The 124,481-nt window shown below is 45.3% G+C and overlaps 4 protein-coding genes across 8 annotated transcripts in view; 1 reads left to right on the top strand and 3 right to left on the bottom strand.

Moving 5' to 3' along the window:
* Positions 1-2,956: 2,956 nt before the first annotated feature.
* Positions 2,957-6,246, bottom strand: LOC144146963 (uncharacterized). The gene is made up of 2 exons (XM_077678949.1): positions 4,593-6,246; positions 2,957-3,266 (listed from the first exon to the last, which is right to left on the bottom strand). The coding sequence occupies exons 1-2, from the start codon at positions 6,238-6,240 to the stop codon at positions 3,097-3,099; spliced, it is 1,818 nt and encodes a 605-aa protein (XP_077535075.1). The 5' UTR covers positions 6,241-6,246; the 3' UTR covers positions 2,957-3,096.
* A 15,326-nt stretch (positions 6,247-21,572) lies between these two features.
* LOC144146933 (uncharacterized) lies at positions 21,573-75,551 on the bottom strand. Its single transcript, XM_077678896.1, has 10 exons — positions 75,058-75,551; positions 72,262-72,485; positions 69,076-69,182; positions 66,509-66,678; positions 60,637-60,867; positions 48,031-48,103; positions 46,423-46,625; positions 40,068-40,319; positions 34,223-34,485; positions 21,573-25,537 (listed from the first exon to the last, which is right to left on the bottom strand). The coding sequence occupies exons 1-10, from the start codon at positions 75,083-75,085 to the stop codon at positions 25,181-25,183; spliced, it is 1,908 nt and encodes a 635-aa protein (XP_077535022.1). The 5' UTR covers positions 75,086-75,551; the 3' UTR covers positions 21,573-25,180.
* Positions 75,552-75,760: 209 nt separating this feature from the next.
* On the top strand, positions 75,761-106,336 carry LOC144146939 (solute carrier family 66 member 2). Of its 5 annotated transcripts, XM_077678922.1 has the most exons (7): positions 75,807-75,907; positions 76,944-77,080; positions 78,427-78,688; positions 86,210-86,346; positions 90,369-90,437; positions 101,612-101,828; positions 104,666-106,336. In XM_077678922.1, the coding sequence occupies exons 3-7, from the start codon at positions 78,432-78,434 to the stop codon at positions 104,862-104,864; spliced, it is 879 nt and encodes a 292-aa protein (XP_077535048.1). In that variant the 5' UTR covers positions 75,807-75,907; positions 76,944-77,080; positions 78,427-78,431; the 3' UTR covers positions 104,865-106,336. The 5 variants fall into 5 exon arrangements, with proteins under 5 accessions (XP_077535031.1, XP_077535065.1, XP_077535048.1 ...); XM_077678905.1 differs by lacking the exon at positions 76,944-77,080 and having other exon boundaries at positions 75,761-75,907; XM_077678914.1 differs by lacking the exons at positions 75,807-75,907; positions 76,944-77,080 and adding an exon at positions 75,953-76,207.
* A 10,811-nt stretch (positions 106,337-117,147) lies between these two features.
* LOC144169780 (uncharacterized) overlaps positions 117,148-124,481 on the bottom strand; it is a 14,712-nt gene continuing 7,378 nt past the window's right edge. The window contains exons 3-4 of the mRNA XM_077699118.1: positions 119,696-119,890; positions 117,148-117,760 (exon numbers count right to left, since the gene is read on the bottom strand). Of these exons, the coding sequence (XP_077555244.1) occupies positions 117,227-117,760; positions 119,696-119,890 (729 nt within the window). The 3' untranslated portion in view covers positions 117,148-117,226. The remainder of the gene's footprint in view (positions 117,761-119,695; positions 119,891-124,481) is intronic.

Here is a 124,481-nt window from a genome sequence, read left to right as displayed (position 1 = left end):
ATATTTCAAATAATAAATCGTTTGGAAAGCACAAAAAGGTTTAATGCGCGTACCCATGAAAACATCGCCTTCGCGGTGAACCGGCGCACAGATCGTCAGCTACAACCTTCGCGGCGGTAAATTACCCGTTCAGTCAATATGTCCGGGCGCTATTAACATATGCACTGCTACTGCAAAAAAACGACCGGAAAGCGAACTCTCCTTACTACAAACTAATGTATCTACATGTTGGGTTTGTACTTATGTAAATATGTACCGATAGTCGCTCGCCGGCACTACAGTACCCCCACTTGCTTATAATGAAGCACAGCTGCCTTAGCATGAACTAATGGTATCTAATGGAGTGTCTTTCGAGTTTCAATGGAAACGAGACAAGCGAAGCGAGTTTCGGCCATTTCGGCTACCTCGTAGACATAGCAATGCATAGTGAAGAAAGCGCAAGAAGACGCTTAAGAATCCGATAAATATACCGACCCAGCAGTTGTGCTCTTCCCATAACCCTCCACGCCGACATGTATTCCCAGGCGCAGTTTGCTCTCTAGTATACATACTAAGAAACTCTATGGGTGAAACAATATTGCCGTGGTTTAAGTTCAGTGAGCGGGAGGGGGGGGGGGGGGGGCAGCGTCTGCCGAGCATGCGACTATCAACGGGGCATGAAACGAATCTCACTGAAAAGGGGCGGCGCCTGCAGAAACTACGTATCTTGTACTTCGTATGCGCTGTAGTATCATTGTCCTCCTTCCCACACTTTAGTTGCCACCGAGCCAGGCAAGCCCTCGCATCTAGCTGCCTCAATCCTAGTTTCTGGTTTGCAGCGATAACGTACTTCCACGACGCTTGATGAGCACAGCTGATAGAGGACGCCTAGCAGGCACGGAAAAATTGGAAAATGAGGCTAACAACGCTATCGCGTCAAAAACTGCGCCTCCTGTAAAGGGTGCACCACCGCAGATAGGGTGTGATAACGGTGAAGCCTACTTTCACGCCCGCTCGAGTGTGGGCACAAGGGGCATATGCGTATGCTCACCCCTTACTATACGATTTCAAAGGTAGCAGTCTTCCTCGGGCTACTAAAACGCAAAAAAAAAAAAGAATTGGCGCAGCTTGCACTGGTGGTGCAAGGCTGGAGAAACAGCAGAGCTGGGGTTTGACCTAGCTTCTTCCCCCTGGGATCCGCTGTCAGTGTGGGAGACCGACCAGAACGGCTTCGTAAAATCCAGCTAAACGTGGTCTCACCTCTGAACACCTAGCCTATCCCAGCAAGAACATCGCCAAACGCAACAAAACGTACCAAAGCCTAGCAAAACCTAGCAAAACAGCAAAACGCGAGAAGCTAGATCGACTACCAGCTACGCTATTTCTGCAGCCTTGCGCCGCCTGTGCGAGCTACACAATTTTTTTTTCCAAACGAGTGGCGTTTCTTGGTAACTATGCAGTATCAGTGTGATCAGACGTGTGTATCTTTTATCAACTATTTTATGGTTTTGTGTACGTAGAAACCTATTTAAGAAGTCATCTATTTCCTTCGAATAAACAATAAGAAGCATATGATATGTGTCGTCGTTCTTTCTTATATATGCAATTCTCCAGCCTAGCCCAAGTTAGGGTACTTTATTGAAGTATCACATGGCAGAGGGATTTGCGCGACATCAGCGTCCGGGTCAGCTGCTCGCTTTAAGTTCCCACCGAGGTCGCATAATCGTTTGTGCAGCTTGGAAGAACTCGAGCCACCAAATAAGATACGCTATAAAGCATTTATTCCAATATAAGCCTGTATTTAGTGACAGTAAGAGAAACCTTCCCCAACGGCCGGCGCCGTCCTCTTCAACTTACAGAAAGTAGTGACGTCTTTCGCACCTTTGTTGAATTAAATTTATGAGAGACCAATCATAAACTTCTTCCGTCCTTTGGTTGGTCAATAACGGATGAACAAAATTTTCTTCAGTAATTCAAGCCTAACGGGTTTGAATTTAAAGTCAACTGTTAAGCACTGAAGCAGCATTGGTTTATGAAGGAAAGGCTTAAGAAATGGTGGAAGCTATTTCTGGATGCAGAGTCTTCACCGAAAAAAATTATAACGGTCTGAACGGGACCCCACGGTCAGTCATAAGAGTACGCGAAATAATGAGCGCTTCGGCTGTATTAGCACGGCGTGTTAGCAACTGCAGGGTGTGCGTCAGCTCTGAAGAGCCTGAACCCCCATTTTACGCAGGCGCAGCAGTGTCGTGTTTGCTACTCGCTGGAACCTAAATACGTCCCAGTTAGGAGCGACAGGTGCTTCTACGTTTACCATGAGAGCTGCAACTATTCCGCAGTGCCAGCCTAAATATTCGTTGGGTAACAGAGCGCGGGACATGTCCTTTCGAGCCAGCTTAGTAGTTGTCTGAGAAGCCCCAACAACGTAAATGTCGCTTCACGTTTCAAAATTCGTAACGGAGCAAGAAACTCAAGCGCGCCGATTCGCACAGGAGGGAATAGCGGGAGGCCAGGGAATTCATGCTTAATTGCTTATTTTTAGGCTCCCATGCCCGATTATTGCAGCCCAAGGTAGGCTGTAACTTCCCACAGGCGGAACCTGCCACCCACCGTCAGTTTACTGTAAATCAGGGGTCGACAACCCTTTCAGGCGGAGGGCAGAGTTGCACAAGGCCGACACGCCGGGGCCGGACGCAGATCGGGGTCGGGGGAAGGGGGCTCTGTAGGCAAAGTGAAAAAAATGGCGAATTGACAATAATCTGGTGAAGTATGAAGATGGGGGACAATGACAACTGGAAGCGCTGTTGGTGTCTGTGCAACCCCATGTGTGGTCAAAACCGGCATGGCCTTCAGACAGAAAGTGATCAGGGGAGGGGTGGTTCCGTCGTCCTACCGGGGGACGCATGCGGGCCGCAAGTTGCCGACCCCTGCTGTAAATAATCACGGCCCCTAGATGTGCTCGAGAAAAAGGGAGGACTGCCTTCATAAAATACTTTATTGTAAAATCGAGTAAAACGCCTGCCTGAAGGCGCAGGGTTACAGGCGTCATTTTATGCGCTTATATTTATACAGATCGCAAAACATCACCTAAAAAAACATGACATGGCCTGCTCGACACTATGGGTGTGGCCAGTGATTGGCTCTCACCCCGAGAACACACTTGCGCGAACAGCCGACCAAACAGCAGAGGTGATTTGTGCCTTCACAGTCTCTGGAGTGCTTGCACTGGTCCACTTCATACTTGAAGGGTGGGAAGCAGGGAGCGTTGATTCGTGGACACGAGAGCTCTGTGGAAAGAAAAACGTGGAGCACAATTAAGGTGGAGACTGTCCGGAACAGCGAAAAAAAAAATGGGGGCTTTACTAAAATACCGACGACAGTGAAGCTGCTGTCGAGTATCAGCCGGCGCCAGTGAGCTGGCTAACGTCTACAAATGTGACGGCAGACCAAACCTTGCTAGAGAGAGTTCGGCTAGGCCCAGACTCCCTCAAAGCGACAGGCACCAAGGTGAACAATTAGCCAGGCTATAAACACCGACAAATAAGGGCTAGTGTAATTTTAGTGGGGTTTAACGCGCCGACGCTTAATAGGCGATGAGGCACGCCGTAGTCGAGGGCTCCGGATTAATTTTGACCACCTATGAATCTTTAACGTGCGCCGAAATCTCGAACACACGGGCGTTCTGGCTTTTAGCCTCCTTCAAGGGTGTAATATCAGACCAGCTTTACGAGATTAGTACAGGGGGGATTAAAAGATGCGAACAACGGAGCTCACAGCCTCCGACGCATGCCATATGGCTGCAAAGTCGGTAAACTGCGCGCATGCGCACTTCGAGAGCGTTTGAGAGGTTTGCCTACGTTTATGGGAAACGCTTCATCAAGAAGCGACGGCAGTCGTTCATTTTGAGACTCCTTTTCACGTTTCGTCGCCACTGAGCAGGATGATCGTTGAAGGGCATCATGCTAGCTGCAATCAGCCTGCTGCGCGCTTAGCTCCCGAATGTAGTAGATAACAGGATGCTCAGTGGCGACAGATCATAAAAAGACGCCTCAAAATAAATGACCGGCGTCGCTTCTGAATCAAGCATTTCCCCTGACAGTATACGCCGCACTCAAGTGCTCTGACAGAACTACACATGCGCGCAGTTCACCGACAGTGCAGCCACACGGTGCGGCATGCGTCAGAGGCTGCGTGCTCCGTTCGTATTTCTTTTAATCTCTATCCCGTACTTGCCTACAAAGCCAACTTCCAAGATGACACTTAATTGCCGTGGAACGCACGCCAACTGAGCGTGGCTACAGGTTGGAAGAATGCATAGTATCGTATCCAAGTACTGGCGTTGGATAAAAGGCGCATTTTGGAACCTCAGACGCGCAGACCGTAGAAAACGACCACGAGTGGTACTCGTATCTAGATGCGTGCAAAACGAAAGTGGCGCAACATTCAATTCTTGAAGCATTCAGAAATGTCGAATGTGAAGCTTTCAGGTTTATTTAAACTTATAAAGCGCACCAGAAGCAGACGGTAAGCAGCCGATAGAAGCTGCCCTTGTACGAGATCTTTTACAAACGCACTTGAATAGCAGCAGCAGGTAATGGGACAAATACGCTTACCGGAGTTGGCCTCGGCTTCACAGCTGTGATGCAAGAAGCACTTCTCAACACAGGTATGGAGCTTGCGCTGGCACCTTCCGCACCGGCTGCCCCGAACGTGGTCGTCTTCGTGGCCGTAAGCTTCAATTTCGCCCCGGTGGTGATGAGGCACGAATTGGTCCACACTATGTTCCGTTATCGGCCTCACATACGCGTCAACCGTGGGCTTCGCTGTCGGAGGGCGAGGATCCGCTGTGGAAGGAACACGTGTGGGTGGCAGAGTCTGTTGAAAGGTGCGACTTACAGTGGAAGTAGTTTCCGCCGCTACTTTGTGAGGTTCGGAAACAGTGGACGAGTCTGGCGCGGGCTTTAGTGTAGCCGCAGTGCCGGAAGCAGCGGTGCTTGGTTGATGCGTACCTTTGAAAGGAGTAGAGGACACCAAAGTCGACGACTCTTCAAGTTTTTTGGCTGTAGTGGTCATAGGGCTGGTTGAAGCAAGGTGGTCAGAACTGTCATCTTTTGTTGAGCTCGTGGTAAACCCTTGATCTGCGTGGCCTGCGCTTACGTTCCGCACTAAAGAGTCATTAGTGCCGGCTGAAACTGTCGAATCGCTCACGGGACCTGCGACATGTGCCGGAGTTTCGCTGTGACCTTGCTGCAAGTTAGAGTCAGTAGTCGCAGGGGTTGAAATATTGGGGTGGTGAGGTTCGTCACTAAAGCCGGTAGTTGACTGGGTCAAACCTGGCGTGGAGTGTGCAGCTGCAGCGTCAGTTGAGGGCTTAGAAAAGCTTACGGTCTGGTTACCTGCGGACGCTGTCGTAAAACGTTTGGGGTCCTCGGTGTGCTCTGAGAAAGGTGTCGAAGTTGTAGCTTCTGTAAGACCTTGCCGCAGGCCAATGTCAGTGGCCACCGGGATTTGAACGTTTGAGGGCTCTCGTTCACTGCCTGGGCCAGTAGCTGATATGGTCAAGCCTGGCGGAAATGGGGTAGCTTTGGTCCCATCGGCAGCAGACCCTTTGAGCGCGAATGCGGTAGCGACGCGGTCGTCAAAAGAAGGTGCAACTGGAGCAAACGACGAAGTTGAATCTCCTCCGTTGACACTTTCGGAAACGGTTGTCGCTTGAATTAAACGGCTGGTCCTTCCACGTCCATGAGAAATCGTTGAGGTTTCAGGCAATTGTTGGCGGGTAAGCACTTGCGAATGGGCTGCTAGTGAAATGCGTTGCGAAGTTCCGAATTCGCTTCCGAAAAACGAGTGGGTGGGGCCAAAATCGAAAGTTCTTCGCCTACTTACGCTAGCACTAGTAGTTCCATCAGAGGGCAATGTGGTGTGCAATTCCAGGACGTTACCTTTCTGTGTGCCAGAGCTCACTGTCCCGGGAACCTGGTCGACGTCCATGTAGTCGTACACCACAAGTGCAGGCGCAGCAGCAGGGTCGCCATGAACACCAACGTTCGAGCCAAATTGAAGATGCGCCAACCCAGCAGCGCTGTGGAATCCATGGGTCGCCGTCAGTCCGTCAGTGCCAGGTGCAACTCCTGTGCGCTTGATGCGGCGGCAACTGCTGAAATCTGCGAAAAATGCCAGCAGTACGGCAAAAACCAGCGGTCTACTCATGGTTATCCCCACTCCTGCGGTGACGGATGCAAAATGGACGGTGGTTTGCATTGCTGCCCCTTTATATAGCTTGAGCCAGCAACACGGGCGGGACAAAAGAAAGAAGCAAACCCACGGTATGCGTCATTCACGACTGCGCCGTTGCACCACAGACTCAATAGCAAGGTCGTTTCACAGTACGCCAAATGGCGCACCAGCAACCCGATTTCCTGCTTCTCATTGGTCGCCGTATGTATGGGGGCTGCTCGGCTGCATGCTCACGTTGGGTGAATTTCATAAACGTCATTCCAGTGCCCCCGGCCAAAAACAGCGTTCTTCTAAGCATTCGTTCATAGCGACGGCCATCAGTGTTTATATCTGATGCGGGAGATAGGAATGGGGGTGAATGCTACTATCCTTCAGCCCACAGTTTTTTTCATGCTCCAGCAAAAAAGAAAGAAAAGACAACAGCAGCCGCGGCCGACAAGATATCTGATTGTTTTCTTGAAATCGAAGATAAACTCGCCAATTATCGTTTGCTGCAGCAGGGTTCAGAACTGCGCTTAATAACCCAACTTTAGCAAAACGAAAACAAAGCTCCAATCGTGGTAACATTTACCTTCCGGCTAATGGTAAATATTTTGACAATTTTGGAAATTTTTTGACAAAGAACCAAGAACACAACGTTACTTACTGTGCAAGCATGCATGTCGCGAGAAGGCAATATTTGTATGAAATGGGATAATACCGGTCCGAACCAGAAAACTATTGAAATGCCTACTAAGGTACTATAACGTAAAGTAGCGTATTTCGAAGGAACGGATTCACTTCTTTGTCCCGGTTGCGCTGCGTTATCTTGGGTGTAATTTAACGTTACGCGCTTGCATAGTCTGGCATGCACAGTGGCCCTGGTAGCTAATCTCTACTTCAGCGTTTCGTTTTAAGGAAACTCACCAGATCAAAATGGATAATAATCGCTGGAAAAGCGTATACGAGCGAAAGGTAGGTATATTGCATTTGTCCTACTCGCGATTAATGCATAATTCTATCTATAGTGAACTATCCCAGAACTTTATCAGCACAGTCCCTCGGAGAAGGCTGCTTACTGTGACGTAATGGCTATCTAAACTTCTGTGTGGTCTGGCTTGTTTATCACCACGAGTAGGCTGTATTGAAAACTGCACAACGCACGTACGAAAAGAACGCCCTACTACCGGCTAATGCGGCAAACATTAAACACTATCGTGTGCTCTACAAGAGTTCAAAAGTAAGTGTGTTTCAAAGCAGCTCACGTAACGGGACGGACAATTAACCGGGGAAGAAAAGACACTATGACATCGCCTTATAGAAAGAGTGAGAGAGAGAGGAGAAAGCGCAAGCGCACGGAGGGAAGGGGGCATCAGCTGGAAGCCAACGGACAAAGCAGGGTGGGCAGCAGGGTGGTAATAAAGGGCAGCAGGGTTCGTTCGTTCGCTCGTTTATGCATCTACCGGTAACATAAGCACTGTTCCAGCTGTACGTCTACAGCGTATGAACGAGATAAATTACTGCAAGTGACTTCTTTTCGCTCATATATCGATTATAAAATGCCGACACACACGCGCGCACACGCGTTAGGTTCCTTGTGTATAGTTACAGATGTTGGTGGTTCGATCCCTGCTGGTGCCGGTGTTTCCTTTCTAAAGCAAAGCTTTTTACCTCTACCCCCAAGGGTTCTTTCGCTACCGTTGGTGTCACCAGAAAACTCCAGTGAACAATAAAAGAATTTACTGGCACCACCGGGAATCGAACCCGGAACTAATAGACTAACAAAGCGAAAGCCCATTGTCTTACCGATTTAGCTACGAGCCCACGCGAAGACCGCGAAGACAGGTGGTGTACTCACCAAGCACATCTACGGGTTTACCCCCTGCGTTCTCGCTGAATGCCACGTGAAAGTGTCACGCGGCCACTCACGCCCGTCTAGCGGCCCTGTGCGCACCTTGATCATGTGCGAAGAGTTACAAAAATTAAAGGAAGCTCACACCAATGCATGACATCTCACTTCTAGTACGCCATTGTGCTAAAGCCTGTGGCCTCCAGTGTTCATGTAAACAATCACAGCTCCTTGTCGTCCGCACTCACGCCAAACCAAGGAATACATTCAAATACTCCTTGATGGCCAGGCCATAACTCCAAGCCCCAGCATCAAGGTCCTGGGCCTACATCTCGAAGCTAACACCAAGAGTGACGTATCCTTGCAGCGACTCAAAAACAGCATTAATCACATCATACACATGATCAGGCGAGTTGCCACCAAGAAGTGAGGCCTAAAAGAATCCGGTACCTTTCGATTAATTGAAGCTTTTGTCCTCTCGAGAGTTACTTACGTCAACCCGTCAACAAACGTCAATACGTCAACAAACGTCAATACGTCAACAAACTACCCCACGGCTCATACAATCCAGGTCCTTCCACACCCGACGTGTCTTTCCTTAGTGCACCCGAATCGCTACGACGCTTAATGTAAATTTTGCTCAGAAGTAGGAACACTCCGCCACATAAGCGGGGTGGGCGACTTTAGCCCTGAGCACCCACCTCTCTTTCTGTCAACTACCCAATAAAAGCAATGGGAGATGATGCTCTCCAGCCCCTCTCCGCCTACCCAGCTTCAGCTGGTGGACAGGCGGCGAGCACTGCCTATGGGCTCCAGTAGAGAAGGAACCACTCCCTTGGGCCGCACTCTGGGCCGTTCAGAAATCTGAAAAGTATTTCTTCCTCCTCATCCTGCTCCTCCTTCCATCTATGCCGCCAATCTCGTCGCCTCCGTCCGCGGCGGCAGAAAAGGAGAACTCAAAACGTCTAACGCAGGGTTTGAGCTTCCTTTAATTTTGTAAAAAAAGTTTCCACTCATGTGCTACACCAATACAACTCAAACGAACCACCGTGAATGCATCATGCATTGATTTATTACTTACCAAGAATATCTCTTTAAAGTAACAACGGGTGTGGTTAAATGCATTTCACTTTTCTCTGGCTATTTGTAGAGCGACGTGAGGGAATTTAAGTGACGCCTCATAGGTCATCCTTGTGAGTGCCGTTTACAGCTTTGCTTTTCAACCTCATTCACATGGTGGATTGGCCTGAATTTTTTTTTCCCCTTTCAGCAGTTCGTCATTGGAGAGTATCGGCACGGACCAACCGGGTGGCGGACTAACCGTTCGTCCCCTCATATTTAGCCCCCAAAGGGAGTAATGATTGTGGCAAAGGCCGTTAGTCCCCCAGAGGACAAACTTTTAGTCCTTTTTGCCTAAGAATGTAACGAAAGCCAATTTGTGAAGGGAATGCATGCCATACAGCCTGAGGAAAATATTCGCACGAGCTTTGTGAGCCTCCCAAACATCCCCAAACCTCCTATAAGACGTTCATGGCCTGGCAGAAAAATTAAGGCGTTGGGACCAAAAAAACCTTAATCCGATACAATTCAACAACAACGACAGAAATAAAAGACGGCCGTTTTATTTCCTACTGTGCGATGCGCGTGTAGGGGCCCGCTGCTTGGCGCGTAGCATTACAGACTGTTGAGTCTTCATAAGAGCATCTCTAAAATACTTCAGGGAAGCCTGCACATTTTGAATACTTATCGAGGAGCTTGAGCACTGAACCTCGCAAATAGACTAAAGAGGACGAGTTACACACGATCTTCTGACCGATGCTCTGAAGAAAGTTGCTCTCTCTCTCCTCATGTCCTGCAAACTTGTGCGGTATGCAGCTTGAAATTATTAAGAGGTGGCAAAATAACTAAATTACCGGAAAGACGCTTTTTAATGCACTAAAGCATCAAAACTGGCGATTTCTAGCACAGGTACTGCTGCCCCTCATGAGTGGAGTGTAGCGGACGACAGCGGCGCGAATCCTAAAGCTGACGTCAGGGTCCAGGGGGCGCCATCCAAACATCTCACCGCCAATAGCGGCAAAAGTGAAACGTCACAGCGCGATCGCATGCGCGAACGGTCCGGCCATGAGCCTTACTTGTCAAATGCGTGGATATTTTCTACGCGCTCTCTAGGCGGTAGCCCCGCCCTGGTTTGGCCTTTTGGCCAGGGTGACATTCCGTAACCACACAGGTACAAGCCCGGCACATCCTGTATGCACCTATTCGATTGGAACACTCCTTCTGTTATTTTGGGCAACTGGTAAAATAGCGTTTCTGTTTCTTGGGCGATAGGATGCCTCCTGTGTGGAAAGCAGGAGACTGCAGAACACATCTTCCTCGACTGCAGCACAGCAATGTATTTCTGGGACAAAATCCAATCGTGCTTCTGAACCTCGTGGCCCGTCCCCTGACCAGGCAGGCCTCAAGTTTCTAGGCGTGGAAGCGGACCACCACATTGCCTGCGACTGTGTCCTCGCGATAGGCCTGCACTCCCTCTGAAAAGCTAGGGTAGACCCAGTGGAGTGCGCCCAGCACCCACAGTCGGCACGACGACATTTTCTGCGTAAAGTGGAATGGACGGTAAGCGCACTCGGAACACCAGGCTCTGACCTGGAACTGCAAAGAACGCTCGCCCGAGGCAGTCATGCACTGAAGCGCTATAAGACAAACGAGGAGAGGCGCAGGCAGGGAAACTGCTAAGACCATGCAAACACTCGAGCACTCAACGGGCCAGCGCATGCATCTATGCCTCATTTGATCAATCCCTCGTTTCCGTTGTATATACAAGAGATGTCAGCGCCGGCTTATGAGTCCCACAGAATTCCTTTAGGCTTTGTTACTGTATAGCCATTGTTACTGTTGCCATTGTTCTTCCTTCTTTGTTTCGTGTTTTTTTTTTCTTTTTTTCCTGGATTTATGTTGACTGTCATCTCACTATACTCCCCAAAAATGTAACTGACACATCCGCTGACACTGCTGACACCGCTGACACTGCTGAATCATGTGTAACCTTCTGCATAACGTGTATATATTTATGTGTAGATTAAGTTATCGTTACAAAAAAAAAATCGGTCTCAATAGTCTCAGTAGGGGTAGAATGTCGGGTGTCGGTTCGAACCTCTTAGGTTCAAGCCCCAGCATTGCTCAATTTTTTTGCCAGACCCGTGACTTTTTTTTTTTTGTATTGTACAATTAATGTTCTCTTAACTCACCTCTGCGCATTCTTTTTTTTTTTTTTTGCAAATAACGGTATCCTTTATGACGGTTTAGGGCTGTTGCGCGGCGTATTTACAGGTTTGATTAACATTCTGCATCACACTGGAAGCGCGGGGCTTGTACCTATATCTGGAAACGGAATATTGTATTGACAGCCAAGGTGGTCTCTCGAGTAGCTTTGTGGCGGGCTCTTTTACTTGAAAGACGCACAAAAAAGAAAAATAAACAGGAAAAAAAGAAACTCAGCTTTATTCATTTATCTCTAAACAAGCAACGCATCGTTTGTCATCTGAAAAACAAAAGCCGAGAGAGATCACAAAAGTGTGATCTCTCGTTAAATTATAAAAATCAGCATTTGTTGTCCCTTTAAATTAGTACTAAGTGTTGAAATAAGGTTATCTCTTGCACTGTGTGCCGAAGCGAAAAAACAGATCAGTGATCACTCCGAATCAGAAAAAAGAAAATTGTAGACACTGTTGGGACCAAGACACAAATGGGCAGTGACGCTGTGAGCCTTTTTATTAATTTGTTGACCAGGCAGTGAGAAGGACTTTACTGAGAAATTCTCTGCCCGCTCCAGTTGCTCTTGAGTTGCAGGAGTTCCACAGGCACCGCGCTTGATTGAGATGCGTCACCCGAAGAGGATGTGTCGTTGTAACTATCCGAGAAAGGTTGTCACCATGTAAACCTACGGTATTACAGCAGCTTATGGCGGCAGGAAGTGTACCGATATCCCTGGTCCCGTCACTAATAATGTGCATCTTCCGGTTATAACCGGAAGATGCATGCAGGCTATATATGGCCTGCATGCGTTGAAGACGCCATGACGACAAAGTACAAGTTTGGCTCAATATAAACGTCTTTGTCCCGGATAACAATGGCAGTAAATTTACTACAACATTTAAACAAATAACAGCTAGATATTAATGCGAACAGACGAAGCAGTAGCGACTCACCAGCCTCTTTCTGGCCGTGAGTTACCAAAGGCTACTTCTTTCAAATTGAACAAGGTTGCACTTTATCTTCATGGCCCCTCTAAAAAATTGGCCGCGATTACGATACTCCCTATTTGGGCGCAGCTGTTTAGCTGTTTTATCCCGGCCGCGGCGGCCGCTTTTCTGATGGAGGCGAAAAGCAAAAACGTCCGTGTGTACGAGATTTGGGCGCACGTTAAAGATCCCCAGGTGGTCAAAATGTATCCGGAGCCCTCCACTACGGCGCGCCTCATCGCCTGCGTTGCGTCGGCGCGTTAAACCCTACAATCAATCAATCTGTTTAGCTGTTTTGACTCTGCAAAATATGTTGAGGCAAAGAATTTCAGACGGATATATTTGTATGGTTACAGAAAACTTGCATTTGCAGTGGCTGATGAAGCACATGCACCGGTTGCCTCGCTTATTGTTCAGCACTCACTCGTGGGTTCTCTCAACGGCAGCTATGGTGAGGCTCTGCGTCGGCGGCGCGAAGGGCGTCTCAGGAAGGGACCGCGAACTACGTCTTAAGCGAACGCACATCACCGTCACGCGCACGCCCCCCTCACGTTTTCCCCAAGCGTCGCGCAGTCGAGCGTCTCATGCGGACACAGCATATGCCCCCCCCCCGCACGCTTCCGAAACGCGCCTCGCGCCGCCACGGCTAACCGCCCTCCCCTCCCAATTGCGCGACACCCTCTCCTTTGCTTTCTTTCACTCTTCGGACTTGCCATCGTTCTCTCGGTAACGGCGACGGCTACGCGGCTCAGCCCCGGGACGGGCGCCAAAGGGCTGCGCCCTAAAAGCTCCGCATCCATAACAAACACTTTATATATATATAAAGTGTTAAAAATGCTAAAAATGACTAGGTGAGTGGGAGACTCGTTCGAGAGGGTCTTAAGAGACAGGTAGCGCGATATGTATACAGAGAATGCGTATCAAATACATCATCATCATCAACAACAACACTGCGCAGGACGAAGGCCTCCCTCATTGACTTCCAACCTCCATGGAAGGTTGAATTTGTGTTAAAAAAGAGACGCCACATTTTTTTTTCATGCAGCGCCATATATTGTAGCGTTTTCCTACAGAGAAATCCACATAACGTTTGTACTGAAAGTGATTGAGATTTTGGTTGTTGCTCTGAATGTGCTGTACTGAAATACTACCGCACTTGCTGACCGCGCCGGCGGCATTTCGTTGCGTTGCTCCTCCCTTTCGTCCCCTTCCACCTTCGGCTCGCGTGTCTGCACAGCTTGTCGACACATACTTATCGTCGTCGTTGCTGTATTGACGCTCACAAAACCGGCCAATATCAGCTGGTTTTAGCTACAGACCGGCAACCGGCCCGCTGTCTAAAAAACTGTTCGGGCCGGTCCAAAACCGGTTAGGTGGAAACCCTATTAGTAAGGCGCCAAGTGTTCGCTCCGTCATCCCCATGCAGTACACATTAGTTGTGTACTATTACTTTTCATGATTTGGGAGTGCTTGCCGAGTGCAACCCAGCCCTAACCTACTCTGCGCAGGATTTCTTTCTCATGGTTTTTATCGGCACTGACAACCTGTCCATACGCTACACCCGTCTACTTGCTGTATCGTTGCGTTACCAGTTGCTCTAAAAAAAGCCTCGTATAATGCTATTGAGGACACACAGCGAGGCGGGCGTGGCAGTGCAGCAGTATATATACAGTTGCATACAAGTTGAAACTAAATCGGAATTTGTGGATAGACGGTGAAACACAAAATCGTTAACCGAATTAAGGAATAGGGACGTCACCTAGAAGCTATAGAACTACTGCATTTCCACGTTATTTAACTAAGATTACATTTTTTACTTTATTTTTTTGACGGATGGCCAGAAACAGCTTACTGCGAGAATTCTGTACACACTTAATGATTGACAGGGAGATCGGGGTGATTGTGTGGCTTTCGCAGCTAGCACACGCAAGATCTAATTTAGCGCTGGGCGAGGGGTGCCCCCCTCCCTCACCAGTAGGGAAGGAGAAATGAAAAATAGGAAAATAAAAAATAGGGAAAAGACCATGAGACAAAAAGAGTAAAAAAAAACAAGAACTAAGTATCAATTGAGAAAAAAACACTACTTCAGAACAACCTGGAATAGCTAACGTTCATGACTACTGTTACATGAGCGAAGGCGTACGAGTACGGCACTCCGTCATGTCGAGGTAGCGCAGGCTTGCGGCTTGCAGGGGAATTGCCTTCGTTTCGACGATGAAGAGCGAAAAGCCAAACTTACCTTGTTTAATACATGGAGAGTGCAGAAAAGCGATGATACAGGACGTGGTCGGAACATGACAACTCCAACGGGCAGAGAAACGTTCTCAGCAGGGCCCGAGTTTGCACTGGTATCGGCTTGCAGAAAGGCGAGCATATGTACCCAGAATTCCCAAAGCAGGTGCTCAGTGTGTTGCGCACGGCACCAAGAGGTGCAAATACACAAAAAACTCTCACCAGATTCTGTGATGTGTTCACCAGAAGCCGCGGCCGCGCGCGCGCCACACTGTGCCGGAGAGAGGGAGGGGGAATGGGAGATCCAACGCACGGCCGCCGTTTGCAGAAGGCTTGTTCAAACAGGCCTCTGCTGGAGCCAGATCGCACCGGTTCACGCAACGACTGCTGCTACCGTGACTTATCTGCCACGAGTGGCGCGCGGCAGCCAGGCTCCGGCTTGTTACATGGTGCTCCTGATGAGCTGGCTTCACAGCCACATGCGGAACTTCCCCGCAATGCACCAAAGCTAGCCGGCTTATCTCGCGCGCACAGAGCAACGCTGAAGCACCCCGCGCGGGCTCGTAATCAGAATACTACCTCAGTAGACAATTTTTACATTTTCTTCAGGAACATTGCAAAATGGCTCGTCACTGTGATAGTTCAGATGGCAAAGCCGTAAGCGTAATCGCTTGCGACAGTAAAACAATTATCGGTCGCCATTACTTGATAGGCAATTGAATTCAGTGGCCACGTCCATTTATTGCATGTCTGATTCGTAGGCAGCAATTCGACCGGTTGCCGACCGGCAAGGCCGCATATTCGCACGCATATGCTGCCGGAATCAGCTTTGAAACCAGCTGGTATTTGCCATTTTTTCTTGGTGCCTCACTCACATTAAATGAACGCAGTGTCTAGAGTTACGTCCGACGGAACCCAAAATCGAAAACTAGAGTTACGTCCGACGGAACTTTAAGCCAGTTGCTAAAGTTACGTCCGACGGAACTCAGAATTGAAAACTAGGGTTACGTCCGACGTAACTTTAAGCCAGTTTCTAGAGTTACGTCCGACGTAACCCAAAATTGAAAACTAGGGTTACGTCCGACGGAACTTTAGGCCCGTTTCTAGAGTTACGTCCGACGGAACCCAAAATTGGATACTAGAGTTACGTCAGACGGAACTTTAAGCTGGTTTCTAGAGTTACGTCTGACGGAACCCCAAATTGAAAACTAAAGTTACGTCCGACGGAACTTTAGGCCAATGTTTTGAGTTACGTCCGGCATAACGTAAAGCACAAAAAATTTACAGCTCTTGAAGACTCTTGAACCAATTTACATGGTTCAAGAGTAATTAATAGGGTTGGGTGTCAGTTAATATTTCAACCCGATTAATTGGCATCGATTAATTCGATTATGCATGGATTATTCGGTTGTGTGGTTTTTTTTAGAAAAAACGACCAAAAATAATTATGTAGTAGTACATATCAGATCAATATGCTCATACACTTGTTCAGACACATTCCGGATGAGGTAAGTACGTCATCATCACGACGCATGATGCGGACGCGACGCTTATCAGCTCGTTCCTCGCTCACAATTTTTCTAGATACAGGAACATCAGCACCTGCCATGAGTGCCGATGGCGCCAATTAATCGCGCTTTTCTCACTACAGAAATAGTTTATACAACGGCAAAACGGTATGTATAAATGCCCACTGGTCGTTTTTTGTACCATGTATATTTGTAGTTTTTATTTGAAATTTTGCCCTGTGGCATGAAGATACACGAGTTGAGATAAGAGTTGTCGATGAAATATTATTGAGTAGCTATTTTCCCGTCTGTTTTCGGTTTTAATCACTGCAATCTTTTCGCATACTGGCATCGTTTTCTGTCTTTACGTAAGGCGGGTTATTTGAACACGAATATGATACTCGACATGCTTGCGTATAATTTCAACATGACATTTTTCTTTCTGTTGCTCAGAAGCTTGAACTGGTTAAAACAATTAATTGTGACTAAAGCATTAATCGATTAATCGGAAGGTTAATCGATCAATTACGTACCACTAATAATAATAATTAATTTGTGATAATAAAGCGAATGCCCTGGTACTCCTTTATTTCTTCACAGAATAAAAAATGTCGCTACATTTTAGTTACCTGATCTGGCTGATTAATGAAAAACGTATTTTATCAAAGTCGCTACTATTATGGGCAGAGTGGGTGGTTTTTACGCCCATTTGTGATATGGAGCAAACAGTCACTTTATATTCAGATGCCAGCAAAATGATATTGAAGTGAAAAGCTGAAATTTTCTCTTGAAGGAAATGGTTCGCACATATTCGTCCAGGCATTAAAAACACTCAAGCTTAATTTTTGCATGTACATTTTACGGAGGTTACATAGGTGAGCATGCAGTAGATGGGAAACCACGCAGTAAACTTTATAAATGTGCGGAGATAATTGTTCTGATCTTTCGGTTTGTTATTTACTTGTCGGCGAACCTGAAGCACATTTTTCAAGGAAGCTGCTACAAGGCCGTCTGCCGCGGCTGGTACTAGCACGCGGGGGGCTGAAGAAGTCTGAAGCGCCTCAGACTCCCTTCTCTGATTAGCGGGCGCCGACTGTAAGAAAAGCACGATTAATCGGCGCCATCGGCACTCACGGCGGGTGCTGATGTTCCTGATTCTAGAAAAGTGTGAGTGACGAACGAGCTGACAAGCGTGTCGCCCGCATCATGAGTCGTGATGATGACGTACTTACCTCATCTGGAATGTGTCTGAACAAGCATGTGAGCATATTGATCAATAATTATTTTTGGTCTTTTTTCTGCCAAACCAACACAACATCTATACATAATCGCATTAATCGATGCCGATTAATCGGGGTAAAATATTAACCGACGCCCAGCCTAATTAATTAGATGTGTTAAAAGACTCTTGCAAATTCGTTCTCGGCACAAACTGCAGACCCTACAAACTGGCACTGCGCCCAGGGCAGGACATTCTATTTTTGTTAATTCCTGCCTTCTCCTTTCCTTGCATGTGTTGGATATGGAAAGAAGTCTACAAGGACTAGTACAGAAAATTTTTGAAATATTTAATTGAAAAATCCATCAACCCAGCTGGGATTCGAACCCAGCAGCGAACGATGCAGTCACATGCGATGCAGTCCAGCGAGCGAGCGATTCGAACGATGCAGCGCATCGTACGATGAACGATGCGCTGCATCGTACATCGTACGTCGTGTATCGTACAAGCATGGCCTCCTTTATACTCTACAAGTGACAGATTACAGTGTACAAGTGACAGATTACACCTATGGAGCGTCATGGTATTTGGTGCCGTTAGCTGTAATTTTTTTTAATGCTTTACGTTCGCCGGACGTAACTCAAAACATTGGCCTAAAGTTCTGTCGGACGTAACTCTAGAAACTGGCTTAAAGTTACGTCGGACGTAGCTCTAGTTTTCAATTTTGGGTTCCGTCGGACGTAACTCTAGAAACTGGCTTATAGTTCCGTCGGACGTAACTTTAGTTTTCAGTTTTGGGTTACGTCGGACGTAACTATAGAAACTGGCTTAAAGTTACGTCGGACGTAACCCTAGTTTTCAAGTCTGGGTTCCGTCGGACGTAAAGTTCCGTCGGACGTAACTCTAGACACTGCGTTAAACGAATGAATGAATGAATTTATTGTCAAGAAAAAGGAAAGGAAAAGCCACCAGCAGATGTAAATTGTCACACCTAGGGGTGGACACCGGAACGCCTGCTGGTGTGGGGGTTGGGGCAGAGGATGACAGATTCATAGAGAGGAGAGACAGATGATAGAGGTGACATATTTACAGAACACAGGGGAGGGGCATATTTACAAATTAACACACACTCACACACCCACACTAAGTCTGGAGCAGAAAAAAAAAAAGATGGAAAAGTTCACACAGTCACTGTGCCAGAGAGTCAAGTGCCAGGCGGAGCCCTGAGGCATCCAGGTAGCCGCCCAGTGCCTCGTGGACGCTGTCCCTCTCCCTGGTGTTGCCCGGCGGCCATAGTAGCTCGTCTAGCGGCCGAGCCCTTCCCCCCAGGGCGGCCAGCAGTTCCGGCCTCCCTGCCGCATACTCGGGGCACTCGAAGAGCAGGTGCGGCAGGGACTGGACAGGTGCGCGGCAGTGCCGGCAGGCAGGGCTGTCGGCCAGCCCCAGCAAAACAAACAAAAACTGTGCACTCGTGTTTTTACAACCTAGATTTGTGGAACGCATGTTCTCGTGCACCTAGCCAACTTTGCCAGTATTTTTAAAGCGAAGCTTTCCATGCTTCACTGGCGGCGTCGTTCGTGTCCGATTAAAATGCGCTTATGGAAAGCCAACTTTACACGAGTTTACACAAAACGATGACGATGATAAGCGAAGGCACATCAAGCGCCAAAAAACGGTTCCCAGGGTCGGAATCGTACCTGGGTTCCTCACTTTACGAAGCCAACATCTATCCGATTGCGCCATTATGACACGGTCGAAGCAGTTTGGGTTTAGGCCTAACTTTGATTCGGGTTGCATGGGAGAAATCTTCGCGAAAACCATCTTTCTTTTAAGAACGGGGCTTTGATTTTTTCGATGTACTGCTGCCATGAGTATGCCCGATTGCTATGTACTCATATATTTCCCTTCATAAATAATGCACTGGCTTACAGCTGCGACCCACTGCTCTAAGGTCAATACTTTCGTGACAGAGATGCCCTCTTCGATACGTGGCCGAACCAACGCAAGCTAGTAGCTAATTAAACTTTACACCTTCATTCCTGAAACCTCCACAATCCTTTGAATGCAGCGTTCTCATTTTATTTTTTGATCATCTAACTACTTAGGCGGATGTATGCCAGCTGCATTCAGTATCGCAGGCCTTACCAGTCCTGCTGTGCCGCAGCTTTGCAGTACCAGTAGCTTTACAGTTTATAAAAATCTTGTCACAGAGTGCACCTTAAATCCCTTTCCTCTTATCCATCCTGCCTAGTTCCTGCTGGTGTCTTCTTTCCCGTCTTATGCTTCAGTGATTGGTTGGTGGTGGTGTTGGATCGGGTGGTGCTATCCTTGTAAGATGTGCTGGCAACATTTCCGCCCGATAGTCCCTGTTGCTTTAGAAAGATATGGCTCCCTCCCCATGAATCTGCGAGTTCAGTGTCCTGAAGGAAATTAATAAAGACGTGCAACACCTTCCTCCGCAGTATCCAATGCCCTTTGGGTTAACAATGTGGTCCAGCACGGTGTGTGGGGCTGCAAACCTTCGCATCGTCGAGAACAGGGCCATCTGCTCTGCAGCGTACTCTGGGCAACACAGTACGTAGTGTTGCACATCCCATGCCACTGCACATGACAAGCACAGGAGCGATTGATTGTACGAGGCCAATCTTGAATCGTCAAGCTGTAGTTTTAGATTGATTGATTATGAGGTTTAATTAACGCGCCGAAACTACACAGGTTATGAGGCGAGCAGTAGTGGAGATCTCCGGATTGATTTTGACCACCTGGGGATCTTTAACATGCGCCGAAATCTCGAACGCACGGCCGTTTTGGCTTTCCGCCTCCACCAGAAAAGCAGGCGCGGCGGCTGGGAATCAAACCCGCGTCCTTGGGCTCAGCAGCACAACGCCTTAGCCACTGAGCCACCGCGGCGGATAAGCTGTAGTTTTTGGCGAGCGTGCTCTGATGAAGTAGAGAAAAGTTGTATCTGCTCTTGTTTCTCATACAAAATTCAAGCGCAATACCCCTTTTTGAAACAGCCAGATCCTTGATCCTTGAACACTTGGAGAATACACACCTGAACCATCAGCAAATTTTCACGGATAGCAACAAGGGGCTAGCACAGCTGTGTACATAATTCTGGCTGCACAGATTTCCTGGGCTGCTGAACTAGACCACATGATTTCCTCAGTATAAAGCGAGTGTATTGCCCTTACAGCTGCTCTGTGAAAGGTAAAGTGTTACAGGCTGCAACCAGCAGTTCAGATCTGAAAGCAGCATTACAGCTTCTACAGCGGGCGAACCCTACAGGAAGGATTTGCCAGCGCTCATTACAGCTTGTGCAAGACCTCAACCGCAACGGTGTCAATGTGCGAGTTCAGTAGATTTTGTTCCATGTTGGTGTCAAGGGCAATGACTACATGTTTTGGTGACCAGCGAGCATGCATATTTGAAACACGTTGCCATCGTCGAACCACCTAGCTTTATGTTCTTGCATTTATGGTCTACTGTACTGCGAGCAGTGAATTTTGACTACTCCTTCAGATTGCCAGCGCTCTTTTGCAAAGCTGTCCTCCAACCATTCGCTTTCACTTTCGACACTGCCCATACACAACAAAGGACTTGTTTTACTTACTCTGTGATAACATCCACAAGAACTGAATTCAGGGCCAGGCAATGGACTCGCCAAAGCTTCAAGTTTACACAAAGGAACTGTGAATAACTCCTTTCATGTTTCTGTTCTTTTTTTTTTCTTCTGGAAACCTCCTCTAGATCAATAAAAACTAAGCAGACTTTTTTATTACTACATGTATATCCTTGGAACTTCTGCATCCTCAATATTAGGCTGAAGACTGCATCTGTGGGGTGACTCAATGCCAAGCTGTTCTCATGATTTGGGCAAACCTTACCTATTTACAAGTTGATTATCCACTGCTAGTCATAACTACCAGGCCTTGACTTTTATACACCTTGTACACATTGCAGGCTTAAATAAAGATTGTTGTTTATGGAAAAAAATTGCAATTATAATGCGCAGGGCTTTTGGAACATGTTCACAGCAACAACAAAACCAAGTTTTTTGTTTGCCTCTTTTCAAGTGTTCTGGCTGGTACTTGCAGTGCACCTCTTGCACACAGAACACATGCGAGCTGCTAAAATGCCTGCTGTTGCACTGCTTGACCAAGGAAAACTTGGGAATTCTGCCTCTACAAAGGCGCCTATATCACATATCAAGATTTCAGCATCAACACCAACAGGAGAGAAAAATGCCCCGGCCACTGCCAGGCATGGAAAGCCAGGCCACACAAACCTGGCAATGTGATGGAAGAGTACTAAAACCAAAGCTCGTTGACAAAATAGCAACACAACGCTGTGATAGCATTTATTGACTCCTTACACTGTCTCTAATTTTTTACATCACTCATTATGTGTGAACAAAAACTAGTGAACACCGAGGCTTTAGAAAAATAGATATAATATCACTATGCCTTGGGCTACTGAGCTGTTAGAGCTTGACCAGCAAAAGCACTGTGTGTGTACTGTAGGTTTGACACACTCATATAACGATTAAAAACTGAGGTGCTTCACCTTATTGCTTTGCAGAGCAACAATCTCACAGGCCAGTGCAGAGATGTCATAAATGAAGACATGCGGCCCGACACTGACGCCCGCACATAGCAATGAAAAGCTGTTAGCGGCGCATTTATCAAGACATCAGCATCTGTGGCATTCAGCACTGATGAGAAAAATATTTTGACAGGGGGCTGGTGCCCATTTAAAAGCAGGATGCACAGACCCAGTACAGCTTGCAAATGTCAAGTGGAACAATACATACCCCTGCTCTCAAACTGCCACAAAAATGTCTAAATATTCAGTTTTTCTTTTTGTGACGAGAAAACTGTAACAAGCTTGAAAAATCATGGTCACAAAAATTACTTGTTCAAGTTGGGCCGCAGCTGAGTTACTAGTGCTCAAATAAGGGCTCTGCAATGCCTTTTCAGTGAAGACAGCACATTAAAATACTGTTTCAAAACAGAGAACTATTCGCTACTGCACCTGTAGCCATTCCGTAAATACAGCTGACATAAGACTCTCGCTGCAAAACATATGCCATCGCCTTTGGCACAGTGCATCAGTACTGTATGCGTTACTACAACTACAATGCAAAAACCAATGCCAAGCAGGGTGTTGAACACTGTGGCAGTCAGAGTAAATTAATGTTGCTTTTCAAAGCATTGCATAATGGCTGCAGTAATTTGAAGTGGGCTCGGCAAGCTTTTCTTGTCACTCATATGGAAGACAATACAGGATAAAATGACAATAAATGCCCACTTGGCTGAACACTCTCTTGGCACTGATTTTCATGAACTATAACTGCACTGCACCCTGCACAATGCACATTGCACGTTCCCTCCTGTCCCCATCTGTGAGTGGGCACAGTAACTTGGCAGTGGCTCTGCTTATAAAGGAATGGCTGCTAGCCAGCACTGGCTACCTGGCTAGTGCAAAAAATTATGATGTTCCCAGTACCTGAAATGCAATGAACACCCTAACACAACACCCGAAACTTCATTTTTCCCTGTTAAAAACACACACACGCACACGCACACACACACAACACACACACACACACACACACCAGCACACCCCACCAGGTGGTAGCTGCACACGCCAATAAAAAAATGATGAGTCCCTGGCACACGCTTTCACTACTGTAAAGGGTGGGGTGGGGTGGGGGGCAGGGTAGAGGGTGGCAGACAACAGAAGGCAGATTAAAATTAAAGCTAAGTCACACTGTAACAGTCATGGGGCATCAAATGATTCCAGCAGTTCTGGAGATAATATCAGTGCAAAACTGAAAAAAAAAAAAAAAAAAAAAATCTTTACATACAATGCACTAAATTTGGGGCCCTTTAACGTTCTGAGAAGCACCCCAACGTCGTGAAGCATTGAACAATTCCAAGAGTTCTGGAGATATTCTCAATGTGAAATAATAATAATAATAATAAAAACCCTGCACACCCAGTGTGCTGGATTCGGATCCCTTCAACACTTGTAAAATGTCTTCTTCCTGTCATAAGCTGTGTGCTCTTCATATATAAATGGGTACAAAACTACATATATTTTATAAAAACAAGTTGCTCCCCTAACAACACCAAGATTAAGTTAGAACAGCAACAACAACAAAAAATACAGAGTTGTCATCAACTACACTTTTGGAAAGTGACCTTTTTTTAGCCTTTTATCATACAGCCATTCCTGTACTGGCAATAAATAAAAAAAAGGAAGTTTTAATGTTATAATGAGAAAGGTCAGCAGGATAAGGTGAACTTGGTAGCACAAATTTTATGATTAGCATGGGCCCACACACCCATATGCATTGAAAAAACAAAGAAACCACTTTGTACGCATGAGAGCACAATCTCAAAGTAAAGTAAAATGGCTATTGTTTTCTGTTTTACAGGTTGACCTTGTGATCAACAAGGTAAGACAGGTAATAAGGTTTTCGGAATAGGCTTGAAAACAGCAAGCAGAAAGTAAAATCAGCAAGAATGCCCCACTAATGCACCTATGCTGCTCTTCCTTCTTGCTGTCAGCCCACTTCTCCAGACTTGATTTTAATAGAACCCATTTAAAATAAGAAAAGTACGCTTAGTTGTCTACACTGGCTGTTGATTAAATTTAATCTTTTTTTGGGGGGTTTAACGAAAACTCCTGTAGTTGTCTATTCTCAGGTTACAGAAGCTGATTTTGATGGCTATGCAATACAACCCATGTTTTCGATTGTTGTTCATGTAGTATAAAGATATAAAAATTGTACTTTAAGCAGGTGACTACTTCGCGACCTTTGGTACATTATGTCTGCTGCATTTTCCCCTTGCCAATGGCAGAGCACAGGTGCATTTAAACATCCACAGTTTGGACATAGGCACACACACTGACATGAGGTAAAGGAATGTGGTAAAGTTTGGACATAGGCACACACATTGACATGTGGTAAAGAATAAGAGCTCTGCACTTGAGTTATGTCATGGGGTTAAAGCATAACTTATAGGCCCGTTGTACTCTGTTCATTTCTCACAGTATGCAAGCAGTTGTGCAACCGTTCCACTTACATGAATACAATAAAACATCTGATAAAATAAAAATCACTCTGCCTTTTGACAATGCCACTGGAGTAAATGGTGAGACAACATCGTTTTAGGAAGAACTTCCCATCTTCGAACAATGCTAGTGCTAATGTGCTTCCTGAGCAAAACGCAAGTTACGTGTTATATGTTTCCACAATGATCAGCCGTACTTCAATGTTTCACAAGAGAAATACCCTGCCACACAACAATGGCTCTGAGTAAAGGCCTGAACATAGGCTACACACATTTAGTTTTAAAAAATGATATGATCGGGTCTAATATTCCACCCTAAAAATCTCTCTGTTTAAACAAAATGAAATTGAGTGAGTGATTCCCTAAGGAAAGAGTCTGGTTGTGCTTACATTTAACACTTGTACAGAATTCAGAACAAAAATACCTTGCAATGAGCCATTTTCACAAGGCCACACAGTGCAAGCAGCACCCCTTCTGTCACGCTAACACTGGCACCAAAAACAACTGAACCCACCTACACTCCTTCTGGCTGTCTCTGTTCCCTTGTCTGATGCAGGGCTTTACAGTGCGGCTGAATTTGCAGCAGCAGATGGGCAATGTGGCATTTTCAGCCCACTGAAAACATACTACTGGAAAACACTCACTACTTGGGTCATGTCTGGAAAAAATTGCGGTTCTGAGAGTGCGTTGACCAGACTAAATATCTGAGGGGCATTCTTACCCTCTCACACTTTCAGTTTTACCATTTGCGAGATTACCTTTTCCAAAAACCTATCCCCCATTATAAAACACACCACCAAGCGAATGCAGTCGTATCACATCTTGCTACTCCACTTTGACTTTGGACTCCCCTAAGCCAAATTGTCAAGGGTGGCTACTGACGGGGACGTCCAGAAAGCTGGCTGCAAAGACGACTCCAGGAGGAAGAGGTTGGCAGTGGATGCTGTGGACGAGTCCTGCCCCGGCGCCAAGAGCAGCAGTTGCTTTTCTTGAAGGAACTCCATTGTCACAGTGTCATGGATAAGGCACTCAAGCACTTGGCTTGCACAGGCTGCATTCTCTGGTAGTTCACATAGCAGCTCTGCTTGCTCAGATGCTGTAAGCTCCGGAAAGGCACTAGAGCTTGTGGCGGGCACAGTGGACGCAGTTGCAACATTTTCTTGTACCATATCTTCTGACGATGGCTGAACAGCAGGTGGCAACTCCTCCTGGAAATGAAACCACGAGAAACACCCTGTAGAAACTACAGTTCCAATCATGCACACGAAGCCCGGCTGTGCGTTCTTATCTAAAGGTACTCGAGATATTCCAGGCTGCTTTACTCATCACCAAAACAGCCCCAGGCCTGTGCAGTGCACAATTTAGAGGCACTGCTAGAAAACAGCCTTTCCTTCTCAGGGTTCAGTACAAGCAACCAAGCAGCATAGATAAAACGTCTTGGGTGGTCACTGTTCATCTTTAACTTGGACTGCCATATCTGCTTTGTGCTTCAAAAATTACTAGAATTTTATTCCCGTTAGAGACATGATAAATCATAACGTCTCTTCCTTGAACAATGGTACGGTCATTTATTACGTTATATCAACGAGTGTCTACTTTATATGAAACTGCCATAGGCAGCTTTTCCCAAGGACGCCCTTGTTTAATACCTTGTACCCCAACAGAAGCATTGGCAGTTTTTGCTATGGGGTACCTTTTCATCTACACACAAATTAGATTTGAGAGAAACTTTGCCACTGATACTGTAACCAAACCATTTATCAATGTTTCAATGTTAAAGTTTTACTATTCTTTAGTCAATGAATACCAAATCTTTACCGCAATATCTTTTGCTACTGTCAAACGTGACTAGTCTTACTACAGTCAACTCTTTATAATTCTATTACTATTCTTTAGTCAAGGAATACCAAATCTTTACCACAATATCTTTTGCTACTGTCAAACGTGACTAGTCTTACTACAGTCAACTCTTTATAATTTGAAGTTGTTTAACTGGAATTAATGGTTAATTGGAAGTGCCGTGCTGGTCAAGGCAATTTTACATGAAATTCAATGGAAGAAATTGCTTGATAATTTAAAGCTAGAACTGATTATCGGTTCATTGGAAGTTATTTCAAATAAAAAACATCAAGGTGATCGTCACTTCTCGATAAAACTCGAAATTTTCAAGCGCAGGAGTGCCATGTCCTGTACTAATATCTGCGCCATCGCGACTGAGTATCGTGCAGTTGATAAAGCGGCAAGCCAATTGAGACTCGTGCCAACGTACGCATTTCACTCTTTTGTGGTACCCAACCTTTTTTGTTGTGCATGGTGCCCTGTGAGCGTTTCATGTGGTGGAGAGAGAGAGAGAAAACTTTATTCTTTAAACAGCCCTAGTCCGGGCCGTCGTGCCACAGTCTCTTCATTAGGAGACGGCTGGCCCGTAGAACTCCCAGAGGTTCGCACTAACACGAAGGCAGTGGGCCGCCAGAAGTTCTTGCGTCGATTTGACATCTACTCCAGGACCCGGGTTCAACCAGTCCTCCCAGGAAGCAATGCGGGAACGCAGGTGTGGTGGTAGGTCTGGCGGATGGCACTCCCAGTGAAGGTGTCGTACTGATGGGTAGGAAGGGCAGTTGGGTGTAGAGCAAGTGGGACGCGAGAGGATGCCATGCATGTAGTGGATACGGGATGGAGTGATAAGAGATGAGGTCTGTGCTTTCCGGACCACAGATGCGGCTTCACGGGAGAGGGAGAGGTGGGGGACCGGGAAACATTGCCTGCTTGCGCGTAGCGCGCAGAGATGCTGTCGGCGTGCCTGATGCTCTGAAATCTTTTGAGTGCCAGGGTGGTACACGTGGGGCCACAGCATGGGCGGACCCGAGGAGAGTACTCGGGTAAGCTCATGTGCTCGAGCATTGCCGTCCATGCTGGCGTGGCCGGGGACCCATACCAGCGTTATCTTGTGGGGAGGATGGGCGCGAAGGGCACAGCCATCACTACCCCTGCACCCCCTGTTCCGGCACCCCTGCTTGTAATCATAGATTAGCGATTCAAGACAACATACAACACCCAGTGGTGTCCGGCACCCCTGCTTGTAATCATAGATTAGCGATTCAAGACAACATACAACACCCAGTGGTGACAGCCGTTTCATAAACTATACAGTGTTGAACACCTACAAGCATTGCTTCCACAGACCACTATAATTGTTGATGTCATAAATTGTGAAAACAAACTCGTGAAGTTTGTTAAGGGTCCGCTTACAAGGAAACTTGACACATACGGACACTCATGAATGTGTGAACAATACCCCTGACAACATTTCCGAAATGTTGTCAGGGGTATTGTTCACACATTTATGAGTGTCCTTCGCATACGCATTCTCAGTGAGAATGCGTATGCAATAACATATCCTTAAAGGGGCCATGAAGACAAAATACAAGTTTGTTTTATTCGAAAGAATAGGTGTTTTATAGTGGCCCCTGTGCTTGTCCGGAAGCAAATGATGTTTTATTCATTGAGAAATTACACAATGTAAGCCAAGTTGCTTCTATTAAAACATTGCACACCGAAGCAACCGCCCATCCTCTTTTCGAGCATTTGGAGATCGCGAGCCTCGACGCTGGAGGTTTCCACTACCTGCACATTGTGCTGATAAGCAATTGCTTTTGGCGTCGCAAACAGAAGGTGGGATGGAAAAAACACCCTCTTGCGTTTTTCTCACGTTGTCCCGGGAAACCCTCCTGGCACACGCCATGCTCCTGGTCCAAAACTGCATGCATTGTTTTGGACCAGGAGCATGGCATGCACTAGGGGAGCTCCCTGTGCATCTCCTACAGTTTTCCACTCCTGCAAGTGATGCCCCATCAAGAATACATGCATTTGCACACCAACACAGCGTTGCTTCAAAACGATGCCTGTCGCTTTAGCGAATTAAGCCCCTGGGTGCACTATGGCACCGAAAGTGCTGCAAAGTTCTGGCAAAGCAGTGGCTGCCCTGACAACCCCCATCTCAATAAGATCGAAGGCAGTGGATTCGCTCTTGTTTACTCCTTTGATACTGCTTAGCAATCCGCGATAAGGCGCAGTTCTTTTAAGAACTAAGCTATACTGCAGTATTTTATTATTTTTTTCACCCCAATAAACGGCTGAAGTGTTCAAAGTATGTGTGTGTTCACTCGTTAGCTCCCTACCCACTGAACCTCCTTGCTTATTGATGCATATCGGCCGCAACTTATGTTGAACTTTGGCTATGTCGAGTTATTTTAAAAGATTCTTGTGCTGTCGACCATACCTAGTGTAGCTGGCTGGCTACTTGGACTCATGCACTCCCCAGGCCTACCTACTCATGTGCACAACACCAACTTCTGGCCAGCATGCTCACGTCGCACTTCAGCCACAACAATCTCCTGTGCATAATTTTTTTTTTATTTCTAAGCACAAGAAGCGCTTTTAACCCCCCTCGGAGCCCCTAATACCAGCTGCGTGCTACCTCTGCGCCTTGCAGATAACACGCCTGTACCCACCACTCACGAGCATCCTGTTTTTTGTTTCTTTTTTTTGCATGTATATGTTCGTAAGTATAGAAGAAAATAGGTACTTTTGTTCTGTGAGAAGAAATAAACCTCAGTTGGATTTGTTTTTGTTATCTGCTGCTGCCACCAGCCGTGCGATCTTTGACACTTTCCTCGCACCAACAAGTGATTATGGTTGCCCAGCTATGTTCATAGTGATAGAAGCACTGTTTCGGTTTGTACTTGGTATTAACATGCACGCAAATTTGGAATGTCTTCACCGAGACAAAAGGTGCAAATTAGAATCAACCAAATACTGCATTTCGTACATTAAAAATAATGCTATGCGTAAACTTGGGTACCTTCGAAGGTCATCGCACAAATCAACCACAGAAATAAAGTTAATAGATTACAAAAACTTCCATTAGGCCCTCCCTCAAATATGCATCAGTTATCTGGGATCCATACACAAAACCAATACTGATAAACTAGAACTTGTTCAAAGGAAAGCCAACAGATTTGTTCATAATTGCTTGATGGGGGCGAAAAGCAAAAATGCCCGTGTGTACGAGATTTCGGCGCACGTTAAAGATCCCCAGGTGGTCAAAATTAATCCGGAGCCCTCCACTACGGCGCGCCTCATCGCCTGCGTTGCGTCGGCGCGTTAAACCCTACAATCAATCAGTGTTCATAATTGCTATTGCTGGCGCGTATTTGCAACTTCGCTCTTGACTAAATCAGCGCTGGATACATCGCAGAAGAGACGTCAATGCAAAAGGCTCAAGTTACTCACTTTACCATGATAAACTGGCAATAGACAAGAGTAATTTTATCGACCTGGTTAGTAACTGCTTGACGCGATTACACCACTCAAAAAAGATAAAGGGTTTCAGCTGTAAGACGGACACGTTTAAAAACTTTTTCCCGAGAACAATTCGCGAATGGAATCAACTTCCACCCAATGTTATTGATTACAGCACACTAGATTCTTTCGTCAAAGCATTGTCAGATTATCTGTACTGCCTTTTTGTATCTTCTTTGTTGATCCACTGTCCTTGTAGAGTGACAGCAGCAACTGTGATATTATTGCAAAACAATAATAAGCTCTGCTATGGTTTTTTTTTTTTGATGTCCTACATTCTAGCTCTGCTTTGTTTTTGCGGTGTACCTCGGTTTCGTTACTATTTAGTATAATGCTCTCATTGTACAAGTCAGCCTGTTCCTGCTCTTTCCATTCATGACTGGTATTATTAATTATGCTATCAGTATAGGTCAGGCTTGGGACCATGATTGGTTTTGTTTTTTTGTTAGAACTGCCGATTGTTTTGTTTTGCAGACACTGATAGTACCTGCTCTTCACTTTGTTGTTGGCGCAATCCCTTATTTTTTCGCCCATTGTTGTGATTGCTTTCCGGATGTTGATCCTATCTGTGCCTGTACAATGTGTATTTTCGGCATTCTTTTCTTTGTTCTGCCCGCTCCTACCTAAGGCCTTTTTAAAAGGCTTAAAAAAAATATTTTTTTTTTTGCAGTTGCACCTCACCTTTAAGCCACTTACGGAGCGGGTGCAGCTCCTAAATGAAGGCGTGTTTGGAATGATCACTTAAAAAACGACAAATGCAGTGCTAATACTTTTTATTACTATCACCTGTTTCTGAAGTAACACCGTCGTGCTAATGAATGGGCTTATACCGACAGTGGTGGCTTGTGACTGAGTCGCTGAGCACACGATTAGTGGTCCAATTTGCTGGCGTAATTTTTTTTTTTTTATAAAGGTGAAATTTACAAATGTGTGTCCAAGACTCCTATGCATGTTAAAGGAATCTGTAGCAATTCATCACAATGTGTCCCACTGCTTAGGTCAAACGCTCAGGAACAACAGCTTGTCACTGCAAATTTAAGCTCTTTATTGCGTCGTAGTGCCTTATAAATAACTAACTGCATAACACAGCGGGCATTGATGGGACACTGAAGTGAATTTGTTAAGCTCCTGTTTTTGCTTGCACTGCGTAGACTGGATAAGCACACTTTTTATCGTTTATCCGGTTGATAAGGCGGTATTTATTTTACAAACTACCATGCGCAGTCTGCAGCGGCTGCGCCAACTAAAACAGTGACACCCATACAAGGTGCTACGTTATTGGACGATGTCCAAGATTAGAATTCAAAGCAGTTTTGATTTCAGTTCTGTGAAACAACATGCTTGGCATCCGATGTTATGGTTGGCTGGGCATCCTTGATATCTTAGTAATAGGCATACCGCCCCTCTGGCATGTTATCGGCTGTAAAATGCGTCAGATAAGCCCACCAGCATGGCTTGGAATCGCAACAATCACTAGCCGATGCGTATACGCAGTGGATGAACGCCCTCTGCATCACCACAGATGCTCGAATGTGATGCACTTTTCTCCCATCTTTGGAGCTTGCCTGGCTCGTGCCTGTATGGTAAGAGGCGTGTTCACACCAGGTCAAGGGTCAGCTGATTCAGGACTAAGCCCGCAAGCAGTCGGTGCTTATGGAAACACCACGCCAACGAGAACTCGCCAGCGCGTCAGTGTCAGTCTGCATGCATTCTCCAAACTCGCTCGTAGAGCAATGAACATTACAGCGCAAAAATGGGGAATTCAGTATAAAAAACATTGCCCAAAAACAAGTAAATCAACTTAAAAATAATAATAATATATAAATAAATAAACACGCACTATTGGGGATTCGACCTTGCGAATTACAAAACAATATACCTAGGGCTCCAGACCACTCGGACGCAAGCCAGCGCTGTTACAGGAGGAAATATAAAGTATATAAGGTATAGCCAGTTTACATTTTAAAGCAAAGCTTTACTACTTTCATCCAGCGGTTTCGCGGAGGATGCGCAAGTTAACCTTTTGACCAGAGACACACCCCTCGAAGCTCATCGTATGATTTGCCGGGCCCGCGGTCGGCGCTGCGCACAAGGCCCCATTTTAAAATTAAGCCGTTCTGCTCACACAGTGGCGGCGGCCGCAGCCACGACGGGAGCGGCCGCTCAGCTGATCAGCAGCCGACCAAACCCGCAGCCTCCCACGCATGCACCGCTGGGTCGTCTCAGGCTACATGACTCGTCTTGCGCCCCGTTCGCTCTGTGAAAGAAGAACGTCGCGTTCGCCGAAAATTAAGCGAGGCCGGAACTCCTTCTGTGAGCGTTGCACAAGGCCTAACGGCTTTGAGCCATGGTTGCCAATACAGCTACATCAAACGATAACCAAGCGAAACCAATACTCAACCACACTACGCCAAGCTTTAGCTTCGCATATCCAAGGTTAGCTGAGCTAAGCCGCAACCATTTTTTACTTAGTTTTAGCATTCCAAGCAGCTTAGATGACTATTTCTTGAATAGCACTCGTGCAGTAAGCGTCCCCCAAATTTCCAAATATCTCATCTCTAGCCACTGCATTCCTTACGCGGAAAGGTGTTCGCAGATGTGTGGTCGTGCTGCTGACCACTATGCTAGTTCAACCATCCCAAAAAGTGCTTCCCGCACCTTGGTTTTACTCCTTACGATAAAATTTTGTTGACTTTAATTCCTTGGTACTTATATTATTTTCGCTGACTCTTCACTCGCCTTTAGTGGCCTTAGATTTTTCTACTAGTGTACCAGTCAGTGAAGCATCGCATGTGCGCTTGAGTGGAGCGACTTGGAGTTAGAGCTTGATACAGTCTACAAACTAACCAACTAAAGGCACATTCTTCCAGGCACAAACGTGTCGTGGCTGAGTTTCAACTGAGCGAATGAATTGCGCCGACCCGGCGGCAGCTGGCCGCATCGGCTGCTCGGATGCATGCCTGCACTCTGTTGTGAGCAATAAAATATCACGCATCATTCCTGCCAGACGTCTTAGATCAGCATGTAACACTAGTGGAGAAGCACGGGGGGAGAGGAGACGGGCTCATCAGGCGTGCAAGGGCGAAGCAAACCAATAGAGCTAGCTCGAAAATGTGTACGGTGCATGACTGCAAGAAAGAATCTGCTTTCATTTTTTACTATCAAGCAAACCACTGGTTACTGGAAAATGGTGGTCATTTAGATCGAAATCTTTCCAGCAAACTACTAACATGCTCACCGCCGCTTATTTCAAATTCTCAAGTTCCTCATCCACAACGCTCTCTGCAGATCTGTCGTCTACAACAACTCATGGGTACTGCTGAGAACGATGCATATTCGCACTTCTGTATTTTCACCTAAACCTGGTTGGTGGTGAATGGAAGAGGCCTCTGCCCTGCAAAGGACTTACCGTATAAGTCAGAATAGCAAGCGAGATTTTTGAGCAATTTGCCAAAAAATCACCCCTAGATTTACACATTGGTCATTGGAATAATGTTATCTGTCATCTGGCAACCAGGCAGCCTTTTGGACCTATCCTAACCGCAAAGGCACCATTGCCACTGACATCGATCGGATGTGCAGCCATCCTTTTTTTTTTGTCCTTGTTGTTGCTGCTTCTCTCACTGGTAGGAGGCGCGTGCATGCTATTTTCCTCTTGCTCAAAATAAGTTCGGGCACTTGGTGCCAGTTCACCACAGCATTTAAACAAAAAGGCAACATGTCCGACTAGCACCGGTTAGGTGTCACAGAAAAGAGCGCATGTTACTGGCATAAGCTTAAGGGGTAGGTCTTGGTATGCAGCGCTCAAAAGACCTTGTTTTGTGGGTGCATGCTGTGCACCTGCAACTGGAGGACAACGTGGCGACTTTTGTCCATGAGAATCGTGCGACGTCCCTATGAATGGATGGCCAGCAACAGCCCCACGACATTTGCTGGCCGCCTGCACAAACTGGCTCTCGTGACAGTCTGCACATGGGTGTCCCATGCCTGGCACTCACTTCCTGATGACATCATCTTGCGAGTGTATAAGAAGTGCTCCATAAGCAATGCCCCAGACTGCACCGAGGACGACTCACTGTGTGGGAGACAGCTGGACAGAAGCACTCGTCTGACAAGATGATTTCAGACATCTCTCATGAGTAACCTTACACAAAACAAATGCTTATCGCCTCAATACAAGGACTTTGTGTACCTAATTTTTTTTTTCCCACATTTCTCCGCCGCAAGGTAAAAGGGTCGACCCGTATTTTGACTTATATCATAGAAAGGCTGATGATAATGATGAATCGTGCAATACGGAGCCAACAAATCTCTACAGACATCCATTTTTTCCAACCCCGAGCTCATGCGTGGCAGCATCAAAACGCTAATAGTTAAAAAGCTGCAACCAGAAACGGGTGCGACAAGCCCTGCGCCAGCGGCGCATCACGAGGAGAACGGCAACTGGAGCTGAGAATGTTCAGTTGAATGCACTAGCCTCCAGATGGTGAGTGCAAACTTGGAATCGCGAATACTAACGCCAGTTCACTTACTGTGGCAGCTGTGGAGGGTGCTGCACTAGCGCCTTCTGCAGCTTCCCCAAGTGACACTGCTGGTGTGGCAGCAGCAGGCAGGACGCCCTTACGATGAAGCCAGCGATGCGAGCGCAGGGAATCTTCCCTCACAAATGCTTCAGGGCACTCGCTGCATTGATAGGTGCGACGGCACGATGCTGCCTGACGTCCACTGGCAGCTCCATTTTTTGTTTTGGATGCCTTCTTCAAATGCTTGGACTTTATGTGGCTCCGCAGGTTACCTATAAAAAAAATAAAACTTTAAGTGTCTACAAGTACAGTTGAACCTCGTTATAAGAGACATGGATGTAAGAGACAAATGGGTATAAGAGACACTATTCACCCACATGGCTGGCTGCCCTATCTTTCCCATTAAATTGACCTCTTTTATAACAGACATCGGATGTAGAAGACACTTGGTTATAAGGGACAAGTCATCCTTGAAATTCAATAATCTCGCTTGTAACAGACATTTTAACTTCAGATGCAGTGCCACCAGTCACTAATTGCAGTTGCTTCCACTGTAGAAACACAGGCGGACGACAGACGCCTGCAGTCGTTATTTATTATAACTTCAGCAAACACACAGTGGTTCAGTCAGCTATGAAATGACGATGAGAAGCCCTGCCAATGGAAATGCAACTTACAGAAGTGGTTGAAGCTTATTGCCATCCATTGGAGCACGACCGCACATGCGGGCTCTCCCACTCGCGTACCGTATTTACTCGCGTAATCCTCGCACTCACGTAATCCTCGCACCCCTAATGTGAGCCACCAAAACTTGGATTTTTTGGTTCCCCGCATAATCCTCGCACCCCCAACTTTGCAGCGGCGAAAGTTGCCTGCTCACGAAACCTGCATGGTGCACGCACTCTCCAATGCGCGCCCTCCCCCGCCGCCTCTCCGTTCGGCGGAGAGCGCTGTGTATCCAAGGCCATCCAGGCGCCCTAACAACCTGCACGGCTACTCCCTAACAGGCGCCCTAACACGCTACTCACACTGTCCTTGAGCCGGTTTCGCTAGGGACCTTAGGTTTCGCGTGTGTGCAACTAGACGGCGTTCGCGCAGCCCGCTGTCGTGTCGTCGTTGTCGTCGTGTCACCGTCGTGGTCCCGTCGGTGAGCAGCAGCAGTCAGTGAGTCACTCGCGTCAGTGGTGGATAGCTCGCTCCCATTTTGAGAACTTTTTGATCTCTTTCTTTTGTGCTTGGTGCCGCTTCGCCTTGGGGAAGAACGCCAGCTACACTGCCGCTTTCAAATTGAAAGCGATAGAGTACGCGATCGAACACGGCAACCGTGCCGCAGGCAGGCACTTCGGCGTCACCGACTTCAACGTGCGTTACTGGAGTAGGGCACGCACACTACGATGACGAGATAGGGCGCGCGCCAGAAAGCAAAGGCTGCAATTTCATGATCGCTGATCGACGGGAGACTGTTTACGTTGTACATAATAAATTAAAAAAGAAATAGCTGCTGTTGGCAACACTGAGTGTACATATACAAAAAATGACCGCTACATTTAGTGGGACTGGCAGAAAGCAAATTGGCAACACTGTGCACCGGATTTTTTTCCCCCGCATAATTCTCGCCCCCCTATCTTCGCATTGACTTTTCCGAAAAAAAAAAGTGCGAGGATTATGCGAGTAAATACGGTAGCTCCCAATCAAGAAGCATCGCAGGTGTTGAGTCCTGCAAGCGTAATGAATAGCCTGAGCACACAGCGGAAGAAGCTGTGCGCTCTGGCTATTCATCAGGCTTGTGAAATCAACATCTACGATTCATCTTCTACAAACAGTGAAAAGAAAAAAAGCTTGTAGAATCGGTTGTAAAAAACAGTGTAAATACAGTCATGAAGCAAACAAAGATTCAGAACTGTTTCATAAATTCTGGGGGCCACACATAAATTAGAATGAATCTTCTGCAACACGCTGCAGCGTTCTTTTGAGCTTATTTTAGTCATAAGGTGCCCACATTGAACTAGGGTCTGATTAGTAAGTGAAAACATGGTTCCCTGCTTATAAGAGACATCTCGTATAAGAGACAGAAACTGCTCCCCGGTACGTGTCTTTTATAAAGGGGTTCAACTGTATTCACAAGAGTGATATTGGAGGCTTTTGCTTTTGGCTGCAATAAAAAAACTTGAAATTGAAGGGGCAGAAAAAAATGATCATAATAGCACAGATGCAATACATTTCAGCCAAAATTGTAACATATTAGAATATTGAGATTATTAGAGCATTGAGATAATATGGAACAAAAGAAACACTATCTGCAGTTCCTAGCAATTTAAAAGAACTGCATGTGAATGCTACCTAATGTGGCCTGAGTGTATGGGAATTAGAAGAAAAGGTGTTGCAGTATTCATAACAGAGGCAGAGGAGAAAAGCGACGTTACCACACTTGTCCCCCAACCCCCCCTTCTAACATTAATCTCTCCCCTGCACCTTTCAGAGCAGCAACCACTAAACTGTGAAGGCAGAATGGGACATCCCATCACGAATGGATAGACGACAAAATCCCACTGGAGGCCCATCCCTATAAACAAACGCCCCCTCATAACTGGCAGCACTCTTTAGCTATCAAAATATTCTAACTGTGAACCAAATATTCTTTCATTTTTAACTGAATAATTCAGCCCCCATTGAAAATTCCGAAAGCTCGAAAAGATTCAATATAATTCCCAACATGAGTGTTAAAGAAACAGAAGTGGACAAAGTCAAACACCAACATTTTCCACTCAACAACAGTGGGGGCGAACCTGAAAAGACATGCACTGATACAGACCTACTTCATAGCTTGACAGTGCAAAAATGTGCTGGTGTCAGTAACGACTACTGCTCTGGAGCACTGAACTCCCTACACGAACACACACTGCTTGAAAGGCAGCTGAAGCAGTCTTTTAAGTAGAACAGAAAGCCAGCCAGCTGCAATCCCTGTTATGAGCCCCAGTTTCGTCTTGACGCGAGTGCATTTATTATTGTATATTTTAACTTCAATTTTAGGCACGAAATTCTGTTGGCAGTATTCAAAGCACTTTGATGCATGCATGGACACTTCTAGCCCAGAAATGGAAAATAAAATAGGCCACCGGTCCTGAAATGGGAACCATAACTGCTCGATGACAACTCGTTTGCTGATAAGGAAATAAAACTTCGAGGTTTTGCACACAAGTTTCGTGAGCTGCTATGAAGTCCAAGGGGCAGAAGAATACTTCGTCATACATTGCAGTTTGCTTCAACCAGAACCAAAGGCAAACCCCAGCTAGACAAACTGGAGGTACATTTGCTATTAGCGGTGAGCGCGACCACGGGCGGCGCTGCGAAGCGCGCCTCCGTGACGCCGGCTTAGGGATTCTCGCATTTGTCGTCTGCTTCACTCGGGTTCGCTCTCCCTGCTGCTGCTTTGCGCTTGGTTGGCGTCTCATGCTTGTCCGCACCAGATTTTGCGTGTGCGTAACTTTTATCATAATAATAGACTTAAAATCGCATACACTAGCTCAAAGCGCAAGTTCAAGTATACTTTTGGATACAGCTACGGAAGAAACATTGTCGGCGTCGCCCCGTTCCTTGCAAAGCCAGCCCTGTGCGGAGCGCGAAGAGTCGGAGCTAGGCGTCAGCTTTTGTATTAAGCAATCTTTCGAACAAAGGGAACAGCATGCTGCTAGTAACCGACAACAGCGAAAATACAAGACCAAAACAAATTCCGGGTCTTCGGGGCTGTCGGCTTTGGCAGAAGGCATTAGGTTTCCCGGTAATCATATGTAAGGTAAAAGAATTGTTGCAACCTTGCCTAAAGCTTGAAAGTACTGTATCCCATCACTTTACGTTGCCATTGCATTAAAGTATGCCTCCATGCACTACGGGCTGCAAAATCTGTACGTTGAGTTCCAAATAACCCACTGCGTGTATAGTAGGCGCGCACTAGTTTCATACGAGGCTTCTAACCAGCATGGAGGTTTACTGATCAAAAGGAGTCGCGTCTACGGTAAAGATACAGTAACACTATATTTATTCAGACCTGGAGGGATATTCCGGTACGTTTCCCATAGCCATATCTTCTCAATATTAAGATATGCGTTATAGGAAAACTGCACTTAGGAGGAGGAGGAGGAGAGAACTTTATTTAACAGTAAAATCGAGCTGATTAGTGGGCCGAATCCTCAGTCCAAGACAAGACAGTAAGGCTTTTTTTCTTCAATGCATAGAACGCCATCCCGACTAGACCAGGATTTGTTCTTTATGCCTGGAAGGTTGGAAAACAATAAAGAGCTGCTTGAAATATTCATTGGTTTCGATTCTTGCCATGTATGCACGTAAACTATTTATTGCGTTCTTTAGCGAGTATATCAAGCCTTCAACACCGTAGTCATGTCATAACTGTTTCGGTTAAAAGTCAGTTCGTTATGGTAACGATGGTTACGATAGAAATCCGGAGCACAAAAGTTGCCTTTGAGTACTCTGGACAACGTTGTTTGGGGCACGACCTCGGTGGCGAGCACAAACCGCCTCACTGCATTTGCATGTGAATAAACAACGCACACTGCGGATATGCACCTTCTTGCATGCAGTCATAACGAAAGCCAGTTTGTGAAGAACGGAACGGAATGTATGCCATACAGCCTGAAGAAAATATCTACACGATCTGTGTGAGCCTCCCAAACACCCCAAACCTACTAATAAGATGTTTGGGACGGTGCAAAAAAAAAAAAATTAATGCGTTGGGCACAGAAAAAAAATCATCTGAAACACGTCAACAACAACGAAAGAATTAGAAGGGGGCCACTTTATTTCCGGCTGCGCAATGTGCGTGTAGGGCCCCGCTGCTTGGTGCGTACATATAGCATTAGATTTCTCAGTCTTTATAAGAGCATCTCAAAAATACTTTAGGGATGCCTACTCATTTCAAATACACATCGAGGAGCTAGCACTGAACTATCGCAAATAAGCTAGAAAGGACGAGTTACAATCAATCTTCTAACCGATGTGCTGGAGAAAGTTGTTCTCTCTCTCTCTCCCCCTCGTGAGTTGCAAACTTGAGCGGGATACAGCTTGAAATTATTCAGGGGGGTCAGCAGCTGGCAAAATAACTGAACTACTTCAAATATGCTTTATAATGCACTAGAGTATCAAAGCGGGTGATTTCTAGCACAGGCACTGCTTCCCCTCACAAGCGGAGTGCAGCAGACGACAGCGCCGCAAGTCCCTAAGCCGACGTCAGAGCCAGGGGGCGCCACTCAAACATCTCACCACCAATACACTTTGGCCCATTGCAAGTCTGCTGAGCTGTCAGTGCTCAAGGTCAAACACCTCTTGTCAGAGCAATGAAGGTGCAGGTAGCAGGCATCATGCCCACAACAGGGGAAGTCATTACAAAATGGCAGCTGTGCTTCAGCACACAAAGGGTCAGCATTTTATTTGGTGCTGCTTTTGCAGACATTTTCATGGTTGATAACAAGAGATGTGTTCATTATGCGCCGAGGTTTTAAAAAATTTAAGGCTAATCAGGGGGGCACAGTCATTAAGTAAGTAGGCACGGTATTGCACACAACACAACACTGCTGGTTATTCATAAAGTGCGCAAACACATAACTGGCATTTGATCCCGTTCCAGAAATGACTGCTATTTGCACATCCTGTTGACGTCATTCCCCCGGGCACTGTGGAGGCTGCATGGGTGATGGGTTCCACGTTACGTAGACAGAGGGGAAGTGAGGGAAAGAAAGAGCAGCACTCCTGGCCGCCTCCTTCACATATGCCCCAACGTGGACAGACGTGGCACAGCGAAGGCCAGTGCCACGAATGCGCTTGGAGGTCCCGAGAAACTCACCGGGGTGCTTGGAAGCGAAGGAGCAGCTGTGGCACTTGTAGGGCCGGCTCCCATCGTGGCTCCTCATGTGGTTGGCCAGGGTGCTCTTGCGCTCGCACACATACGGGCACTCAGTGCAGCGCAGGTTGGCCACCTGGTGGGTCACCTTGTGCAGGCGCAGCTCGCGCTTGGATGAGCACGCAAAGGAGCACTGGTCGCAGCGGGCAGTCTGCTCAGCGCTGTGCATCGCTCGCTCGTGGGCCCGCAGGTTGCCTGCGCAAGAGGCGACAGCACCATCAGGGCTGCAAGCATGACACCCACAGCGCCGCCCTTATCCTTAACGCACCTATTATTCGAAGTGGTCCCCAGTGATTGACAATTACAAAGATTGCTGATCGAAATTACGTCACATAAGCACTTGATTTCCTGCAATGACAGCCCCAACAATAAACCAGCACACAACATTTAATGGGCGAATTTCAGTTCTAAAGGTGATGATCAGCCAAACTGGTCAAAAATATTTCCAGCTATTTTCTGTAAAGCTTTAATATCTAAAGTTATTTTTTGTAAAGTTATCTGTAAAGTGAGCATGGCAAAGACACCAGTTGTGCTAACTTTTTGCATCAGCAAAAAAAAAAAAAAAAAAAAGAAATCACTGCAGATTTTTTCTTTTCTTTTTTACTGGAAGCATTGTTGAAATGTGCATCTACGAAATGCATATTCCCAATTTTTGCTGTAATTCTTCTTGCTGTATCTACATTTCCTCATAATTTTTTTTCGAAATTTTTAACAAAATATCAATTCGGAAATCTTTTCATGCAGTATTTATTAAAATTTTTGAATGGCTGCTATCAATGAAAAATGCATTGAATTATCTACATTCCTGCTATGCTGCAATATGTGCAAAACTAATCTACAGCGGGGAAAAAAAAAGTTTATTTACACACTTGATGCTGCCGTTATTTCCTGCCATCTTAGACCAAACAGTGCTAAATCGATGAACCTGTACAAAAGAAGGCACTGTGCCTGTGCCTTCTTCACTGTGTGTATGTCGATTTAGCGGTGTTTGGTGTAAGATGAATACATACCAGCTTGCCAAGTTTTCTGTTCTGCTGCGATCACCGAGTGACTGGTGTGTAAAAAGGCAGATTCAAAACTGCCATATGATGTACCAAAAGATCTTATGATGTACTTGGGAGACAGAAATGGGCATTCAGTTCACTGAACCAACAGCACACTGACAGGCGCAGCTGAGCAGAAACCACAAGTAGAGCAGTCCACCGTTTCACATGTAACAAGTCCAAGCCGTATAATGGCATAGTCATGGACTTCATTGTTTGATTGATTGTAGTGTTTAACGCGCCGACGCAACGCAGGCGATGAGACGCGCCGTAGTGGAGGGCTCCGTATTAATTTTGACCACCTGGGGATCTTTAACGTGTGCCAAAATCTTGTATACACAGGCGTTTTTGCTTTTCGCCGCCATCAGAAAAGCGGCCGCCACGGCCGATAATCGAGCCTGCGACCCTGTGCTCAGAAGCACACCGCCTTAGCTGCTGAGCCACCGCAGCAAGTGGACTTCATTGTTGCTTCTGACACCGAAACCCGAACCCCCAATGCTTCTCTGAGAAGGGAACGACTTGTTAAAGGGACACTGAAGTGATTTGTAAACAATGCGGGATTACGAGCGCAAATTGTAGTCCGGAGTCCCTAGGCCCTGTTTCGACCACTCTGAGCGCGTTTACGCGAATTTATTTAGTAGAAAAATCAATTCGAAAATGCTGTCCTCCTCTCTTTACGCTCGCCCATTTTCTGTGGCGTTTTCGTGTGACGTCAGCAGGAGAGGAGCTGGCAATTGGCTGCGCTACTGCACGGCTCGCCGACCTTCCGCCTGCTTCCGCGACAGAGTCAGTCAGCCCAACGTTTAGTCCGCCGGCCGCCGACGGGTCATGCCAATTCGCTCGATCAGTTGAAACTAAGCCACAACACGTTTGTGAATGGAAGAATGTGCCTTTCTTTACTTCGTTAGTTTGTACTCTGTATCTAGCTCCAAGTCAAGGTCGCTTCACACAAGCGCACATGCGACGCTTCGCTGACTGGTACGCCAGTAGGAAAATATAAGGCCTCTTGAAGGGGTAGAAGAGTCAGTGAAGTCAATATAGGTACTAAGGAAATAAAATCAACTGATATTTTTACCGTACAGCGTAAACTAGGGTGCGGAATGCACTTTTTTGCGCTGGGCGAACCAGCACAGCAGTCAGCAGCACGACTACGCATCTGCAAACGCTTTTCCGTCTAAGAAATGCAATTGCTAGACGTGAGCTATTGTGGAAACTCGGGGGACGCTTACTGCACGAGCGCAATATACAACAAATAGTCACCTAAGCAGCTTGAAATACTAAAACTAAATAAAAGTGTAAACTGGTCATACATTATATACCTTATATTTCTATTGTCGGCAGCGCTCTCGCCCGTGGCCATGTGGTCTGGAGCGCTAGGTAAAGGTAAATCATCGCAAGTGTTTTGCCCGTCACAAGTTTGAATCCCCGCGGGTACAAGCTTTTTTTTTTTTTATAAGGGAACTTTTTCGTTTTTCGCCGATGTTTTCTATACTGAGTTCACCTTTTTTTGGGCCGCAACGTTCACTGCTCCACGAACTAGTCCGCAGAACTCGCGCAGCCTGGCACTGGCGCGCTAGCGAGTTCTCGTTGGCATGCTGTTGCTATAAGCACCGACTGCTTGCGGGCAGTGGGCACAGGCCAGAATCAACAGACCCTTGGCCTGGTGCGAACACGCTTTTTACGATACAGGCATGAGTGAGGCAAGCTCCAAATATGGGGGAAAAGCGCATGCATTTGTGCGTCTGCGGGGACGCGGAGGGCGTTCATGCACTGCGTAGGCCTCAGCTAGTGAATGCTATGATTCCAAGCCGTCCTGGGAGGATTATCTTATGCATTTTACAGCCGACAACATGGCAGAAGCGCGGTACTACGATTACTGGGATATTGAGAATGCCCATCCAACGACGCCATCGGATGTCAAACATGTCATTTTTACTAGGGATGGGCGAATATAGATTTCGAGGTTCGAAGCGAATTCGAAGCGAATAGTGATTTAGTCGAATAATTTCGAATCGAATAGTTCGAATAGTACACATTGCAAATCACAAAGACAAATGAGCAACTTGTGACCTGACTAATGTACACATTTTTTTCTAATAATTAGAACTCACGTAGGCACAGCATTGTGTAAAACTATTACCAGTTGAACATTTATTGCAAAATCTTACACACAGCTTTCCTTTGCTGTATTCACAAGTTTTCATGAAGAAATGACTGTTGCGCCACATGCTCTAGGTGCAGCAGTTTCCGCCGGCTGCTCATTCACAAGTTTAAGCGCCGCCTAGAAACTCGCAGAGTTAAGCACCGCCTAGAAGCTCCGCTAAAAAAGAAGTATTGTAGCCACTAGTATCCTCGGCCGTAGCCAAGCAAAGCGCAAGTGGCTGGCCGCCATTTCAAAATGGCGGCATGCCTATTCAAAATGGCGGCCTGTACAAGTCTGCTGGCTTGGTGCCGCTATGTTCGGAGCGGTGTCGTTTCAGTGCCGCCTGTTTTTTTTTAACTTAAGTGTGCTGGCGGCCGAGAGCTTCGTCGAACCTCTAGGCAAGGCAGCAACTCGGCAGTGCCGGCACTGATAATAGAAATGTCCGCGTCGGTGGGTCTTGAGCCAAGCCTGGGGTAACTCTCGGAAAGCTTGACCGAAAAGCTTGGCTTTTAGCTGCCTATTCGGGAGCATCGAATAATTCGAAAATATCGAATACCCGCATTCGGATCGAAGCGAATAACGAATAGAGAGCTATTCGATCGAATATTCGACAATACCGAATATTCGCCCATCCCTACATTTTACAGAACCAAAACCGAAACCTAAACTTGTTTGATTGCTAACCTTGGGCATCGTCCAATCACTGTGCCCCCTCCTCCCAACGTCACAGCTTAGTTGGTGCGGCCGCCGCAAACCGCGCATGGTAGTTTTTCTTCTTTCGCGCTTTGTAAAACAATCACCGATTTGTCAACAGGATAAACGATGAAAAGTGTGCTAATTTGAGCCAGTCTACACAGTGCAAGCAAAAACGGGAGCTTGATAAACTCACTTCAGTGTCCCTTTAATAACCCTCCGAATTTCAAACGCTTCCAAATGGATACACAAGCCACTCAGAGATGGCAGAACAATCCTGACACCGGGGTCAAGCTGCACAATGAGCAGCTTCATTTTTCCATTAAGAAATAAACATCTCCTGATTCTGATTATATTATTACTTATGTAGAGGAAACTCTCGTGCCATATGGTCACTTTACCCTACAAGGGCTTCGGTACTAGCACAACTAAGGCGTACCTGTTCTGACAAACTGATTATCACTGTTCCCTTGAGGAGGAGAAAAAAAAAAAAAAAAAAAGCAGCAGCTTAAAAACAAGTAGCTGTTTCATGGACATTGTTATAAGTTTTAGAAAGGAAAGTTGTTTTCGGTGTGTGTGTGTGTAAGGGGGGGGGGGGGGCAATGCAAGGCATGAAAACTGCCTGACTTATAAACCTGTGCTTGCATGCACTCACACCGTCGGGGCATGATTTCTAATTTTAACACCTGCACTCCAAACGTCTTTGCAGGCTCAAAAATTTAAAAGGACGTTCTATGCCTAATTATCTATGCTAAGAGCATTCAATGCTAACATAAGTGTGTAAAAAAAGTTGAGCCTTCAATTAATATGAGTGCGCGATAACGGAAGTGCACTGTAAGATAACTACTTGTTTTCCCGGTGCTTTAGTTTCAATGCCTTGTAAGAAAGTGTTACCTGGGTGCTACAGGAGTGTGAAGCTAAGCAAGTTTGTTATTCCTTGTGTCTTCGATATGAAGAGAAATTGAAGGTATTCAAAAAGTGAGAAAAACGGGGGCTACAAAGCAGTGCGCCGCTAGGATTTCACATTTAGGGGGTGTTGACCGGGCCTGCTTGTGCACCCTAAAGTTACCACGGCGACTTAGGGTACGAAGAGAGACGCACAAGGGCAGTGTTGGCCCAAAGCTAAAGAGATAAGGGCAGATCTAACAGCACCTTCCCTTTTCCCCGCCAGCCAAAAGAGGCCGGCGCAATTGGACGGTAGTCACAAACACTTCATGTGTGATATATCCAATGCCTAACTCATTGCAAAATACACATTTTGAGCATGTTTTCTGAGGGATGTTTCTTGTTTTTAACACAAGGTCCACACAGACCACTGCATCCGAGTTCAGCAAAAATCTATTCCAGTTTTCAAACTCCGAATCAGAGCTATCCGAGTTTTTCAAACAGTGCTAATTGATCCAAAGCCAAATTGAACATCACACTATTCGCTTCGATACTTGAACTTGCCGGATACTTGCACAGCATTACGTGCAAGAATAGCCATCTCGTGACTTTGGGCAGCACTGTACACCTCTTCAGCCCTGGTCTCCTGGCAGCTTGCCTGCAGCAACTGATCTTTGCACACTCACAGTTTGCAGAAGTCTCCTCCCTCGCCACAGTGAACAATCAGTACCACACATAGTGAAGAGAGGGTGCCCGAAACAACAAATTTGTTTGGTTCTGTGCACACGAAGTGCATTATAGGTGCCCCCTGCCCTTGTTTTTTGGAAGACAAACATCCTTTTTCAGAGAAACTAAGTGGACTTGTCAACATTTAGGGCAGACTTCAACTGTGAACATTGCGTATAACACATAATCATCTAAAAGTACAATGCGAAGCTCTTAGCTACCTAAACTGATCATGCCTATCGTGCTGCTCACTTAAAGTATATGCTCAGCACCACCAACATAGAATCACGACACATGGGCATGATGGTAATCATTTGTTTTAGAAACTTTGGCAGCAAAAGCAAAACACCCTGTATGGTTACTACTTCTTTGAGCACAGCTGAGAGCTGTTCCGTGAGAGCTGAGAACGTGTGATCTGACAAAACAAAGACATGAATTTTATATATCTCACTGGCCTAACATAATACATGATCAAGATTACCGATAGCTTGTACCAGACAGATACAGATGCCTTTGAGCTCATACCTGCACCGCCAGGATAGCTCCACCGCAGCAGCAAGTTTACCTAACTACAACTTTACAGTTCATCCAGAATCAGTGCAGTAAAACAAAAACAACACAACTTAAGCAAAGGGAACGAGCTATGCTTTGCCTACTGCACTTGTTTGCCTTTTTACAAAGACAAACTTTCCAAAGACGGTAACGCAAGCAGCTGATGCAACAGATGCAACAATGTCGAAAGCAGCACTGCATTAAATAGGGCACTCAAGGGCATGCGCCCCATTTCAGCAAATGAGAGGTACTCAACTGAGCACAGTGGCCTGGTATGAGCACTGGCTGCAGGGGTAAGGCCGTTCGCCTGTGTGGGTGCGAATGTGGCGCTGCAGGTCACAGCTGGTGCGGAATCTCGCTGAACACTTGGGACACTGGAATGGTGCATCGCCCGTGTGTGTGCGCAGGTGCACCAGAAGCTGGTTCTGGTGGCGGGAGGTGAAGGGACACATCTGGCAACTGCACAAAGGGACAAAGGGGAAGGCAGAGCTCTTCGATGTAGGCAGTTGTGAAACTCCGCCTCTCAACTTTGGATCGTGCGTATGGTGGCACCATTGCGGCCACTGCAAGCACTATCCAAAAAACACACAATTATGTGAACTGGATATTTAACGTTAAACTTTCTTTTACAGGTGCATAATTCATAATTTTTGCATGTTCGTAAGTTATTCATTATATTCTTAGCTCCAGTTTTTATGTCGCATTTGTTTCTGTGTCTGCGCAACTGCCTCGTGCGGGCACTCCGACGCCACCTGGGTCTGATCTGTACTACTACATTTGCAGTTGTCACTCCGCCTACAGGACACCGTATGCCAAAACTAATCCAGTAGCTGATCAAGTGCCTCTAAATAATCCTTTCTAACATGAGTACAGCCGTGGAACTGAACTTATAACTCTTTTTGCCACCAGAAGACCGCAGATGACGCTCAGCAGACGACAATGCGCAGGCACCGACGCATCCCGCTGACCACACAGTCACATTTTGTTCACTCTTGCTTCCAATGCCTATAAAACACTTGCATGGTTGAACACACAAGGCTCTCCTGCAGCACAACAAATTTACATAAGCACCCAAATACCATTTTTCGCCCAGGTCGTCAAGCAGCACCCGCCGCGGTGGCTCGCGTTGTGCTGCGGAGCACGAGGATGCGGGTTCGATTCCCGGCTGCGGAGGCCGCTTTTCTGACGGAGGCGAAAAGCAAAAACGCCCGTGTGTACGAGATTTCGGAGCACGTTAAAGATCCCCGGGTGGTCAAAATTAATCCGGAGCCCTCCACTACGGCGCGCCTCATCGCCTGCGTTGCATCGGCGCGTTAAACCCTACAATCAATCCATCAAGGTCGTCAAGGTCATCAAGGTTTAGTTCATTAGTTTGTACACTGTATCAAACCCGCTGCGGTGGCTCAGTGGCTAAGGCGTTTCGCTGCTGAGCACAATGTCGCGGGTTCAATTCTCGGCCATGGCGGCCGCTATTCTGATGGAGGCAAAAAGCAAAAACGCCCGTGTGTACGAGATTTTGGCGCACGTTAAAGATCCCCAGGTGGTCAAAATTAATCCGGAGCCCTCCACTATGGCACACCTCATCACCTGTGAAGTGTCGGCACAGGGGATGAGTCAATCATATCCAATGACCAAATTGTGTGAGGGGAATAGTAACATATAAGGGCACTTGTAAATGCATTTTTCTGGAGTGGAAAGAAGGAAGGAGGAGGAGGGAGAAAAATAAATTAAGAAAGAAAGAAAAAGATTAACATTGTGCTTTGCACCCCAAGCTTCAACCTCATGAAGTGATTAAAAAGTGTGCACTTCCTTTAGCGTCCCTTCAGATAGCACTGCGAAATACACACACAAAAATGACACTGACCTGAACGGTTTTTCATCCACATGCACTCGCTGGTGCACCTTGAGGGTCCATCGGTCTACTGCTGTATAGTCACCTGCATGCACCAAATGATTTCATTGTACACTCAATCTGCATTTCTTTACTCCTCTAGACCAAAGCCTTGTGCGCTGCATTCTGCATTGCACTGCAGTATTCATTAAAAAATTACATCACCACTGTTTCTCTCTTTGGGACTTCTCATATTCATCAATGTTTGTAAATACGAAGTGCATTATTACTCAAGTCCCATTTTTTTACTCAAAATGAAAGAAAAAAAAACACGAATAATCAAATTTTGGATTTCACATGCCAAAAATATACCTGAGCTATGAGGCATGCCTTACTGGAGGGCTCCATATTAAACCAGTTGCGATTCTTCTATGTGCACTGGACAAATTTACTGACACAAACTCTAATGAAAGAAAAAAAAAAGAGCCAGGAAGCAAGCATGGACACATTTTAAATACCATATTTACTCACAAAATGACCACACTTTTTAACCCCAGAAAATCGACACAATTTAATGTAAAGTTCTTTATGTGAGATAAGAATACCAACATTTATTTTTTGGCTGCACGTTGAACTTTGTATCTCCTGCACATGGTGGGAGACACTTTTATAACGTATTTTGCAAATTTTGCACTGCTGCGAAATGACAGCGTGCATATCCGTGGCCAGCGCTCTCCCCCAAATTGAATTACAGAAGACACCTCTTAAAAGAAAACATGTCACAAGGAGAAATTTTTTTAAACAACAAGTTCTACAGTGCATTAGAAGCCACTCAAAAACCAGAAACAATTGTTAAATTATATATCCGAAGGCTTCTTAAATGCGCAGTTATGTATGTCCACCCGCCGCGAGTGCGCCGTGCTATCAGCACTCAAGGGCAAAGACCTGGCAGACCAGCGCCGACAGTGTGAGATAACAGGCATCGTGCTTGCCCCGGGCGAAGTGATTACAAAACGGCAGCTTTGTGGCATTGTGGCGGCAGACTGCAAGAGGTTCCATTTGCATGCATTTTAACGGCGGAAACAGGGGGTGCATTCAATATGTGAGGGTAAAAAAAAATTCAATATTTTTATGGCCCACATTAGGGGGGAGTTCATTAGTGAGCACGTTCATTTAAATACTGTAAGTTAGTATGCAGAGCACAGTTCGAGTAACTGACTCGCACAAGAATTTTGCAAATGCGATCAGTACTAGTCGAATCATAGCACATCAGAAAAGCACATATTTATATGCTTTTCTAGTTTTTTCTCTCGAGCCACCTGCACACTGTGGAAGGCAGTGCTGTGCTGGCTGTGGATAGTAACAGGCCTTATCGCGCATTCATTGATTGTTTAGGGTGCCTCAATATTTGCGCTCCTCTGGCTCCCCGCCATAGCAGCCAATCTGCTGTGTGCACAACCACGTTCTCTCATGATTACGCCAGCTAGGTGCTAGTGCTAGCAGTTAATACCCTCCATCATGTGGAGCATCAGCATGAAGAAATGGCTCAGTGTCAGCATCGCATTTGGCTCCAAAAATGTCTTCTTGGCCCATCTGCTAGATTGTACCTCCTCTGGATTTCTTCTGTAAGCATCAGTAGCAGAGTCATTCAAAAGGAGCACTCATTTTCGCTTGTCTGCTGCTGAGAGCAGCCACCAAGGTCAGAAAATTTAAAACCCATATCTCTCGCATCATGTGTCGGGAAACTTATGAAACACTTGATACTAAACAGAATCAACAAACACATGAAAGAAAACGGCTTATTTCCTGGCCTTATGAGAGCCTCCAGTGTCAGCTACATGTTCCTCACATAAGAGCCAAGAGGAACACACCAGTGGAACCAGTCATATTTTTGGTGCTTGAACACCTGGAGAACTCTTACCCCAATCACCTTCAATTTTTTACGGATGGCTCAGTCAATCCGTACAGAGGGATTAGTGCAGCGGCGTATGCCATCCCTGATGCCCAGGTCACCTGGACTGCCGAACTGGATCATGTAGTGTCCCCAACCGAAACTGAGTGCATTGCCATCGCAACTGCTTTGAGGAAACGAGTCATACAAGCTGCAGGAAGTTGTAATTCTGACTGATTCGAAAGCAGCACTACAACTTTTGCTGCATGGGATCCCCACGAAAAGGGTCTGTCAGTGTTCTTTATGTTTTGCTCACGAGCTCAGCAGCAAGGGTTTTAATGTACAGTTTTAACGGATTCCATCCCATGTTGGCGTCAAAGGCAATGAGACCACCGATGAGATGGCACGGAATGCGCTGTCATTTGCACCGACTGTTAAAGTTTCTGCCGATCACCGGAACGACTTCAGGAACAGTCGTCGAACATTTCACGTCCTTGGAAGATCCCTATCATCAGCCTTGCATCACAAAGGGACTCACAAATTCGGAGACAACTTTGCTGTATCGCATTCGAACGGGCTCAGCAAAGACCACAGCACGGCTATTCAAGGTGGGCCTCGTGCGATCGCCTCTGTGTTTGTCATGTGCAGTGATAAGGGATGTACACCACTATGTAATGCGTTGCCCAGAGCATGATGTCGAACGGACTGCAAGGTTCTCAGCGATTCAAAAGTTGGCAGCCCCACACAACACTCTGGACCACATCGTCTTCCCAAGAGGATTATTGGATGCTGCACAAAGATGTGTCACACCTTCTTTGTCACAGGAGATGTGTCACAGGAGACAGAACTGGCAGACCCGTGGTGAAAGGACCCTAATATTGGCTAATTAGGATGAGCTCGGGCAGGGCAATTGCCGGCATATACAGCCAGGCTAACACCGCCTGTTCCCACGCAACAACCACCACCACCGATGGCTTATTTCCGCACACGATAATAGGTTTCCGGCCAAAACTCTCAACACAAGATGTGATGCTTCGACTCAAACATGACATCATAGATGGAGCACACTGCTCACAACTAGACACCAGAGCTATACTGGGACTTGATCTCACGAAAGCCTTTGACTAAGTAAAGCCCACGGTCATCCTTGAAAACCCACAAGAACTGGGCCTAGGCTGCAGGACATAGGACTATGTTAGTAACTTTCGGACCACACAGCTACACATGCCATAGGGAGGGTCCTGTCGGGCACGCTGTGACTGGAGAGCAGGGGGACGGGCAAGGTTCGGTCCTCTCCCCTGTCCTGTTCAACGTGGCCATGATTGGTCGCCCAAATTCCTGGATAACATTGACGGCTTGCAATATTGCCTACATGCAGATGACGCCATGCTCTGGGCTCCAGATAGCAGTGACGGACATGTACAAGACACTACAAAGGGCGTTCAAAGTAGTGGATTGTATGCGAGACCTCGCGGCCTGAACTGCTCTCCACAAAGGTCAGAGCTCCTTCTCTATCGTCCGACCAGGAGGAGATGCTGGACAGATCCAGTACCTCCGGACAATCAGCTCTTTACATGCGGGGCCCAACGTATCCTGACAGTGTCAAGCATCCGAGTCCTGGGTCTTCGTATCCAAGCCAACGAGCACAGCTCAGAAACCATACTCACTCTGGAAAAAAGCATACACCAAACAACTCGCCTTATCTCACGAATAGCAAATCACCACTATGGCATGGCAGAACAGAACCTCGTGAGACTAATACAAGCCGTCATCCTCAGAAGAGTAACATATGTAAACCCCATTCTTTAACTTCAAACACGATGAAGAAGCCAAGATGTATGCAATGATTAGGAGGGCTTGCAAACAGGACATAGGGATCCCACCAACAGCCCCAACAAAACGGTTTGAGGCACTCGGGCTCCACAATACCCTCAGCAAACTTATCGAAGCTCAAAGGCTAGCACAGCAAGAGCAACTCACTCAGAGTTCAACTCACCCAGAGCCCTCAAAGCGCCTAGCATTCTAAACCCAAGGACGCCTGGAGCCAAAATAGACTTCCCAGCTGCAAAACAGAATCTCATGCACATACCACCACTTCCCAAAAACATGCACCCTGTACATAACCAAGAGTGGCGACAGGCAAGGGCCAAAGCCCTGCACAGGCGATACGAAAAATCTGAGGACAAGGTGTACGTGGATGCTACTGATTACATTGACTGCGATGCCATGGTCCTAGCAGCAGTCAATCGTCAGGGCGATTCACTGTGTCGGGCTCGGTCCACACGACGGAGCCAGAGGTGGGCAAGGAGGTAGCCATTGACCTGGCAATGACAGCTTCTCCAAAAATCAAATTCATAGTGAGTGATTCCAAGTCGGCTATTCAGCAAGAGGGCGAATTTCACCTGAGGCATCCCAAATCCTAAAATCCTACTCCTTCGACAAGCGGAACGGAAGGTAGGCCTGATATGAGCACCGGCACACTGAGGCCTGGCCACAAAAGAGTGCACACAATGTGGCTTGAGGCTTTACCAACCGAGCTGGCATTGACAATTCTAACCCAGACGCATATTCACTTCGCTGGACAGGTAGAGACAGGTTTGCCTCCTACAGGGAGATAGCTACCCATTACAGACTTGAATGGTCCTGCTATCCCCCCGCTCATCTATCCCTCAGTAAAAGGCAATCTGTGGTTTGGTGGCTTCTCCATAAGAACTTGTACCCGAACCCAGTCGAATACAGCAATTCTTATCCCAGGCAGTTTTTAGACAGATGTCAAAGATGCGAGAAATGGGCCGATCTCACGCACATATTATGGGCATACCCTCAGGTGACCACAAAATTGCCAGTGATGGATCAGCAGTGGGAAACTACTGCTAAGCTCAGACTTGGCGGATCAACTCTGGGCCATCCAGTTAGCTGAAGATGCTGCTAGGACCCACAGGCTCCGGCCAACGTCTAGGGTGGGGGGCTAGCCCTCAACAAACTGGACAAATAAAATTTCTTTCCCTGTCTCTCTCTCACAAATGAGCTGTGATGCAAAATATTGCCATTCAGCAATTTAGGAAAAAAATCTTTACTCAAACTATCTTCCTCTCAAATTCCCCAATTTTTTTAATTCAAATTCTACATTTAAAGCACCCCACATGTAGACAATAAACTACTTTACTCATGCAACTGCAAGAATTATAGCTCCCTCTTACCACTCCTTGCCTCCTTATTTTTAGCATGTAGCTAAAAAGAAACAACAAATAAACAATGTAAGCAGTCCTCCAACCCACAAAGCTTACCCAAGTTTAAGCCTCTGTGAGTAACAAAAAGTTTCATGACGCAGTTTCATACTGCCCACATTATCAAACACGCTTAATTACTTGATAAGCTAGCAAAACACAGTGTCGACCTGATGATGATGATATTTGTTTGTTTTCTGGCGCAAGGGCAACGAAGGCCAAAGAGCGCCAACACAATGCGTTTCTGGTGTGAGATTTTAAGTAAAATTGAAATGTGGTAGGCTACTGCGGGGTGTATAGAGCCCCTTATTTAAAAACAAACTCTGGAGTGAGCCAGATGATTATGACGTTAGAGTGAATGTTCAATCAAAGCTACCCCACTGAGGGGTTTTGTTATCATATGTGGTATGAGATGCCTTTTAAAAATCCAATGTCTCCAAGGTAAGCAAAGAGACATTTACTAGGAATGACGGGTTTATCGCCTAAAAACAATGATGGATGAAGTGGAATCATTTGAGTGTACAGTTCCCAGAAATGCTTCTTTCTCACACTGTGGAAGTGCGGACATTCAACGAGTGCATGCATTACTGACAGACGATGTCCACAACTGTTGCATCGTGGCGGTGGGGCTACATTTAAAAGATGGAAATGAGTGGCATATGTACGGCCTATACGTAGTCTGCACATGTACACTTTTGTTGTTCTGTGATGTTTTTCTGTGTAGTAGCTGCCAATTTGGGGTTTTATAGGGTGGAGTTTGTTTTCTGTCTGTGTGTCCCAGTGTTGCTGCCAGCGTTTTCGTAGTGCCTTACGGATGAGCGGTTTTATGTCAAGATAGGACAGCTGAGGGACATCGATTTCACACAGCGGAGTGCTGCTGCGGCGGTGCTCTGGTCAGCAAGCTCATTGCCAGGAATTCCGCAGTGTCCAGGCACCCAGCACACTATTATGGTCTGATTTAAAGCATACGCTGACATTATTTCTTTAATGACCTTGTTCAATATCGCATTTCAACTTTTTTTTGCCTGAGCATAACGCTGTTACAACACTTAAGGAGTCTGAATATAATGGATTGTTGTGTTTTCGTATGTGTTATGTGTTCCAGAGTTATTAAAATAGCATGTGCCTCTGCCGTAAATATACTTGTGTTTCTGCTTAGCGTTCTTGTGCTGAAAAAGTGGTGAGCATGTGCCGCACATGCCACTGCAGTGGAAGACTTTGAGGCATCCGTATAAAAAGCAGTGTATGGGTACTTGTATTGTAAGTGTAGAAAGTGTTGCAAAATGAGTTCCTTGCGTGCGTGTCTTTTGTCAATTTCCTTAAAAGACATGTCACAGATCACAGGGAGTAGATTCCAAGGTGCAATACACTCGGTGATGTTTGTTTTGTAGGTGTCGGTCAGGGTGACACCAAGGTCCTCTGCCTCTGCTCTCACTCGGAGAGAAAAAGGCAGAGGGAGTAACGGACGGCTCAAAAACAACCTTTCAGATGATGTGTTTTGAATAATAGCGTTGAACGGATGATTCCTCATGGACGTCACTCTCACGCAGTACAAAAGCGCCATGCATGTGCGTTGGTGCTCTAAGCACCACTGGTCAGTTTCAACATAGAGGCTTTCTATAGGGCTTGTCCGGAAAGCCCCAGACGCAAGGCAGAGCCCTAAATGCAACACTAGGTCGAGCATTTTTAGAGCTGCTTTCGAGGCAGAACCATACACCACGCTGCCGTAGTCTATGCGCGATCGCACTAAACTATTGAAAAGACGGAGCAAGCATGTCTTATCTGCACCATATGATTGGTTGAACAGTGTTTTAATAATGTTCATAGTTTTAGTGCACTTAATTTTGAATTGTTTAATGTGGGGGATAAATGTGAGCCTTTTGTCCAGCAGAATACCCAGAAACTTGTGTTCATTTTTGACTGGAATCACTACATTATTAATACGGACTTCAGGGTCAGGCCAAACTCCATGCTTCCGAGAAAACAGTACACATGTGCTCTTTTCAGGATTAATTTTAAAACCATTTTCATCGGCCCACTTTTCAAGTTTATTAGCACTAAGTTGTAACTGCCGCTCGCAGATTGAGGGATTACAAGACTTATAGCTGATTTGAATATCATCAACGTACACCAAGTAGAAAATTGCAGGTGGCAGTGCCTTTTGGAGTGAGTTCATTTTGACAATGAAAAGTGTACAACTCTGTACTCCACCCTGCGGGACCCCGTTTTCTTGAATGTGTATTCTAGAAAATGATGCTCCGACCCTTACGCGAAAAGTTTGCTCAGACAGGTAGCTTTCTATAGTATTGAGCATATTTCCAGATACACCGTAAGCTTTGAGGTCACGCAGGATGCCATAGCACCACGCAGTATCGTACGCCTTCTCCAAGTCGAAGAAAATAGACATACAGTGCTGCCTGTGGACAAAAGCATCTTTAACGTACGATTTCAATGCCACAAGCTGGTCGGTTGTAGATCTTCCTGAACGGAAACCTGCCTGGCAGCTATCCAGATTACGGTGGTATTCTAAAAAGTACATGAGCCTTCTATTAACCATCTTCTCGAACAGTTTACCTAAACAACTGGTAAGTGCTATTGGCCGATAGCTAGAAGGAGAAGAGGCATCTTTCCCTTGTTTAAGCAGTGGCACTACAATTGCCTCTTTCCAAGCCCGTGGAAGATGTCCTGCACTCCATATCTCGTTAAATAAATAAAGGAGTTGTTTCGAGGGTGTCTGAGTGAAGGTGTTGAATCATTGTGTATGTGATTTGGTCTGCACCTGGTGCTGATGTCTTACAAGTTGCCAAGGCAACTTTAAGCTCGTGGATAGAAAATGGACAGTTGTAAGAGCCCTGTGACGATTTCTTGATGTCTCTAATGGATTTGTACTCAGCAGATGTTTTGTACCTCATAAATCAGTCTGTGTAATGTGAAGAGCTTGATATAAGTTCAAAGTGTTTAGCTAGTGTGTTTGCCTGGTCTTCTAACGTGTTACCAGTGGTGCTAACAAGGGGTAAGGTTGTATTGTGCCCTTTGAACTTTCTTATTCAGTTCCACACCTTGCTTGTGTCGGTGTAAGAGTGAATAGAACCCACAAAAGCTCTCCAGCTGTTCGTTTTGGCTTCTCGGCGAATACGCCTTCCAACTGCTGGCACGCTTGAACGCAATAAGACTCTGTGCTGTTGGGTACGTTCGAAGATTACCCCAGGCCTTGTTTTGTGCTTTGCGTGCGTTTCGACATTCCTCATTCCACCAGCGCCTTCTGGAATTTTGAGGAGTACCGGAGGTTTGAGGGATTGAACTCTTGGCAGCCTCTATAATGTGGGCGGTAACAATTTTACAAGCTTCATCGATCTGTAAGTGTTTTATGAATGTGTAGGAGAGCTGTGACCTTTGCTTAAAGGCCACCCAGTCTGCACGGGTTTCTTTAAACCTTTTATGGTAAATGGAACTGTCAGAGAGTGTATCTAGACACTTAACTCTTTCCTTACCGCGCCTATTCAATTTCGATCAATTGATCGATGGATTCAAGTTGAAATTCCTGCGCCCCAACGCGCTCCATGGACGTGAGGCGCCATCTGAAATGAAGCTCAGGAAGCACACAACCCGTGTCAGTTTCGGTTTTGGTTTCCAGAGACTCGGTGATTTTTGACCTCACTGGGAAGATAAGCGAGCACCTAGTGATAGCGGCAGCCATGGCGTCGTCGTCAGGCGCCGGGTCTGAAAGGAGTCGTCGTGTTTCTCGCGATTCTAGCGTTGCTACAGTCGATTTTTCTGATGAAAGTGGTAGCAGTGGCCCTGAAGAAGATTCCCTATCATCAGAGTTTACAACCGACAGCGATGAAGCCCTCAATCAACCTGGAACGTCTTCGTCAGCTCGACGGTGAGTTTTTTTTTCGGGATTTATCGCGTTTTTGAGCACCTGCGAGGGGACCGAGCGTGTTGTCACTGTTATTATCTCTATCCGCAGGGTCTCTACGTCCTATGGGCGCAATTCGATGCCTCCCGCTGCACAACGCGTGAAGTTTTGTCCAAGACGGAGACTGGGGGTCGATCTGGGCATGGCGCGACGAGTGCTAACTATTTTTTTTGCTGTGCTAACAATTTTTTACGTGTACTCTTGAAACTTTTAGGATAGTTAGCTATATAAACGTGCCACAAAACATATATCTTGAAATTTTTTTACTGCCTTATTTGTGCCCCCCCACGCTCACTTTTCCAAAAAATTTTTGCGGTAGTTGCAAAAATTTTGTTGTTTGGGATTTTTTTTCTGCTATTGTCTTGCACACACACGTTTTATACTTATATCATTAAAAGCGCATTTATTTGTCTACACTTTGGTATATTACAATAAACATGAAAAATTTTTTATATAACAATAAAAAAAATTTTCCTGCACCTTATGAAAACGGGTCTTTTGCTGGCGGTAAGGAAAGAGTTAAGAGTGACAGGGAAGTGGTCACTTCCATAAGGGTTGGAGTCCACATTCCACTCGAACGAAGGAAAGAGAATGGATGAACCTATTGCTAAATCGATGTGTGAGTAGCTGTTATGGGCTGTGCTGTAGTATGCTGGTTTCTTTTTATTAAATATACAGGCACCAGATGACAGTAAGAATCTTTCAATTAAACGGCCCCGGCCATCTTCGCGTTCAGATCCCCACAGTTTACTGTGGGCATTAAAGTCGCCCACCAGTAGGAATGGGTCCGGTAGCTGGTTAATTAGGGATTCAAATTCTGGACTACAAAGGCGAAAGTCAGGAGGAATATATATTGAAGCTATTGTTATTAACCTGTCGGCGATTATTACACGTACAGCAATCACTTCGAGGGTTGTGGTCAAAGGAACAAATTCACAGGGAATAGACTGTTGTATAACTATAGCTACACCACCAGAGGAGTGAGAACAGACGTCCCTATCTTTCTTAAACACAGAAAAGCGCTTCAAAAAGTTTGTTTGGTTTGACTGTAAGTGTGTTTCCTGAAGACATAAGATGGTTGATTGGTTTTTATGAAGAATTTCGTATTTGTCATTGAACTTTTTCATTAAGTCCCTGCAGTTCCATTGTGTAATGCATTGTACTACCATAAGTGTTTAAAGAGAGAGTGCAGCGTGTATCTGTGTGTTGTAGACGGGTGGTTTTATCTATGTTACTGAGCCTGCGTAATTTGGTGTTATCTGTGTTACTGAGCCTGCGTAAAGGGCCTGTTATGCGCGGAGCTGGTTTTTTCCTGCGGCCGATGTTGCCACGCTGCTCGTTTGGCTGAACAGACCTAGCTGGCGTGGGTGTTACATCCATCTCTTCATCTGACGGCAAAGGAGTAAATGCAGGATCTCCCTCCTTTTGCCGTGGACATCGGGAAGCGCCACTCGTGTTTGCCATGCGGGCCAATGGCGGCTGTAGCGGTGTTGTGCGCGTAGATGTGGATGCAAGGCTCCCCACCTCGCTGCCCACTGTGCCCAAGGGCGACAGCACAGCAGGAGCGGAAAGCAAGCTGTCTCCACCTATGGTGTTCGTTGCCACCTCAGCCGCAGTGGAATCCACAGGCTGTGGTGCAACATTTTGGGCAGCAGAAGCCAGCCCAGTGCGGGGCGGGGGTGGGACCAGGTCAGCGTTGCCTGCACTGGGTCGCCACCGAAACCTGACGCCGCCCCACCCCCCGGTGAGCAGCGTCAGTGTAACTTCCTGAGGGAAGCATCGAATGTCTTTTCCGAGCTTCTGGGTAAGACAGGTTGTGGGTCACTTTGAGGTTTGTGATTTCTTTCTCATTTTTGAATTTTTTGCAAGAACGGGAGTACGTAGCGTGGGGTCCTTCACAGTTAACACAGTGAAATTGTGTTGCATTAGACTCATCTGTCTGGTGGTCGTGCTTCGAGCATTTTGCACATGTGTTTTGCCCTCGACAGTTGTTGATACTGTGCCCGTACCTTTGACATTTGAAGCAACGTCGCGGGTTTGGGATGTACGCCCTTATCTGACAGTGGAGAAACCCGGCTTTGCCAGATTCGGGGAGTGTACTACGATCAAAAGTCAAGATGATATGTTTGGCTTTGATCTCATTTCCATCGCGCCTCATTGTGATACGTCTAACATGAGTCACTCCTTGCTCACGCAAGCCCTCAAGAATATCTGCCTCAGTTTCATTTATGAGTTCAGTTTCCGAGAGCACACCTTGGCAGCTGTTGAGGGTTCGGTGAGGTGTTACAGTGATCTGCAAGTCACCTATGCTTGTCTGTTTTAGAAGGTTAGCAGATTGTTCCTTAGTTCTGACCTCAATAAGCATGTCACCAGATGCAAGTTTCTTTGCGTCATAGTTCTTTCCAACTATACCTTCAATGAACTTGGCCATCAGGAACACAGATTTTGAAGTTATTGGGGTGGCTTTATCAGCAGTCTGCATGACGAAGAAGCGAGGAAAGTTGTCAGGGTTGTTGAAAACGAGGTTGGGTAGAGGTTTAAAGATTGCTTCGGTGCGGGCCCTTTTCGGGGCCCGATCATTTGGTAGAAAGGGTTTAGATATACCATGCGCCATAGTATAAAGCAGGGGACGGGGGTACTTTCTTCTTTTACTTTACCCTGATGGTCAAGGAGGTCCCGGAGCTCCCAGCCTGATAGACAGATAGGGAGTTCATCGGCCGGAGCTTGACCAGGGCTCCGACAGCCACCGTTCACGGCTTCTAACCCTTCACCTTTAAACTTCTCGCCACGGTAGGTAACAGCTTAAGTATGGGGGGCTCGGGGTACGCGGTGTCGCCATGCACCGTCACCAAGATTACTCAAGGTGCCCCGTGCGGGGACAGTGTCGGCCTGATTTGATGACTTGAAACACACATCAAGTGGCTCTGAAATGCTGCTAAGTTACGCATTCCCTCCATGGAGCTTTTAAACAGCTATTGCCCTGTTTGGGAAGAAAGCATCAGACCTTGCACAGTTAAGGGGGACTCACCTGATCCCATTACTATGGGGCTTACCTACTAGTTCATGACCCACAGACTAAAAAAGCATCGTGTGCAGATACAAATTCTTTTGCAGATACATGCAAATGTTCCCAACGGCCCAGTTTGCTTCTTTTAGAAATATATAATTTCTTTACTGAGAAAAATTAAACAAGAAACACATTTTGGTTTATCCAGCTTTCAATAGATGGCACTAGCTGTCTAGCAAGCGAGAGTTTTGTTAACCTATTTCAGCAAAGTGACCCACGTATTTCCAAAATGAGTAAACTAGGCTGTTTGGAGCATTTTCCTGTACCTGCAAAATTTTTCCTACTGTCGCACGATGGTTTTCAAGCCCGTGGGTCATGATGAAGTAGTAAGTCCCATAGGAATGTTAACAGGCGAGTCTCCCTTAAGGAAACAAATCACGATCCCCTGGCCACTGCAATTGCACTGTAGTAAGCCTGTAACAATACGACTGTCGAAGAGTTGGAATTAAGAACTTGGCTTTGCGTTAACTGGCTTATTTCGCATCGTCAGTGGCTTTGCATATTTTTGTACTTCTCACTCAAAGACAGAACTTACACTGATCACAGTTGAACGGCTTTTCTCCAGAGTGCCTCCGCAGGTGGCTGGTCATTTTATCCGATCGACTGAATTCTTTGGAACACTTTGGGCACTTGAATGGCTTTTCTCCCGTGTGGGTTCGCTTGTGTCGCTCCAGGTCCTTTTTGTAAACGACTGTGTAGCTGCACCCTGGCAGCTCACACCTCAGAAAGGTCCGCTTTGCCGACTTGTTGGGCTTGTCCACCGATCCTGCAATGACGCAGACAGGGCGAGACATTGAAAGACAAGCCAGTGGGAATGCAAACAGCCACCTAAGCAGGATGCTTTGAAAGAGGCAGCCTTTCCTCGTCATTCTGTGCCACAGGGCCGCACACTGCTAAAAGTATTTCAGGTAGCGACACGCAACTTTGCTAATAGACCTGGATATGAATTACAACACTCAACGCATACTGCTTTACATAATGTGCTCTGCATTTTCACCGGTATTTTGCATCCTTTAAGATGCGAAATGCCCTGTTTCCGCTCTTTCCCTTGTGCAAGACCACACATTTAAAAAACACACTCGTAATTCAGGTAATGACACTGCAGTGCTACATCTCATATCCTTCCATTGTCAGAGCACTAGCCTTACAATGGCTATGGTGCAAAAACTTATCTGCGACTGGCCCCTGTTATTTTAGAGCTGTTTTTAGCACCAAACTGGGATTTAGTTGCAGCCAAAGAGTATTTTGGAGCAAAAGTAGAAGTCACTTCTTGGAGCGATAAAATGGGCTTCAGAGCAGGAAAACAACCTGCAGGAACACAAAAATGTGTTTCCGAAAAAAAATTTGTTCAACAATGTTTGTTATGTTTGGATAACCAACCTACTCTGCTGCACAGCAGATAGCAAATTGGTGCATGTCTATAAAAACGGCCATGAACACAAAATACAACATTGGTTCATTAAAAAAAATGCTTTGTCCCAATAACAATGACACCCATTTTATTGTAAACTTCAAACAAATAACGGAGATATAAAGGAAAACAGATGAAGCAGTAGCGGCTCCCCATCCACTCTCTTGCGATTTCTCTACGACGTCCCAGAATCTTGTTTGTGCGATTGCTGAATGATTGATTGATTGTGGGGGTTTAACGCGCCGACGCAACGCAGGCGATGAGGCGCGCCGTAGTGGAGGGCTCCGGATTAATTTTGACCACCTGGGGATCTTTAACGTGCGCCGAAATCTCGTACACACGGGCGTTTTTGCTTTTCGCCTCCATCAGAAAAGCGGCCGCCGCGGCCGGGAAACGAACCCGCGACCTCGTGCTCAGCAGCGCAACGCCTTAGCCACTGAGCCACCGCGGCGGGTTTTTGTGCGATTGCTGGCTGCCTACCTAAGCCACTGCCAAAAAATATGACTGGGCAATTGTAGTGGAGCTTATAATTCTGTTTAATCTCATCACTTTAATGCTAACCTGTAGTTAACACACTAACTATGCTTTTAGGGCCGGCCTATATTATGAAACTCCTGTAACTGTAGTGCAAAATTCGGAAGTTTTCAATATTCAATATTTCCTGTTTTTTTTTGTTAAAAATATCTTTGGTGGCTAGAATGGAGCTGAGTGAGTTATCAAAAGCACTTTCAAATTGAACAAAGTTGTATTTAGTCTTCATGGCCCCTTTAATGTGTGCCTAAACATAGATGAAAAGGTGCACTTCACCAGCCAAGCCCACGCCAATACTCAAAATAACTATAAGGCAGGGCACAATAGCCCTTAAAAGAAAAAAAAAACATTTTCAGAAGCTACAAAGGTAAGTTCATAAGAGCTTCAGGAACAGGAAAGTTTACTTTCTGTATATTCTAATGTCCCCACACACTGGGCACCTACAGATCTTGTGAAACTTCCTCCTACCAGGGTGAAAGGTGCGGGAGGGGGGAAGAGCCCTGAGCGGGCACGGCATCATCCTGGCAGCATTATGCTGCCATCACATTTATTGCAAAAAAAGACAGTTACAACTGCATGGCTTACTGTAACAAACAAGAACAAACATTTCTGCTTTAAACCTATCGAAAAACATTTTACTACCCAATACTCACATAGCTGCAGTTTAGAAGAGGCTCGTCTTTAATGAATACAAATGGCACATTCCAACAGTGGAAGGACATTCAACAACATGCAAGTGTTACAAAAGAGAATACTAGAACATACATTTCCTCTCATCTCCCTCCCCCTATGAAAAAGAAATCATTACATGAGGCACATGGGGTAAGCTTCCCCTAACACTTTTTTCTCCATAATGCAAACTTTTGCACCCACCCAACTTCACATGCAAGTTTCGACCGTAGTGAGCAGTTGCACAAGACATCCAATTTGAGTAAACAATCCACAAACAGAAAGTGCACTGCACTAGGAGGATTGCCTGCATCAGAACCAACTCAAAAACCAGAAAAAGAGGATCTTGTGCTACAACTCGGGTTTCCTTTATACATACTACGTTGGCCACCTTCAGCCTTTCTGACAGCGTGCACGTGAAGTATTAATGCTCCGAGAGTGAACACAACCCAGCCAAAGGAAGTCAGATATAGGTGTACCACAAGCAGAAACGGAGGAAGAGGTATTGAGGAGACAGCAGCTGTCTCCATAGCACATGGCTGTTGTGCAGTGCCAGGAGAAAGGCTGGATGGATGGAGGCCAAGTGAGTGTGGTATAGGCGGCCCGGGCGACTGCTGTCGTTCCCATCTCCATCCTCGACGTGCTTTGATGCCACTTGGCCAACTGTGAAATGACTGATGTGCGAGCGTGGCCCTGAATTTGTTGCCATTTTGGTAGGAAGGACGTCTCAGCCGCAGCCTTTAGACGCCTGCCTAAGAAAGCCCTTTAAGATCCAGCTCAAGCGCTGCTACACAAAATAGATTCGGTCAGGTGAGCCGGGAGTAATGCCGACCGGACAACTGAAGCAGGCATTGCCAGCCACGTTTTGCAAGTGGATTGCAAACGCACGAGCAAGCGCCCTGCAGGATCTTGTGCGTCGTGCTTTTAAGAAGTGCGGTATCTAAATCGTGCTCGACAGCCCAGGTAATGACAATCTCTGGGAAGAGTTCTCAAGCAATGAACTGTCCAATGACAGCGCAACCGAGGATGACGCCAATTAAGGCAAGTAGTGTGATGCAAATAAATGTTTTCGCTCAGTTTGCCTTACTCGTATTTTACGCAGGTTAAACTTTACTTTTGCTTTTCACTGACCCCAAATCTCACCTTGCAGGTAACCAGGTAAGTTCTACTAAAAAACAAACCGGTTATACACAAACTAACAAGACGGTTATATTTGAAAAAAGTACTCTACTGCAGCTAGGTAATGCATTTTGAAAGCCAATTAAAAAAAAGGGCCATCTTTGATTTCTTTCAAACTTTCACAGATTAAAGTCAAGGTTGCTCTCTATTATCTACATTAAAAACATGTTGCACTATTTTTGTTGTTTTGAAGCTACAAAGTGCCAAATATGGCCTTGTTAACAGTATTGCGGTGACATAGTCAAGTAAGAAGCTTATGACTGCAATGCAGGGTGAGAAATGGCCGTCACAAAGAGAAAATCACTAAAAAAACATTGCGGTGAGCATGCTTTGTTGAAATTGGATGTGGATCGAGCACATTGGCCCTAAATCTTATGTTGAAGCTGCGGCTTCCGAGCCCATGTTCGGTCGTGTATATACATAACCATCAACTGGTCGCGTCTGAACCGCGCAATTCGAGACCTGGCCTTTTTAGGACTGCTGGGCTTTAATTTAAACATCTCTAATGAACCTAGACTGCAAATTATTGTTTTGTTCGAACTATACGCATTTGAGTTGTCTGATCAGATAATGGCGCTCTCTTCAAACTTTGGGAATAGCACCTGTGTGCAATTGTCTGTTCCCTGAAAATTTCAGTCTACATGAACAGATTCCTGAGGATTTCTGTGGCACCATATGCTGCTGCAGAGCACTCAGCACTGACAAGGCCGTACATCTTTACTGTCGTTCGTTTGAGCATGAAGCAGGAGGGCAGTGAGATTAATCCAAGTGGCCAATAGCGGGTAAACGGCAACCAAGGCGTTTTCAATACTAACAGTGCCAGGGTGGCAGCCATCCAGTGACCTCCTTAAATACAGTTTAGGATGTACATGCTGGTTAGTCGGCTCAACGGGATCTTTTGTCTCAATATCCAGATCTTTCACGCTACAGAAGTTCCTTCTTGAGGCAATTTTTTTCTTATGCTATCTCCAATAATCAGCACAAAGCACGCGCTCCTCACTACCCTTGGGCCATTGAGCCTCCTTGGGCTCGCCAATGCACGTGAATCGCAGAAGGCGATGATCACACAGCAACTGTTCCTACAGCTGGGGCAGTTTTTTCAAATCCACCTCCTGTTATTGCTCACGACGGCTAAGGTCACGTTTGATACTTTTCATTTTACTGGGAAGCATGAGATCATATTTAACTAAAATTAGGCAGGAAGTTCAGTTGCCGTGTGTCAGTATTTATTTATTTCGTACGAAACGCTTCCCCCGACGCTGCAAGTTAGCCTTAGCTCGGGCATAGCCTATGCTCCCCAGTCGCTCCTGAAAGGTCTGGATCTCATCTTACCAACTCTGTATATGTGAGTGGGCCTGCACAGCGTGCACACAAAAACAGTAAGCAGTGCATGAAAAGATGCATCCAGAAGAATGAGTGCCCTAGCTTGAACGATCCACTTGAGGTGCTTTCCTACAACTTGTCAAAATGCTTGGTACTCTGTTCACACTTAATTTCAACAAAGCATGCTCACCGCAATGCTTCTTTGATGATTTTCTCTTTGTAACAGCCATTTCTCTTTCTACATTGCGGTGATAAGCCTCTTACAAACCACTTGAGCCTGTCACCACAATACTGCTAACAAGGCCATATTTGTCGCTCTGTAACTGCAAAACAACAAAAATAGTGCAACATGTTTTTAATGTAGATAATAATATACCTCGGCTTTAATTTGTGAAAGTCTGAAATAAATCGAAGACAGCCTTTTTTTTTTTTTAACTGTCTTTCAAAATATACCAAAATGCGTTACCTAGTTGCAGTACAGTGCTTTTTTCAAATATAACCATCTTGACCACATAAACTAAAATTGGCACGAAGATTGAAAAAGAATAGAAGAATAACACTAAAAAATTTGAACTACCTAGCTTGTTTAGTTGCAGAGGAAAATAGCCCCACATTTGGGGGTTTTCAAATTATTTTTTTCAATTTGGGAATTTTTACTTTAAAAAATTTGCTCTGCACACCAAACACAAATACGGTAAATCATCTGAGAGTATGCAAAGTATTTACATAAAAAGAACTAGGGTGATAGCTGCAGTAGCTTTTGTTTTACAGTGGTAGCAGTTTCAAATTTTCCCGAGCCGCTCAATGCGCCAGTGACCCAAGCCGACTTTGGGAATTTTTTTTTTTTGAGGAAGGGAAAATTATTTTTTCACCCAAAATAACTTCAGATATGTTTCGCCCTGTGCACAAGGAGCTACATATAAAACTGTCGTCAAATCAGAAGTGTCGACTGAACATGCCTGTCTGATCTCTCGTGAAAACACCCTGCTGTCAAGGCAATGGCATAAAGCATGTGGAAAACTTGCCGCGCACTAAGTTCCAACTACTACTTTAACTGGAGAGGCCGCGCACTAAGTTCCAACTACTACTTTAACTGGAGAGTGCACCTGCGTAAACATAAAAACAGTAAAGCACACATGTAACGAATCATGCTGTTATGCTTTAACTGCCTATTGGAAGTCAGAGTGCTTCATTGCTATTACTTTAAAAACCCGCCCTTGTACAGAAAGAAATATTTATACTGCACAAATGCCTAAGCATGTTTTTATCACAAATGTAGCTAACCAATTCTCACCTTCGTTCTGGTGTGATGATGAAGGCGCATCTGATGAAACTGCAGCAGCGCTATTGCCACATGGAGCTGCACTTGGTGCATCCGCAACAGTTGTAGGTGGGGACCAGGCAACGTCCTCAGAGACGTCAGGCACCTCGAGTAGGGAAGCGGGGTCGTCCACCTCCACTTCCCTGTAGCAGAAAGCACAAAGTTGCAGGAAAATTTTGATACTGCACTCACAGTGCAATCGAGCTGCTTATTCAACCTTCTAAGGCCCTAGCTAATTTAATTCTGCAGCTGTGAAGTCACTGTATGCACAAGAAATAGGTGCTAAGAATTAAATTGAAACCTGGAATTTTATACACTGGAATAGCAACCTACCTACTGCAGGGTCACAACTATTTGGGAGATGGAATGTGTTGGTTTTGGAGCTCAAGCTTGACGATGACAAGGGTTTAAAAAACCGGACGGCTGTTGAACTTCACACTCCTTTGCTATACAACATGACAGGCCTTTATATTTATACTCCAGTAAGGTGGTGGCTGGGAACTAACAGACCGCAAAACCCTTGAACACTACAAGTGGCAATGAGTGAGGAGGCATTAGTGGTAGGGAGAGCAGGAGAAGTGGCTACCTAAGGAGTGGTGAAGGGCACCAGACATTAGGAACAAAATATTTGCGGCATGTCTTTCCCCCTCTCACTGCATCAAAAGTACTAGTTCTTAAAGGGACTCCAAAGGCTGAATAAAATTTTGCTTTAACTGAAAGATCATACCTTTCTTAGCTCTCTCGGCTTTTGTTCGACGAGCAATGATGCATTATTTGCTGAGAAATAAGCAAACAAATCTGGCATTTCTCTCACCCGCTTTCCTTTCATTTTTTCATGACATAGCCATTGCGTCACAAACTAGGAGCAAAGCACCGGCCGCACCGGTGCGGTCTACAGCGTAACAATGGGAGCGGTAGCTTCTATGTCTCTGAGCCATGGCGGACTGCGGCACGTTTCTCTGGCCGAGGAGGTTGGCTTGGGTGTTTATGATTTTTCACCAACGGAATGAGAAATGCTTTTAAATTCTCGAGCGGCCAGTGTGCCCGTCTACTGTGGATTCCCAGACCCCATCCAACCGGCTGCCAGCAAAGACTCTGTTGCAGCAACAAGTTCCGTTTCAAATATCAACCACGGCATCCCGGGCTTCCGGCTGGCGCCGTTCAGGATTGCACCTTCATTTCACCAATCGTTTGTTGATCACAGCCATTTCATATTATATTCTTTCGTGCAGCGCCAATCCACCATGAAATAAACACTCTTCATGGCAGCCATGTCGGCAGTCGTCGCCCGCGCTCCCCCTGGCTCGAACATAACAAGGGCAGAGCGACGCACGTTTTACGGACGCACGTTTTACGTTTCAGCTAACCACTTGCAGTAAGTTCATTTCACGGGCGATTATGTTTGAACTAGGTGCATCTTACCGATAGCAACATTTTTTAAATGAAGTGTTACTCCTCCTCCTACTCCTAGTCCTCTGCGTGCGGAGAACGCGAGATTGGAAACTCAAGCAGCTCGCTTAACCACCTGCAGTGCATCCTGTTCCTTTTGCTGATTCTAATGAAGAGACTTTAGCTGCTCCCGGCCAAGTACATTGCTTGCAGAAGATCAGGCGCTCACCATCGTAGGTTATTGACTTCGCTAATTGCGCACCACTGCTTTTCGAAAACGAAACTGAGTGCATGATGGCTGACTGAAAAGTGCGGGAAGCAGCCTGCCTCGCAGTGTATAAAAGCTGAAGTGTGTGTTTTTTTTTAGGTAAGATGAGCTCATAGAAAGCTTTGATTTACTTTTATTTCACGTGATCAACACCTTAGGATCTGTTTATTTCAGGAAAGGATCTATAGATGCTCCTCCAATGAGCTTTCACCGTTCATCACTTTTGTGATGTCACAAACCGTAGTACCCAAATGCGTACGGGGTGTCGTTTCCTTTTTTTCATGTTTTTGATGTTTTCTGCCTTATTAAATAAACTGCTAGTTGTGCAAATAGTGTATTTAGGTTCTCGGCACTGTAATCAATTGATACAGGCCAGCCTGTTTCCACTCTCTCGTCTCCCTTTAACTAAGTATGCTAAGAAAAAGAGTGTACTTATTTCAGACCTGATGTTGTTGAATGTGAGGTAATATCTGAGCGAATGAGCGCTCTTGTATTTCTAATCACCAAAATATGGCCACAACATGGGTGGAAACATGCAGAGTACTGGCAGCCTCATCTGTGGGGAAAGCCTATTGTAAACAACTGTATAGAAGCTACACATGAAACACACAACACTTGTTATAGGCCCAAATAGTCTCTATCATCCATTCTATCTATTGAACACATTCAACTGCCCCCCAGAGAAGGGTTCATGGGTCCCTTCAAGGCCATTTACACGACTACTGCAGTCCCTAGGCGAAGCTCACCTGCCTTCCAGTTCTCAAGCATTCTCACAAGTGCTGGTTTTAACTCCTCGTTACATTAATCAATTCGCAACATTTCAACAACCGCCCATCCTAACTGTTTCCACAACATGCAGAGATAGAAAGCAGTATGGCATTACTCCAAGGTGGAGAAGGAGGGAGCAGCCACTGCCAGCAGGTCCTGCCCAGCCCCTACTGCGTCCCTTTGCAGCTGGTGGTGAGGATCAACTTCAGGCAGCGAGTTTTCCTGGACAATAACAGCCACAACGGTAAAACAAAAATTAGGCAGCAGTTGCAACATTGCACTTCAAAAGCCCACTAAGCACAATAGTTGTCATGCTAAGGTCCTTTTCAAACTTTCAAACCAAACAAGCGTGCGTCTCACAACTGCCACTTTTATCACCATGCTTCCAGTGAAATGACACTGCATGTGAAACGGGGTCTTGCTTAGAAGCAAAAACTATACATAAGCTACACAGGAACAGAGAGCTACGCCATCAATCCTTGAGCTCTAGCTGCGGATTGGCTCACACAAATTTACTCATTTAATTTGTGCCCTTAAGCATTTTGCACACTCCTAATTTGTTACCTGGATTCATCAAAAAGAAGAAAAAAAAAAACTTTTACTCGCATATCCTGCACTTTTTGCTCTGCTTGTGCCAATTGGCCAGCTCGTGAGCCTTAGCTCGTGAAGCCTAGCCAGACCGTGAGGCTGCGACAGGTGACCAGATGGTGAAGGTGTGCTGCAGTTATGACAGCGATGTTTACAGGAGGTTGGTTGTGCGTAGTGTGTGATCAGGGTGCCGAAACCAGTGCGCCTCAATTTTCTCGGTAACCCAGTATCCTCCCTTCGCTCAGAAGTGGAAACAAGCCAGTAAGTGGCAGCTAAAAAGCCATGAACGAAAATGCAAGAAAATATTATCCCTGCAGTAGTTCCTTGCAAGAAATGAACATTACAAATACAAAAAGCACTAACCATTGGACTGCAAGCGCAACTTCGTGCATCAAAGACGTGCGAGGGAGCTGCTCCACAGCGGCTCTCTCGCATGTCTTCAATCAGTCATTCGGTCATCATTATAACAGTTACAACATGTGCAAGTGCAAGCCCACAGCACTATTTTAATCACTGGGTACTTTTTGTCCCCATTACCCAAACGGACAAATTAGCCTTAAGAAGCCACAGTACGAGAGCAGGAAAGTAAGCAGTGGTTCGCCACCCTTTCCTCTGTTTTCTTTGCTATACAATACAGAACGATGACTTCTAACTCATTACTAAGTTCTAAGAAAAAGTTACAACATTAGTACAAGTGCCACTTTTGCAGGTAGCTTTTAGGACGAGGTGAACATTATTTGTGACAGAATAAATAGCTTCCAGGTGATAATTTCAGAAAAGAAAATTTGGACATTAACCTTTTATTTACTGGTTAACCTTTAACCCTTTAATTACAAAGCATACTAACTGGAATGCAATATAACATGGAACCCTAACACAATTGAGGGCCAACTTTGGAGACACATATCTCAACCACCAGCCAGGCTTGAATTTTGTTCAAAGTAGGGTGGTTTTGGTAATTACTTGCCTCTGTTTTTCCTGATATAAATGCATGCCTTAATTCAAGTTAATCTCTGAATTTTTAAAAATTAATAATCTGGAAGTGATGTATTCTATTGCAAATATTGTCTGCCCGCTAAAGCCTACCTGAGAAAATGGCATTTCTATTTCTGTCATAGCCCTAATTAAAAAATCATGCACCCCTCCATCTAACGACGATGATGGTTGAATGCAAAGCTTTTTTTTGCTTTTATGGAGCTCTATGGCTAAATTCCGCAGTCCCGTGGCCGTTGACCATAACGACCCTGCCAGCACGCTTTCCACAATCTTGAAAACAAAGGACACCACCATCATCCACGCCACTTCAGCTGGAATTGCATTGAAGAAAAATAATTTCAAGACCCCTCCGCACGAAAAGTTGGAGGAAGCCTTGTTTACGTGGCTCAAGGGCCAAGAATGTTCTGCTCAGCCAGAAAGAGGTACAACAAAAAGCGCTGTGTTTCACATGTCAGCTGGTGTGCGATGGCTTTAGGGCAAGGGCCAGCTAGCTCATTATGATTAGTACTGCGGACATTTAGCGCATTGCTAATTTGTCAGCAGGCGAGCGCCGCGGCTGGTGCAATTTCGATTTTGTGGTAGCTGCTGGGATGCGCCTTCCTTTAGACATCGGATTTATGGAATCAACTGCATGTAAAATGAGAGTCCTGATTTTACGAAGTTCTCGATTTAACGAAATAATTCGCGGTTAGCGGTGACTTCGTTAAATTGGGTTTTAACTGTATTGCGCAATCACCCGACTCCATTTTTTAAAATGTTTTTTAATGTCACTAAACAAACAATAAGCGCACTGATGTACCAAGGGGAAAAGGGGCACACCTCTTTTCTCGGAACATTCTGTAATGAACCACTGTAGGTAGACAGCAACGACAAAACGCAATTTAAAAAATACTGACCTGAAGGCATGAATTCAAAAGACTTGGGTTCATTTGAGCCAGATAATGGCACAATTTGAGTACATAGAGCAAACTTCATTATGGAATAAAACCCTGGGATTAGCATCGCCAGTAGAATATTTAAGTCTTCACACTTCATATGCCACCGACTGCAGGGTTGATGACTCCAAGCATGGCGTCAAGTAATTGTGCTCATTTAGCTACTGCTCTTTTAGCACACGAGTTCCCAATGCTGTATACTAAAATTTATGACATGCACCTAGTCACTGCCGAAATACCCAGAATTAAAGAAGCATCATGTACTCTAATTTCTAATATACAAGTTATAAGATGTGCAATTTTAGAGGAGAGAGCAAGTGCCTGGATGCTGAATTGCGTTGCGAGTAGCACCAGTGTTTAGCTTCCCCATGCACATAGTAGTTTCACCTCGCAAGATGGTCTTCAACATAGCCTGGTATGCAAGCGGTAGTTTTTTGTACTTGAATGCGTGCTACAAAATCATGCCTGTACAAAATCTTGCCCTCCTCACCGCCTTGCCCTCCTCACCGCCTTGCAGACAATGCGGCAAAAATTTTGGCCCCTGCTGGTCATTGCTGTTGTGACAATGTCACCTCAAGACTGGACACAGGCTGTCCACAATCAAGTCCCAAGTAAGCAGAGCTGCTTCTTTGCTCACACTGTACAAAATGTATAGATGCCATTTGCCACGGCATTTGTGTCTGTGGCAGCTCTGCAAGATGATGCAAGTACGGCTCTAAAGTTTTACACGTGATACGTCAAACTGCTTGTCCACTCAATTTGCAGTTTTTTTGTTTACTCACCGGTTGCGAGTCAAAATGGTCAGTGCTCTTTTCCTGGCCACTTGGCGGAGGCACCGTTTGACGACTTGACGGGGCTAGCAGCACTTCCACCTTCTGAGATGCCTGTTCCTGCTTCTTGTGAGCCAGAAAGCTCTCAATGTCCGAGAAACTGGCATGGCACTGGCCACATATGTGGACGTCGGCGGTTAACTTGGAAAGCGGTGGCATGACCAGAAGAGCTGCTCCTGCAAGCGTAAAAACACTACATTTCAGCAGTACCCCATCAATGTGCTCACCAACAGTTCTGTCACCAAGTTCACATGCACCTGTAGGTTAGAACGTACATGGTACACGATGCCCCACATGTACACACACAGTAAGCTTGCCTCGTCCCATACCAAGAAACAAAAAAAATAATGGTTTTTGCTGCTTTGATGGTCAATAAATTACGCTAAAAGTTTCTCCAAGGACTTGTGGCTTTAAATATCACTAAACTGAGTACCCATACAATGCATGTAAAATTAATTTACATCCCTCAACGTAAGTCACTGACACAGTGCCTTTAAATGCAATGCGGCATTTGTTGGTTGAAGCAATTCACCAACAAACTTCTCGACCTCCATTACAAATGTTATTCCTATTGGGATTCACTTCATATGCTTCCAGTAATAATATTTTTAAATTACCGAAATGCGGCTGCAGTGTTAACAGCTGAAGACAACACAATTGAAGATTACACATAAGCTAAAGTGCTTACAGACTACCCCTAGTACATGGCTACCAGATTTTAAGTACTATATAGTTTCATAATCCCGAACTTTGGGACATCTAAACTGCAGCGAGAACTACCATTTAAAAATAACAAAAAAAAAAAAACAAGAAAAGACACTAGAACTCAAGGACCTTCACGTGCAATGCACGGTACTAAAGCTTTCATTACTTCAGATGCAACGTGTTGTGGCAAGCATTCGTTACCATGTCACTGCTATAGGCAGCAGCTGAAATAAGAATTTTTGGCTAAAGTATAGACATAAGCTCACTGATTTTGGCAGACGCCCACAAAAGCCCACTTAGTGTTGAAGTTCAGTGCATGGTCATGAGATCTAGTCTTTTCCTTTTTCCTTCAGAAAAAACTCGCACATTTGCAAGGCCCCAAGAAAAGTCATGGAATAGCGGAACAGTAGCTCAAATTTGTTTTTCAGGAACGCAATTCCAAAAACTTTGACTCAGTGAAAACATTCTATTTACTCGAAATCAACCCACGAAATGCGTTCAATGTTTATTGGTTTGTTTAGTATTTAACGGTGCCCATTCCCTTTGTGAAACTGAGTCGCCAGCAGTATGCGGCTTCATTTAAGTAAAAAGAAAAAGAAAGGATAAGGAAGTATCCCATAGACAAAATGTCTTGGTGCTTGGAAGACAAGCTGAGGCTAGAGCACTGGGACAAGTGCAACACTGGACAATGTAGATCAAGGGTAAGCAGTGTAAACAATGGCAGTGGTGTCAAACAGAAGTTTAGTAGAAGCTTAGGCAAGTTGCATGTGCTGGAGTTTCTGGTGGGTGATGTGCAATACTAGTTTCTAGAGCTGCTTCTGGTGCAGCCCCATCCTACAACGAATTCTCCTCATCAATCTGGAATGTAGGGGAACAAAGTTTCCCAAGGTCAACAGACTGTGACCTAAGATGAGCAAATTTGAGTTGACCAGGGAAACGAATTCCGGCTGTCCCTGACATTTCTCACTGGAGCGAGATGAAGTGTTGTGCCGCAGACCGAGTTGATCCAAGACACCAATGAAATAATTACAGACCATCCCAGAACAAATAGTTTGCTCCATATCTGCCAATGCAAATTGTCATTAGAGTTCCTTCATGCACATTCTATTGTAAAAACTCCCCTCAGTGATTGATGTGCTTGTTAAGATCCCACATAAAACCATTTGTGCTATAATAGTACAGTTGAACCTCGTTATGAAAACACGGATATAGCATTATGAACTTTGATCGGTCACGCTTCATTTCAGTGACACTTATTCTTTTTATAACGACACCGAAACTGCGAGAGCCACGCCCGATATCGGTTATAATGAAGAGATATTTGGTTCACACGTACATGGCTCAAAACTGGAAAGCTAGCATAAAAAAGCAAAAATAAAGAAGCTGAATGAAAAAGAACGCAAATAAATAAGAGCGCAGGCCTGTTTTGCTTAACGAACTTGGTTCTGTTGCAATTCCACATTCTCATTGCTTCGGTCCATTTAGTTCGAAATGCCACAAGGAGACGGGTAAGGATTACTTCGTTTATAGTGGGTTCGAAGCGTAGAATAACGCGTTTCTGTATGTACGATCTTTTCGTGCGCCAGATTGCCGATTTGTAGTGCTAATTTTTACCTTTACTGTTACAACGAATATCGGATATAACGACTTCGTTTGACGAGGTTCGACAGTAATGAAATGAGATCCCATTGCTACGTGTTTTCAAACTTTTACCCTTCCCCCTAGTAACTTTGAAAAAACAAGCCCAGAAGGTTATCGGATTTGCGCGTTAACAGTTTTCCAAAACTTTCCATAAATGCGCTTTTTGACTACGGGCTCGTTAAGGACGTTAATGCAGTGCAAAATTCAATTAAAAGTGTTGAAAGTTCCGAAGCTACACCTGGCCAATGAGGCGCACCTCGGAGGAGGGCTACGGATCAATTTTGGCCACCTGGGGATCATCCGTGTGAGCAGACGCTAGATAACGCACGCGACATGTCCACCCATCTCTTTCCTTTTCTCTCTTTCGAATAGAGGATAAAACAGACGCAGTAAGGCACTCACCAAGTTGCTTGCAGGAATTGTCAATCATTTCGTTCCGCTGTATCAATACAGCCAGGTTTTCCCGGGCACTGACGACTGGGCTGAGCGCGCTCCAACTCGCGGTCCTTTCAGCACTAGCAAACGCTCTCTTACGTTGGCACTAGTCACTGTGATGAACAAGCTTCACAGAGTACCGCTTTTACAAACCCGTGATTTCCGATGACCTTACACTACAGGCCGAGTAATGCAAGCAAGAAACGAATTGAACACTGCGCTGGCAAGGTTAAGTTGTCGTTCCGTAGATCCGCGCTTCAACACATCGTGCGGTTCTCAGCATCCAGCGCTACCAAGCTCACTAACTGTCACTTTGCTTTCATTGCAGCTAACGGTTTTATTATACGTAACAGCCGAGAAGCCAACGGTACTGTAGTACGTTGCGGACGACGGCAACCGTACGGACAGAGTACGCGATCCGCTTTTGGGACGTCAAAATTACGAATCATGTTCGTGCCGCCATCAGAACGTCAAATCGAAACTTCACGTCACATTGATGACGGCTATAATAATCGATGGCTTCTCCTTTTTGAGTTGTAATTGTATGTTCATTTGATTCAAATAAAGTGTATATTACCACTCAGCTGCAGTACAGGTACAACCTCAACAAAGCAAAGCCATCCTTGGAGAAGTGCAAATAACAAGTTTGGTGTCGTGCTAATAACAACGCAATCTTATTCGCACTCGAAGTCTGGTCGGTCCGGTGGCCCTCTGGTGTTTCACTCACTGCGTTCATTGTTTCCATTTATTTCAGGCAGCCGAAAGATCTATCCGCCTCTCAGCAATGGCATTGCTGTTGAAGAGTCATTTGTCAGCTGTGAGTGTGAAAATTGCGTGATAGAGTTAATTGGTTGTGGTGGTACTGACGTTTGTTCATTTCGATAACTGTTGTTGCCGTTCCACTTAATTAATTCTCATCACAATACCGTATGGCGACAGGATTGCGCTCAAAACAGCTGTTAGAAGTTTCAGAACTGTGAAACATGTTTCCTTCTGGAGTGCAAACCAACGTTCGTAAATTGAATACATTTGCTATAGCACTTGTGATTCATTCTCGCCACTGCGTTGTACAGTTGGCTCTCAGCTCAGATCGGGAAAGATTTTGGGAGGAATTTGGGTACGTAAACATGGTCTTGTTGGAATGACTCACATATCATGGTATGTAGCGTTGATGTTAAAAAAATAAAGCTAAGCAAATGAAAAACGCTGTCAGCGCCGTGAAGTATTGTTTCGTTGCGCAATTTTATGGTCACTCTTGTATGTCGTCAACACGGTGTTATGAACTCGTCTGACGTTTGCCGGTTTCTGGTCTGGCTTCTGTTTATGATTACGTAGCGACCGGAGTGTCGGTGGGCTATCACAAGACCTGTGCGCTCGATCATGCATTTTATAACCACAGTTGTTCTTTTTTCATTCATTTTCTTTAAGTAATTTTTTTACCACCGATGTATTTAGTGCCTTCGCATGAAGAGCACATCTGTCTTGTGTAACTGTTATGAGTATGGGCGCGGGAGCGTTAGGCCAGTGGAGCAAAACAGCAACGTAGCATGTTTTCATTTTAGGTATGGGCTAAGAAAATCCCCTACATTTGATATCTTGTTCCAATACCGAATCCTTGGTAACTTTGCCAGTGCATGGTAATAGCCTTGGAAACTACGTGGCTATTGTCAAGTCTATGTGCCACTCCCGTCTGTTTCATCCGTGGCGTTTCTGTTCTGGTTAGATGTGCTTCCTCTCGGGGCATGTTTGGGGTATGCTATGCCACAGCATGATGCGCGATGTGACCTTTTTACTGTGCAGAAAGGCACAGTTGAACAGTTCCTATCCAGATACCGCTGTTCTACCTTTTCCAGAGTTCTTGACTGAGGGAAAACAATGGCTGTGTGGTTGAAATATTAGTGCGTAAAAATTAACAGGGTCGACCGCAAGAAGTCTGTTTGCGTACACTGAAGCCCAGCACATACCTACAGATTGGCATGCACCCGCAGAGGTCAGTTGGACAATACTTTATTTAACGGCTAATACACACAATAATTTCAGTCAGTCAACAAATTTAATTGGTCAATAAATCAGTAGGGATGCAAGCAGTGGGACGGTCAACCCCAAGAAATGTGTGGCCATACTTTGAAGTCTAGCAAACTGTTACACACCTAAAGTGGAGCATACCCACAGAGGTGTGTTGTGTGGTGCTTTTTAAGGTGGCTAATCAATTCAGTCATTTTAGTTGGTCAACAAGCTTGATAATTTCTACTATAAATAATGTCAACCGAAGTTACAATTTGGGGCGCCACAGTTTTACTCCACAAGACTAGGAGAGTTGAACACAAGAAATCTTGGCTCGTGTCTGAAGACTCTGAAGCACCAGAAGTCTGTGTGTGTGCTCTGAAGCAAGAGCAAACGAATGCAGGAGGATGAACGATATTTTAACGTGAGCGGTGAAAGGGTAAGAACAAATCGTACAGTGTATAAGGAAGAGGTTGTGAGATGTCGGCATCTGCCGCTGCACTTGTGCAGGCAGTGCACACTACCCGCTGTGGTGGCTCAGTGGCTAAGGCATTGCGCTGCTGAGCATGAGGATGCGGGTTCGATTCCCTGTCGCGGCGGCCGCTTTTTGATGGAGGCGAAAAGGAAAAACACCTGTGTGTACGAGATTTCGGCGCACGTTAAAGATCCCCAGGTGGTCAAAATTAATCCGGAGCCGTCCACTACGGCAGACCTCATCGCCTGCGTTGCGTCGGCACGTTAAACCCTGCAATCAATCAATCGAGGAGGGCACACCACATAGGGGTTTGTGTGTAAGTATGTGCACAGCTTCTGCATTCAGCATTCGTGCAAGAAAAAAGGCACCACGCTGGTACGGGGAAAGAGCGGTAGACTGAGAAAAAAAAACAGTGAGAGAAGGAGTATGCAAATCCATGCAGAGCAAAAAAGGTGTGAACTGCGTTGAAGGTCACTTTGAGGTGTTGCTCTGCAGTAAAGCACGGAACATATGAAAAGAAATGGAATGCTTGCTTAGTCTGATGAATGTGTTAAAAAGAGAACAAGCAAGGTCCATTCGGGCTCGCTTAGGTACACAAGTTAACCAAATGAGGCATGCTTGCGGACCAACAACTAATCGTCATCAGATCGTCCCATTAGTTCTTTATTAACTGAGGCTCAAATATCGCCTGAGTGTTTCTGCCCGTTTGGCAGTTCTGGTTCTTGTGTTGCACTCAGCACTAAGCAGCAAGTAAGTTGGGAGAGGAAATTTGTTCTCACATCCTTGATATGAGTGTTCGATTATTTGCAGAGATTAGAGGACAACACTGAGTGGGATTGTTTTGGTGCTCCTTGCAGTGGAGATGTGGAAGGAGAGGGACATGACCAGCGCCACCGGTGGAGGCCTGCTCGGGGCCGTGCAGCCCCTGAGCGAGGCCCTGCTCATGGCTTCGGTGGGCCAGTGGCTCTCGTGGGGCGCATCCGCCGCCATCATCTTTGGTGGTGTGGTCCCCTACATTCCCCAGTACAGGGAGATTAGGAAGACCAAGAACGCCGACGGATTCTCAACGTGGGTCTGTCTGGCACTGCTTGTGGCCAACACCCTCAGGATCCTCTTCTGGTGAGCACAGTTCTAGTCAGCGCCCATTTTCGATGGAAAACTGATTGGTAGATCTAGGGGCGCTTTGACTGTGTGTATATTCGTCCTAATACTGTACGGTGCCAGGGATAAGCCGCAGCAAACTGAGGTTTCTTACAGTGCTACCTATCAGCCACATTCTGTTCATCTATCCATGTATGTGTCCGCAGCCGTGAAGGAAGAACAATGCAGGAGGGGTAACGTCGCTTCCTAGGGTGGACAGGTAACATCACAAGCGCTTGGCTTGGGTTGAAGGGGCCATGAAGACAAAATGCAAGTTTGGTTCATTCGAAAGATTGCCTCGTTAGAATAACACTGACACCACTTTTAACACAAACTTCACTCAAATAAGCAACTTAATGAGGACAACAGAACATACATGTGACACCCTCGTTACTCTTCCACACTGAACTTATGATGTACAGTTAAACCTAGATGTAACGAAGTTGATAAAAATTCACAAGTTTTCATTACATGCAGGTTTCCAGTTCAGGCTCCCATAAATGAAGCAGAAACTAAATCAAAATGCTAGACATCATAGATAGCGAGCTCTCCTTTTAAGAATTTATTTCACAGTGAAAAAATGCATGCTTTGTGCCATCTGCTTTCGCACGAAGTTAGTCAGTACAGGACACTCCAAAGAATCAAGGTCGCTTACACATGTATTCGCAAATGTAACTTAAGTATTAGTTTTGCCTTTTGACATTCTTCGGTGCTTTAACCAGTTTCAGGGGCCAAAGGTATGCTGAAAGGGCGTCTTTGGGCGAACTTGATGCTCATTTCCGCACTCAAACTTTTTGAAAGGGTGTCAGCTGGAATACTGTACTACCAGACTACAATGTTCATCTTTCTTGCCGGCATAGACGGCACCTAAAATTATGAGCTCATCTTGAAAAGACAAAACTTTTAATTTTCTGGCAGCAGAACTCATCACCGACGAACCTATACCTCAGAAAGCAGTGGAGACGCGCGACTACAGGCAGGCCTATCACCTAACCAGCACAAAATTCACGCATGAAGACGCACGGTAGTTTGCGGTGCGGGCGAAATTAGCTAAATTAGTGCATTTGTCCAGTGCATTTGTTCAGAAAAAGTGCGAAATACCATTACTCATCAGCGTGGCAAATTCGTTACATCAAGGTTCCGTTGCATTGCCTTCGTTACATAGAGGTCGCAAACACATGGGCGGCTGGCAACAGGGAATTGAAAAACTTTGTTAAATACAGGAATTCGTTACATAGAGGTTCGCTGCATTCAGGTTTAACTGTGTTGTGTGCAGCTCAGGGTTCTCCCTAGGAATTTTTGAGGACTAGACCTTTTGAGAGTGGAAAGGGGTCAAGAAATTTAGGAATTTCAAATTTTCGCCACAACAGTTGAACTCTGGTCAAATGCCAAGTACTGTGGTGACACGGTCTGGAGAACAGAGGAAGCCCCTAAACAAAATAAAGCTACAAGTGCAAGCATTGACTCCAAGAATTGCACACAGCTGGCAATCGGAGACTTCAAAGCCACTTGTTGAGACTCTTTTTGTTGTAAATGGGTGATGTAGGAAGGTGCAGCAGCTGCTGCTGGTGTTGCTCTCGCACAGTGGTCTTTTTTAGTTCCTGAGGCATGCATTTCAAATGGGTCAGTCAGAGTGGTGGGTGGCCAACCGAAGGCAGTATGCGGTGAAGTGGAGCATTGGACGGCATTTTCACCACCGCTCTATCGTTGAAGAAACCTCGGGTAGCTTGCTGTGATTGGCTGAGGCTGACAAAATCCAGCGCAAATTAAACAGCTATTATAAGATTACAGAACGAGCTATTCGCACTTAAATGTAGTGCATGTCCTTTTTATAGCGGTAAGAATGGTGGGGTAAACTTTTAAAGTTACAAACGAAAACGTAAACATAGAAGCAGTAAGTGCATACGGTGCTCACCATGGCGTGCACTATGCTGGCTGAAGCTCCACAGTCGTCGGGCACGTTGGGCCTGTCTGACACAACACTGGCCAACTGGCAGAAGTGTCATTGCCAATTACATGACCCTGTTTATCGAGCATACCCAATCTTTCACAGACTGTTACTATAAATTATAACAGAAGTGAGCCAGGTACAACTCCAGTCCAAAACAGAGAAGGTGTGTACAGCAGTCTCCGAGTGGTATTGTGTCGCCACCTATGAAGACAGAAAGTTAACAAAAGACAACAAGAGAGATTTTTCGCCGTTCTCAGCAGCCTCAGTCCACCTATTAACTTCCCCGTTTCCGGTACCTTCACTGAACACGTCCTCGCTGACGTCACGAAACACACGATTTAGCGGGAATTGAAATTCCGGCTTAAAATGTTTCATTTCTCAGTGAATAAAGCATCGTTTGCGGCTGGGTGAGCGCTGAGGGCACTATAAAACACCAAATCTTTCGAATGAAGCAAACTTGTATTTTGTCTTCATGGCCCCTTTAAACTAGTGGCATGTGTCATGGGAGAAGAAACTGCGCGTCCGCCGCAATCAGCATTTCACTGCCCAGCTTAGGAATGAATTGTAGCTGCTATCATTTTGTCAGTCAGGTGCAGCTACCCTCGCTTTCGCCATTGCAGTTAAGAAGCTTTGTAGTCTGCGTTGATTTTCATTGTGACATTATCTGGTCGCTCACCTGCGCCCACTGCAATGAGTGTTTCGGCACTTATATACGGGGTGTTTTACGTAACTTTAGCGAGAGTTTAAAAATATGTTGATGCACTCTAAAACGACGCTACCAAATGCATGTTGCTCACTTTTGTATGTAGTTTCTTATGCTATTTTTTTGTATTTTGCCTTATTAGATAATTAGTCAATTTTAATTGGCCAACTTTCAAACCAACGAAGATAGGCAAAAAATCCCATTTAGAAAGTTGCAGGCGGTTTTCAAAACGTCTGAATAAACAGTTTCTCTCTTTCAATCCATTAAGTATTAGTGTTTTTCACCTTATTGAAGATGCCCACGAAATACAAAAAAACACCATGTGACGTGCCGGCTTGCACGTCTTTGATTGCAGTGTTCCTAAATGTTTCACGCAAAAACTGCCATAAGCGCGCTGCCGCATAAAAGGCGACAAGGCAGCAACGTAGGCGTTGGCTGTGCCATTTACGGCAGCGATAAACTTTTCTCGCGACAGATCGTCAATAGCGATAAGCAGGCGCAGTGGTTATCACTTGTCCTGCCTGAAACAAAAGGTTCGTCATCTGCCCTGTCACTTTTTTTAAGCGGCTACGCTCCTATGATTGCACGCGGAACGTTTGGGAGCACTGAAATCACAACGCGCAAGCAAGCATGTCATGTGGTGTTTTTTTGTATTTCGTGGGCATCATCGATAAGCTGAAAAACACTAATACTTAATGGATAGAAAGACAGAAACTGTTTATTCGGATGTTTAGCATACCGCCCTGCAACTTTCTAATTGGGATTTTTTGCCTACCATCGTTGGTTCGGAATTTGGCTAACTAAAATTGACTAATTATCTAATTAAGCAAAATACAAAAAATAGCGTGAGAAACTACATACAAAAGTGAGCAACATGCATTTGGTTGCGTCGTCTTAGAGTGCATGGACATATTTTTAAGCTCTGGCTAAAGTTAGATGAAACACATTGCATATTCTTGCTCTGTGACCGCAGTCAGTCTGAACTCATCTAAACTGTAATAGCAATGAGAATGATAATAATAAAAGAGATTAGTTAGTCTCTTACTCAGGTACATGAGAGTTCTGTACTTTATAGTAGATAACCAACTGCATTTTGGTAACTTTGGTGGGAAAGTATGTGCGTGGAGACACATTTCTGAGTTAGCACTTTTTTCTTACCAATTTCTATTAAAAATTGTGTTACTTCAATTCAGTGTTTATATTGTGTACCATTTGAAACTGTTCAATTCAAATCAATTTGAACAGAAAATTCACTATTTGTACACCTGTAGCTTTTATTATTACGAACTAAGTAAATGACTACATTTTGATTTTCCTTTCTTCTGTTCATCAGTGTAGCGTTAATGCATAATATCTGGTTACATATGCGTATTCGAGTAGATTTGAAGTATTTCTTTCACATCCTGAAAATCTTTTGTGAAGAATTTATTAAGAAACTACAACATTCGGATTGTTACGATAGCTATGTGGTTGTTGAGCCTGTTCCACCAAAGTGATCTTTGTATCCCGCTGCAGCACCAAAGTTACGTTCTCAACTGTAGATATCATCAACAATTGAGATCTTTTCTGGAAGCAAATGTAATTACATTTTTTAACGTTGAATACATGCCCCCATGCCAACACTGCTAACCTGTTTCATATTCCCTCCATTGAAGTGGGCTTGCAATCATTTACAATAACAGAACACATCAGGCCCAGACGAAATGAAGGCAGGACCAATACAAACCATAGCTTCTTTAATTGCAGCACTGCTCAGTCATGTATGCAACTGTATCCTTTGCAACGGATTGTTTCCAGATGATCTCAAGGTTACATGTGTGATGATTCTTCACAAAAGTAGCTCAAAGGAAGATTAAAATAACTGTATCATCTGATTTTGATAGCATTTTTGCAGAAATTGTTGAATGATTGATTTATAAAGTAACAAATGAATGCTTAGAAAACTTGCAAGTAATAGCTCCTCAGTAATTTGATTTCCAAAAGAAATTGGCGGCGTTAGCAATAATTGAGAAACATTGAAAAAAAGTTATAAGTGGGAGTATAAATTGATATAAAAAAGGCTTGCGATTAAGATTGGTGTGTGTGGTATAAGGGGACATGCACAGAAACTTGCCAAAAGCTATCCGACAAATCATAAAGAGTTTGCGTTAGGCGTAATGTAATGTCCTCAGATTTTCATTTAGGGACTATGAAGACAAAATACAACTTTGTTCAGTTTGAAAGATGTAGTCTTTCGTTCTTCAGCTCACTCAGCTGCATTCCAGCCACGAAAGATGTTTTATTATCCGAAACAAAAGCATTAAATATTGAACTACTCTCAAATTTCGCACTACAGTGACGAAATATGGGCAGTAGGGGTGCAATATGGGCCAGCACTAATGACATAGTCGTCAGTGTGGTAGCTGCACGTTAGCATTCAAGTGATGCGATCAAACAAGAAAACTAGAGGCCCCACTGCACGGCCTTAGGTCAGCGGCCACCAGCCAGCACAAACAAGATACTGAGACGTCATAGAGATATTGCCGGAAAGTGGCTGGGGAGTCCCCACTGCTTCATATGTTTTCTTTAAGGTCTCGATTATTTGTTTGAAACTTTCGATAAAATTGGTATCATTGTTTATTGGGACAAAGTAGTCTTTCCAATGAACCAAACTTGTATTTTGTCTTCATAGCCCCTTTTAAATATGCCACAAGGCTCAGAACTTGGCCCGATCCTTTTCGTGCTTTACATCAATGATATCTATATTACTTACATGCGAGAAAAGATGTTTTCTTTTCTGCTGGGGATCTAACAAAAATAGAATAGTTGCAAGTATTGGGCTAGGGGAGCTCTCCGATTGGCCTTCTACAATTTAATCTCTAATATATGTGAAGGAAATGAAGTATGGAATATTCAGAACTCGAAATACAGCCCTGGCAGATGACGTTCACCTTTACTTCTGCAGCAATATAATACAATGTGTATACCTGTACTATTAAATTTTTAGAAGTGTTTCTTAGTGAATATTTATCCAGGAAAGAACAGATTGGTCATTTAAAACTACAATTATCATTGAAGAATAAGGGCACTGTAGAAAGTTAGAAATCAAATTCCTAGAAGGTTTAGAACTAGCATGTATTTTGCCACAATTCAGTATCATATTGATCTGGGGCGCTACAACACACTCTAATTTACGAGCATTATTTCTACTACAAAAGAGATCCGTTAGAGCACCAGAGAACCTAACATATATGGAAAGTATTGCAGAATTTTGCATCATATATGGTTGGGTTGATAATTATCAGCTCCACAAACGAAAGCTTGCAACGTACGTGTACACACAAATAAAGAAAAGTCGTGAGGACTTCGAACGAACTTATCCTGTAAGAAATCGATCCTTCGAATTCAGATCTAAGACTTGTCGAATGCCAAAGATATGAAGAAATTATGGCTTACATAGTTTGGAGTACCTAATTCCTAGCGTTTTAAAAAAAGAAGTATATAATGAACACTGTTGGTTAGTGCTCACCTCTTGTTTCTTTCAGGAAAGCAGTGACTTCGTTTGTGTTTTCCACGTACAGTAAAACCTCATTACGAGACAGGTGGTTATAGGAGTCATTTGAATGAAGATGATTTTGTTGGTTCTCTTATGTTCGCCACTTTAGCAACATCGCATACAAGAGACCTTGGTTACAAGAGACGTGTTTACCGGGTCCCTTGAGTGTCTCTTGTAATGAGGTTTTGCTGTAATCTTCACGAGTTACAAAATCTGTTTAGTCCACATTGATTAAAGAAAATCACACCATCTTTTTATTTTTATTATTATTATTTTTTTAATCTCTGTGAGCTGTACATGCCATGTACATGTTTTTGTATGTGTCCTTTTTTGTGAATCATGCTTGTTTCTGTTTCCCCATATGCAGAATGTGTGGGGTTTAGGGACCTAGTCAGATGCAGATTGGCACCTTTTGCTTTTGGTCCTTGAGTTTCTTGTATGTAGGAGGCTTAATTAAATTGTTAATAAAGAAAAAAAAATGAATGGGAACTATAAGATGTTAGTTAATCAGGCTTATTACAACATAAGTCAACCACTATGTAGGTATCAGTCGAGCCTTATTAATGTGCGACGAAAAATTCCTCTCACGCATATGCTGCCTTGTTTTCTTTTTTAAGTGTACCAATCAGAAAAGAACACTCCGTACAACCCTACAGTAAGTGTAATTCTAGTACACTGTAGTAAGTGTATGTACAAAATTCTTTTTTAATCACATGCTGCTGTAGCTTGCTGCAGTTCAGTAAAATTCGATTAAACCTTTCTCAAAGTCTTTTAAAGCTTATTCAAAAACACCGTAATTGTGGTAAGTCTGTTCCCTAAAGTTGGGGCCATATACTGCACTGTACCCATCATGGGGCCATTAAGGCTGGGGGGAAGGGGGGGGTTTGCTTGTATGTGAGATCGCTGGTTCACTTCTTGCCCATGGCTGATTTATCTAGATTACAGCAAAATGTGCCAACAGTGACACATTGGCCACTTGTAATGCACCTAGAAATCTTGGGGGGTACATCATAAGTCAGATATTTTCCATGTGCGTAACCCCTCCCTCCCTCATACTGAAACAGCGTTATAAAAAATTGAGCTACCTCAAGTCTAAATTGAATTAGTGAGTTCGCTTCTCATGCGTGTAAATAAAAGCATCCAAAGATTTAGCTGTAGTGCCATCACGTATTTGCATAGAGCTTGTCTGTGCAGACGTCTTGCCAGGGCACTGCCTGGTCTTGTTCAAAAACGGTTGAGGGTGCAGTCGTCTTTGTGTGGCCCGGATAAAGCGTGCCATCCTGAGTGCTGCTCTCCCTGTCACTCTTGTAGGTTTGGACGTCCTTTCGAGCTCCCACTGCTGGCCCAAAGCGTAGTGATGTCTGCGTGTATGTTCCTCATGCTGCAACTGTGCGTCAGGACGCGCAACCTCAGCACCATTGTGCCTCAGCCCAAGCAGAGTTTTACAGGTGCTTGAAAGTTGCCAACTTCCATTTCTTGCTCATCTGGGGGCCAGCGTTTCTCTCATAGAGGGGCAATGAAGACAAAATACAAGTTTGGTTCATTAGAAAGACTGCTTTGTCCCGATAACAATGATACCGATTTTATCGCGAACTTCGAACAGATAATGGATATATTAAAGAAAACATGGAAAGCAGTGGCGACTCCCTAGCTACTTTGCACCCGCCGCAGTGGCTCAGTGGCTAAGGCATTGTGCTGCTGAGCACAAGGTCACGGGTTCGATTCCCGGCCGTGGCGGACGCTTTTCTGATGCAGGCGAAAGGCAAAAATGCTCGTGTGTACGAGATTTCGGAACACGTTAAAGATCCCCAGGTGGTCAACATTAATCCGGAGCCCTCCACTACGGTGCGCCTCATCGCCTGGGTTGCATCGGCGCGTTAAACCCTACAATCAATCAATCATTCAATCAATCAATAGCTACTTTGCAGCAACTTTTCTATGACGTTACAGAATCTTCTCTGTGTGGTTGGCGGCCGCCGAACTAACCTATCACTAAGAAACATAACTGGACGATTGTAGTGGGACCTCTAGTTTCATTTGATCACTTCACTCGAATGCTAACTCGCAATTGACACACTGAAAATTGTTTTTGGTGCTGGCCCGTATGACATCACTCCTGCCTATAAAATGTCACTGTAGCATGAAATTTGAAAGGTTTAAAAGGTTTGATTGCTTTTTGCGTTTTTTTTTTCGTTAAAAAACGTCTTTTGTGGCTGAAATTGGTCTGAGTGAGGTACTGAAGCTTAGTCATTTCAAATCAAACAAAGTTGTATTTTGTCCTAGTGGCCCCTTCAAGGCATGCTTCAGCTTCTAAGCAGGCTGGGGGTAAAACAAGAGATGCAAACCATTTTAGAACAGACGTGGGAAGGTGGCGGGGCAATGGTGTTAGCCATGCACTTACTAGTTAGCCGCGGTTATCTACCTAAATAGTTCTTTTTGAAGATGCCCTTGTGACCAAGGTGTCGCGAAGAGCATTTCAAATCCACACATTGTTTTAATTAGCATGCGTGTATCATGACACACGATAGCAGGGAATCTTCTTTGGCTCATCTGTTTTGTCAAATTTGTGCTGATTGATGACAGCTTACAATTACACGAGATGAAAAAGCGTTCTTTTTATGTATGGAGCCTGTTGCTAACATTTTTGTTTACTCTTTTCACCGGTAAGTGTGGCAGCAGCCTATTTTTAATAACCTGTATTTTGCTCTGCCCTGCTACCAGCTGCGTATTCTTTTCTTCAGTGTAAATGTTCTTCCCTCAGTCTGTACTCGGGTATGTCATCAGTCTCACTCATCTTTTTTGAGGCCCTTTACTTTCTTTTCTGAATAATTTTGAACATTTCATAAGTTTAACATTTAATTTATTAATTCTAAAAGGCACTGATGACTTTCCAACTGTTCATATTGGCAAGCTGTAGGTGGGCAAGCAAAAAGAAATACTGTTGGCATTTATCTATCTGGCGTATAAGATTGCGTCTATGCATCATGAGATTTGTGGCTTTATTGCATGGCTCGTCCCTTGTGGCAGCTTTCTGGCCTAGATTGCAGCTGTGTGAAATAGACAAAAGACCCATAAAACTTCCATATAACAATAGTATATTAACTCGTGTGGGGATTGTAAAGAGTAATATTTTTTCTGCTCCAATGCAAGCCACGTTGAAATACATCAGCACCACTCGTTGAATTGAAATTGAACAAACGATTTAAAATTTGTTCTTGTAGCCTAGCATTTTCCCCTGGAAAGGAGCCAAACAAGATTTGAAGCAGACCCAGTTCTTTTTTTTTTTTTTTTTGCCATTCATGTTGGGCCATGTTGTGCCAAATTTTGATAACCTGCATAGCCATCAGCAGTGTTTACAGCCCTCGGCTACTGAAGCTAGAGCGTAAAGCTGGCTACATCAAACAGTTGTGGGCCTAAAAGGGGGATTTGGTCAGTAGTGCCACAAGGTGACACTATAACATTCATCAGCTATTGTCGCAGCAAAAAAAATGGACTCTTTATTATGCCTTCCCCATTTAAGTTACATCCGATATTTTACGCTCAACCCCAGATAAATTTTCACACAAGCAGCATATTAAGAGCAAACTATACAACGCATGTATTTACTATATGCGTCGGGCTTTGTACAGCAGCTTTAGGTGAATGCAGGCAACTAGGCAGTGCTAAGCAGCTACCAAGTGTCATGCAAAGCAATCATGAACTAAGATTCTTTATTTGCCCAAGCTGGCAAAGAAGGGACAGTTTTTACACCTACCTACTACCTATCAATTGTTTTTCATCTAACTGACCTAAAAATTTAAAATATTTGGGATTTAGCCTTGTCCGGCCGAATTGTGGCTGCTGTAGAATACATAACGTATGAAGTTACAGCTCTTCATTGTAAAAGAAATATAGAATCAAGGGACCCGTGTGTGTATTTGCCACGATTAAAAGCAGCCTTTACTGTGTCTTCGTTTGGTCTGCCACCAAGAACTGTGAAGTAACTGACTACCTTATTTTTTCAGCCAGAAAAGAAAGATTATCAAAAGTGTGTGGCTGTAGAAAAAGCAGCCCTTAATTAAAGAAGTACTGACACGAAATTTCAAAGCTGGGGTAACTATGTAAAAAGCTTCCTTTGTATATGAAGATATCTCCCAGATATCGTAATCTTTGCACGCTCGATAAAGCTCAGAACGAATACCCTTTTAACATTGGCATCAGCATGACACATTGGGCGCAGTTGGGCACCTTGCATGGCGCCTCACCCCAAACTGCCAACGTCAGAGCCCCTGTGACATAGCCATGCGCTAGTTGCTGTTGGTGCACGCTGCTCCGCCTTGAGTATCGCGTCACAATTTTTGGGCTAACGTCATGCTGCCCGGGTGCGAGCGACCGTGGCCAGTCTGGACAAGCTTGCTCGCTGTAACGCACGCATCCAAACTAGCCATGGTGCGATAAGAACACTGACATCAAGAGCGCCGCCCGGTCATTGCAGCCACCTTGGTGTTCGTTTTGTTGAAGCTGTAACTGACACGAATAGACGAGGCTGTAAATAATTATTTACAGTGCAGGTGACCATCTATTGTGACATTCAATGATTACTAGGCTGGTAGGCACCCATAGCAGCAAAAAAAAACACAACACGAAATTTTCGTGTCAGTACTTTTTTAAGAGGAGCACTAAATCGACCTGAATAGCCATTCAGAAAAATTGAGGCATTACAAGCACTGACTGCATTTTGATAAATAACCTAATGACATCCGGGATTGTACATTACTTGTTTATGTAATAGCTGTGCTCATAAAAAGTGTAGTTGAAAGTTTTAGGCAGTTTTTTAGCTTAGACAAGAACCATGTAGTAGCAGACTGATTCAGGCATGCACTTACCATATTGGTTCTATTGCACTTTACCAATGGACGTATATGGTCAAATGCAATGCATTTACCCCAGTGACTTTGAGCTTGGTGTACTTCTGTTTACTAAATTGGAATGAAAGTGGCCAGTATCTTCCAACAATGAGGAAAATTGTATCTTTATAGAGACACCAATGGTACCGGCTCAATTAAATGTGGCCATTAAAAAGTAGGATCTGTGGATGTTTTGGCTGCTTGGAATTTAATTCCATAAAGGGCTCCAATCATATTTTTCTGTGATGTTTACTGATCAAATCCTTCTTTGTTTTTTGTAGCATTGCACCAAAATTGCGCAAAGGGCTAGCTACTGCTGCTTTGCAAATCCGTGTGTAGCTTGAATCATCGCTGCGAGTCTCTCTGTATGCTCCACCGTGCGGACAGGTGTGCTCAATTGTGTGTGAGCCCCAGAGAGAGCTAGGGAACAAGGATGTGTGGACAGAACATTCCTTGCATGTTCTTCGGAGCTTGCCTGCAGAGCTGCAGGAGCTAGCTCTGCCAGAAGTCCCTGCGCATGGTGCCTGGGGTGCGTCATTGTTGTGGTTCTAACCCGGTGTCCCTTGTGTCGGTGGTTGGTTCAGAAAAGGCGAGTGAAAACCCTCCCTGCCTCCAGGCGGCGGTTGTGGCCTCTCCAGACCTCACCCTGTGGGGTAGGTGTGCGTGATCTCTCTCTCTCCCCCATTCTTGTGGTCTGTCCCATTTCTCTCTAACACTGCTGCTGCTGCTGCTGCTGCTGCTGCTGCTGCTGCTGCTGCTGCATGGCCTGTCTGCTTCCCAGCTCTGCCTTGCCGCCCAGTGCCAAGCCCTTTTTCTTCCTGCCTCAAGGGAGTGACTATCACCATTGTAGACCTTTCCTTTGGGTGAGAACACCGCAGGTGTTGCTTCTTTCTCAAGCCAGGTGTTCTTCCCTTTTCGGCCAGGATGTGCAAATAGGGGTGATCTAATGGCATTATTAGAAGCTTTCAGTAGGGTAGCAATCTTGCAGATGATGCGATGGCGTTCACTTGAAGGTTCTGCTTGCTGCACTTGCCAGAGTCGTTTTGCAGCTTAGCTATTCCAGTGCTGAAAAGAGGGCCTCTGATACAGCTTGGGGCGGGTGTGGCTGTGATTCTGGCAAAAGTGAAACACAAAAACGCTTGTGTGTGTGGTGATTGGTGCACCTGACCCAAAATTATTCTCGAGCCCTCCACCATGGTATGTTCCCTGTGCCAGGCGGATTGCCTTGGTGCACTAAATCCTAGTTGTTGGCTCATATTTGCACATTCCAAGCTTTGTGCACTCTTCATTCGCTACCCGCTTGGCTTTCATTTCCCTTCTGGCAATTAACTCATTTTTTGGGGGTCTGCCAACATTCTCATTGAATGGCCTGCTTGCCGGCTTGCACAAGAATGAATTGCATCGTTTTCCAAAACCAGAACGACAGTGTGTATTTTCACTACCAGCAAGGAGCTACTAGAGCTGCACTACTGATAGTTACTAAGGCTGCAATGTCTGGGAAAGCATCTGATGTTAGCGGGTGTTAGCTAGCGGATGCTCTTTTGGTGGCTATGTCTTGTAAATGTTTTATTTTCAGGCACATGCTAGCATGTTTGCGCAGACCTCAGGAGGCTGCTACTCAAGGGGCATTCAAATAACTTAAGCCCTGTGCTATCAAAGTGACAATGAATCATGTTTGTTTGTAGAGGCTGCACAAACAGCGTGGAATGACCCAAAATTTTGTGTTTGTGGTGGTTCAATCAATAATGTTTTTTCTGTTACGTACTGGTGTTATAAGGGTGTTAATTTTGTGGGCCGCTCTTGTCCTAGAACCTTGAAAGTGCACTAAAAAAGAAGAACTTTAACTGGCCACAATGGAAAATATGAAGTCCAGGATGGAATTAGAAGCGGTGGTGCGCGGCATGGCAGCGCGAAGTTCGTTGTAGGGAGCTTCGCTGGGCGATGGTGTGGTGAGGACACTGCGGAGCTCAAGCGGAAGCGTCTCCCGGAGAATAGAGTGCTTGAGAGGCTGTACTGTTACGTGGTTGAGCCAGAAGGTGGCGTCGAGCTTGAAAAAACAACCTCTGAGGTAGCATGGCTTGAACTCTGGTATTGGCTGGTCCCACGTCGCCATGCCAGTGTGCCGCTGGCCACGTCACAGGCGCAGGAACTTCCGGATCACCACTTGTAGGAAGGAGCCATGGACTCAGTGGAGTGGTGTGGCCTCCTACATTTATTGAGGGTGCGTAAGCCCGGCTGGAACTGGTAGAGTGCTGATGACAGGCGACTGTCCAGGCACGCAGTCGTGTTTCATTCCTGTCATGTCGCATGGCACTGCTGAAGCCAGTCCACACACTGCTGATGATGGTGGTAGGATGTCCTTTATGATGATGATAGTGGCGCTGATAGTGCATGAGGTTGCTGGTCGGCCCTCTTGATTCCCTCCAGCTCCTCGTGTCCTGGAGTCCAGATAATCCGGTGGAACTGATTCGGTGTTCTTGGCTCTAGTTTTTTTTAAGGCATTTGTGAATTCTTCCATTTATGATATTCTGCATAGCCTTTTTGGAATCTGTGACTATTTGGAGGCTTTCATTGTTGTGCTGCCCATACCTTATTGCCAGGAGGAGAGCACCAGTTTCAGCTTCATCGGCAGTGCTGTGTTTTAGTGTTAGGCAATCTTTGGTGGCTCCTTCGTGATTGAGTATAATGAGGGAGGCATTGTTCCAATTATAGGAAGCAGCGTCAGTGTATATGACATTTTTTTTGTTTCCGGCGTTTCCATAAGACGGCTACTCGTGCTCTTCTTCTTTCTTTGTGCAGGTAGGGGTCCATGTTTCGAGGGGTGGGGGAAGGGGGGGGGGTCACTTTCTGTTTTGTTTGTACGTCTCTGCTCAGGTCCGCTTTGTCAATAATCAAGTGTACATCACAAAAGCTGGCAAGGCTATCCTGCAGCTAGTAGAAATTGGCACCACGAAAAAACAAGAGCTCACCAGCACTCGTCAAGTGCCGGCAAGGAGAAGTTACAAAGGATGCACTATGCCATTGTGACTTGATGCACCTGCTCAAAGTTTCAAATTTGGTGAGCTAAAGCTGGGATACGTGAGCACGTATTGCTGCAAGAAGTGCACAGAGATGGCATCCCGTACTTTAAGGGGGGAGGTGGAAAGTAACAGGACTTTTTTTTATTTACGGGCTAAATCTAATCAAATTAGGAGCATTTATGCAACTAATCATCCAAAAAAAACTGAATATGGTTACAGGATATCTTCTAAAGTTTTTCAGTTACAAGACTAATTAATTGAAAGCTGCATTAAGTGTAATTAACTAATTAAGCAAGACTTCAATAAGATTTTTATGTCAGTGTGATCAGGACGGTTTATTTTGTGCCGAGAAGCTATAAGATTGTTGTTTATTTCCATTGGGTATCCAGAAAGATAGAAAAGTATCACTTTCGTTGTGACATGAAACTATTTCCGGTTTTAAAAGGGAGGTGAAACTGTTTTGTTATTATTTTTATACCTTTTTTTTGTGCCGAGAAGCTATAAGATCGTTGTTTGATATCCTCTAGGTATAAAAATAATAATAGTAATAATAGTTTAAGCTTCCTTTCAAAACCAGAAATATTTTCATGTCACAATGAAAGTGAAGCTTCTCCCTTTCTGGATACCCAAACGAAATAAAACAACAATCTTACAGCTTCTCGGCACAAAGAAGACCTTCCTGATCACACTGACAGATATCTTGTTGAGTTCTTGCCTAATCAGTTAATTAATCTTGGGTTGACATTGTGAAGGTAATTAGTCGCGTAACTCAAAAAGAATAGATGATAGTTTTAAACTGATTTCAGTTTTGTTATTAGGTTACTTAACTACATAGATGTTCCTAATTTGATCAGATTTGGTCCATAAATGAAAATAGTTTTACTTGCCGCGTCCCCCTTCAACAAAAAGCCCACGCAAATGTACAGCTGCCGAATTTTTTAATAATATCGTGAGAGCGTCGACCGGCGTGTAGGTCAGCACCTTATCACTGCAGAAATCAGCGAAACGAGCGAGAGTACGTCGCATCTACACAACCATCCCACCAGTGCGACCATCGTCCGCTAGCTGTTTGTGCAACCATGACGCAACCCTTTCTCCTTTCGATCAGCCGGCTATCTTCATTGCTGGGTAATGACAGCAATTTCGCGTGGGCCTTGTACATCACAAAGTGGCTGATAACCAGCGGAAAGGGGTTGTGTCGTGGTTGCGGGAACAGCCTAACAGACGACGGTCTCACTGGCGGGTTAGTTCTGAGCATGCGAACTGCGCGAACTACTCTCGCTTGTTTCGCTGCTATCTACCATGATAAAATGCTGAACCAGTCGCGAATTGATGTTTCCGCTATATTATTAAATAATTATAGGGATCTGTACAGTAGCCGGAACATCCAGGAGAATGCCGAACGAGAAAGTAGTTCAGAGGAGATAGACATCCCACCAGTAACGACAGAAAAAGTGAGGAAGGCTTTGAATGAAATGAAAGGGGGTAAAGCACCTGGTGAGGATCAGATAACAGCAGACCTCTTGAAGGATGGCGGGGAAATTGTACTTGAAAAACTGGCAAACCTGTATACGCAATGCCTAATGACAGCAAATGTTCCGGAATCTTGGAAGAACGCGAACATCATCCTAATCCATAAGAAAGGTGACATGAAGGACTTGAAAAATTACAGGCCGATCAGCTTACTGTCAGTCGTCTACAAGGTACTTACCAAGGTAATTGCTAACAGAATTTCTGCAACCTTAGATTTCAGTCAACCTAAAGAACAAGCAGGGTTCCGTAAAGTCTATTCAACAATGGACCATATTCACACAATCAATCAGGTGATAGAGAAGTGCGCTGAGTATAATGAACACCTATACCAAATAGCCTTCATAGATTATGAGAAAGCATTTGACTTGGTCGAAACCTCAACAGTTATTCAGGCATTACGGAACCAGGGTGTAGAAGAGCATTATGTAAAAATACTTGAGGATATCTACAATGGGTCCACAGCTACCATCATCCTCCGTAAGAAGAGCAGTAAAATACCTATAAGGAAGGGCGTCAGACAGGGAGACACAATCTCTCCAACGTTATTCACAGCATGTTTACAAGAAATATTCAGAACATTGGATGGATTGGGAACAGGTGGGAGTAAGGGTTAATGGAGAATACCTCAGTAATCTCAGATTTGCTGATGACGTTGTCTTGCTAAGTAACTCGGGGGACGAATTGCAAAGCATGCTCACTGCACTGGACAAACAGACTAGAACCGTGGGCCTGAAAATTGATATGCAGAAAACCAAAATAATGATCAACAACCTCGGGACAGCACACCGGTTTTTGAGATAGATGGTGAGGCAGTGGAAGTGGTTAGCGAATATATATCTACTTAAAACAAGTTGTGACCCTAGATCCCAACCATATGAAGCAGAGATAATTCGAAGGATAAGAATGGGGTGGGGTGCATATGGCAGACATTCTCAGATAATGAATAGCAGCCTACCATTGTCGCTGAAGAAGAAAGTGTATGACAGCTGCATCTTATCGGTACTCACCTACGGGGCAGAAACCTGGAGGCTCACTAAAAGGGTTCAACTTAAATTGAGAACAACTCAGCGTGCAATGGAGCGGAAAATGATAGGTGTAACATTAAGGGACAAGAAGAGAGCGGAGTGGGTCAGGGAACAAACACGTATTAAGGACATATTAGTAGAGATTAAGAAGAAGAAATGGACGTGGGCAGGGCATGTAATGCGAAGGCAAGATAACCGTTGGTCATTAAGGGTAACAGAGTGGATCCCTAGAGAAGGCAAGCGGTGCTGGGTGCGGCAGAAAGTTAGATGGGCAGATGAGATCAAGAAGTTTGCGGGGATAAATTGGTCGCAGTTAGCACAGGACCGGGGTAATTGGAGATTAATGGGAGAGGCCCTTGCCCTGCAGTGGGCGTAGATAGGCTGATGATGATGATTAAAAAATTAGGTGGCTGTACTTGCCGGCCTTTCCTCACCGTCTCGAACTCTGGCATTGTCCCCGTGCAGCCATGAGCTGTGTGTCACTGGCATAGTTTGGCTCGTAAGTGGTACTTTGTTGATGATGAAGATGTTTCTAGTGAAGGCAGGCTGTTGAAAAATTTACGTGGCCTGTTGTGATCAATACGATCGTGTTGCACTTGAAGGTGTTGCTTAAAAATATATCTTGTGAGCTCTAATTACATTATCTTGTCCGTGCCGGATGAACCCATAAGGAACACATAGTAGCCAGCGGTCAAGATGCCCTTGAGCTTTATAGGTGTAGAATTCATGTGACACCACCTGGACAGCATGCTTGCAAGCAACCATAGCATCACGGAACTTGTGACGGCATGGCAAATTCTGACTGTCAGATAGCACAATAATGGCCTGATTCAATTGAGAGTAAGGGAAAAAAAGGGGGGGAGGGGGGAGAAGGCATGCAAAACGAGGGGTGGCACTCTCAAGTGAAAGGGCAGGGGCAGTTGCAATCTCTTGACAAGGCTGTCAATGATCGTGGTGAGATGACAGGGAGGGGAGAGCACACAAAGGAAGAAAGCCACCACTGAGAGTGCGAGAAAAGGGTTAAAATAGTCCTATTTTTTTAAAAAGCATACAACTGAAAGTGTTGAAACATCCCACAAGCACATAAATTGTGCCTTGGCCTGCCTTAGTATTTGAAGCCAATGTTGCAGCTTAAGCGCACCTGTCATGTCTCCATGTCCGAGAATACTACGTCTAGGCCTGTAATGGAGCTGTGCCAGCCAGCATCTGAAGTATTTTGTGTCTAAATGTATTGTTACTTGTATAAGAAAAAAAAAAAAAGAGAGAAGGCTTCACGAATTGCGAGCCCCACAGTTTACGTTTTCTAGGGGTGGGCGATGACTCGGTGGTTTTTACGATCAATATTTGGGAGGAGGGGGGGGGGGGGGGGGGGGAAGCAGTGGTGGCTTGGTATATTACAGTGTATATATTTTTACCTTGATAAAATCCTCAAATGTAAATGTATAAGCACCTATCCAGGGCCTTCATGCGCAACTTATACAAGCTGCTCGAAGGTGCACCAAGTGGTTTCATCCTAGGACAGGTCTGCTGGGTGTACAGCCTCACAAATACAACAGCCTCATTGTCACTATCAATTGGGAAATTTGGTCAGTGTGCCTTTCATTCTGTAGTGTCTGTTGTGAACCTTTGCCAGCACTGTCGGCCCGTTTGTCTTCGTTTGATTGCAGCAGTCATTAGTAGCGTCCCTTAGCTCCCCAGCCATGGCTGCTTCACTGCACTGATGCCATACCTAATTACTTCAACACCTGCTAGGATGCCATTTTGCCCTCTTACTACTGCTCACTCAAACATTCTGAGAGTGCTCGTTACAAGGGGTAATGTGGCAATTACAACTGCATTTTTATTTTGGGGTACCAAATGGGGCCTAACATATTCAGCACAAGTGCAATTGACCCTGAAAACTTGAAAACAGGTTCGATGTGCGGGTATTTTTTGTAATTGTTGAGTTATGATGCAACTGTGCTAATACATCTGTGCCATGGCAACTAAACTTGTTGAGGGTTTATTTCTTCAAATTTGGTTCCACCATATTTGCTAAAGTATATTGAATGCAACAAGCTGTTTGGTTTTTTTATAGCATCAGTAGCTATCAAAAAGTGACGAAACATTTGCTCATTTTCTCACATGTCACAAAATGTGTGCACTCTGAAAAGTCTGTTTATGCATGTTTCTTTAATTTTTTTATGGCTACCAAAGTTGTGAAGTTTAAACTAGCAGGTTTAAGAAAAATACACCTCTTTTAATAATGATACTGAAGAAATTCATCTCCAATTGTCTGTAATTATGAAGGGAATTAAATAGTAGAAAGTATTCATAATTCGGAAATTGTAAAAGGTACTCAAAAAATTCCCGCGCCTTCCCGCGAGGGGAACACGAGTAAATGCAGAGCATTGGGGCCTCAGTACTGGTTGAAGGCAGTGTTGCTTCCATCGCTTCTTCCGTGATGCTGGAGCAGCAGACACGAGTAAACGTGGGAGCGAGCGTCAACCAAGGAAGGAAGGAGCAACGCAGTGACTGAAGCACGAGCGACCGCTAGCCGCTTTGTATTTGCAGCGCGCGCAGTACAGGGAGAGCAGTACGGGGGGGAGAGCGCGCATGCGCAAGCAGCGCGCGGCCTTCCACGCCCCACTGCGCTGCTATCACACACCAGTTACGCCGAGACCGCGACAGAGCGAACGGGCAGACTACAGTGAAACCTCGATATATCGAACAGAGCGGTGCCCGCGAAATAGTTCGATATAACCAGAATTCGATATATATAATCACGTAGAAAACGCGTCATAAACTGGTGCAAATCAATAAATGAACGAATTGTGCAGTAAATACTCACTTGGTGCTTCAAAGTATTTATTCTTTTGGCTTAAAGTACTGCAGCAGGGTAGCCTGGCGTGTTATACACGACTTCCTCAACGTAGTCCAAACGTTCCACAAGCGACAGGCCGGTGCCTCCTATAGCGCTGCAGTAGCGGTGCGGTAGGGCCTAAACCACTGAAGCCTCGGTCGAAGTCGGGAGCGGGGCACTATCTGCGCTTGCGGGCACAACCTCGGCAGCGTCTTCGTTTGTGCGCTCAGTAGTAACCTCCGCTAGGATCTCCACACCCGTGAACTCCGCCGTTGTTCCGGTGCTGTCGTCACCGCCAACAAAGTCATCAATGCACATGCTTCGTGGCCCAGCACCAACAAAGTGCTCCAGCTGGCCCAGGCTTCTTCAAGCTCGCATTCTTCTTTTGCACCGTCCAATTCTGCTTCGGTGCATGCAACCGATGCGCAGCAGTCGGGAACGCCCATCGCGCCACCGCTACCCTCTAGGGTACTGCGGGATAGCCCGCCGCCTGACAACAGAGCGCGAGCGGTCTGGAGAGACTTGGGGGGCGGAGTTCGATATAGCCATTTCATGTCCGTCCCAGTTCGAAATAAAAAATTAAAAATGCATGTGATTTCCCGCGTGATATAGAAAGTGTTCGATATAGGTAATAATTCGATATACCCGTGTTCAATATATCGAGGTTTGACTGTACGACGCATGCGCGCGCCAGCTGCTGTTGAGAGAGAGGAGGGAAGGAGGAGAGGCGCACCTGCTGCGGACGCGGAGCTGTTGATGCCGACCGACGCAGGAAGAGGCGAGGCTAAGAAATGCTCTGCATTTAAAACAGATGTGTTTGTGCGCAGCACTTTGGTGGCCACTACTGTGGTTTGACATTGGCATCGGCGTCGTAACCGAGCGAACGAAGACAGAAAGAAAACGGCGGAGGAAAGTGTGGCAAAAGTGTGAGGGGGAGGCAGTGAGACATGCTGGGTGGTGGCGACGCGTGTCACGATAATGCCATAGCAGCGCGTGTCGTCGTCCGCTCGACGATGATGTGCGTTAACTTCCTGAGACGCTGTTCGCGCTGCCAACACAGACTTACCATCGCTGCTGTCAAGAGAACCCACGAGTGAGTGCTGCCTCAGCGCACTGCAGCGCTCAGGAGTGAGGGCTGAACAACGAATGAGGCAAACGGTGGGTGTGCTTCGCGTCCTCCTCATTGCGTGGCTCATCTGAACCACGTGACATTTGCATGGGAGGTTCAAACACGATTCACAACAACATGCTTGATGGCGGCGACACGCTGTGAGATAACAGCAGAGTAGCACGCGCTACCGTGCGTTCGCTGATCACGCAATCACTTCCTGAGAGGCAGCAGATATGCGCCGTGACCGAGAAACTGCAGTTCACGCTACGCACAAATTTTGCATTAGGGAGTATAGTAATCAAAAGCCCCCCTTTTTTTTTTTTTTTTTTTTTCACTTTGTCATAGTTAGTCGTATTTATGTACCAGCACCGGGTGGAATTTGGTGCCTGAATAACAATTTGTTTTAATTGCCACATCCCCCCACCTTAAATGTTAACTTTGTTACCAACAGCTAATATTGTATTGCAATCTTAATGCATGGCTCTTCACAATGGCACTGACTAGTGTTGTTGATGTTGAAATAAAGATTTGATTTGATTTGCATGAGAGGGCATTTGAAGACGATGAAAATGAGGTCTTTCAGTGTGCTAACTACAGCCTGCCTCCAAAAATCCCCAAAGCTTGTCTGTATTTCTAAATTATTCAGCGAAGTATGAAATTGTGCAAGCTTTTGATGGTCACATAAAATGCATCTTGCCTGCTTCATTAGTGCATGTAAGAGCAGTTTTTTCTGAGCAATGAGTGCTTGGCCTGCCAGATTAAACCTGTCACCACAATGCCCTTGAAATGAAATTTTATGACATCACTCTCTTTCTCCTAGCTGTATTACCTCTAGGCAGTAATAGCATGTGCGTTAAAAGTGGAGACCATTGTCTTAGTGGGCATGCTAGATGTGTGTGATCTCTGCAGCTATTGAGAGCGTGCTCATGTTCTCCTTTAATGGGGCCGGCAAGACAAAGTAGAAGTTTGGTTCATTGAAAAGGCCAATCTTATCGCAAATGTGCAACAAGTAAGCACAATATTCACCCGTTGCGGTCCGTTGTCGGGCATCTTGACACGACCCGCCGCGGTGGCTCAGTGGCTAAGGCGTTGCGCTGCTGAGCACGAGGTCGCGGGTTCGATTCCCGGCCGCGGCGGTCGCTTTTCTGATGGAGGCGAAAAGCAAAAACGCCCGTGTGTTCGAGATTTCGGCGCACGTTAAAGATCCCCAGGTGGTCAAAATTAATCCGGAGCCCTCCACTACGGCGCGCCTCATCGCCAGCGTTGCGTCGGCGCGTTAAACCCTACAATCAATCAAATCATCTTGACACGGCCGTAGCTGTCTGCTGTTGGGGTTCGCCCGACTTGGGGGTTCGAGGTTAAATTTTGCGATTTTTCTAGCTTTTTTCCTGCAAGTCGGTAAAAGGTCCACATTAAGCAAAACAGATGAAGCAGTGGCAACTCACCAGCTATTTTCTTCACCCTGTCCTTATGTCGTCGCAGGGACTTGTTTGTTCGATTGGTAGTCACTGACCAAAGCCGCTGGCAAGAAACGTAACTGCGCGTTTGTAGTGGCACATCTAGTTTCATTTGATCATACTGCTTGAATGGTAACGTAGAGCTATCACACTGACGGGTCTGTTTGTAGCTATCCTCGATTATGTCATGCGTGGTCTTTCGGGGCTGGAATAGAGTTTATTGAGTTACCGAAAGCCAGTTCTGTCACATTAAACAAAATTGTATTTTGTCTTCCTGGCCCTGTTAAGGTTGGTCGCACAGATTTCTCATCATCAACAGGTTCCCGTCACAAGACTAGGCAAGTTGGAAGTGTGAAAATATCGGTAGCGAGCTAGCAATGAATCTGTAGAATGCTGCCTGTAGAACTCTTCAACTACCTGCTTTCTATTCATGCTGTTGTACCTCTGCATGTATGCTTCAGGCCTGCACACATCGTATTTCCCGGGGCAGTTTTAAGTATAAGCAGGGGCATCATTGTGGGAGCTATGAGCTGTGGGCATGCGAGCTTGTAAATTTTCGCTAGGCGTTCTCGTTTGCTAATCAGAAGGAAAAAAAAAAAAAAAAAAAAACCATTGGCTCAAGGATTTTAAATTAAAAGCTCAACGTGTCTTATTTTTGAATTGTCACCCCCTAGCTGTAGAAATCGGTTTGCTGCAATCAAGGGTGGACTGCCGGCTGTTCTCTGTACTAAAGAGCATGTTCTCTTCACTGGTTACAGGGTCGGGAACTGTGCCTGCTTTCCTGTAGCAGCATTGTGCCTGTGTGTGCAGCTATTGGAGAGTGCATTGCACCCACACAGGGTCCCCCTGGCGGCACTTCTGGGCCTGGACAGACTTCCTGAGCTACGTGGAGTTCATGGCCACCTTTGCACTCAGTTCGGGGGCCCTGCTGTACCTGCTGCTTGACGTGGAACTTGTGGTGGAAGCCCTGGGCTTTGCAGCCCTGCTCACTGAGGCCCTGCTGGGGCTCCCCCAGTTCTGGCGCAATTTTCGCAACCAGTCCACCCATGGCATGAGGTGAGGAGACCACTGGCAAAAACAGCAGTAAAACACAAGCCCCTTATTTCGGGCATTATGGCCTGTAGAATGCTTGTTCATGCATCCAAAAACCGCACAGTGGCTGGAGGCCAGCGTTACACAATGCAATGCGAGTAAAAAATGCAAGGAAACTGCAGTATAATAAATGCTCATAAAAAAAAAGGAAGTTCAGAAAGGTTAGTCTAATTACCATTCAACGCCTTCCTGCCCACGTCTATTCAAATCGATAGTATACTATTGATGCTTTCAAGTTCAACTTTTGACATTTTCCCATTCAAATTTGGCGCTTTCCGAGTGTGCTTTGAGAGCTGGCGCCATCTACCGAGTAGTAAAGACACTTACATCCTGTTTTTTTTCTTTCTTTCTCCTTTTTTTTTTTTTTTTTTTTCTGCGCGTTGCAATTTTTTAAAGCCCCGCCGGTGTCATGATGGGCACTCTGATGATACCGAGATGGTGTTGACATCGTGCGCTACGGCGCCGCGGAAACACCGCATTTTTAGTGATTTGGAACGATTCTACATGCTACTTTGTGAATGACACTAGCAGCACAATGACTCCGAGGACAATTTTCATCATCAGATTTCACCACCAAAAACAACAGTGCGCTAAACCAGCCCAGAACCTGATACCCCTGTTCAACACATGCCCCAGAAAATGCTAAGTATTGAAACTGGGAACTGTGCTATGAACGAAAAAGAGTGGAGCAGAAAACCAATGTTTTCTGCAATGCATGTGTGGCCAACCTGTGTTTCGAGGAACTGCTTTGCACAGTGGCACGAAACCCACAAGTGCTAACATTTTTTTTTTTGTAAGTCCAGAAATTTTACAGTTAGGCATTTGATATTTGCAGGAGTTTTGCGCTGATAGTATAAGTACAAAATCTGTCTTTAATTTTTTGTGTATTTTTTTCTCTGTGGAACAGCACCAACGCTTTTGCTTATTTTTTTGTGTGTTTGTCCCAAAACTTTTCTGTGCAGCTTTTTTTCTGTTTTTCAAATAAACATTTATGCTTGAAACAATCACCACTGCAAAGAAAATTTACTCTTCTACAATTCGGTACTATATGCTTATAGGTTGCATATTTTTTGCGACCAAAAAAAAATTGTTTGCTAGAGTACCCAAAATCTTTGCTTTTCCCGTGGGCAGGAGAGTGTTAAGGTACATGTCTTCCACTCTGTATTGTTGTTATATCTCTGGTAGGGGTGTGTGAATACAGTAAAACCTTGTTACAAGAGACTCTGTTACAAGAGACATTTGAATGAAAACAGTTTGGTTGGTTTTCCTATGTTCACTATGTGAGCAACATCGCATACAAGAGACCTTCGTTACAAGAGACATATTTGATTGATGATTGATTGTAGGGTTTAACGTGCCGACGCAACGCAGGCGATGAGGCACGCCGTAGTGGAGGGCTCCGGATTAATTTTGACCACCTGGGGATCTTTAACGTGCGCCGAAATCTCGTACACACGGGCGTTTTTGCTTTTCGCCTCCATCAGAAAAGCGGCAAGAGACATATTTCCAGGGTCCCTTGAGTGTCTCTTGTAACGAGGTTTTACTGTATTCGAAACTTCCCAATATTGAAGCAAATGAATTGAATAGCACTAGTATTTAAGAACTTTGATTTTTCAAAGTATTTCAGAGTTTGGAAATGCAAATGCACAGTTGTTCCAATGAACTGGGATAAATGAAATTATGCCTGGTTGAAAGTGAGAAATGCCCATCTTAAATACCCTTTTCACTTTGAATGCTTGCAACTGACCGCCACAAACATGCACCGGCTTCCATCAGTACTGACGACAGCATTATGCTCTGTATCAGTCACATCCAGCTCCATGTTAAGAGGTTTATTATACTCCAAGGACGTCGTTACTACGTGGTTAATGACATGAATGTGATCAATTCTTGAGTAGCCTTTCCAAAATCCAGTCTATTTTCTCGATTATGGGAAATTTAGGGTGTCGTTAATGCAGTTACCATTTGTAAACAACTCGTTTACTACAGGAAGTAGGCTGATTGGTCTGTAATTCTTAAGTTCCTTGAGATTGCACTTGTTGGGAATTACGTAGAATTAGGTTGAAATGTTTTCAGGCTAAGTGACAAGTATTTCAAAGGATATTTATAAGCAACATTACTTTATCAATGTTGTCATGAACTCAAGGAAGACTCAAGGTTCTCGTAATTAGAGTAAAGTTCAACCCCTCTATAAGAGAAATGCACTGGGGAGCTGTTTCTGTCTCTTACATGAGAGGTCTTTTATAAGCAGGGTACCATGTTTTTACGTACTGATCTACCCCTAGTTAAATGTATGCACCCCAAGAATAAACTAGGCCCAAAAGAGCGCTACAGCATGTTAGGTGACAGAAAACGTTTAAGACTGTCAGAAGATCTTAAACAGCAGGTACTACTGCTTGCTTTCTTGAAATTGACACAATGCAGAAATTACCCACTCAAGATGGACTTCCATCAAAGTACTAAGCAGGTTTTGCTGCGTCCTTTGAGTTTGTCTATTGATCTGAGAAAATACCTTCCTTATTTTGAAGCCATTAATTATATGAACTTTACCTGTTCATTTCGTTTTCTGTTTTGATCCAGCAAAGCTTCACGAGGGTGAAAATGTTGTTTTCCCTGCATTCGATGCATGTTTCAGCAGCGCCGAGTCTTTCTATGTATTGTGTGCATAGAAGGCTAAAGTACATTCATTTCCTTGCCCTAGACAGATGAGCAGCGCATCACATTGTGCAAGTAAACTCCATGCTTTGCTGTTGTTACCAAACTCGGTGCATATTGCTCCCTTTCTCCTTTGTGTGTTGCAGCAATCAAATGGTGCTCATGTGGACCATGGGCGATGTTTTCAAGACCGCCTACTTCGTTATGCGCTCAGCGCCGGTGCAGTTCTGGGTGTGCGGTGCTCTTCAGGTGACCTTGGACATTGCCATCCTGGTGCAAGTGGGCTGGTACAAGTACAGGCCGGCAGCAGCAAAAGTGCCTAAGCACAGCATCCATACCAGCTGACAGTGGCCGCCAGTGGGATGATGTATACGTCAGCGCTGTTGGGGTAGATTCTGCTGCCGCGGACAGTTTTCTTTCGCTGCCAGATAAATCCGCACAGATGTCTCGTCGGATGCATTGGTATCTGATTTGTAGATAGTCTGCATAATGTATGAGTTTTAGTGTCCTTGGGGTTGAGAACGTGTGATGCAAGCATCTATATTTACTTTCTGGTCACGTACAGTACTGCAAAGTACATTTTGTTATCCCAAACACATATGTACCATGTTCACTTGTTTCAATTTTTTTGCCAAAAGCTGTTGGATGCAGGTTACCTTATATAAGTTGGCATATGTTAAAGGCTGTAGATTGAATACAACAGGGAAAACTCAAAGAACTTGAAGTGTTAAGCTGTAGCTTTTCTTGCAGAAGAATATGCCTGGTTATTTATGAATCCCTATGACGTTTCTTTTGGTCTTTCCTCACAATTATTGAAGCTCAGCATATATGTCTCCCACTTTCAGCTGAGTCGAGGCAGTGTGTGGCCTCATTATAAGGGAAAGGACTTGTAAGCCATAGCAGCTTAAGCATCACCATTACAAAGTGGAATAGAAAGCCTCATACTTTGGATAAAACGGGACATTTGTGAGGTTGTGAGCAGTGTTTGCTCTTTTTGAGCATTTCTGTTTCTGTCAAGCTCAAGTGCCAAAGCTTCAAGTCAGCATGGAGAGTTTCTATTCACAGTCCATGCGATGAAGATTTTGATTCATGCTACGATTTACGAAGTCCAATATAACTTGGTGGTTAATGCTGGCTATGTATCTGTTAATTTGTTATTGGAAGCAACCTACAATGGCTATAACTTGTTCCTTCTACAAGCTTTCTACAAGATGCTGTCTAGGGAACTGTCAAAAAAAAAAAAAAAAAAAGAACAGAGCGTTGTTTTACTTGGGAGTTGCTCTGAACTATTATAACCTGTTACTGCCTGCAATATATTATATTGTAAGCTCATATGATGTCTTTGTGATGCCGACCAACTGCTGCCTTAATTAAACAGCTTGTTTGTTGTATATTACATTCTAAGTTATTTTGAATAGGCTGACTGTACATTGTTTTACGTTTAGACCTAGTTAATAAAAAGACAAAAATAATATCATACTTTGCACAAAGCCTTATCTAGCACTTGCTGTCGTTCAGATCAGACCATACTGTGCCTAATGTTTCTTTGCATATCACTACACACTTATGGATGCTTCACTCTTGACAGGTGCATTAAAGCACTGTCTGAAAGCTGAATAGGCCTGTTAGATGTGTCAAGTTGTTGCAACATCTCTTTTATACTGGTGTATGAATATTCAAAACTTTGAATACTTCATGAATAGAGTTTGCTCTTCGATTCCGTTTACAGTAAAGTTGTACTATTTGAAGTATTCAAAATTTTCCAATATTCGAAATTTATGAATTATAGAGCAATAAAAGTTGGCTTTGCTGCACAACCTGCGAACTTTTAATCTTCACCGTACAGCATGTCCATTTGGGTTGGCCTTGCTGCACGACGCCAAAGATGTGCAAAAAGGCAAACACGTGTAAGCCTTGCACAAAATAAGTGTATAAACTCCGGTGTATGTTAGCTGGAGTGCAACGCTACTTGTGTAAAATTTACAGGCCAGTAAGAAGTCTACTGTCAGTATAGTGGCATGAATGAGAAATCAAGAGTTATTACTTTTTGGTTTGCAGTGAGGTCCTACTGCCCACTAGCATGCCTAGCCTCTTTTCAATGACTGGAGGCGCCAGTCAAATATACTACTTTGTCTATCCGCAGCATGTTGAATGACCCAAATTTCTTGCCCAAGTTTTGTCCTGACTGCCCAAGTTATATATACAGCGAACTCCCGTTAAGACGAACTCGAAGGAACCATGATAATTTGTTAGTCCTATGAGAAGCCCTCCCAAAACAAGAATTGGCAGCACGCCAGGTGCATGCAAATATCCTGCTTCAGGACGGGGAAGGAAGTGGACATACAATGGAGGAAATAGACAAAAAAAAAATCATTTGTTTGAGTGCGCAACTTGATAGAAGATAGTCTTCAAGTGCTCTTGCCTGGTTTTATCCAGTCCAAGCGGTGACGGAGAGTGTACACCCACTAACTCATGAGACAACGCAGCAGAGACAGAGAGGGAACTGCTCGCTTTCTCGGTGGTGACGCAGTGGTACTCATGACGCGAACCGACGCGAACTCACGTGCTCCTGCTGAGAAACGGCGTTGGTCAGGAGAGCTGCTACGTTCGCGAACAGGAAGTCTCCGTCATTTCTTTCTTTTCTTTTTTGCTTTTTTTTTTATCCTCCTAGTTTTACGCCTCTCTCCTCCAGGGCGGAGCGGCCACAAAACGCGCCCTCACTCTCTTCTTTTTTTTCCCTGGACGTTGGTTTCGCGGGTTGAAAGGTGGGAGAGGTGGTAGCTTTATCTGCGTCTTTTTTTGCTTGCTCCCTCCCTTCCTCCTTGACGCGAATTTGCTTCGCGCTGTGATTTTATTTTACTTTTCTTTCCCTCTGATTGCGTGAATGCCCTGCCGCACCCCGCCAAGATTGCCATGTTCACTACCCAGAATCGCCAGCAGTGGTGGTCACCCCGAAAGTTGTTCATCTTAACCGAAGAGTACGTGCAAGGCTGTTTGTCTCAAGTAGATTTTTTTTTTTTTTGCATTGGGCCTATGGAAAATTAAACAGACATTCCCACGTTGTTTGGCATAAGTGAGAATTCATCTTAACCAAGTTCGTCTTAACGGGAGTTGACTGTATTTCTTTGTAGCTATGTTTTAGAAGCCCTATGCACACTAACGCAAAAATTAGTATTTGAAAATGTTTAATTCAATTTGGAACCAGTTTTTACTATTTGTATTTGATTTGGAGTCCCAAAGTTGATATTTTAACGCCTCTACTCTGATTATTATTTTGCAAGACACTGAATACGGCATTTTCAGATTGACAGGTCTTTTCATTACACATGACGTGCAGTGAAAGCACTATGAAGGCCCTGCAGGAAAGTTTTCAGGTGGTTTTAAATAAACTGGGACCATCCACACTTGCAAGTTTCAGCAACTACTTGTGTTAGCAGTGGGGCTCCTGTAAAATGCAGGCTAAACGTGTGCTGTGCTGGGGTGTGAACAAGTTAATTTTGTTTTCCTGGGTTGAGATTGTATAAACAGCTTCAGCCAAGATATCATACCATCATGTCTAAAAGAAAAATTTCCATAAAATGGCAAGCTTGCCCATTTTTAAAGTTTTTTTTTTTTCTTTTGGTGGATGGATGGCAGTTATATCAAAGGTAAAGTGAATTAGACAAGTGACTCAGCAAAAATGACAGCAAGAGTGCTTGTATTTCTCCCCACGTCTGTTCGCTTGTCCTGCACATTTCACGTTGAGCATGTAATACCAACCGTCATCCTTAGTTTGAAAGCTAGTCAGTAATTTTGCAACCATTGTTTATCCTGTTGCTTAGCTAATAATGAAGAAAGGTTGGTATATTGAAAATGTGATGTGTTGCTGAATATTTTTAGTTTATTAACATCTTTGTTCGGTTGAAACCAACGTGGGATTCACTCACAGTCGAAAACTGCGCTCTCACTTTTATTCTCTTCTTTTGAACAGACTAAGTGTCAAATCCTTGGGTCGGTGTTGTTGAAATTCCCGACATTGTTCATAATGGTTAGGGTTTGGACTTTTCGGTTTTTAATTTGGTAGATATGGTGTACTGTTTCTCGATTATGGGTGGGGGGAATGCACTTTTGCATTAAGATTAACCAATTTATTTTTAGACAGCGTACCACTTTTGCACAGCTTCTGGTTATAATTTGTAGTCATGTTCAAAGAGTAACGATACACAGTCTAACTTGAACTTTCGTCAAATCGCTATTTTGGGAAGTCGAGGCTGTTATATTTCAGCAGTCTAAATAATATTGCAGGTGCTTAGAGCACTCTTTGTAGTTGTCAGTAAAACAAAACACAAAAAACACTAAGTATAAACAAAATTCTGCGAGAAAATTCAGCAATAATAATACTGTCAAAAGCACCAGGTTTCTTTTTATGTGTACTATATATCAGAAGTTGCGGACACCATGGCTGTACCACCCACATGAAGTGAGATACGGCGAACAGCAACCACATGACCTCTGGCTGTGATCATGAACTGACGCAGGTAGATGTGGCTGCAGCTTGTCAACATTCATCATGATACAACTCTTGGCGAAAATGAAGTTGCACATGTGGGGAAGGAGGTGGGATCACAGGAGACATTGCCAAAGAAATCATTGCCCGTGTTGTTTTAATGAAGTGTCATTAAATGTAAGAACCTGTTTATGTAGGCTGGCCAGACACTTCATCTGCTGGAACGCTTTGAAGCCATGTTGGGCGTGTCCCACACTATTTACAGGGTTCGTACAGGTCCTTGAAAGCCTTGAATTTTTTCCTTCTCCTTGAAAACCCTTGATTTCTTTGGGCAACAAAGAGGAGACCCGATTACGTGGCTGGTTTTCGTGGCTTATGCCCCCTCCCCCCTCCATGAAAAAAAAAAAAAAGACATGCTTTTTACAATTTAAAGCCAGGTTGGGGGTGCAGTAGTGCTGCTTTACACATTGGTTCATGCGGAACGAAATCCCTGCATCGGCCGAGGCAGAAATTGGCATAGGTCCCCTTCCAATTTTTCATTCTGCTTTCTGCATTGCCTCATCCTGTTATTCATTTTACATGTCATTCATTTTATGAAAACGAATGGTGCTGGCACTCCAGTGTGAAATACAGATGAGCACAGATAAGCAAGCACAGTGCATCTAGCTCCTAAGCTTTACTGGAATATTTTATTTTGACGGGTGTGACCATGGGTGTGATGGGGGGCAGAGCCAGTAGAGTCGTCAATCCTCTTCCCCCCCTTTCCCCCTCCCTTAATGATCACAGAAATTTGGGGAATGAGAATGGCGGGGAGCATAAAGTTGTGTTCCTCGCTATTCGAGACTGTGTATTAAGAGCATTTGCAGAGCTTGAAAAAGTTCAAGATGGCATGGCTTTTGTAAAGCTCCCTCAGTATTACTGTCTGAGCACGAGGTCGCGGGTTCGATTCCCGGCCGCGGCGGCCGCTTTTCTGATGGAGGCGAAAAGCAAAAACGGCCGTGTGTACGAGATTTCGGCGCACGTTGAAGATCCCCAGGTGGTCAAAATTAATCCGGAGCCCTCCACTACGGCGCGCCTCATCGCCTGCGTTGCGTCGGCGCGTTAAACCCTACAATCAATCAATCAATCAATCAATCAGTATTACTGTGGGTGGGGGTGAACTTCCAAAGGGTGGAGCTGTTCCAAAGAGACTTTTCTTGGGGTCATTTTTTGAGATGTAAAGAAGCAAACATTTAGCGTGTGAAAACAGTAGTGAAGTGCTAATACACGTGCTTCCCTGCACCCTTGAAAATTCCTTTGCAGGTCCTTGAAAGTCCTTGAATATCCTTGAATTCTTGTCCCTGAATCCTGTACGAACCCTGTATTTATGCAAGCAAGTAGGGCCTGCCTACACGCCAAACATGATTAACGCACTGTTGGCAATTGGTCGCTCTTCTTGTTTGATTAACGCACTGTTGGCGATTGGTCGCTCTTCTTGTTTGGCAGACCCTAACACTACTATAAAGACGCTTAGGCACATTTTCTTTTATCCTCACAAAAGTGCTCCTAAGCTTATCTCCAGTTGATGCTTTCCCTTTCCGACTGGCCGGTGGCCTGTCCTGGAGCTTCTGGAGCACTCTTGAGTACCCACGAGAACGAAATTTGGAGCGTGCCTGGAGTGAATTCCCCATGTGCATGACAGACAGTGCAGTGAGGCGTGCAGCCTGCTTTTGTGCTCAACCAAGTGCCATTCACCGGCAACGTTTCAGCGTGAAAGGATGCATTGGCTCATGTTCTGATTTGCAGTGCTTCTGCGCATACAACCCATATGACTAATTGAAGTTGGGGTGCAGGTAAAACATGAATTTCGACTGCATCTTCTTCAATGCACAGTGCGTCGTAATGCGTGCATTGCCATGGCTGTTATCCCATTGCCTCTATTGCTCTATTCTATCCAGCTTGCTGTTATAATCAGATTAAAAAAAAAAAAGTGAAATTTTGCTGTTTAGTTGAAGACAGGGTGTTTATCTTTCGTGCCAGCACACTTATCGTTGAAGGTCAGGTGGCAGTGTCAAAGAGGTTCAGATACGAGGGGCCGCTGTGGGCAGCAGCAAGAGGGAAGCTTCTTAAAGGGGTCATGAAGACAAAATACAAGTTTTATTCGAAAGATTTGGTATTTCATAGTGCCCCTAGCGCTTGTCTGGCAGCAAACAATGCTTTATTCACTGGGAAATTAAGTATTTTAAGCCGAAATTGTAATTTGCCCTCTAAATTGTGTCTTTCGTAACGTCATCGAGGACGTGTTCAGGGAAGGTATCAGAAACCAGGTACCAGGGAAGGTACTTGAAGTATATTGACTAAGGCTGCTGCGAACGGCAAAAGGTGTTGTATTTTGCTTACTGTCCGCCTTCATAGGTGAGGCCACACTACTGCTCTGAACCGCTGTGCGAGCTTGCTCTGTTTCTGAGCGGATTTTTACCTGGCTTACTTTTGTTGCGGTTGATAGCAAGCATTTGTGAAAGATTGGGTATGCACTACAAACAGGGTCACGTAAGTGATGATGTCACTTGTGCCAGTTGGCCAGTGTCATGTCAGACAAGCCGAATGCGCCCAACAGCTGTGCAGCTTTGACCGGCATAGTGCGCCCCATTTGCACTGGTGCTGCTTTGTTTAGATGTTCATTCGTAACTCTCCTTGTTTGCCCCACCATTCTTACTGCTATAAAAATAATGTGCGCTGAATTTAAGCTCAAATAGCTCGTTCTGCTAGCTTATAATCCCTGTTCATATTGTGTTGCATTTTGCCGGCCTCACCTGATCGCCCATAATACGTCTTGAGTTCAGTAAGGAGAAGTAACAAGGTTGTCGCATGCCTCCTCACTGTTTTCTTCATTATACCGCTTATTTTAGTAAAGTTTGCATTAAAAGTGGTGTCAGTGTGTTCTAACGAGGCAGTCTTTCAAATGAACCGAATTTGAAGTTTGTCTTCATGGCTTCTTTAAAAACCAAGCTGACGGCTACGGGTAATCAGCTTGGCAGATGTGCCCCAACATGTGGCAGTTTAATTCTTGGCTGCACTTTTTTTTTCTGATGTAAAGAGGGGGTTGATGCTCTCGTCATGCACAAGTAAAAAAAAAAAGCAGTTCGTACATTTATTATCTGTCTCAACATGATGTAATTGTGGGTACTGCTTTTTCTGAAGATCGAAAGGTTGCATTATGCGGTCAATTGTGCGGGTAATAATACGGGATTATTTTTTGTTTTGCTTTGTAGACGCAACGTGTGGGCGTAGGTTATGTGCAAGGGTGGGTTATGCACGCGGAAATGCAGCTCTTCTGCTAGTCAAAAGGCTCCCGGTACACACACTTAATGCTCGTTGACTTCGTCATATCGAAAGGGCAGTAAGAAAATACTTAATTCAATCGTGAAAAAAGGTGCATGGTTATCAATGGGCTCAACATTGGGAAATTAAAAGAGATTTATAGCAATGCACATTTTGCTAGATCGAGGTTCATTGTTTCGAGGTTCAACTGTGATCTTTCGGATGACTGGAAGCAAATACAAACATTTGTGAATCAATCAATGAAACATTTATTTTGCTGAAAGCAAGCCAGAAAGTTTTGCTGAAAAAGCAAAACTGCGAGAGACCTTATGTGTATTTCAGAAATTTTCCATGGATGAAACAGGAAAATCTAATGATCAGGCACCTTTATTATATCTGCAGTGGTTTGAGCAGTGTGAGCAACAAAACCATGCTTTACAAGTCTGTTGGTCTAAATGCAACCTTTTTCAGTAATACATAGTCTAAAATTACTTCACTGTACTTTCTGCCGATTGAGAAGTGCTCGGCGGGGGTGACGCACTGTGAGATAATGCCAGAGTAGCACACGCTGTCGTGCGTTCACTGGTGACGCGATCACTTCCTGAGACGCAGCAGCTATGCGCCATCACTGAGAAGACTGCAGTTCCTGCTGTGCTCACATTTCGCGTTAGGGAATATCGTAATCGTCAGCCGTTTTTTTTTTTTTTAACCAAAAGTCCAAACCCTAAGTCTAGCATGCAGTGTCACGTAAAAATGTTATATTTCTTATTGCCTCTTGTCTCACTTCTTGCGTTTTGTTCTCAATGCTGTCAGACTCCTGAATGTGTGTTTTTGTCAGAAAATGTGTTTTGTCAGTTTCTGGGCCTCTCTGTTTGATTAAATATGGCACTGTAGCATTGCTTTTTGCTTTTTTCTAGAATCTGTGGTTGTGGCTTCTGTGCTCATTTATGAGATTGTTTAATTAAGCTATAGGTGGTTGTAAAAGCTAACTGCTTTGCAATAGCTTGGTTTGTGGGAAGTTGTCTAGGCGCAGTCATTCCTTTTTCTCATGTGCTCATATTTGCATTGCCTAAATGTGCAGCAGTGCCGAATGTTGACTTATCAAGACTGAAAAGAATGTCTTGTTTACCACCTCGTTTCATTGAACCACTCTGCAGGTTGTGACGGTTTGTACACTAACTACCTTACCCACGTGTGAAAGTTATGACATGAAGTATAAGAGTGGCAGATAATATATATATACACCAAAGATAATATATTCTTTATGCAACTGCTAACAAACCTTTCGTTGTGGATAATACACATCGTGTGAGTAATTCGCTGCACCTTGCCTTCTTGCAGCGGGCTATTCAGATAGGTACATTTCTGCGTTTATTTTCATATTGTTGTGTGTGTACAAGATTGGGCTGAATAAAGTGCAAAGGTGTTGTAATCTGTCCAATTTCAAATGAGAGCAATCCGCTATTCCCACTGCAGTTTTGTTTGACATGCAGCCACAGGATAAAAATATTAGCACAAGTGACTGATGGCAGTAGCAAAAGAATGACTGCATGCGGGGCTGCTGTCTGTGAGCTTTTTGACAGCAAGAGCACTGGGCACAATGCAGTCCCTTGCTCCTCCGCGAGTACCTAATAAGCTTCACTTTTTGGCCAAGCGATGCTTCAAAGTGGCCGTGCGTGTGAGCCTGTTTTGTTGCATGGGTGCTCTTTGTGCAGCTGGCTCCTGTGCTGTAAACGTTTGTTCGGCACTCTCACTATTGGCAGGCTTGGGGATGCGTTGCAGTTTAGCCACTCCAGCCTTTGGTCTCGTATGCTTATCTTTTTGCACTGTGGCTGTACCTTTTGTCAGTGTTGGGCTGTAACTAAAACCATGTGTGAAATCAGTTGCAGCCCCGCAAAAATAAAAAGAAGGCCGTTGCCTTAAGAAGGCCCACTGAAGCCAGATGTTACCCATACCTTCTCTGATGCCGGGCTTTGTTTTTAGGTCATTTCTTTGAGCTGTTGATCACTTCACCACATAGTATCAACTGTGTTGAGTGGGTGACATGGCTTTTCATAGGTGGTTGGCACGTTTAGAAAGGAATTTGATATCAAGGTCTTTATGCCTTAGTGCACCTTGCTGGTCATTGCCCGACCATGTGTGCAGTTTCATTTGTTGCTGCTGCAATGGCTTATGCTGCTCCTTTAGCTCTGATGAGTGCAGTTGGCCTTAGTAGTAGCCGGTGCGCGTACAGTGGAAATGTATACTCTAGCTGTTTGAACTATCAGTATAGTAATGTTCGGAACGTAAAGAGAAACACACTGACACTGAAAATGTGTGCCCTTCGCTCGCATGACTTGCAGTAGCCTGGAAAAAAAAAAAAAAAGGTCGGGGGAGGGTGAAAGAAGGACACGTGGAATACAGTGACACCATGAGACACAATAAAAGAACATTTCTGTTTGTTGTTTCAGTCCAGTTTTGTAAAACAAAGAAGGGGAGTACAAAAACTTATGTCACTACACCATCAAAGCAATCAGACTAATTGGATGCCAGGTGATGGCAATACTATGCTTGGGGGGGTGGTGCAAGCAGCCCACGTGTGTTTGTGATTGGAGTAATAAGGTGGGTCACTTTCTTATATTGTCACACATTTGCAAGTGAGAAAAAGGTGAAAAATACAAATTCACTTAGGCCATAATGTACCCACTGTCTGTTTCCACTGGGAAACTGCATAGACTCGGCCTAATCCAGCTGTGGCATGCTGTAATTCCTCAAAATTGTACATTCAGATGAGCAGAGCTGGCTTCGGATGATGGCTTTGGTCAGCATTGGCTTGGCCAGAGGCAAGAGGAGGATAATTGCTTCTTCCTGAAACATGGTCTGGTTGGGACTGATTACTAGATGTTGTTGGATAGGCGGAAGCATGTAAGCTTCTTTCTTCTCTGGGGAGACTGCAAAAATGTTAATATGCTATGAGAGGCACATTAAAAGAAAGTCGAAACATGCGGTAGTGCCTTTGATAACACTTTGAGGCACTGAAGAAGACTTTGGGAAGAAGAATCAACTGTATTTCAGCCTGCATTTAATTAAGCAGGAATGAGACAGTCTCTGGCTCTTGTGTAGTAGCGCAAATTTTGATTATGGGTCATTGTGGCCAGTGAGAAGAAGACATGTGCGGGTCATCCACATGCACTACTTTGGTTTCATGGACTACAGGCAGACACTCTTCAAGCCCTGGTCTGCCTTGCTTAATATTTTCTTTGCAGTCCTTTCCCACTATTTTGACCAGTGAATTCTCGTGGACTGAAAGGTAGAGTTTTGTTACGTTTTGAATTGAAACAGCCTGTTGGCTTCTTACCTTGCTTGTCATCTTCGTTGTCAGTAAAGCTGCAAATGCCACACTTGCTGTGCATCTCACTTGGTGCTGGGGTTTGTAATCATTGTGTATAGATAGGCTTTTTCATTTTCATATAAAATCTGTTTTCTCCCTGAAGATTTGATGTCCTGCAACATATTTTTGATCGCAAAATGGGTTCAACAATCAACAGTCACCTAGGCTGTGGCTTGGGCTATGTGGAAGTCCTTCGTGCTTGCAGAACCTTTTTGCAGGCTACATCGATTGGGGCTGCAACCTGGGTTTGCACCATCATTGGGAAGTTAAGTTTCTTACTTCTTCAGAAACTGTAGCGTGTATAGTTTTGTGTAGTGTCATTTGTGAGTCCAACGGCATTGCGGTTAGCTGTGAATGCACCGACTTGATGGCTGTACTGCCTTGAGTGCTTGTGAAGAGTCTTCCTTACCATGGCAGGTTCAGATACGAAGTTCATGACTGTCTTGGAAGCGGGGGGTGGGGGGCTGTTAGAGTATACGAGGCCAGTGAAGTAACAGGAGGAAAAGGAAGCAAAGGGATTGGTGAGGACTTTTAGCAGGTCTACTCTGTGCCCGGGGAAGGAGACTGATGGGGTCAAAGAGAGGCGGGGGAAAAAGGTGTTTCCTTGATCTAACATTTAAACACCTGCACGTCTGTCCGCGATGCAAGACCGCTTGCTGGAGAAGGAAATGCTGTTCCTGTGTCACACCACCAACTTATTTACGTGTGAAGCCAACACACACTCCCGTCTGTTGTCACAACTTGTTCAGCTTGAACGGAGCCAAGAATACGACTCCAATGTGTTTGTTTTAGTATTACTTTCCTCATAGCAGTCTTTTTTTGAGGCCAGAAGTTGGTTTTTTATTTGTTCAGTGCAGGGGCGAGAAGTGAAAAGGCTTGTGTGTCTTAAGATCAGCAGGCGGCATGTGCGTCGGCAGAGGGTGCTAACGGGGCACTTGCCCCCCTCCCTCCCCCTCTCCCTCGCAATGCAACGAGTTTGCCCCCCAAGACAAAATCCTGCCGATGCTCATGGCAGGTGGCGTAGATTAATCCACACACCTCTACTAGAGTGCACCTGACAAACAAGATTAGCTTTCGCAAGTGAAAGTCTAATTGAGCGCAGATGCAAACAACTTTTGGCGTTGTTTTTTTCTATCATTATTGCTATTCTGTTTCAGGCATTGGAGATGGCTAGCAGCCAAACGCAGCTGAGGCTTCTACTTATAACACAGTGCCTAGACCTATAATAGGACATATGTCACTGCACTGTCAAACACGTACAGTTTCAGCTAAAGCTTCTGTTTACTTATAAAAGGGGGAGTGTCCCTGGATGCGCCCCACTGCAGCCGCTCGGAGGACTGCTGCCGAATATTCTTTTGTGAAAAGTAGTGCTGCAACTGCACCTCTTGGTTTCTCACCCTTGGCACTTTTTTAGCCGGTAATCAGCAGCCGTGCGTGCACTTGGGCATCCACCCAAAGTACCCGGCAGTATATGAACTACACCAGTAATGCTTGGCTTTTGGTACCTGGACTTTAATGCAAGTCTCATGGGGTTGAGTCAGGAATTAGTTGCTACCATCCCTGCATGGGGCGTCGCCCTCTCCCAGCACCCAAGATCTTTGGGTCCGTGACGGGTGCCTGGCTTCGTGAGATTGTGACGCAGCCGTTACTTTCGGGTTTCTGGGCTCCACCCTCAGAGTTCGTGTGCCTGCCTCTCCCAGCACCCAAAATCCTCGAGTCTGTGATGAATGGGGGCGGTCGTGAGAATGGGATCCAGTTTTTAATTTCGGGCTTCTTGGCTCCATCGTCCGACTTGTGTAGTCCTCTCCCAGCACCCAAGATTCTTGGGTCTGTGACATGTGGCTGGGGTCGCGAGATTTGGATCCAGTTTTTAATTTCGGGATTCTTGGCTCCGTTGTCCGACTTGTTGTGCAGTCCTCTCCCAGCACCCAAGATCCTTGGGTCTGTGACATGTGGCTGGGGTCGCGAGATTTGGATCCAGTTTTTAATTTCGGGATTCTTGGATCCAATGTCCGGCTTGGTGTTGAGATGCTTCTTCTGGATGACCCCACTCCAACTCTCGTCGCTCTTGCTGGGCTTTGCTGGCTGGAAAATGTTGTGAGAAGGTTAATGCGAGTCCTGAGCCACAACAAAAGAAACCAGCATGGAGCAGATGAATGCAATAAAATAACTCCAATCTAAAACCCAGGCAGAAAAAAAAAGAAAAACCCGAAGCCTTCTCTTAGAACACTCTGTCATGGTCGTCAGCAAAGGGGGGGGGGGGAGGGGCAAACAGCGCATTCCCCCCCCCCAAGCCAGCCACCCCAGAACAATTGCCCTGCCCCCTAGCCCTCTCCGTCTTTCCCCTCAATACAGTGGGTTTGCCCCAAGACAAAATCCTGCCGACACCCATGGTTGTGACCATGCTTACATTCTACAAAACACTTGCCAGACAAAACCCCCTGTTTATGCTAGAGACACTTCCTTAGCTTGCGTACTTCAAACTGCTCAACAACCCTTGGTTCACCTTCACCTCAGCAAAGTGGAGGGACCAATCCATATCGCCCACAAAGAAATTTCATCAAATAGTAGCATTGCCCATACCACTTAACTCAAAAATGTGGACTGTGATGTGGCTCTGCACAATGCAGAACGTCATGCTTGTAATTGCTTGATGCCACAACAAAGGCCGAACTTTTGATTTAGATCATATGTTTGACATCGTCACTCGCCAAATTTTCTGTGTTAGCTGCGTGAATCAGTCAACTGAGTGCATTCGGGAAGGTGAACCACAGGATTGGCCTGAAGTGTCCAGTTTTAAATAACATCGTCGGACACCCATGAGGCTAAACTAGATGGGTGCAAGCATAAGATTCCCTGGGACACAAACAGCACTCCCTCACCAGAACCAGATCTGGGCACCCTGTTCGAGTCGCAGCTGTAGTGGTGATTTTCCTGATGGAGGCGGGAAACAAAAGAAGCCCGCGTATGCGAAATTTCGGCGTACATTAAAAATCGCCGTTTGATCTAAATTAATTTGTAACCTTCCTCTACAGCACGCCTTGTAGCCAAGTTGTAGCTTTGGAATGTAGTTCCCAAAATACTTCTTCTCATGGAAATGTTAGGCAGTGTGTAAGCCAAAATAAAAGTAGTACCGTCTGCTAAATCGATCTGAAAGGTACAGAAAGATCTTTTTTTTTTTCACAAAATAATGTGACAAAATTTTGTTGTTCTCAGTAAATCCATCCCGCTAAAAATAATAGAAAATGAAGTAATAATGTATTAGAATTCAACATCTGCCGTGAATAACGGGATGGCATTTCAGTTGGGTAATGATGAGGAGGGGAGTAGGGGAATAAGGAACCTATTCCTTTTCTCTGTGGCTTCCGAGACGATTGGGGGCAATGATGCTGCTGCTGATACGGATCAGATACAACCAGTGGCTGGAAAACACCTAAGCACTTTATGATGTAGTGAATGTAAAAAAAAAAAACTAGTGTCCAGTTGCCTAACGTACATGCCTGTATTGTGGGGGCCGCCACAGCACCCTGGATCACGGGTGACTGCTGCGCCACTAGGTGAGGCAGTACCGGGAGTACAATACTCGCGCGGCCCGGGGTGAAACCACGTGTCCTTCCAGTATCACCATCATACGTTTTTTTCCTTTGCGCATATTTCTTCTATCAGTTTTTATGATCGAAGCTTTGCCCAACGGCCTAACAATTGTTAGGCCTATATTTATGCTAATATTAGGTAGCCACAACACTGAACTTTATGGTGTACCAAGCAGCGTAAAACTAACTGTACATCAACTGCGGGTACCAGTTGACAACGTTAAGGCTGAAGGCGTACCGTTAGGCCTAACGTCATGTCGGCACATACCTGCGTGCACACTGCCATTCGCCATCTTTTAGAGCAACGCCACACGGTCGCATGTTTCCGCCGATGCTTCATGATGGCAGTACTGTTTCATGCCAAGCAAAGAAGTTGTTTAGTGGAAACGTGCTTTGCCACTCGTCTAATTTGTACATTTGTAATTACCATGCTCAAATCACTCGTGCGCCACCCTCTCCCAGCACTCAAGATCCTTGGGTCTGCGACATGTGGCTGGGGTCGCGAGATTTGGATCCAGTTTTTAATTTCGGGCTTCTTGGCTGCATCGTCCGACTTGGTGTCTGGGTGCTTCCTCTGGACGGCGCCACTCCAACTCCCGTCGCTCTTGCCGGGCTTTTCAGGCTGGAAAGTGTTGTGAAAAGATTGATTAATTTATCGTTCTCGTTATAACTTCAGTAATAGTATATTATACCCGAAATATGATTGTGACGGAAAACCTAATCTGATGAGGCAAACTTCAGCTTTAAAAAATTTCAGTCGAAGAAGACCTGGCCTGCTTAGCTGACGGCACCGATCCCCTGCCCGAAAGGGGCCCTGCTGCCCGACGGCCGAAGGCGAGGACATCGCCGGCCTGATCGCCCGGGCTGTGGCCAAATAAATTAAAGTTATTCTGTCTGTGTCTGTATATGTAGCTAAGTGTCAAATTAATGGCAGCGCTAAAATTATTCCTGTAACAGCCAATTTCTAACACTATACTGAAGAAATGATAACAAAAATACCAAAACTAATAAATGTTAATATAAAAACAAAAAAAAACTGTTACAACAAAGAGTATTATTGGAAAGTCTAAAAAGCAAAGATTGCTTCTGCCAAATTTTTGGTGCTTACACAAAAAATAAAGAAAATAAAATTTGATAACACTAAAAACTAGGCATGAAAGGGGGGCGGACAGATTTAGTTATTTATGCCTAAAAAATTAGGCGCAGTGTTTCATTGAAGAAAAATAAACGTAAAACAAAAAATATTCAGTTTTTTGGTGTCCCTTTGGTAGTCAATGCACCTGGTTGCGGGGAGATGAGCCGCGGACTATAAAATAGCTTGCACAAGCTTCATTTTTTCTGCAGTATTACTATATTAATAAGAATCCAGTCGCCACGCTGCCACTGCCAGTTCATTTGAAATCCGACAATGAGCCTGGGAATGTTCCTGAAAAACACTTTTTTTTTTAGATAGATGCCCCTGCCCCAGCATGAGATACAGGAGACGCGCTCATTGAGAAAAAAAACAAGGGAGGGGGTAAGGGGGGGGGGGGGGGGTGCAGAATTGAACGTGATCGCGACCTGACCAACGGGAAGATAGACTGTGTTATGCTGGAAAACTGGCGTACTAAATAAAAGAAATTGGCTGATGATTACCGTACTCCCTAATGCGAAATTTGTGCGCAGGGAGTTTTAACTGCAGTCTTCTGGGTGATGGCGTGTACCGGCTGCATCTCGCGAAGTGATCGCCGCATCAGCGAACGCACGAAGGCACGCGAAATACTCTGGCGTTGTCTCGTAGCGCATCGCCGCGGGGGACCATGTCTCGCCTTCGCCATACTTTTATCCTCCGTTTTCCTGCTCGCTCTAGCTTCGGCGGCATTCTTGTTCTCTCGGTTATCTCGTAGCGCGTTATCTCGTATGCTAAAACTCTCTAGTTTTAGCATACCGGGTACCGTCCGCTAACGCTACGGCGGCGGGTAGCGGGGCCCGACTGGGAAGGTGAAAAATTCGTTCCGGTGGGGGGATTAGTTCCACCGGCCGGTCTGCGCCATGCCCGCGCCTTCTCTCCACTGAGGGGCAACCTCCTCGCCCTCCCCGCGCGCGCATGCGCGGTCGGGTCCCGGTAACCCGCCACCGTAGCGTGAGCGTCCGCCAGCCGCTATCCGTGACGTCTGTTCCGTCATGCACGTAGTTACCGGGTTGACCGGGACCCGTCTGGGCACTTGGGCATTCATCGCGGTAGGGGGATTAGTTCCGCGGGCCTGCCTTCGCCATGTCCGCGCCTCCTCTCCCTTCCTCCTCGCCCTTCCGCGCGCGCAGGCGCAGACGGGTCCCGGTAAACCCGGTAAAAACGTAACCAACGGAACAGACGGACTGCTAAAACTCTCTATTGTGTCGCGCCGTCTCGGCATGCCGCCCTCCCCCTCATACTTTCGCCATACTTTACTCCTTCGTTTTCCTGCTGTTCTATCTCGTTTGTCTTCGGTGTCCCCTTCGTTGGCTCGGTTACGAGGGACGGCGGCACTGTGAAACCACAGGAGCGGGCGGAAGCTTGGTTCATTTGAAAGATTGCCTCTTTAGTATAACACTGACACCACTTTTGCCGTAAACTTCACTCAAATAAGCTCTATAAGTAGGTAAAAGAGAACGGCCATGCGACCCACTAGCTCATTTCGCGCACAATACGCGAGGGTACACTTCGTCTGCTCAGGAAGCTCGCAGGCGACGAAACAGCCTGTGCCGGTAAGTTACCGTTCGCGGTACCTCTCGCGCATGCGCAGTCGACTCCCGCAAACACGCTAGACGGTAACGTAAACATGGTAACGCTATGCTATAGCATATTTAGCAGTTAGTTTAGCATAGCGTTATTTTAGCATAACGTTACCGTGTTATATAGCGCTATAGCATAGCGTCACCGTGTTTCAATGTTATGGTGTGGTAAACAATGGAAGTTACGAGCGCACACGTTAACATAGAAACACCAGTGCGTACTACGCGCACTATGCCGGTTACAGCTGCACAGCTGTCCGGGGGAAAGTTCACTCTCTGCGTAGCCCTATAGAGCAGCGTCGCTGTAATATCTCCCACAGTCTAACCCGCTGCCGAATTTTTGTTTTGTTTACGGGCTCGGGCCGCTGGGGCCGATGATAGGCTGGGTTCAGACATAGCCTCCTTTGGAGGCTATGTCTATGGTTCAGGCTGTTATGGAGGCTATGGTTCAGACTGTTGTCGCAACTGTCGTAACTGTCGTCTCAGCCAGCCAACCAAACTGCGTGAAACGCCATTTTTTTTGTTAAGTCCATGGCACACGATATGGCTTTTGCGTCGGTAGTCTGAAGATAGCCTTAGTGAGCCTCAACGTTTATAGAAGTTCTAACAACGTTGGTGAGTCTGGCCTTCATCGTGGCAGACCCTGTTCGAGGCACGCGTCGCGGCGGTGGCGGCAGTTTTCTTTACGGTGGCGGGAAACAAAAAAAGCCCCTGTTACCAAATTTCGGGGCACAATAAAAATGCCGGGGTGATCTAAATGAATCCGCAGCGTTTCACCACGGCGCGTCTTGTAATCTAGGTGTAGCTTCAGAACATAATGCTAAAAAACTCCCAAGCATTTCCCCGAGGGTGAACATGGTTAAGTGCGAATGCACGGGGTGATGCTATGAGGGCGAGTAAAGTTAAAATCCGTTGGCATTCGCCCGTGAGCGCGCGCGAGCCGACCCACGGAGGTCTGGCAGTTTATCGCTGCATATATAGGGGGGTACGCCGCGCCGAGCGCGCCGAGCCAGGTGGCTGAGAGAGGAGGCGAGCGCAAGGGGAGAGGGACAGCGGCGCACGGCAGCTGCAGCCGAGCGAGGGGGAGAGGAGAGAGTGTGACGTCACGGTGGAGAGAGAGGCGCGCGGCAGCTGCTGGAGAGAGGAGGCGCGCTGTGACGTCATACCATGACGTCACGGCGCGAGGAGCGGTGCGGGGAGCGGCGCGCACCCGCGCAGCCACGGCGAGGAGGCGGAGCGAGCGCGGTCACGTGGTGAAGTGACGTCACCGCGCCGTTGCTACCGACGCTCCTCTCCGCTCCACGCCGTTGCTAGGGAGAGAAGGACTGCGGACGCCGCCGCCGCCGCCGCCGGCGGTGGAAGGTTTGGGGTCGCTTATAAAGTGCATTCGCACTTAAAACACTTCTCCACGAAAACGTAAGGGAGTGCACAGGTGAAAATGAACCCAATTCCATTGTATGGAAAAATTCCCCCTTTTTTTGCGAAATAATGTAACAAAATTGCTTTATTTATCTCAATAAACGCATATCCGCCTTAAAATAACAGAAAATAATTAAAATAAAGGAATAAACCAAATTAGAATTCAACCTGCGTCGTAAAAGAACGAGATGGCGTTTCAGCTGGGTGATGCATAAGAGGGGTTTGGCAAGCTGCTCGCCATATCGTTCAGCTTGCCAGACTCCCCCTTATTACCACCCAGCTGAAACACCATTTCGTATTAGAACTAGAACTTGCCGGCCAACTCAGAGCAGGCAGGCTGACCCTCTCCTTACAAGGAGTACAACCATTGCCTTCTAGACTCTAGAGGGTGTTGGCTCAACACCCACGATTGGCAGACACTAAGGAGAATACAACACCTCTATTCAGAGGTCACGTTTATCACCCATGGTTCCGAAATGTTTCTGAATAACATACGAGAACACTGCTAGCAATGCGGAAAACAGTCCACACTTTTCCATGCAACCTGGGACTGCCGGACCGTATGGCCCCAGGCGAACAACGCAGACTCTACTACCCTACTCGAGGCATGGAAGGCAGCTCTGGCCAGTTCAGCCTAATAATACCAGGTAGACTTGGTATGAAGAGCAAGGCAGGAGGCCGCTGAATTTGGAGCCCTGGACTTGGGGCCCCACCTACATGTCTTCTTCTAACGTTTCTTCCTCCGACCCCCTCCCCATATTTTAATCCTCTTAACCCTTCCCACTACTATAAGAAGTGGGAGGGGTTAAGAGAATGAGGAGCCTATTTCTTTTCTCTCTGTACATTCAGAGGCCATTGGAGACGAAGATGCTGCTACTGATAAGGATACGAACAGAGGTTGGCAAAAATTACGAAGACACGTACCTATAGCCCTCCTTACGATCTAGTGAATGAGAAATCATTAATGTCCGATTGCCGAACGTATATGCCTGCATTGTGGGCGCCGCCATGGCGCCCTGGATCGCTGGTGACTGCTGCGCCAC

The sequence above is a fragment of the Haemaphysalis longicornis genome, unplaced genomic scaffold (assembly GCF_048455015.1).
Source record: "Haemaphysalis longicornis isolate Haplotype H1 unplaced genomic scaffold, Haemaphysalis longicornis Haplotype H1 scaffold_1, whole genome shotgun sequence".
NCBI classification, from domain to species: Eukaryota; Metazoa; Arthropoda; class Arachnida; order Ixodida; family Ixodidae; genus Haemaphysalis; species Haemaphysalis longicornis.
This window is presented reverse-complemented; position numbering and strand designations above follow the sequence as displayed.

Excerpts from the sequence above, each read along its gene's own strand:
- LOC144146963 (XM_077678949.1), bottom strand. The coding sequence starts at position 6,240 with ATGCAAACCACCGTCCATTTTGCATCCGTCACCGCAGGAGTGGGGATA. Across the intron at positions 3,267-4,592 it reads TGAAGCCGAGGCCAACTCCG|AGCTCTCGTGTCCACGAATC; the intron begins GTAAGCGTATTT and ends TTCTTTCCACAG.
- LOC144146933 (XM_077678896.1), bottom strand. The coding sequence starts at position 75,085 with ATGATTGACAATTCCTGCAAGCAACTTG. Across the intron at positions 66,679-69,075 it reads CCCTCCTTCTCCACCTTGGA|GGAAGTGGAGGTGGACGACC; the intron begins GTAATGCCATAC and ends TTTCTGCTACAG. Across the intron at positions 46,626-48,030 it reads GTGGATGAAAAACCGTTCAG|TTGCCAGATGTGTCCCTTCA; the intron begins GTCAGTGTCATT and ends CCCTTTGTGCAG.
- LOC144146939 (XM_077678905.1), top strand. The coding sequence starts at position 78,432 with ATGTGGAAGGAGAGGGACATGACCAGCGCCACCGGTGGAGGCCTGCTC. Across the intron at positions 86,347-90,368 it reads GCCCAAGCAGAGTTTTACAG|AAAAGGCGAGTGAAAACCCT; the intron begins GTGCTTGAAAGT and ends TGGTTGGTTCAG. Across the intron at positions 90,438-101,611 it reads TCCAGACCTCACCCTGTGGG|GGTCCCCCTGGCGGCACTTC; the intron begins GTAGGTGTGCGT and ends GCACCCACACAG.